Source organism: Neoarius graeffei, chromosome 7 (assembly GCF_027579695.1).
Source record: "Neoarius graeffei isolate fNeoGra1 chromosome 7, fNeoGra1.pri, whole genome shotgun sequence".
In the NCBI taxonomy this organism is placed as follows: domain Eukaryota; kingdom Metazoa; phylum Chordata; class Actinopteri; order Siluriformes; family Ariidae; genus Neoarius; species Neoarius graeffei.
The window spans coordinates 12,325,300-12,469,478 of NC_083575.1; the positions used below are offsets into that span (position 1 = coordinate 12,325,300).

General features: G+C 40.7%; 1 protein-coding gene across 1 annotated transcript; it reads left to right on the forward strand.

Moving 5' to 3' along the window:
- The first annotated feature begins 12,255 nt into the window (after window positions 1-12,255).
- runx3 (RUNX family transcription factor 3) lies at window positions 12,256-83,314 on the forward strand. Its single transcript, XM_060925293.1, has 8 exons — window positions 12,256-12,579; window positions 12,817-12,938; window positions 44,254-44,522; window positions 45,493-45,649; window positions 49,167-49,271; window positions 63,686-63,850; window positions 73,934-74,005; window positions 80,532-83,314. Exons 2-8 carry the CDS (start codon window positions 12,884-12,886, stop codon window positions 81,044-81,046), a joined length of 1,338 nt encoding a protein of 445 aa, XP_060781276.1. The 5' UTR covers window positions 12,256-12,579; window positions 12,817-12,883; the 3' UTR covers window positions 81,047-83,314.
- Window positions 83,315-144,179: the final 60,865 nt, after the last annotated feature.

Sequence of the window (144,179 nt, forward strand, 5' to 3'; positions counted from 1 at the left end):
CTCAGGCAGTGACCTCCCCGTGGTTGTTGCTAAAACTGGTGATGTCCTGTCCCGGGTTTTAGTAATTGCCTGAGCAGAGCAGTAATGGCGGAGTACTCAGTATGGAGAAAATGGAAAATGAGTGGAGCAGCCATCTGATTTCTCTGCTGGATATTGCTGCCATCTCGCCCTTTCATGGAAGAAGTAAATGAACGGAGAACTGAACGAACAACTGAAAGTCAGATTGTTTCAAAACAATCGGCCACAAGATCGGCCTTCAAGAAGTGAGAACACAGATGGGTAATCTCTAACTCTCATTTGGATAAAAAAACAGCACGTCGTTTACCTGCATTTAGATTAATACATGTAACTTGTATTGTGTGTTTAAGTTACCAGTATAAGATTATTTAATTTGCTTCAGAATGTGATTGCCTCAGTTCATCTGATTATTTAATTAGCCTTTTCCGTTTTATCAGTGAAAATGCATGCATGTAAATGTATGTTGCATAAGTTATAACACCTATCCTGTTTTATGAGAGTCAACCCACAATCAATGAAGTCAAATCAGTCTTAGTTGAGCAAGTCGGTAATGGCATTTCTTATTTTCACCATAAATTTTTATTTATATGACTTTGGTCTATAGCTGTCAAAGGTTTCGGCCTTAAAACTGGTTACCACTGTGACGTCACACACTCAGGCATGGCTGGCTCAGCGGGGCAGCTCGAATGCCAACTTTGCGGTCGATTTTAACTCTCAAAAAAATATATTTTTTAATTCCCATTTATGCAGCATACAAGAGTCAAGGATGGAGATACTATCCACTCAGAAATTTATTTAAAAATAAAGGTTCTGCATATCTGCTTTAAGGACTTTGCCAATCTATAGGTTCTGTACACTTAGATTTACCAGTTACACTCAAAAGGCAATGTCATCAGTTGTTCCTCTGGGAAAACATTTCTATTCATAACCCTACAACTTCTCATGAGAGTCTCTTCATCAGAAAGTGTTCCAATTACAAATTATAAACTCTTTAACTACCCATGAATCCCTGAACAATATAAATGGTTCTTTTGTCTTAAAAACTGAGAATAACAGTGCTCAAAATTAGAATGTCATGCTCATTGAGGAAATTTGAATCAGGGATGGGATTTTAATAAAATGTCCCTGTAATAACTATAGTAGCAACGTCCAACATTAATAATGATGTAGCCTCTAAATGATGTCGACTGACTAAATGATGTCGAGAGACGATCACACAAGACTAATGCTATAGGCTAATATTTGGTGGATTCTTAGTTACTTAGGCAGTTGAGAATTGACAACTTACAGTCACCCAGTGTCCAGTCTATCAGCTCATTTTGAGCGGTTCTAGATGAACCTTTGTTCAACTGTAAACTTTCATACAGCAGGTGTGTTTCCCATGTGCAAGATGAACACAGCAGAACTAATATCAGTAACCAGGGTTGCTAGATTTCATCAACATTTCTAATCTTACTACATCTCAAAAAACACATGAAAAACCTGAAACAAGCCTCTGAACTTTGAACATTGGAAGAGGGAGACACGACATATTTTTTTCTTTTTCCTTCTTTTACAGCCTTTGTGTGGGAATCAAGGTCACTGTGGTGCATGCACATTTCTGATGTATCAGCTCCATGATTGCCCTGCAAATTAATTGCACTGCAAATTAATAATCTGCCAATGATGAGGTATTCTGTCAATTAAAATTCCCTACCATTGATAAGATATAAGATACATTCCAGATCAAAAATAGGTCAGATCAATGAAGAACAACATTCATTCATTTCTGTGCTACGAGTGAGCTGGAGCCAATCCCAGCTGACACTGGGCAAGAGACAGTGTACACCCTGGACAGGTGGCCAGTCTATTACAGGGTTAACACAGAGAGACAGACAGCCATTCACACTCCCAGTCACACTTGTGGGCAATTTAGAGTAGCCAGTTGACCTAAACTGTATATCTTTGGAATGTGGGAGGAAACCTGAGCACATAGAGAAAACCCACACAGGCACGAGGAGAACCTGTAAACTCCACACAGAAAGGACCTGGTTGACCGGCAGGTTTGAGGCCACAGTGCTAACCACTGCACCATTATGCCGCCCTGAAAAATAATAACGCATTTAAATTTAAATCCCATGGCTTTCTTTTGTTAGTTATGATTACTTTTTTCTGCACTACTTTCACAGCCCACCAGGGGGCTGTGGACCACACTGCTGTACATCATACTGTATACACATTTTCTGCACTTTATTAGAGTTAATTCCAATTATTTTGTGATAAAACAATTTTAACCTAGCCCAATTTAGAAAATCTGCCATTAGCTGTTCCATTCACTGGTCCTCCCCTGAACATGGAGCAGAGTGAATCCTGCCCCAGTTCTCTATTAGCATTTGTTGCAGTTCCCACTACAGAGGTAAATGGGGGATTGAGCTCACTACCTCATTACTGTGCAAGTGGAAATATAGAAAGGTGAGCAAATCAGTGGAACATCAGCTGATACGGTTACTCATTAGTCATTAAAGAGTTAATTAGTAATTAAATGGAATGGAGCTGAGGACTTTATGAAGATTAACATTGGTTGAATGGCTGATATGAGTGGTGGGGCTCTCCCTCACCTACTACTCTGGATCAGCTGCCACTGGTTCCAACCCATTAAGAGTCACACCTAATTCCACATGTTTAATTGGTTAATCTTGGCCTTCAATCAGCTATCAAGTGTGGTTCCTGCTTGGAATGAAACCTCCTGCTCATGTTTAGCTCTGGTCATTTCACATTCTGGCATTGGAAACCCCAAGCATCATTATGAGAAAGCAGTCAGGATTTCAATTTCAATGGCCTTTAAAAAGTAGGCCAACAGAATCATTTTTGAATTGCTGAAATTCAATCATTCATTCATATTTTTTAGACCATTTAATAGGCATGGGTGAGCTGGAGCCAGTTGCAGCTGACTTCAGGCAAGAGGCAGGGTACATCCTGGTACATCCTGGTACATCCTCACCAATCTAACAGCAGGGCTAACACAGCATTCACACTCACATTCACACCTGTGAGTGATTTAGACTAGCCAGTTGACCTAATCCACATGTCTTTGGACTGTGGGGGGAAACCAGCGCACCCAAAGGAAACTCACATGGGCATGGGGAGAACATGCACACTCCGCACAGAAAGGCCCCAGTCAGCTGCGAGGTTCAAACCCATTATCCACCACACCACCGTGCCGCCTCGTATTATATCATGGAATATAAATATTTCCTCATCATGATTCACACAAATCTAACCAGTGAGCAATGAGCATCATCTCTGAATTTCACTCAGTAGAGCTACTGCAGCTTCCTCAGCCTCTTGCTCTGTCCTTAACCACTAAAAACTTTTCTACAAGTTGGCTCATGTGGATTGTTATGAATCTCTGATGTCTCAGTCAATGAGATCAGCAAAGAAACTGTGGCATGAAGAGACGCAAATTAACACTTCAGTCTATGGAAACACGAGTACATCTTCAGTGTGAAGACAGTAAATACATCAGACAGACACACATGCGCTGTTATAGGGATTATCTCTTATCCAAATGCTTACACATATTCTGTCTGCTTATTAGGCCTAATGCCGCTTTTCCACTACCAACGCGGCTGAGTTGGGCTGAGTCGGGCTGAGCGGGGCTGTTGGAGTTGCATTTCGACTACAACCGCGCTGAACCATGCTGGCTGGAAGTGGGTGGACACATTGGGTGGAGTTAGCGAAAGTGGGTGAACGTCACGTGATGTCGTTAGGCGGCGCAAACAGTGACATCAGTGACCTTTTAAGCGGTAGTCTCACGACCCGGATAGTAAACAATGAACAAGGAGGACATGGAGTCGTTAGTGTTGCTGGTCTTGGTGCTGTGGCTTGTTGTCACCGACAATGCCAACAGATACTGGCAAGAGCGTATAGACGAGGCGAGGCGCATAAGGCTTCAGAAATTCTCGTAATTCGTAATTCTTCTTCTTCCGGGTTTACGGTGTTTACAGATCCCAGCGTGCTCGCGGGGCGTGTGTGGGCATGTGAGGACACTCCTCCTCACCAATCAGTGCACAGGGGAGTGTCTCCTCACGCCCCTAGCCCCACTCGGCTCGGTTTGGCTTGCTTCAGCCCTACTCCAAAACCGTGCGAGTTTTGGGTGCTGAGCAGGGCTGAAGCGAGCTGAGTCGTGCTGCTCTGAGGTAGTCGAAATGCGAGCCGTGTCGGGCTGAAGTGAGCTGAAGCGAGCTGAAGTGAGCTGAAAAAGGGTAGTGGAAAAGGGCCATAAACAGACCTGTGTGTGTGTGTGTGTGTGTGTGTGTGTGTGTGTGTGCGCGTGCATGGAGGATACATCAACACACACCTCTGTATATGTCTCTCTTGCTTCTTTCTCATTCCATTTTTTCTTGCTTTTTCTTCTCCTCTCTGTTATGCTTCCTTTTACGTTTTTTCTAGAGAGATGACTTCAGCATGTAACGTGAATCAGAAGCGATCTGATAAAGATGCTTGAGGTTTTCACATCAGAATGTTGATCCCCCCGCGCGCACACAAAAAAACCATCAATAAAATCAAGGAAAGTGAGTAAAGCCCACATGAAACCTCAGTATACCTCCTCCCCGACTCTCTTTCTTCCTTCAGCCAGCTGGTTACTCTTGACATGCTGCTTTAGCTCAGCATTCAGTCCTGTGTGCCACTTTCTCACAGTGTCCTCTGCTATCAGTGTGTGATGATCTGATCAGAACACACTGCACCTTCACTTCTGGAAACAATGGCATCAGATAAACCAGAGCTCTGAATGGTAGTTTGCGTGCATGCACATTTGTATAATATTGTTCTGCATGCTGCAAAAAAAAAAAAAAAAAACTGTGTTGTTATGGCACCGTTTAAGAGAAACAGAAAACAGAGGTGAAACTATTTCTAGATATATGTGATATTATGCATGCATCATCAAAAATCTCATCGTGATAGTCACACTCCATGTTACCCCATACACACACTGAGCTTTGCGTGCACACACTATCAAAACACACAGGTGCATATAAATACATGCGTGCAATCATGCTGCATTTAAGCTGATACAGTGCACAAGAGAGAGCACATTTCAACATCCTGTCCTATGCTAGCGTTTACCCATATGTCTGGCACATACAAAACCTCTGTCTGAACCACAGGAAATCAACAGGGAACAGGGCAAACACACACACACACACACACACACAAATTCTCATGCTCTACATCCCAGACATATTCACAGAAGCGCATATATATATATATATATATATATATATATATATATATATATATATATATATATATATATATACTGCACTGTGAAGTAAAAACACAAACATAGCAGCTTTTTGGTATAAACACACCTCTCAGTCAAACTCTCAAAAGCAACATTTGTGACAGCGCAAACCTCCTCCAGATTCTCTCAGAGAGTGCCAGCCTGCTTTTGTTCATTTCACACACATACGAAACTGAGAAAACCTAATCACATGAACACTTGGCTATACAGACGTGAGAAAAGAGGAAAAGAAAGCTAAATGAGCAGAATATCAAGAAATCAGGTAGAGTTCCTTGGTGCAGCAACAACAACGACAAATAAAAAGAAAAGAAAAAAACGTTCCCGCTGCGTGTTTTGCACGTTTGAAGTGTGTTTGCTGGCAGTGTGGAGGTTGGAGGTTGGCGGTGGAGGATGGCTTTTTGGGTTTCTGGCTCAGATCTGGTCTGATCTGGTCTGGTTTTGGGGAAACGTGTGCTGGTGAAGGCTGAGGTTGGCCCTGCAGAGAGCTGAAACCAACATGAGAGGAATTTGCATGAGCCAACTCGTATGAAAAGTTTGAAATGGTTAAGGTTAAAGTGAGGGGTGTGGTTAATGTGGTATCTTTTTTGTATGTGTAAAATCACATTAAATCATTCTGGATTATTATACTTTAGAGAATTTTGGTGTTAAAATTCCTTGTAGTCTCTTGTTTTGGACTGTGACCTTGAGTGTGATGAGTGGGTTGCTAGCTTTTGAAAAGTGTATGTTTTTGTTTATGGTGCGTATGAATCTAGTCTTAATGTAGTTCAAAACTTTCTAGATAGATGTCCTAAGCGCCGCTTCATATCGTATCCTATCTGTACTAAAGCTTTTTTAGCAAAACAAGATTGTAAAATATACAAGAAAGCACTGTCGACTGATAATCATCCACTTAAGCCCTATCTCCCCGTCAAAAAAAAAGCAAATATACTGTAATCTCCATGGAACAAGATATGTAATGCCTAATGTAAATACTGATCGTTTTAAAAATACCTTTGTAAATAGGCTACTTTTTAAACATTTAGCTTAACTTAGTATATGTATAAGTTTTTTTTTCTTTTTTCTTATATGCTTATAATGTACCTTAGGATATGTATTTTTATCCTTTGACAATAAAGACAAAAAAATACGTAGAAAGGAATCAAAGATTTCAACTTAGCCCTTGTCAAGTTGAATGTAAGTTATTTTTTTTATTTGCAGACTGCTCCAAGACTCTTAAAAAATCCTGTTACACATAAGCATTTGTTATCTTGAAGTTACTGTATTAAGTCAAGCACATGACTTGTTAGTGATTGTGATTAATTTATGTATTTCACTGAGAGAACATTTTCTCAGACTGATCTAGACACACTGACTCATCAGAGAGGTTTGAAAACTAATCATCAGTGAGGGGTGGCGCCAGAGAATTTCCTTTGCTGGTGCTAAGAGGCTGTTTGACTTTTCAGTGAGGGTGCTCTGAAATTTAGACTTACCCATTAATGAGTTGCCACAGTTCAATTACCTCCACCGAGGTTACACGTTCGGTTTGTTTGTTTGCCTGTAAGCAGGATTACACAAAAAACTACAGGTTTGGTGGAAAGGAAGAACCCGTTAAATTTCAGAGTGGATCCAACTCACAGGGCGGCTCGACAAATTTAGTTTCACTTTCGCTAACATTGCAACATTTGGCCTTGGCCGAGCTCTGAGCTCTCCGAGTGCCCTTACTGAAATACCCCGACACACATACGCAAAAGGGGAAATACTCAGGTCCATAATGGACTCAGGTCCAGATGTCAGGTTCATAAGCTAGCCTACGTAAGCACACCTCTGAATCGGCTGTTAAAATTTCACACAATTAAGCCATAGACAGGGTTTGCACACAAACAGCAAGCAACAGACAGAGGTTTGTACACATTTTAACCTGAGATTCTGAGATCACAAGCTCATGCTGCCAGTTACCAACACCTCTACTAATGAATCAACAGTGGATCTATTCCGTTCCTCATGTTATATGAATGAGCATCACATAGAGATAACGATAAGGAGTCAGAATTTGTGCCTCAGCTGCCAAATGCATGAAATTTATAATTGGCAATAGAAAAAAAATCACTTAGGCCTACCATTTAATATCTTCAAAAGAAAATATGTCTGTTGTTTGAGTCTCCCCACATAGATGCATGTTAAGTTTTTAAAAAGAGTGATCCATTATGATATCTCATCTCATTATCTCTAGCCGCTTTATCCTGTTCTACAGGGTCGCAGGTAAGCTGGAGCCTATCCCAGCTGACTACAGGTGAAAGGCAGGGTACACCCTGGACAAGTCGCCAGGTCATCACAGGGCTGACACATAGACAACCATTCACATCTATGGTCAATTTAGAGTCACCAGTTAACCTAACCTGCATGTCTTTGGACTGTGGGGGAAACCAGAGCACCCAGAGGAAACCCACGCAGACAACATGCAAACTCCGCAAAGAAAGGCCCTCGCCAGCCACGGGGCTCGAACCCAGACCTTCTTGCTGTGAGGCGACAGCGCTAACCACTACACTGCCATGCCGCCTCCATTATGATATCACTAATGCTAATTCACAAAAAGAAATTGCACTCTGGCTAACAGGAGAAAAGTGCAATGTGTGCTGTGCCAGTTGACTGAATCAGGCCACCTCTGTTGACCTTCTGTTTTTTAGTCTAAAAATAATCAGTTTGTTTTATTAATGCATTTATTTATTTTTTCAAACTATACCTGCTTGTATAGTATTCACACATTAAAAATTCTAAATAAACCACAGAAATTTCTTGGAAGTGCTAAGGGGGTGTTCTGGCTATCCTAGGGGTAGCTACAGTACTCCAAGTCCCTCCCTGGCACCACCCATGCCATAAATGGCTATAAAATACTTCACTTGCCAAAGAGCTTTTGGTGTTCATTTCGAGCAGGCCTTGAGAATGGTGTGCCTGCAGTCTTACAGCTTCATCTAAGGACATTTTATAAAAATCTTTCTTCTAACCAGTGGCTCAAAACTCCTACTGAAGAACTGCATAAAAATATATAAATTACCTGCATTTGTAATTTAGAATCTATGAAGCAAGGTACTGAACCTGCTTTATGTTGTACTTTGTTTTTTAAAAAATGACTCAACGGGTTTAGTGATTTAAGCAGAATTTCAAAGTGGGACTCTCACATGTAGGATGCCGTGCGAAGGACATGCAGAGAGTGTGAGAAAGAGGAAGGACGATGGTTTGGGTGCAACTCTGTGGAAAGGGGAGGGGGAAGGTGGTAAACATGTCTCTCTCTCTCTTTCCTCTTGTTCTGTCTGTGAGATGTTCAACAATGACAAGACTCTCTTTGTCTAAGACGAAAAATGCAAACTTGTGCAAAAAGTGCAGCTGACATTAAAAAAGGTTGCCTTAATCATTACTCATGGTTATTATTTTACTATGTCAATGATACTTTTTTAATACCTGTGAAAGAAAGAGGATGCACCACTTTTCAGATGATTGACAAGCCAAAAGTTCACATTTGCAACCACTGAGGCTTAAATAGACCAGGGACCATCCTGGTCATGGCCTAATTCTGCCGATGTGGTCGAAATGTGTGTACATTCTGCATCATGACTAAAAAACACTGTGTCAAAAAAAAAGTGAATTACTTTCTAAAAAAACAGTATAATGTTAAGGAAAATAGAATACTTTACACAAAAGACTAAAATGAGACATTCTGACACATAAAAACATATTTAAGGATGTTATAGCAGAATTTGGGTTAGAAATGAAATGTTTCAGCAAAAAAATACCTCTGCCAAACCATTAGCATAGGGTACATTTACCGGTAGGACTTCACAATAACTGAAAAAATAAGTTTGCATTGGACACATAACCGAGGAATACGAGGTTATAAAACTGCACAGTCCACGCATCTGTTCTCTCTCAGGCACTCTGACTCATTTGATTTCTCCCATTAGTGTCAATAATGCTGATTTAGTCATTAGCATCATCACCTTTTAGTGGAATATTTTTCACCCCAGGCTAAAACGTGTCAAGCGAGGACGGCCACTGAACCTCAGCATCCCTCGTCCACCCCTTTGCTGCATTCCCTTCTTTATGAGTTGCACATGGGGAAGCCTGCAATTTTTATGCCACAAAATAAGCCCCTGTGCAGCTGTGCTAGCAACCGCACGCGCTAGCCACCGCCCGGCGCAGCTCCACCCGTGGGGCGGAGGGTCACTGGAGTTATATTAAGCTTAAATACAGGGGCTCGATAAACAAGGGCACGAAAAATTCTTTTCCCTAACCCCAATGTTGCTTTTGACCATTCTCGATGGTGGTTAGTGAGTGATGCTGCTAAGAAACAAACTTGCAAAATAGAGAGCAGATGGTGTTTGTCCCAGTCCCCATCTTCACACGGGATTCATAAGCTCATAAATGGCTAAAGCTATGCCCAACCTGGTCTCATAAAGTGTTTAGATTAACAGATATGCAAAAGAGAGAAGTGGAAAAATTGTGAACCAGGTCTATTTTCAAAACTTTATGAAAACTTGATCAGGTGATCTGACCTTAAGTACAGGTAACTATACATATGACAACTCATTCACAAAGATTTCAATCATGAGATCTTGTTGATGCTTTGACATGGACTGCACCATGATCTGATTCCCCCCCCCCCCCATTTTTTCCCCAACGACCACCTACTTGCTAGCTCTCCTGTATCACACGGGAGGGTGAGGGCTAACACATACTTGCTCTGACATATGTAAACCCAATGTCCCCTTCTGTTTGAACTGCTGCTCATGCTGCATCACAGGGCAATGCAACACACTCCAAGGAACGTCCTATCCACCCTCTTTCTCATACATCCCTTTCTCCCAGACAGCATGGTCAATTTTGCCCCCTTGGACTCCCAGTCATGGGTAGTTGTGGCATGGTCAAGATTCAAACTAATGATCTCCTGAAAATAAGGCAAATGCTTTTCTTTTGCACCAATCAGGAGCCAGGGTTTGATTTTTAAAAAACATTTTTCATTTTGTTTGGTTGATTTCACATCATCATGATAATCAAGCACACTATCATATTTGTACACTTGTGTGCTCCTTGATTGGATAGGATCATTTCCATGGGGTGTCTTGCCTGATACAGTTTGTTGATTCTCACAGATGTTGTTTTACCTCTACAGGTCATGCAAAAACATTTTTATTATTGAGAATATTTAGGGGGCTGCACGGTGGCGTAGTGATTAGCGCTGTCGCCTCACAGCAAGAAGGTCCGGGTTCGAGCCCCATGGCTGATGAGGGCCTTTCTGTGCAGAGTTTGCATATTCTCCCCGTGTCCACGTGGGTTTCCTCCGGGTGCTCCGGTTTCCCCCACAGTCCAAAGACATGCAAGTTAGGTTAACTGTTGACTCTAAATTGACCGTAGGTGTGAATGTGAGTGTGAATGGTTGTCTGTGTCTATGTGTCAGCCCTGTGATGACCTGGCGACTTGTCCAGGGTGTACCCCGCCTTTCGCCCATAGTCAGCCGGGATAGGCTCCAGCTTGCCTGCGACCCTGTAGGACAGGATAAAGCGACTAGAGATAATGAGATGAGATGAGATGAGATGAGATGAGATGAGATGAGATGAGAATATTTAGGGTATTGCACTCTGCAACTCTCTATTGGCTAACCCAGTTTGGCCTATTAGCCAAAAAGACAAGACTTGAAAATGAACTTTTAAACATGTTCCCACAAGGACATGCATAGTTCAGTAGTTTGGTGTGCATCCAAGGACAGATAATCTATCAAAATGATCCACACAATAAACAATGTTGGTCACATTTTAATTTAGGCCAAACATTTTCACCTATCCAAGCAAGGTAGGTATGGAATATCATCACAATTTTGTTGTGTACAGGAGTGTAGTGATTCAGAGTATCTGTATTATGTCATGGTTGGCCTAGTCGGTCACACCTCATCGAAGCAAGGAGATTTCAGATGTGTGTGTGTGTGTGTGCATGAGGTTAGGTCTGGACACTGCTGATAAGCATTCAAGCCACTCTGTGGCCTCGGCCATCAGCCACATTGGCTGGGAGCATGTCATTTCCATACTCTCTCTTTCTCTCTCTCTCTCTCATACACATACACATGCACACACACTTACTTTTGGGACCATGTCATTTGGCCTGTGCTGCCACCCAACTGACACACAAGTGCTCATTAGCAGGGCAGTGAGGGTGAGAAGTGGTATGTCCAACATTATACAAACACACACACACACACACACACACACACACACACACACACATAGAGTTTTAACACAAGGGTAGTTCTAGTGTTTGTTTGTTTGTTTGTTTGTTTGTTTGTTTGTTTGTTTGTTTTATGTGGGGGCAAGGGGGGTAAAAAGGCATTTACAAGACAAATGCACTTGCAAAATGCATATTCATAGATGACCACACATTGTGTCAACTGACTACCCAGACATGTGGTCAGGGTTGCTGTCCAGTGGCTAGACGTGATGGGAGTGTCTAAGCATGAAAAGAAAACTAGCAGAGAGACATACAAATAAATATAGCAGAAAGAAAGAAAAAAATAAAGAAGTTGAAAAAAACCCATTGCAACACTGTTTCATCAAACACTAACACATATATCATTTCCACTTTTCAAAAAAATCAGGTCAGTGCAAATATTCTGGAAAAATTGAGTCATCACAATCAGGTCAAACAGAGAGAGAGAGTGAGAATGTGAGAGCTTCTAATGAGGCTAGGATTATGATACTATCAAGTGGTAAGTGAGGGTGGAGGGTTGGTTTAGCAGGCCCCAAACCACCAGTGTGCACAAACATACACACACGGCTCACACACGCTCTGTCTCCTCTCTGAGAGCTTTGCTCTCTTTTGCTTTCTGTCTCAGAGCACTTCATTTCCCATCCTAGTCACCTCCTGGTAGGTTTCTGTCTTCTGCACTGTGGTCTATTTTTTAGCTAGTTCCAATCACCAAACACTGTGGGCCAGCATTAAGCAGGCCTCAGGTGAGGAAGGGGAAATTGTTTAACAGCATCTGATGACCAATCAGACAGAAGGAGGAAAGAGAACTACAGATGGACGAACGGGTGCAATTGAAAGAGAAGGAGGGAACAGACCTGTGACTTCATGTGACATGTGACCTAGACTCCACCAATGGAATGGTGGGTTGGGCGAGAAGCAGAATCGCCGCGGGAGCTGTGACCAGATGTAAGACTGACAGTCCATCACCACGCTGATTACCACGACAAGAGAGAGACACACACCTGAACCTCCAAAACCAGAAGCCAACAGTATCTGCCATACTGTCACAGGTATGTTCACCTCATAACTTTCATCCACGTCCTGTTTTTTTTCCCCTTTAGCCCTCATTTAAGCCACTGCTCTGTGTGTATCTCTACACTCATGCATATGCTGTTCTGTTAGCAAGCTTGTGGCTACAGATTCCTGTGGCATTCACCAACCCCAAATTCTTGGTTGCAAGCAGCCTATGTGGTCCGAAAAACTCTTTCAACCACCCTTTTTCTCGCATCTGTTGTTGCTTCCAATAGGCTGGAACTACTGGAGTGGTTCAGAGGGTAACGCTGGTACAGGATCTGGCCCTTGTGGACATCACACATGGCTTCAAACAGCATCTTTGACTCTTTCACTAACTACTCCACTTTACTCAGAGGTAGGTCCCTCGTTCATTTCTATACATGGCTAAATGTAATCTAAATGTTCATTTCAGTACCAGGTGACAAATGGAAATGGAAACAGTATCACAGTTCGAAAACATGCAAGCATCACTCGAACTTAATATACATCTGGGAATGTTAGAGTAGATCGATTTTGTGTTAAAGCTGCCTCTGCAGGTGCAGCCTTGTTTCAGTCAACATCTCAGAACTGCTTGATGTTCACCTTCCTTAAAAAAAAAAAAACTATACGCGTGTGTGTGTGTGTGTGTGTGTGTGTGTGTGTATATATATATATATATATATATATTATATATATATATATATATATATATATATATATATATATATATATATATATATATATATATATTAAAGAGCTAGTGAAATCATTATGGAGCATGCAATATGCTCTATATCCATCGTGTGTTTTTCAATGTTGCCATGTTGTAATGGCTTCTCTGCTGCCTGGTGCATTATCAGTGCATTTTGTATCAGCGCACTTTACTGGAACTCTGAAACCATAAAACAAAACCAGTGTACTTCTCATCCATTTACTCCCCTGAGTGAGGATACACTCTTTGCCTTTTTGTGGTCAGTGGGCCTTCAGGGTGTGTGTGTGTGTGTGTGTGTGTGTGTGTGTGTGTGTGTGTGTGTGTGTGTGTGTGTGTGTGTATTGCCATCTACTCCATTCCTTAAGAAGGAATGGCTTTTCACTGAAAAACATAATGGATCCTGGGTTACGTGTAGCATATTACTAGCTGACAGAGTTTTTGCACAATGACCTTTGTACCATATGATACACAACTTATTTTTTTTTTATATTGTAAAATACAAACATGCTGCGGGACTATGATCAAAGTAGTTTCAGTTTTGGACTATAGAGTGCTCTGATGATCCGACTCGATAAATGAAGGCCGACAAATTAAATTCATGAATTGGCAGCACTGAAATTCAATCAGCAGTGAGTTATTGGGAAAATAATTTAGAGCAGAGCTTCAATTGTGGTTTCTGCATAAATACCTTTCAGGTTACTACTTGAATCAGAGATTTTTTTTATTTTATTTTTTATTTGGCTATTCGGCCTCCAGGGTGTCTGAGTGAGTGAGTGAGTGATTTGGCTATTCGTACCTCATTTTCTTAACCCATTTTGTTTTACTGGGTTGTTAAAGTTCATAGTGTCATTAAACAGAAGCGTGATGTCATTGTAGCATGTGGCAGCAGCTGATAAATAAATAAAATAAAGTAAATAGATAAGTGTTTACAGCTGTAACCTGCTGATAAACTTACATTAATCTCATTCCGCATAAGTGTGTTGCTTCAAGCTTCATTTTTGAGCATGCAATGACATCCACACTAGGGAAAATTAAAAAAAAAATTAAAATAGAAGGGAGGCCAAAAAAATAAGAAGAATGACAGAAAACAAGAGAGAGAAAAGTTGAAAAATCCCCCACTTGACTGCGGCTTGCGCGAGTTAATAAGAGACAGACATGGGACCAACCCTAAATTGTTTGCAGAGTGTTTTTTCGCGGAGCTTCCAAGTACTTACCCGCTCACACACACTGTCTCTAACGCACACATACGCACTTACACACTTACACTAGCAGTGGTTTACATAAAAACATATCTGATTGGATGACTGACAGTAATATGCGTTTGCTGGAGCTGATTCAAAAAATTTCATCTCATTCTCTCTCCCTTCCCTTCATTGTTATCCTCTTCTCCATCTGCTTTATTATTATCAGCAGCTCCGGAGTAATTCCAGGAGAAATGTCACTCAGGGATTTTTTTTTTCTCGAAGACTGACATTTTGGTGCGTAATCTTCCATGGACGATGGAGAACTGGCAGGCGGAATATCTGCGGCGTTTAAATGAGGGACTTAAAATGCCTGGCATAATCACTATTGGAAATCATTAGCAAGAGTACAATATCCTTTTTCAATTCCTCGGTCGTGAAAATTAAACCAGGGAAAGCATTTGATGGAGAAGCCAAGTGGCCAATAAAAAGCTTTTCTCATATAAATTAGTTCAAGGAAGGAAAAATCCCTCAGGGGTTTGACAGTTTCATTCACTAAAGTAAAAGAGGAATCTTTGAAACAGATTTAAATTCTGTTGATATTTGAATACAAGAGCTTGTCACAAAATTTTTTAAATGACAGTTAAATCACCAAGTGTGCAATTATTTAACGATAATAAAAATGGCTTTGGCCTGTCATGTTGTAAATTATTTTATTCCATATACTTTTATACACTGTTAATGAGTATTTCAGCTTTAAAATAGCTTCTTAACTATTACAGTAAATGCATTTTAAGGCACATTATTCATTAACTATTGTAAATTACTCAGTAATTACAGTGAAACTAAGTTCAAATGTGTGAGAAAATGAGCTGTACATAACTCTCTGATCAAGCCATATTGTTCATACGGCACTGAACACAGTGAGAAAAATACATACGTTCTCACAGTCTTAACAAAAATCATCGCATGCACCACTGTATGGAGCGTAACAACTATTTTAAGAATGTTCTTTTCAGTGCAGAAAATAAAAAATTCTACAATCTTGTGGGATTGTTTCCCTTGTCTCTAACTCTACACTATCTGCAATCTCCTATTCTTCATATCTTAAAATTTGCAAACAACCAGCTTGGTCATGCATGGTATACGCTGATATACCTTTTCACTGATAATAAAGGCAGAAGAGAATCGTACAGAACCGAGACATGTGCGTGATTCAGATTTCTATAATGTATTCGTATTTATACAAAAAAAAAGTGGATTTTTAGACCTGGGCTGATTTATGAAATAGAAACATCTGGAAGACTAGACTTCAATTTAAAAAAAAAAAATCTTGATATTTGATAGCCGTTTTTTCTCAGAAATTATTGATAAGAAGGTTTTAAATTGTGTACATTTTAATTGAATGGGACTGTTAAAATGTAAAATATTTTTATTCAGAAAATATATAAACTATTTTCCTTTTTATTCACTTGGTAATTAGTGTATGTATATACATTTTGCCGTTTTAAAGGATTCTGTCTTTGACCAATTAAAAACATCATCCAACATTTTTGAGCAATATATTAGGGCAGAAGTGGACATATTGATTTTTATTTTGTTTTTTTTTTGACATCCATGATATCCATGTTCACCAGCCCATATAATAACCCATAAACTGAACATCACCCAATAGTTAATAGTGAGACAGAATCCAATCCAAGCTTAAAGTTGCTCTGAAGCAGCAATAGTTTCGACCACTACAAACAGAAATAAGTGCAAGACAGTTGACAGCAAGACCCACAGTTAAAGACAAAGGTTAGAATACACGGACGTGCTGCACGTGTGAGTCACAACTCAGACGAGGTTTGTCATAATAAGAGTAATGTACATAACTGTGAGAAATATCGGTCACCAATAACTTTAGCAATATTTATGCAGAAAAAAAACAGAAATAATTCTCACGTTACAAGACGGCAATGATGCATTAGTGTTCATGGTGTTTTGTGTGTGTGTGTGTGTGTGTGTGTGTGTGTGTGTGTGTGTGTGTGTGTGTGTGTGTGTTTTCATAAGGCATCTGAGTGTGAGTTGAACATCCTGGATGATATTCAGGTTTTTACTCTGAGAAAATGTCATATTCCAGATGAAGATTTGTGATGAACATAAATAACATGTTTTATTATACAACAGATTGAATAAATAATTTATCTGATTATCTGGTTATTTATTATCTGCATCATTAGAAAATACTGTATAAAGATGAGCACAGAGTGGGTGACTAGTAGAGCAGCAGGTAGGAATATAAATACACATTGATATATTCACATGTGTGTGTTTTAACGTGCTAATCTGATGCAGACTCTGTTTGCTTCTGTTGCTCACCAGTAACCACAATGAGGTCACACCTGCTGCTCTGGAACTGCAGTTTATTAATGCTACACACACACACACACACACACACACACACAGATAAACTGGGATACTGCTTCGTAAAACTAAACTACAGGATGGCTGACAGGTCTCTAACAGCCGCAGTGTGTAACCCAGTGTGGGAGCCTCTAGCGGTTATGTGCTACAGCAGCCATCAATACACTGTTTTATATCATTGCATTCCTCTTTCAAACATCTATCAATGTGTTTCAAGGTCGAAATAAATTCAACATACTGAGGTTCTTCAACAAGGGAACAGTGGGGGTTTGTCAGCCTCAGTTTTTTTCTTTGTTTTCTCCTTAATTTCTTGAAGGCTTCACTGTTTTAGCCTGTGCTCACATTTTATCTATCAACAGTATAAGAAATAACATGCATTGTGTTTGGAAATTGTTGTGTTTTTTTTTTCATTGTAAATAGTTCCAAAACATTCATTACATTTTTGATCTAGTCCTTTCACAAATTGTTTCTGTAATGTCTAAAGTCAAAACAAGACCACCAGCTGAAAGGTTACTAATGCAAGATGTTGAGAAGAGGGCGGGGCTTCCAGGAGGATCAGTTAGTATCAGGGAGATAGAAAACAATAACACAATACATTCATGCCAGATTCATATGCCAATTGGCTCATTTGCCATCATAATTGGGGAAAAAGATGACTCCTCTTTTCGTGTTTTTGAACAGTAACTTGCACCAGCACACTCCAGTGTTAAAATGTAGTGCTCCTTTGCAAAATGTGTGAAGGTTGGCGGGTTACATTTATTGTTGTGAATGTCCATAAGACAACTTAGTTCCTGTTCTCATTTATTTTATAGCAACTACAGACAGTCATTACCTCACTGGTCTCTCATTTTTCTCTCTTGTGATGTTAATGAGAAAAAAAAAAAGCAGCTTAAAATGTTAAAAAGAAACCCCAAAGCCCCTCCATCCATGTGGGAAGACTTAGTTACCTTGACAGTCACAAAACTGTGACAATAGAGACTCCTTCACTAAATGCAAAATAAATGTCTCATCACAGAAAACATCACCATATCAACAATTATACACAGTTTAGACAGAACGTATGCCATACAACTTACTACTATAAAAACAATAATGTATTCAAATGAGCACATTCATATAAACCTTGCATATAAACCATGCAGTGTTGTGGTATAAATCGATGCATCTTGTGAGTTTCAGGTGAAATCAGTCATTTGAGTCGAGGGTGATGTGATATTGTTATTCAGTGGTTGTTGAAACTGTAAGCCTTGAAGTGCTTTCTTCATGCTCATTTCCCTGCTTTTATGTACATATATATGCTGTGTGTGTGTGTGTGTGTGTGTGTGTGTGTGTGTGTGTGTGTGTGTGTGTGTGTGTGTGTGTGTGTGTGTGTGTTATTCTTGTCTCTCTCTTCAAGACAAGAAGATTAACTTCATCCCTGTGTCCAAAATCGCTCATTCGTTCACTACTCCCTACTCCCTATATAGAGAATTACTAAACAGAGGACTATATAATGCATTCATTGGTAAAATGGAAAAAAAAAAAGCGCTTTCAGACACTAGTCTGTTGCACTGGTATTTACATCATTACTGTCGCACAATTAAAATGTGCCAGATCAGTCGGCTGGTGGGTTTTCAAAATAATAAATACTTGCATGTATTTTTGTGATAAATCCATATTAGACTGAGCGTATTTCCCACATTAATCAATACAAAGAACCTGCATCTTTCAGTTCTTTTAAATCAAGGCTGAATACTTTTTTCTTTGACGCTGCCTTTTATTAAATCAAATTTGAGACATTTAATTTGATTTCTTTCAGCACAGCCGCAATGCATGATGGGATATATTGCTTGGTTAGTTACCATCGGTTGTACACTACTTTTCGTGATGCATTGTGGGATACTTTGAGTGCACTATATAGGGTGTAAATAATCCTTACTAAGGTTTCAGACAGCACTACAAAATGGCGTCCCCACTATATAGTGCCCTATATAGTGAGTAGGGAGTGATTTCAGACACAGGGTATATCTTCGTCCCACCATGTCATGTTCTTTATATTATATGGACACATCCCCCAAAAAAATACACAAAAATTTTAATTTTGAACCAGTTCACCATTCTGACAACGCGTGTCAAGTCAGTGGGAAAACCCTGGGAGTGACATCATTGAAGTGAAGATATCGGGAATTATTCTATCCACATTCACTGGATATGAGCAATCGCAAGCTCTGATTGGCTACTCTACTACTAGGCTATCAACTCATATACCGTGAGTAGAGAAAAACAAAATGGTGGAGCGTGTTGCTGAACCAACTGAGGACGAAATAAAAATTCTACTTGAAAACAAAAACCAAAAAAAAAATACAAAAAAGCAACAAAATATGGATTAAAAGTATTTGATGGTAAGAACATATCTTTTGTATTTTTCAAGAATTATTATTATAGCTTTTTTCACAAATTGCTAGGCATTTTGCCGGTTTATTCACATTCTAAGCAGAAATTATTTTCTCTGACGTTTTGTATAAAGTTATTATTTATCAAATTTGCAAAAAAAAAGAGCTCTGTTTCTCAAAATCCAGTGAATGTGGATAGAATAAAACAGTTATTCCACTCAATCTTGTCGTACATGGCTTATACTGTAGCTCTACACGCCTCGTTGGCTATCAGCTCATGGATATATATATATATATATATATATGAGAGTGAGAGAAAGAGGATATTACCAACCCTCTCTTCACAAGAAGATAAACTTCATATCTTCATGCCACTGTGCCATGGGCTTTATATTATATGGACACATCCACAAAAAAAATACACAAGTTAATGAAAAGAATTTTAATTTTGAACCAGTTTGCTATTTTGACAATGCGCGTCAAGTCAGTGGGAAAACATTGGGAGTGACATTAATGGAGTGAAGATGTCGGGAAATATGTCACTCAGGTCCAGGATGTATTTCCTACAAAAAATACAAGTTTTTCATCACAAGAAGATAAACTTCAAGCCAACATATGATTTTCTTTTTATTATACAGACACATTCACAAACAAAAAGTACTCAAATTTATCAAAGCAATTCTTCGATTTCCCCATGAATGAGGATATTGAAAAATACATTACTCAATGTCCCAGATGTAGTTCGTATGAAAAATACGAGTGCTGTGGTTCCTTTTCACTCTCTATCTATCTATCTATCTATCTATCTATCTATCTATCTATCTATCTATCTATCTATCTATCTATCTATCTATCTATCTATCTATCAGTATAAATTGGTCAAGCCACATATGTCTTGAGTTTTAGCTGTATCTCAATAGAGCTGGTTAATTGGGGTCAGCACGAGTGAATGACTTTATTAGAGGTTGGAAAGGTTTTATGAGGCTGTTCATGCTCTTTGAGTGAAAGAATGGATGGTTTTCTTAGTGAGAATGACCATAGCATGGGGTCAACGAGCTACAGTATACACAATTCAAATGAGTCAAACCGGGCAAATCAGTCCATGCTTGCATGTATGAAGACAACACCCTTTCAACCACTCCAGCAACTACAACACATGAATAAACTGTCTCTCTACTGCCAATATTTATGAATATGCACAAGCCGACTCGTACATATAAGGTCCAAGGTTAGGGTGAGGTTAGAGACTGCAGCAGTCCTGTGAATTTTGTGTGGGATCAGTTTGTCAGAACAGTACTGATAGCCAAGTTTTTTAGGTTAAGAACCATTTTCACAATGCATACTGAAAGCAAAGACATCAGAACACTGGCATACCCATTTGCCTGTACTGGAAGCAGTTTACCCACTGTAAAACTACACTGCCTTCAGTTTATTAATCTCATAAACACATGGTTCATGCTCCTCTAAATTGACACATTGGTTTGCTGGATCTGATTCAAAGACTTTCCACTGCTCCTTTTCTTGCCTCTTGCCCCAGAAACATCAAGAGCCGAGATGTGTAACTGTATATTAAGAGTTTTCGATATTGCACCAAAAGGGAACTAATAAAAAGCGCATGAGAGTGACAGCGGAGGGTCCCGCTCCTGCATCTCATTTGGCTCAATATCGTTGTGATTTAAAAAGCACTGTGCTGGCCCATGGTGACAGACGATCTGGAGATGATTAGCAACTGTAAACGATTGGGGAGCGGGGGCGTATTTACTGGGATCAGACTGTTTGCTCGTTTTCAAGTTCTGCTTGAGTTTCAAACCATAGAAATGTTTATCATTTAGGAGCTACTTATTAAGATAAAGAGGCTGATGGGTGGCGTCAAGACGAGTTTTGAGCATCTCAGGAAAAAGACTCAGGAAAAAGAGAAGAAAAAAATTGTGTCCAAAACACATGCATAGTTCAACTGCTTTAATACAATTTGTATATATGTATTGATATTGCTATATGGTATTCTTATGAAAAATGGCAAAATGATAAAAATTCTCACTCATTAAAGGAATAGAAAATGTAAAGTAAATACATGCATGGGTTGGTAGCTTGTAATACTGAGAGCCTGTAAGAAAAGTTTCAGGCATGTTTGACCATTTATAAGAAAGTTGTGAGCATTTTGTATCGCTGCTCTAATGCCACCAGGAGGCTGCCATGTTGCCTGTTGGAAGGGCGATGCGTGACGTCATTTGGGCGCAAGGCTGACTGTCACTCTTCAGTACTGAAGGGGCAAAGCGAAAGGTCTACTAAGGTGACAATATCGATTTTTTTCCACTAAACATCTGAAATAGTGTATTAATGAGCTGCAACCCTGACTTACGGACAAACCCGAACTCTTTACCTGTAAAACGAGGCTGAAACTATGTATTATACTACTCATTAGCATGCTCTCGACTCATTCATGAAAAACTTCCTCATCAAGACGTCACCAGGCTAGCCTACCATAATTACTGTAGTAGACAGTCCAACCCCCACGGCAGCGCAGAAAGAGGGTAAACAAACACTGCTTTACTATACAGGATTCATGTGAACATTTACAGCAGGATGCACTTGTACAAAAAAAGGCGGAAATATTGCCAGAAACACCCGAGCTGCTGGTATGGTATGGATTTATTTTATGATATAAAATTCATACATGTAAAAGATACAGTATAAATAGCACCGAGGATAACACAAAGTATAAAATACAATTATTTCCAATGTGGTCCTCTTGATGACAGCAGGAAACAATAAAATATAAGAGACAATAATAAATTGACAGAATTGTATAAACAATGATGAAAAAGTGGACGGCACGGTGGTGTAGTGGTTAGCGCTGTCGCCTCACAGCAAGAAGGTCCGGGTTCGAGCCCCGTGGCCGGCGAGGGCCTTTCTGTGCGGAGTTTGCATGTTCTCCCCATGTCCGCGTGGGTTTCCTCTGGGTGCTCCGGTTTCCCCCACAGTCCAAAGACATACAGGTTAGGTTAACTGGTGACTCTAAATTGACTGTAGGTGTGAATGGTTGTCTGTGTCTATGTGTCAGCCCTGTGATGACCTGGCGACTTGTCCAGGGTGTACCCCGCCTCTCGCCCGTAGTCAGCTGGGATAGGCTCCAGCTTGCCTGCGACCCTGTAGAAGGATAAAGCGGCTAGAGATAATGAGATGAGATGATGAAAAAGTCATAAACAAAAAATATGCTAACTGTAATTATCACAGAGTACAAACAGATTACAGAAATAGCACCAAAATGATTAAAAATTAGTTATATACACATCATAAAACTGGGTTTGGAATTTAATCCATAAAAACTGTTTCACCTGTTTCTTAAAATGATCACGTGTTTGACTAGATTGCAGTGATCGAGGTCGGCTATTCCACAAACAAATTCCTGTATACCTAAAAGAACTCTGAATGGTTTCTGTAAAGTGTGACGTCACTTACAATACACAGCCATATTCGATAAAATGGACCACAGCGCCAGCGACATTTCTTCACTGATTTCCTCAAGTATTTCAGACAATGACACAAATAACGATAATGATCATGATAAACAAGCATTACCATATCAATTAGTTACACACAAGTGAACAATATTTCTAGAGTTGTTTTAGTTAGTCATTACCGAGGCTTTTTTGACAACACTAAATCAAAGCAAGACACCCAACAAACATCAAGCCGCTTAGCTGCATCAGCAGTTATTACGTTTATGCCCAAAGGAACTCAAAATAACATATCACGCTTAATAAAACCTTAGGGAAGCCCTAAAAAGTGTTTTCTTACCCTTTGAACTTCTCTTTTGCGGACTACTGACCGTGTTGTCTCGTTTGTCTTGTCCGCTTTTTGGCCGAAGATTGTGGGAACTGCATCTGGATTCAGCGCTGGCTTGTACGGTATTCCTAATGCCGGTTCATCAGAGTTGTTTGAGTGAAACAATTTTCTTCAAAATGTTCCGAGCACACGAGCTGCATAAAGCAGTGCTTGTTTACCTTCTTTCTGCATTGCCGCGGGGGTTGGACTGTCTACTACAGTAATTACGATAGGCTAGCCTGGTGACATCTTGACGAGGAAGTTTTTCATGAATGAGTCGAGAGCATGCTAATGAGTGCTTATGCTGCCAGGAACATGTAAAAACTTGTACACTTGCCTCTTTAACATATTTAGGTAAGTCAGATTGTATGCAGATTGGTTTGTAGGTTGTCTAGCAAGGTTACAGTCCGCAGAATGAGGCTGTCACGGCAGCACTACTTGTACCGGGAATATAAATATGAAAAGTTACCTTCCCCATTCAGTTACATAGGAGATCAGCTGTTCACTATTCCCTCGCTGTTTATCAGCGACATCAGTAATTATCTTTCCCCGTCCACTTTTTTGTTAGAGAAATGGAATTTCAATTTTTTTTTCATAAAACATTTTAATGAAATAATCTCCAGCCAGGGGCAGCTTCAAGTCTTACTCGCTATGCGGAGTTTCCGTGTCTTGCACCCAAATGACGTCAGAGCATTGCCGGAAACGACTGGGGGGATTTTTCTGATTGGTTAAAATATTTGCAGTGGCGGCCTCCATGAAATCTTCCATTCTGCATAGAAACTGACTTTCGGAGATGGAGAGCTTAGTTGTGTGAGCTCCTTATTTTCAGTTATTCACATGAATTGTTAGTTTATATAATAATTTATCTTCATACCTGTATTTTAAAAATGGGTTTTCTTTTCTTTTAAAATGTCCCATGTTGTAGAAAACAGGATTTTTCCAATTATACTGATTATAATGGAGGTGCATGTGCAATGGGAATACTGTGCAATTATCACAACTGACAATTCCCATATGTCTTCATTTTTATTACATGAAAGCACATCAAGACTATATATACTGCTTCTATAACATCTAGCAGACTAACTAAAGTTAATTATCATGAATTTAGCTGCATAAGTTGAGAGGCTGTATTATGTTAGCTAGTTAGGTCTTTCATAGCAAAGCAAGAAAGAGAGTATATTGTCAGGGGAAAATCAATTAGAAATCCTTTCTAAGTTTACTATCATGTTATCTATCTATCTATCTATCTATCTATCTATCTATCTATCTATCTATCTATCTATCTATCTATCTATCTATCTATCTATCTATCTATCTATCTATCTATCTATCTATCTATCTATCTATCTATCTATCTATCTATCTATCTATCTATCTACTCATACTCAATATTATCACCCAGCTAAATATCAACACTAATGATGAGGCAGAATAATCTACTGATGGTAACGTACTGTACATGCCAAACTATCTTGGGAAAAATACAATACTGGGAAAGTCTCCAAGATCAAAGCTTTAATGTGTTTCTGAGAGTGATTTGTGGGTGATGTGCAGAGTAAAATGAAATAAAAAAAAGGTCAACAAAAATGCCACAAAGTTCATCTAAAGGTATCCTGCTTGTTAGACACATCAGCAGGTGATTTTTTGTTTTAAATATATATATATAACAACAGGAAAGGAACTTTGAAGGTGTATACAAAGCACATTATGACAATCGTGACTGGCAAACACTTTCAGCATAAAGCACAGAAAAAGACTCTTGTGTAATTATTATGAGTGTAATTACTGCTATGCTGAAAGACAAAAATGTCTGAATTTGTCGTGGCACAACAACACAAATGTCAAGTAGATTTATTATGTCTAGACGAGCCATTTCAGGAAGACCCTCTTCTATGGCTGGAAAGTATGCTGAGAAACTAATCCAGGGACATTATAACAATCTAATTTTGTCACAAATTTTAAACTAACGCATATAAATTCCCTATTGGTTAAGTTTACACGTCATGATGAGTCTTTATCTGCTGACTGAAGCAGCTGAAGTTTCCATGGCCAATCTCGTAGTAGCCAGTGATTCCTGACATTAATTAAAACCATACGCTGCTGTTAGCGAGGCCTCCTTGACCTCAGTGGCTTTGTTTCATATTCAGATAAACACATTTATGATCAAACAGTGTGTGCCATTTCTTTGGTTTTAGCAAAAGAGCAGATTACACCAAGTGAATGCAACATAGTAGCCACAACAAAAACTGTAAAACACACGCACACACACACACACACACACACACACACACACACACACACACACACACACACTGTAAATGCATGTTTTCCTGCAAAATTAGTAAACCATTGCTCATAAACATCTTACTTTGAGCAAAGTGACATAAAAGCAAAGCACAAATGGCGACTCAATTTTCCGTTACATGAGCAAAATTGTCTTTACTTTTGTGATTTAGGATGAGATTAGAGAACACTGACAGTTACTTATCTGCTAGATCAACTGAAACATGGTTTCACAATGGCAAATTTGAGAAAACGTGTATTTTTTAAAGTTAATAATTATTAAGTTTATGGTTTAGGCCGAAGTTAGCAATCACTTTTTGTTGGAGTTTATTCATGTTAAATTATTTATTAAAGAATTGCTATGATTCTGGTGTGAGATCATATTGGATATTTAAAAGGTTTATAGAAAACATTGTTGACTGCAACATTATCTTTCATACAAATATATTAAATTCAAAATGCAACATTTAATGGTAGACAAACACTTCTTCACAATTTTTTCCCCATATAAAACAGCATCTACTAAACTTTCATAAAGTTTACTGCCCTTCTTAAAGCTTATTTACTTAATGTTTTGCCAATAGCTTTAGTTGCATCATGTCGCTTCTATGTAAAGAAATCATTAATGGTAGTGATATTAGGCAATGACTATCCCATGTTGTTGGAAAATACTAGATTATGTGATACAAAACCAATACCATGAATCTCATGATCCATCCAAATCAGAATAAACAAAAGCAATGTGATTGGATTTTGGATCGAAATTTAAGGTTTCCTCTACTTTATAAGCACTATATCCCTAACAATTATGGTGAAGGTGCCACCTAAAAATCCCTTTATTAATAAAATCTAAGCAAAAGCACTCTATTTGCTAAGGGCTTCATTACTTCATTATTCACACTCATCTACTCTTTGTCATGGTAAAAGCCAGTTAATACGTGAATAAATTTTGGATGAAGATTATTTTTCAAACAGCTTTGTTTTGAAGATGTGTTTTTACAGAAAGAGGGTGTGCATGTGAGAAACTGAGAAAAGCAGATCCGTTAGTCTTATTCTAACCACACCTTCGGCACCTGCAAGAACAATAAGTGCTTATCGCAGAAAAATAATGGGTTGTTTTTCATTAGCTGAACATAATTTAGAATTCTTAACCTGAAAGAAATGGAGTGAGAGAAAAGCTACATTTCCATCTAAATGATTGCAGTTTCACAAAATATGAAGCAATGCAAGTTGATGGGAACCTGACAGACAGTGTATATCTGATGAAGTTAGGTTTATTAGCAGGAACATCGAAACAATAGCATGGTGATAAACCTGCAGCCACACATGAACAAACACATCCTGATATCACTATCTCTGAGTTTCTGTTTGCAGGAAATCACTTACAGACGTCAATATCTTTTGATTTTTAATGAGATCAGGTTGGACTATCCTGATTCTCTTCGTCCAACTGACAAGTAATTATATTCACATAAAATGACTACCATTATGCCTCAAGCACCATATATTGCCTCACAAATTGTTCTATTTTATCTAGTAAGTTTTGTGCTTAACATACTAAAATGTGAGCCTGAGCAATTAGAAATGACTCAGAGCTGCAGTTTTGATCACTTACAATAGTCAGTTATACAGGCCCCAGTTTAATTTAATATTTGATTTATGGATATTTCCAGTCACCACTACAGTGTTTTTATATTTCATTTGGAAAAACTGTATGTTTTTCACCAAAGCAAAATAAGACCTGTTTCAGTGTATTTGGTAGATCAGTTGACATTATGTAACCCTGTGTGTCAGCCTGGGATGTGAAAGAAGTTATAGTTGACCAGTTCTCTTATTTGAAGGATTCCCCCTTACACACACACACATACACACACACACACACACACACTCTTAAACTGGTTCTCCTCTTTCTTCTTATTCTTCAGACTTCCGCAGTCTCGACTGAGGTTGGCCTGTCTAATCCGTTCTCACGCCACTCTAACACGCACACATACACATTAAGTCAAAGCGCGTGCAGACACACACATGATGACCAATCACTGCTGACTTCTTGAGTGTCTTGATTCAGCACTTTCAATCTCTATGGACATTCCCAAGCAACAACAACTGACCACAGCATCACATCCTTCTTGGTATTCCACTGTAGAAATTACAACTATGTTCTCACACACAATTAAGAATGAAATTATGTCAGAATCTGTCATATTTTATATGCTTGGTGGTCACTTTTATTAAGAAAAGACAAAGAAATGCAGAATACAATACAAGGGTTGTGTTCAGGGGCCAACAGTGGATCACTGGATGTCCTGGGATTTGAACTTACAACCTTGTTACGACAACAGAACCCTTAACCTAAAATATTCATTTCAATCTCATGCAAAATTCATAAAACCTAACCTTAACCATCTGGAATTTTTCATGAGCTGGACATTAGGCTTTGTTCACACAGCACGGAAAGTGTGATTTTTTTTTTTTTTTTACTTAAGTTTATAAATATGGCTAAATTAATGTTAGCACCAGTGCAGGTATGTGTACCCTTGGTGCATGTGTGTGGCAGGCCAAAGTTATCTAGTCAGCTTTACTGACAACATGGAGATTTTGCCAGAGATACAGTGCCTTGCAAAAGTATTCATCCCCCATGGTGTTTGTCCTGTTTTGTCGCATTACAAGCTGGAATTAAAATGGATTTTTGGAGGGTTACCACCATTTGATTTACACAACATGCCTACCACTTTAAAGGTGAAAATTATTCTTTTATTGTGACACAAACAATAATTAAGATGAAAAAACAGAAATCTGGAGTGTGCATAGGTATTCACCCCATTTCGTATGAAACCCCTAAATAAGAGCAGGTCCAACCAATTCACTTCATAAGTCACATAGTTATTTGCTTAAGAGCCACTTGTGTGCAATCAAAGTGTCACATGATCTGTCACATGATGTCTGTATAAATCAACCTGTTCTGGAAGGACCCTGACTCTGCAACACTACTAAACAAGCAACATGAGAACCAAGGAGCACTCCAAACACATCAGAGACAAAATTGTGAAGAAGTATGAATCAGGGTTGGGTTATAAAACAATATCCCAAACTTTGAATATCTCACGGAGCACCATTAAATCCATTATCGCAAAATGGAAAGAATATGGCACCACTACAAACCTGACAAGAGAAAGCCGCCCACCAAAACTCACAGACCAGGCAAGGATGGCATTAATCAGAGATGCAACAAAGACACCAAAGATAACACTGAAGGAGCTGCAAAGATCCACAGCGGAGATGGGAGTATCTGTCCATAGGACCACTTTAAGCTGTACACTCCACAGAGCGGGGCTTTAGAGGAGTGGCCAGGAAAAGGTAATTGCTTAAGAAAACACATTTGGAGTTTGCCCAACAGCACGTGGCAGACTCCCCAAACACATGGAAGAAGATTCTCTGGTCAAATAAGACTAAAATTGATCTTTTTGGCCATCGTGGGAAATGCCATGTGTGGCGTAAACCCAACACCCCGAGAACACCATTCCTACAGTGAAGCATGGTGGTGGCAGCATCATGCTGTGGGGCTATTTTTCATCTGCAGGGACAGGAAAGCTGGTCAGGACTGAAGGAAAGATGGATGGCACTAAATACCGGGTGGAGGAAAACCTGTTTCTGGAGGAAAACCTGTTTGAGTAAGCCAGAGATTTGAGATTGGGATGAAGATTTACATTCCAGCAAGACAATGACCCTAAACATACTGCTAAAGCTACACTGGAGTGGTTTAAAGGGAAACATTTAAATGTCTTGGAATGGCCTAATCAAAGCCCAGACCCCAATCCAACTGAGAATCTGTAGCATAACTTGAATATTGCTGTACACCAACGCAACCCATCTAACTTGAAAGAGATGGAGCAGTTTTGCCTTGAGGAATGGGCAAAAATCCCAGTGGCTAGATGTTCTAAGCTAATAAAGACATATCCCAAGAGACTTGCAGCTGTAATTGCAGCAAAAGCTGGCTCTACAAAGTATTGATGGGGGTTGGGGGGAGGGTGAATACCTATGCACACTCCAAATTTCTGATTTTTTTTCATCTTAATTATTGTTTGTGTCACAATAAAACAACAATTTTCACATTTAAAGTGGTAGGTATGTTGTGTAAATCAAATGGTGCTAACCCTCCAAAAATCCATTTTAATTCCAGCTTGTAATGCAATGAAACAGGACAAACACAAAGGGGGATGAATACTTTTGCAAGACACTGTACTTTCCAAAAGGCAAAATACAGTCATGTTTCTGAACATATTTAGCATAAAAACAACAGCAACAGAAACTAAAGATGGTAGCATATGCCATGTATATTGCTCCTTTAACAGCAGGTTATGCAGTTATCAGTTATGTGAGGTTCTCCACTGACCCACTGGATTTTTTTCCCATGTTGTTCATATTTTTGTCAAGATTCTCACATCCAATGATGAAAAAACAAAATCTGAATAGTCAACCTGAGTCATGCACAGAAATCAGATTTGAAACCACACACAAATAAAAAAAAATGTCAGGTTTCCTGTGTCAAACTTTAGAAAATACCACCTCACTGCCTGACTGTCCAAAAGTGTTCCTCAAAGTTTCTTTTGATGGTTAACCCAGTGTTGATGGGTTCTAAGCAGAACCTTTAACCTTTGGGATGTCCAGACTCATTTTCATCACTAAATGTGTTTCCTCCTTGTTTTACTGATTAATTCTTTCAGGTTAAGGGTTCTCCCAAACCGAAGGACAAACTGGAGAAGGAAAAAAGGAAAAACTGAGTGTAACCTTCAGAGATTTCCAACTACGTGGCGGTGTTGAAAATGTTTTCATTCAGCACTGGGGAATCATTCTGAAACAAGATTTTTTTTTTTTTTTTAATCTTATGAGCCATTCATGATTCACTGAAAGGAAGTCAAATGTGGCAGATGACTGTTGCTGATGTCATGTATTTTATTGTAAATGAGCTCTTTTTCATTTTCTTCAATTTTAATCAGCTGCATGACGCAGACTGTGTTGATTAGCTGATTAGATCTGATCGCTAGAATTGTGAAACTATAGTGTTTTCCAGCACTGGTGAAATGAGTTTACACTTACCGTCAAGAAGTGCCAAACAGTGCAATCAGAAGAACAGAGATCATGAGAGAGTGAGCGAGAGAGAGAGAGAGAGAGAGAGAGAGAATGATATTCGGAGATGTAAGGTTAGTGAGAGGAAAAGATAACACTAGGATTGACAGCATAAATAATATTTTAATGCTAATATGAATTTCAGACTCGATGATGTGGCTTCATGTTCTTTATCGAGTTTGAGCAGAAAATTTTAAGTTTGTATTATTATTATTAATTATATTATGTTATTATATTAACTAATTAACATTATTATTAGAAACATAAAAAAAGAATTATTAGTCAATTACTTAATGGTAATTATTATTATTATTATTATTATTATTATTATTATTATTATTATTATTGGTGGTGGTGGTTTTTGTACATAAATATATTTGGAAGTCTGTAGTATTTGATGCAACACTTTTTCAGTGGTTTGAAATGTCTTTCATAACCTAGTGTATGTGCAACACACAAGTTGTGTGTGTGTGTGTGTGTGTGTGTGTGTGTGTGTGTGTGTGTGTGTGTGTGTGTGTGTGTGTGTGAGAAAGAGAGAGAAAGAGAGAGAGAGAGAGAGAGAGAGATGGGTTATCTCTCATCACAAACTGTGTTAGTAATCATATGTGTGCAACTATATCACACGCAAATGTTTTCACATGCCTAGTCTCACACACACACACACACACACACACACACACACACACACACACACACACACACACTCAATATTGCATGTTGTTCTGGCGATATTTGTCCTTCCTCTGACATTAACATTAAAGCTTTCACCCTTAAAAGTTTCCGTTTAGCACCCAAAAGGGTCTTTTAGTTTGCCCTCAGAGGAAAGTTTCACTGGTTCTATGTAGAAAGCAACATCAGAGAGTTTCCCTTTCAGAAAAGGGTCCAAGTGGAACCCTTTTAGGAACCTAAGAACCATTAACTCTCCCAAGAACCCTTGAACAAACAAACCCATTTGTTTTGTTATTGATACTGCAGAAGGCTGCAGGATGCAAATGAGCTCCCACTAACAAACCACACATGTTATGTTCTGTGATCTCTCAGAGTTTCCAGCCATGTTTTCTGTGGGTGGGTTTTTTTGTTGTTGTTTTTTTACAAGTTTTGACGTTGATGCGATCCACATAAACTGATCAAATTAATGCAGATCTTTAAAAGACATGCAATCAAGTTGTTTAAAAACACAGTCACATTATGGAGTACTATACTGACAATTTGCTGACTTTGTTCTTAAGCTACATACAGTATGTACATCTTTTGTTGGAATTCTCATTAGCGATCATGGTTTTAGTACCAATATCCACTGAATATACATATATACATGCAATACCAGTCAAAAGTTTGGACATGCCTTCTAATTCAGTGGTTTTCTTTATTTTTATTAATTAAAAGATTGTCTTAAAGTCTCTCTTTACTTAGCTGAGCGGTTCTTGACATAATATGGATTACTACCGGTGTGGAATAGGGTTATTTACTGTATTTTTATTATTTACTATTTACTGTTTGATCTCAAACACATTAAGAAGGCAAGAAATTCCATTATTTAACTTTTGACGAGGCACACCTGTTAATTGAAAAGCATTCTAGGTGACTACCTCATGAAGCTGGTTAAGATAATGCCAATAGTGTGCAAAGCATCATCAGTGTAAACACTGGATATTTTGAAGAGAATACACACACACAAACCCAAGAAACAGCAAGTTGCCTTTCATGCCTGTGATCGTTCTTTTTCCCTTATCTCTGTGCTCATGTTCTTATCTATCAGTTATTTTTATTATCTAACATTGCTATCAGATATCCACCCATCATGCATGTCACGCAAAATGGTGTCATGCTTTGTATAAAAAAATCAAGGTCTTGGTTTACACTGAGGGCGTGGTTAGGGCTTGCACCTTCCCTTATGACTACATTCAAATGATACTGAATGAAATTCAACTTTGCTTGTCCAAATTTTTCATACAAGGAGCTGTAACAAGCAAAAGTGATTTTCTTGCATTTAAAAAAAATTAAAGTTGTAAGAAAACCTATGACCACTAACAATACCCCTGAGCATGAACTTAATGTCTGTATTTTCATGAGCGAGCATGTTGCAAACATACATAATAGCTTGTTAAGCCTCAGAGAGAATCTAACCAGATGAAGTTGTTTTTGAGATGAACACAGAACTGTGCTCCGTGCGTGTCTGCCAGTTTCTCTCCGTCTGCCTGTCTCTCCCTCTCTCTCTGAGTTCCGGCTATGATGGGAGACCACCACACACGAGCACAAAGGGGCATTGTATTCTGGGGGGAAAATGTGGTTAGCAGACGGCGCTAGACGGCCCCAGTGGTCGCTGGCAGGCAAGCACACTTCCTAGTGTTGACTCCGCATGAACACTCATTTTGGGAAAGCCCTGAGTTATGGCAGCTGTGGTGGCATGCTTTTACGTGGACTATTTCGGGAGCTGCCTGGGTGGGGTGGGTGTGCATCTCTCTCTCTCTCTCTCTCTCTCTCTCTCTGGAAAGGGGCTTTACTTCTCAGATTTTGAAATCTGTTTAAGTAGCTTCTATATAGAGGAGGATAAAGTGGAATCTACTGTGCACATGTGTGTATTAAAGTTTGTGTATGAGGATGTTTATTCCTCATTCACTTAGTCTGAACAGTCTGAATGGTTCCACATGGGCCAATATGTATTTAATATCCAATGGAACATTGTCAAACATGTTTAAAATATTAGTATGATGAGTGCTGAGTTAGCCTGAAGAGTCTTAATTAAAAAAAAAAAGGTAGAAGTATGATTCTGATTAAACGGCAGCTAAATTTGCTAATCAGACCAGTCTGAATGGGTGTGGCAAAATATTCGAAGCACAAGCATACTAACTGACATTATTCTAGCCTGCTATGATATGACCTGGGAGTGACTGTTTACCAATATTTATACACACTACAAATTTAAAAAATAGCACAGCTCAGCTTGCTTGGTTTGCTATCACTCACTTAGCCTGGGAAATCCCATGCTGCTTTGCACAATCGTTCCAATCTGAAAAGACAGCATGGAAAGTATGGTCTAAAGGCTCGCCTGAGTTAGGGAGCCAGTCAAAGAGTGGGGAGGGGTGGAAAGACGGTGACGCGTACTACTCGACAAATGGAAGCTTGTAGTTTATTTGGGACTGTTTACGGATCACATTTAACATGGCGGCGAGCGATACGAACCAAACTTTCGATCAAGCTTTAGACACTGTTCTGAATTTTTTAAATTATTTTTGTTTTGCCTTCTCTTTCTCTTTCCTTCTCTTCTTCGCCTCTTCGTCTTCTTCGTCGCTCTAACTACGTCACCGGGTACAACTGCCATGATTGGCCATGGGCTACGTATACGCCAAATGACAGATATTCGCAACGTCCAATAAACGGCCGTTGACAATCGTAAACCACACCTCCCCTATGAGAAATTCAATAGGCGGATTCCAGACCATATTTCACTTGTGATATGGTCTGGTGTTAACCAGATTATCACTCACTAGGTTTCTCACATGATTCAAGCATACACTGTAAAACATTTCAAATTCGTTTAACTTGGAAATGCAAGTTCACCTACTGCCTTGAAAATGCAAGTTAACTCAATTTGATGACTATCTTTGTTTCAACTCAGAAAAAGTCTCAATTAGTCAAAACAACTAAGTAATTCAAGTCTAACCTTTGAAAACTTGCACAGATTAGTTCAAATTAAAACACTTTTCAGAGCTAAAGAGAAAAACTAAGTGGACATAACTAAACAAGGCTGAAATGTTTTACAGTGTAAAAGCAGTGTGGGTAGGACAAGCAATTTAGAAGGAAGCTTACTCAAACTGTACCCAAGGTGAACCCTCCCACTTTACAAATGAATGCACTGAAAATGGACAAACACCAGCGACGTGCATATAAATGTTGGAATGTCACCAATTATTCATCACATGGCTGATTGTGCCCGCAAGACCAACATTAACCTAACTGGGGAATTTAGATCACACACATGAATGAGTCATAGAAGTGGTACTGATATCATCAACATATATGATCAGAGAAAGCACAGAGTCCTCGTAGGGTGGTGTGGTCACGTGCTGGCATCATAAACATGCGCCACAGTCAGGAGTTATGACCTCAAAAGTGGGCCTTTGGCAAACCATCAATCCAGATGGAGAGAGAAGTCACTCATTCACAACACCTTGCTGGTTTTGGGCTTCTAGTATTCTAGGAATACTACCTAGTTGCAAGAAACTCTAAGGACCACTTGTACCTTTTTATATGACTTGGCTTGGAAATCTGCTATTGTGAGTCTATGTTGGGTTGAGTCATCGTTATTATTTATGTTTTTGCTAGCTTCAGCGCCGAAATGGCATCGGTCCATGTAACGAGATACATATATTAGTCAAAACACACAAGACTTGGGACTTTTCTGAGAGGAAAACTTCAGAGAGACAGGACAGTGGGAAAGAGAAACAAAGAAGAAAGGGAGAAAAAAGAAAGAGACAAGGCCTGAATGTTGTGGTCGAAAGAGTAGGAGGAGGGGATGTTACTGTCATTTTGGCAACACCGACACACATATTGCAGCCATTACCACATTGGAAAAAAATGTTTTTCTGCAACATGCAATTACCACAGATTACAGATCAGCCTTCGTAGCATCAGAGGTGCTCAGCAGAATGAAACAGAAATGTTGTGTACTGTACTGTGTGCTCACATGCATGTGTGTCACATCTCATGCAGCCTTTAACTTCTGAATCATAAAATATTATCTGTGGTGTTAAAACGCCCAAAATAATACTTGTAGCGTTATTATGTGTTAATGACATGTTTATAGGGGCTTAATAGATATCTGGTACATGAATGATGGTACATTTTTAGAAAAGGCAATAATAATAATAATAATAATAATAATAATAAAAGAAAATCTGTGTGTGTGTGTGTGTGTGTGTGTATGTGTGTGTGTAAGAGAAAGTAAGTGAAATGACAGAGTTCTTTAGGCTCACAGCTGTCTCAGCTCCCTCTAGAGGCCAGGTGATTTTTACTTCATTTGCCCTCTGATTAAAATGCAAAAAGGCATTTAAGTCCTGATACAACATTCAACTGTGAATTATAATATAGCAGTCATCCAAGTTTAACTACTTATGCTCCTAAACATTTTTAAGTTTTAAGTATTAAAAAACTTTGTGAAACACAATATCCAATATACAAAAATAATAAACTAATGCATTCATATACAACTGATCATGAAGGAAATTACATGCCCACAAAACTAACTTATGAAGAATTTCCGATAGATTCAATATGAATTGGTGTACAATTCCCATTAATGGAATTAAACCATCACTGATAAGTACCTAACGTGATAAGGGCCATTCACAAATGCCATTTTTTGTCTGCCCACATATGACCTGTCAGTCTGTGGAAAGATTGAGTGGCATTTTTTTCTGATCAAAGTGGAGCTTCCAAGGTTGAAAAGTTTAACTTTTCAAAAAAGCAAAGCACTGAGTGATGGTTAAACCTCATGAACAATTACGTCGTTGGGGGGGGGGGGGGGGGGGTAAGTGAGAAAAACAAACATAGAGCACAAATTAGTCTTCTTAGTGAGTGAATATAAGGAGTTTTACAATGTGTTGAATTGAAAATATGAATATTAATATGAATATTCACTAATCACAGATCAAACTCTTGATTTTAACATGCATCGGTAAGTATTACAGCTTTTTCACTACGCCACAAAAATAATCCCACTAAGGAAAGTGTTTCTAGCATTAGCTCATGTCAGTCAAAGTGAAACTGATCTGATATTGATTCATAACATTAAAGGACATGTCTAATAGGTGTGACTGTCCCTGAAAGAAATGTGGCTGTAAATCAGTAGAAGCATGCGGAATTTACTTCATATAAAGAGCACATACTTGGAAAAATCTGCATCCACCACTATGCCATAGCAGATTTGCAATAGCAGAAACATCCTTGAACACGCATGTGTGTGATAATGATGATAACAGCATATTAAAAATAAGCAGTGTGAGGAATACATGGGCGGCACGGTGGTGTTGTAGTGGTTAGCGCTGTCGCCTCACAACAAGAAGGTCCGGGTTCGAGCCCCGTGGCCGGCGAGGGCCTTTCTGTGCGGAGTTTGCATGTTCTCCCCGTGTCCGCGTGGGTTTTCTCCGGGTGCTCCGGTTTCCCCCACAATCCAAAGACATGCAGGTTAGGTTAACTGGTGACTCTAAATTGACCATAGGTGTGAATGTGAGTGTGAATGGTTGTCTGTGTCTATGTGTCAGCCCTGTGATGACCTGGCGACTTGTCCAGGGTGTACTTGTCCAGTGACTTGTCCAGGGTGTTGCCTGCGACCCTGTAGAAGGATAAAGCGGCTAGAGATAATGAGATGAGAATGAGGAATACATGTGACTACAGTGTTGAAAACAGAAGCTATAAGCAAACACTTAAATTCATCATTCCATTCAGTCTACTTAAAGGCCCAGATGTGATTTAAATGCATCTGATGAGAATGCAGAAGGCATTGTGGGTTGGCTGCATCTGTTATCTCTCTCTCTCTTTCTCTGTCTCTCTGTTTGTTTGCATGCTGGCTCGGGGCAGAAGCCCACTAGCCTGAAACTTGAGCAGACACTTTTTACGGAAGGAATGCACTCTGTGGCTTCGAGGCTCCCTCTCTCTCTGTAATTTGCAAATGCAAAGAACCGTGCAGCCGCCCACGGCTGGCAAAGATGAAAAATCAACCGACTTGTGGTGGCATTATTGCCCCTGTGTTCTGCTTGGGTCAGTGTTTTCTAATTGTGTTCCTTTAGTCATTCTTCAGTGTGTTTTCCCTGCAGACGTGCTTTACTAGAGGCACGGTATGACTTATCATACAGAGGAATAGCACTTGTGTGCCTTTCCTTTACTGAAAATGCATGAAATAAGCAGTAGGGTGGTCCCAAAAATTTTTTTTTAGGATTTTGTTATGACCACCTTACCTTTTTTTTACATTGCCTAAAAGAAGTTATTGTGCGAAATTTGGTTAAGATTGAACAATGTTTAGAGGTGCCACAAAGCCATTAAAGTTTTCACTCAAGACACAATATAAAATAATGTGGCTTATTAACTGTTTCATTTTAATACAAGCAATACAGTAATATAACTTCCTGTGCTCAAAGTAACAATAGCTATTACTTGTCTGTGATTTTCTAAACCCTTCGGTATTATGGTATCTTGTGGAGATAAAAGAACACACTAAGGACTTCCCTAGCAGAAGGAAGCTTTCTCCCAGACCTGTTCCTTGGAAGTGGGACCAATTAACCAAACATAATTGTCCTTTCTGGTTTTGTGCTTTGCACCACCGGTACTACTTGTATTACTGTTGCTAGCCATCTGAAAAACATAGAAAGAAAAACATTCACAACTTCATCAGCATATTACGATCAGTGCTCGTTGTTTAAGAACCTCTTAGTGCATGAAAGTTAACCTTCTATCAGTCTATAAACTCTTCCTGCCTCTTCTTTTTCATAGAAGTGGCATATTCCCTCTAAAACTGTGACTTTTTGGGGGTTTGAGATCTTCTCTGCAACAGTCTACGCACCAGCTAATGTTAATGGCTTAACCCGATTTGCAACCTCGTGTGGCACCTCTAAATATTAACCAATTTTTCTGAAATTTTGCTTGTTGCCTTCTTTTAGCCTATGTAAAAAAAATGGTAGGGTGGTCGGAATATTTTGGTAAAAAAAAAAAATTTCCCATACATTTCGGGACCACCCTGATGACATAAAGCCAACAGTGCATCCAGGTATGTCAAAAGTGTTACTGCTATACTATAAACAACAGCCCTGACTCATTTAGTATATAAAGCAAATGTTTACAACTGTCAGTTAATTTACCAAAGAAGCAATAGCAAAATATTTCAATGCCAAAGAGTGGCAGTGTCAGGAAAAGGGTACAAGCACTTAGCCTATATATATGAACAAGGGTAAGGTTTAACCCATTAAAGTCTCAGGACCAGGAGTCATGCCCAGACTTATAATTTTAGTGTAGTCACTGATATAGAATAATTAGTAGATACGGAATTATATTTGCATGAAGTTAAGTGCATTCACGTTCCCAAATGAAAACCACACAGACAGTACGTTACAAGTCCCTGCTGCGCACATTTTTTTTTTAATGTGTATAGGTTTATTTGCACATAGACTGCAACACATGCATCATCTCAGTGACATCCGCTTTATTGAAAATGCACGAACCGAGCAGCCTGATGAAGAAATGCATTTTAAAACCTCCCTATAAAGCCCTCTGACATCTCGCATGGACCGAAAGCTCTAAATAATCAGATCATGATGAGGCTGCATCTGTCTTGCCATCGCCGCTGATTAAAGCCGAATGAGCTGCAGTCTGATAGCGGGCTCTTTGAGCTTTCCGCGGAACAAACGCTTCTCTTTGAACTCGTGAAAGCCGGTGGTCCATTTGTACCGAGTCACGTCGTTTTTCATCATGTTATTACGCGGCCACCGCGCACTGTCCGAGGTTAAGACATGCGTGCTTTAAGGAGGAGGATTACGAAAAGAACACGCGGTATTAGATGTCCGCTGCACTGGAGCATTAGAAACCATAGAAAGTGCGCGGTGAAGAGGCGGCGGAGGCTCGGGTGACAGCAGCGCGGTTAAACATATTAATAATGAACAGATGCGATGTGGGAGGGACGCGCCAGCGCTGCTGGACTGCCAGTGAATGACTCGGGCCACCTAACACACCCTGAGGCGTATTTATATAATAATAATAATAATAATAATAATAATAATAATAATAATAATAATAATAATAGAATACCTTTATTGTCACTATACACATGTACAATGAGATTAAAGCATCTCCAATAACAGTGCAAACAGCGTGTGGAGAGAGAGAGAGAGAGAGAGAGAGGAGGGGGGAAAAAGAAAAAAATAAAATAAAAGGGGGTGTAGGGTGCACAATCTGAGGTGTATGTGTTGTGTTACATATTATGGAGTGAGGTATTGCACATATAAAGTATTGCACAGAGACAGTCACATTATAAATTATTGCACAAGAGAGTCACCTAAGATAAAATATTACACATTATGAAGTATTGCAAGGTGCACAGACTTGAGGTGTATGTGCTGTGTGTAAGGTGCACAGTCCCGAGGTGTATGTGTTGCGTTTCACATTATGCACATTATAAAAGTATTGCACAGAGAGAGTCATCTTATAAAGTACTGCACATTATAAATTAGTAAATAGTAAAATAGTAAAGTAATAATAATAATAATAATAATAATAATAATAATAATAATAATAATAATACGCAAATATTGACCTGTACACTTTAAAAGCAACAATGTGGACAATTTTCTCTTTCAGTGTTGGATTTTCTCTTAAAATTCTAGATTGTAAGTTCACAGCTGACCAGTGAGTCGCCCCATTACTGAACTGCATTAAATTGCCCCTTACAGGACTCTTTTTCTGACCCAGTGCTTTACAATTTGTGACCCATATTACACCCGATCCGACAAACGGAGAGGGTCCAGGTATTGTACGAATACGTATATTAGGCCTGTTTATTATTATTATTATTATTATTATTATTATTATTATTATTATTATTAACAATAATAATAAATGGCCAATTTTTTTCGAATTTATTCTCCTGTTGCGATCTCAACATTTCCGCCTATTTTGTAAAATTACCTCTATTTTGCAGTTATGTAAAAGAATATGTAACTTTTATCCATTTTTATCTGTTTATTGGTCAAGGCATAAAGTTCATTTCAGGATTGTTAAAGCACTCAGGTCCCCAAGGTGCAGATTTATGTCCCAGGCGTAAGGCCACATATTTTCTGTGTTCTTCAAAAACACGCATTATATCCAGCTGGATAAAAGTACAAAAATAAATGCGGCTTTTTTTGTAGTATTTTCGATACCGGTCTGCTATTATTTTTATGTGAAACATTTTTTTTCATGATTATTCTGATATTTTCCGGTCTGTATTGCCCAGTGTTCTTCTAATCCTCATGCAATCTCTGTTGTCGGGTTTGATAAAATGAGCTAATGATTTTGAGTCGGGATATCAGAGGAGAAACACAGCATTAACAATGCAGAGCTGAGAAACGTTAACTTAAGATCATCTGCCAAATACGTTTGCTTTAAAAAAAAATATGAGATTGAGTATTGTTAATTATTGTTATCTTGCTGGTTAAAAAAAAAATTGGTGTCCAAACGGAAATGTGGTCAGACTGCTTATACTGGAATTTGCTTCATTATTCATTTTGACGCTTTTAACCTTGTTTATTCTCACAAAAATCCGCCAGAAACTTAAAATAGAAAGAAACAGACAGAATAAAATTGAAAGTTGCATGTGATTTGACACTTGCTATTTTTCCACACTACTGGATACAGCTGTAGCTTTAAATAAATAAATCCTTGCACATATTAGCTACAAACTGAAACTGCGATATGTCTTGAGATCTTCTTAAACCCCACTGGTGAATCCTTGATACGGTGAGAGATTATTTCTGGCAAAATGATTTCCGTTTCATTAGACTGCTTGAATGATGGGATTCAACAAAACCCCACAGAGATCTCCCTCACTGGTCAGAATGCACACACGAATAATATTTAGAGAACTCGTTTGCATATTGACACCTTCTGCCATGTCAGTATAAAGAACAGGACTCCGTCAACAAATTACACATTCATTATGAAATCAGAATTCAATATAGCAATAAGACAACTCGGATTTAATGCATGTTTATATATATATATATATATATATATATATATATATATATATATATATATATATATATATATATATACTACCGTTCAAAAGTTTGGGGTCACCCAGACAATTCTATGTTTTCCATGAAAAGTCACACTTTTATTTACCACCATAAGTTGTAAAATGAATAGAAAATATAGTCAAGACATTTTTCTGGCCATTTTGAGCATTTAATCGACCCCACAAATGTGATGCTCCAGAAACTCAATCTGCTCAAAGGAAGGTCAGTTTTATAGCTTCTCTAAAGAGCTCAACTGTTTTCAGCTGTGCTAACATGATTGTACAAGGGTTTTCTAATCATCCATTAGCCTTCTGAGGCAATGAGCAAACACATTGTACCATTAGAACACTGGAGTGATAGTTGCTGGAAATGGGCCTCTATACACCTATGGAGATATTGCACCAAAAACCAGACATTTAGTAGAATTTAGCTAGAATAGTCATTTACCACATTAGCAATGTATAGAGCGTATTTCTGATTAGTTTAAAGTGATCTTCATTGAACAGTGCTTTTCTTTCAAAAATAAGGAAATTTCAAAGTGACCCCAAACTTTTGAACGGTAGTGTATGCATTATGATAAAATTACAAATTACATACATGTGTCAAAAGGCTATTCTTCTGGTAGTGGCATTGGAAACTACAATGGGATTCTGAAAAAAATTACAGCATCAAATGGAGGAAGAAGAAGAAAAAAAAGAAGACATTTCAATTCATCCATATTATTATTATTATTATTATTATTATTATTATTATTATTATTATTACTACTACTACTACTACTACTACTACTACTACTACTACCATATTGTTTGCTTTCAGAAATTTTAATCATATGCTTAAATGAAAGAGTTTAATTCAGGGCCATTTACTGTGCACAAGCTAGTAATAGCAGTCCATTTAAATCAGTTACAGAATTTTAAATGTACGAATTTAAAAAGTGCCCTAGCTGCACTACCCTACTAACTATTATACCAAAATAACTAAGGTCGGAGCACGATTTTGACACAGACTACTATTTAGTACACTCGTATGCGGTTTTGGACGCAGTCTGTGAATCTCAATCTCTCTCTCGCTCTAAACCTCAGGCTCATTTTAAACGGCAAACGCGCCTACTAGCGGTGACGCTCTTATGGGAGGGAAGGGTGTGGCGCGTCACGTGAACCGCATCTAGCTCCTTACAAGAGCGTTCCGGAACAGACGTAGCTTATAACACGCATAATCACTGCTTATCATCACCCTGTTAGCACTGTGTAATCCATGGCATTCCCCCATACATTAAATTCTGATATGAATTATTGAAATACTTAATTGAAAAACTTGCTTTTTAAAGAGTATGCATACAATATTGACTCATGTCAAATTTATAAAATGTTGCATGTGCAAGGTATGATTTATTATTATTATTATTATTATTATTATTATTATTGTTGTTGTTGTTGTTGGTAGTAGTAGTAGTAGTGTTTTGTTGTTGTTGTTGTTGTTTCTGTGTTTATGTGGTTAGCTTGCTCTCGGTGTTGCCCTCCATAATTCTTTGAGCCACAACTAAGGTTTATTTTTTTAATACTTTATTTGCAGTTCCATTAGTTAATCATACCGTTATTAATTCCTATATATGTTACGCACTATGCCGACTGACATTCAGAACCATTTAAGAGCTGTGATAATGCCCCTCACCAGTGCCAGCGTGTTTCTGCTTTCTTTTTAGTAAAGGATACTTTACTAAAAAAAAAAAATTATTAATTAATTTAAAAAAAAAACACCTAATGCTCTATATTCCTTCACTTGAGCCACGGACGTACTCCTGTTGCACCAGCACACGTGCTTTTTAACAGGTAAAACTTTATATCCTTAATAAAAGAGCTCGGCTAATAAAACTCGTACTGATTTATAATGAATGTGAGAGATGATTAAGAGGTCCTAATTTCAGTGCGCTCAGAAGGCACTGCGCTCTGACTGGGCTCCTGCACACAGATAGCGCTTTCGCTTTTGCTCGGCGAGATTCTGATTGGTCGAAAGAAAACCACGCCCAGACTTCTCGGCGGTGGAGCAATCGGAGCTCGGAAACTTCTAAAATGAGTTGAGTAAACACTGGCGTGTGTAGAGCACATTCAGCCTGGAGAGCAGCGGGCGCGCATCGGAGACTCAAAAAGAAAAAAAAAAAAACTTGACGGCGAAAAGGATCACACAGACTCAGGGTGGATCTGATCAGCATTAAACAACAACAACACACATACAAAAACTGGCAAGGGACTTCATGCTTTCCTGATTTTTTGCTTCTGGAATAAACAAGAGGCTTTTTATTTGAGTCTTGTCGGGATCTGCAGTGAACCGAAAGTCGATGAAATCCAGCGTGCGCTTCTGATGGACGGAGACGCAAACTCTACGAGAGAGCAAGTAGTGTTGTGAATACACCGGGAGCAAAAAAGAAGTGCATGAATTTAGACAAGTCATAGAATCAGAGAAACCTGCAGTTTACGACTCACCAATAGTTTTATTATTGTTATTATTATTATTATTGATGTGTGTTCATTAAAAAAGAAAAGAAAAAAGAAACAGGAGTTAGTCCGTGACGGCTGACTTCTGAGTGTGATCTGCATCTGGCACTAAACCGCTGTGCAGAACAGCAGAGGCTTCATTTGCGGTTTCGTGCTTCTTTATTTCTTTTTGCTGAAGTCAGTGGGAAAAGCGCAGAGCTGCAGTTAACGCTTCGCACACTGCATCCAGCGCTGCTCCGCACGCCAGACAACCCGGTTATCTCGAATCTCCTCAAGCAATTAATCTAACAATAGGAAAAACTTAAACCGATATATATTTCTATTTCTTTTTTTTTTTTTTTTTTGCTTTAATTCGTGTCTGGACCGCAGCTTTTCCATCATCATACGCGCGCAGATAAACAAGCATTAGGTTTTGGGGTGTTTTTTTAGGCTATTTTTTTTCCCGTTATTGTTTTTTTTTTTTTTTTTGCCTGACTCTGAAGTGGCACTTACACTCCACGGTTTCGTGATGCATATACCTGTAGACCCGACCACCACCAGACGGTTCACACCGCCCTCCACGTCATTCCCGTGCGGGAAGCTCGGCGGCAGTGACGGCAGCGCGGGCGGCGGCGCGAGCAGCATGAGCGCTGCGGGTCCTCTGAGGTCGCGGCATGCGGCGGACACGCGCTCCGTGGTGGACGTGCTGGCAGACCACGCCGGAGAGCTCGTGCGCACCGACAGCCCCAACTTTCTGTGCTCCGTTCTGCCTTCACACTGGCGCTGCAACAAAACTCTTCCCGTGGCCTTCAAGGTAATCTCTCTCTCTCTCTCTCTCTCTCTCTCTCTCTCTCTCAGCTCTGGTCAAGTCCATCAAACCTATTTATTTATTTATTTATTTATTATAAATTGATATTTGAAAATATTGGGGTTTTTTTTACCTTTTACACAAACGTACAAATTTTTTGCAGCACGTTTCATCCTTAAATCTGTAAGAAAACCGCAAGTCGGGGGAGTTAGGCTATTTCTCGCTGCATGGCCAAAACAAGAAAGAGTTGCTGACTTATGCATCTTTTTTTTGGTGCATATTTTTATATCCATTTACTCATCTCTGTCTTGAGGCTTATTTATTTCTCTATTTTGCAGAGCCATTTTGAATTTTTCGTTTGTCAGTTTGATGGCCAACGTCATCTATACTGTTAATATAAATAGTATGCGCATATTAATAGCCACATTCACACTGTCTGTACCAGACACGCATGTTTGAGTAGTTTCTAGCCTAACAATAACTCTTCTTTTCACGTTTAACATCAAGTAATTTCATACTCATCATTTGGATTGTTACTGAATAATTCCAGTCTCGGGCTTTACATGACGATTTGGCAGTGGATGGTGCATGCCAAGCCAGTCACACCCAACCCAACACATATGATCTCTTAACTGAAGCTTAATAATAATTTCCACTCTTGTTAAAGCTTAAAAGCTTTTGCTAATAGTTTTTATGGACTGAACCCTCGTAAAAATTTATTGGGAAATGTAGCATGATTTAGATGTGATAACTGATTAAATAAATAAACAGTTATCTTGTTTATGTATATAGACTATATGTTTGTATAAGTGTATAATAGCAATGCAGTAAGTATGTTATTGGTGTATTGTTGTAAGGATATTTATTATACAGAAGAGTGAGTGCCAGCTGATGTGGTTTTGACCAAAGCTTTCTGCGCGCCTCTCTCTCTCCGTGTGTGTGTGTGTGTTTCATACCTGGGTTACCTGTGGTGCAGGTGGTGGCTCTCGGTGATGTCCCCGATGGTACCCTGGTCACCGTCATGGCAGGAAACGACGAGAATTATTCGGCCGAGCTGAGGAACGCGTCCGCCGTCATGAAGAACCAGGTGGCCCGTTTCAACGACCTGAGATTTGTTGGAAGAAGCGGCAGAGGTGCTTAAATAGCATACATAATTTAAAAATAAACTACACTCTTCTATAAGAGCTTACTAGAAATAATAAACTAAATATGAATTCATATCATATTTAAATAAAAAATAAATCAAGGCCAGAAAAAAAAAAGTGAGTGACATGGCCTGAAACCCAAATGCATCCCTGTTGGATTTATAGTGCACTACATAGGGTGCCTAATCTTATTATTTCCTGCTTAAGGAATATGGATGCATTTGGGATTTATCCCAGATCGTTTGTTTTGCAGAGATATTTTGCAGAGATCATGAATATTTTATGTGATACATTAGAAATACTCCAGGCTACACGAAGAAACATAATTAGTTTGGCTCGGAAGTATTTTTAAAGCCTAAATGTTTGTGTGTGGGTTTTTCCCCACAGGTTAGCTTGTTTTTGCACACCTTAAAAAAAAGAAAGAAAGAAAGAAAGAAAGAAAGAAAGAAACCTCCATCCTACACAGCAGAGATTCTTTCACAGCCCCTTTTCCCCTCGTTTCCTCTCTCTCTCTCTCTCTCTCTCTCCTCACTTTTTTCCGGTAAACGCCAGACTTTTAAACAGTTACAGACGGATGAAGGGAAAGAGGAATTAAAAAAAAAAAAAGTAGCCTACCTTTCATTTCTGCAGTCAATTAGCTGCCGACTCCTGCTGCAGTCAGTCTCCTCTCAGTCACAGCCGCCAGCTCTGGCTGTTTAGCTGTTAGCGTCAACATCAAAATAAGCTCGTTTATCAAAAACAAGTCGAACACCTTCCTCTACCACCTCTACCTCCATGGTAGCCTGTCCTACTATTCTGGCACATTATTGTCCACATATCATTAATCAATAATCATTCCAATTAACTTGGAAAAGCAAGTTGGCACAAAAAACATTAAGTTATCCTAAATTATTCTTTTTGGGGGGCTTTTTCCACCTTTATTGGATAGGACAGTGGAGAGACAGGGAAGGCTTGGGAAATGACCTCAGGTCAGGATCAAACCTGGGTCCCCGGATTTATGGTATGGCGCCTTATCCACCTGAGCCACAACATGTTCTTTTAAGCTCACATAGAAGAGTATTTTATGTTGAGTTGACTTCCTTTAGAAGTTCAGTCCAACAAATTGTTTAGTTGAAATAAATTGAAATAATTATGCCAATGAGCAAGTTGGCACATCATGGTTCTAAATTGAGTTTACTCAAAATCCTTTGGCAGCAGGTTGTGTTACATTTTTAAGTTAGCTTGACTATTTTTTTTTTACAGTGATTTAGTGTGCATTACATTTTTTAGTTAACACAAACCTCTCAACACTTAAGTTCTACTTCACTTTGCCTATTATTACACAAACAGAAACAAATACCGACATACAAGGAGGGAATTCCCTGGCCTCTGTTGAGGAAAGCTTAGTCTAGACTCCTATACAACGTCTCGTGTCAGTTTCCACGGACCTCTCACTCCACCTGACCATTGAAACTTTCGAACTTGTGAAGTGCGCATGCGCAGTGGCATCGGTTAAGGGGCGTCAATCAGCACTTGAATATAAGTTCACTTAACTTAATTTTCCAATTCCTATGAACTTGTGATGAAGGAAAGGTGTCTCAACTTTTTTTTTTAGTTACTTGAACAATTAGAAGGGAAATTTGTTCATTCCACTTAGAATCCTTTTTTCACTCAACAATTTTGCAAGTTACATTTTTTACAGCCTCTCGTGCGCAATAATGAACCAAAACCACACTCGTGGAAATAATCCAGAACATTCTGTATGATTAGCCTACAGTATACTCCACAAAACATGATTTCCCCCTTCATTTAATTTGAAAATATGGCGTACAATAGAGTACATAAAGCCCACTCAAAATAAAATGTACTGAAAGATTAATAAACTATCCATGTGCTAGTGAAATAGGCCTGCTGGCTTTAGGCTAAGCTGAATCAATCTTTTGTGGCCTAAGTATGTCTTCTGAGGTGACTCTAAAAATAATGTAGTAGGCCTACTTGGTTATTATTTCCTACTTTATTCCCATAAGCCCTTCTAAAAATATAGTATACTAGGCCCATTATATTCATATATCTTTCTATAGCCTACTAAAATAACAATTTAATGAAAGATTACTCCTATCATGTGCTAGTGAAATACTTCAGCTTTAGGTTGAAATTACTTTATTTCCATAAGCCCTAATGAAAATGTAGTCCATACGATACAGTACATTAATTTCATATCTTACTATAAATACACTTTATTGAAAGATTACTCTTTTATACACTCTACAAAAAGTGCATTTTACAAGTACATATCTTGAGTTTACTCTAAAATATGGTCACGCTCTCACTATACTTAGTAATTACTTTACTTTCATAAGCCCGTATCATCAAGAAAACTGGATATTAAGTTCATATATCTTGCTATAGCCTACTAAAAATAAACATACTGAAAGATTACTGCTTTATACACGATCCATGTTGGAGTGAAATACTTACTTTAGGCTTAAGTGGGACAAAAAAAATGCATTTAAATGCTCCATCTATTTACCTTCCTTATCAAAATATAATATGGACCTACATCACAATACAGTAAGTTCATATACACTGAAAGTAAACTAAACAAATTCTTGATACATTATCCATGTAGATGTACTTTAGATTAAAGTGGGACCAAAAGTATATTTAGTAAGTAAACATAATAGCAGTTTAGTCTGAAGATACTGTTGCACAGTTGCGATACTTTCTAATTATTCTGGGAAAACAGTCAGGAAAATATATTATGCAATACAGTAGCCTACTTTAAATTTAGAGATATATATTCATAGGCTGACACATTAAATATTAGGTTTAGGCTAAACTTGGGCAAAAAAAGCACATGTTGAAAGTAAATGTCTTAATTATTTCAAAATAGTGTAATACTGTAGCTACAGTGTTGGTTTCAACATATTTCTGAAGAATGCTTGGAGAGTTATGCATGCAGATTTTGAAAAAAACAAGTACAAAATCAAGTTGGTGGGGAAAAAGATTCAAATTGCACTACTGTCTTTGCATTAGTGCCAAAAATAGAGTACTGAAGGATTCCTAAAGCGGCTAGAGATAATGAGATGAGATGTAACCTAACAAAATAAATAAGTAAACATGAATGTAATATAAATAGACCTCAATATTAACATGCATTTCAGAATTGCATTATTAAATGAACTGCTATATTCCTACTTGTGGTGTTTTGTTTTATTCAGCACTAGAGATTTTCTTGTGACTACAATAAGAATAATGCAGGTTCATTTTGAACATTCAATTTGCTTACGGGCACTGGGTGGAATCTGAGTCTTTTCCACACATCATTTATACAATTGATTTCTGACCATCTTAAAAAGTATTTGGTTGACCAAAAGTGTCCCACCACAGTGTGGAAAATGACAGCAAATTAAACCCAAGCCACATGACCACCGAGATAGATGGGTGGTAAATAAAGGACCCTTACCCACTTCCTCTTGTTGCCCACAGGAGATGCGTTGTAAATCATTTCCTTTCTGTATTTCAGGAAAGAGTTTTACTCTGACAATCACTGTATTCACTGGACCCCCACAAGTGGCCACATACCACCGCGCCATCAAAGTCACAGTGGATGGGCCACGAGAGCCGAGACGTGAGTACCCAAAACACCTCTTTTTATGAGTTTTATTATTATCGTTATTATTTTGCTTTTCATTTGTCGCTTTAATACCCATGCTTGAACAAACTGGAACCATGCTTCATGATTTTTTGAACCACAAACAGCTCTCTCAAGTCATCTGTTATCTTGGGGCTATTTTTGACAAATAGACCAAGTGATATAATCTAAATTAGATTTGAATTGCTGTGTGATCCTGGTGGTGTGTGCAAATGTAAAGCTACGGTGTCGTCTGTTCAATAGTACTGTGATATGTGCTAAATACAAACCAGTAGTCACTGAGTCTGTGGCTTGATCTAAAATAGATTTAGTCCTTATAACACCCAGTCCTGGAGTTATATTAGTCTATGTGAGTCATGCAGCAGTTCTAAAGTTTGTGTCATGTTTACAGATGATGTAGCATCACCCGGATTTGCTGCACCAGTGGGTTGGCATTAGTTATAACCTTTGTTTTCATTAGGACGATTTCAAAGTATCAAAGGTACTTTTTATCAGATGCCAAAGTGTAAATTCAATTATATTTCTGCTCTAGGCATTGGCAAGGAACAAATAAAGTGGCAAACAGGAGGTAGGGCTTTCTTGGTGTTACAACTTAGTAAGAAACATGGCAATATAATGATGGGGGGTAATTATCAAAGGGGCAAGAGACTGAGATGTTGCTCTAGAACTTACTTCTTGACACAAATCATGTTGGAGTAAAGTAATTGGCCAGTGTATGATATTTTCAAGAGGCCTATACTCACCCCTGGTGGAATGCCAAATTCAAGTTAAGAAGGTTAATTTCTTGAGAGTGTTTTAAAGAATTTTGTTTGAGAGATCAAATAAGCTCTGCAATATACACAATCTAAGAAACCAGTGATTTCGGTATTCATTAGACAAGTTATATTGAGTTAATGATCAAAGGCTGAGGCATCAAGGAAAAAGCATAGGTGTTATTCTCGAAATGCCCATGGCTAAAACAGATGCATGAGTCAAATCTCCTTTTGTCCTGTTTGAAGACAACAAAAGTGGCAGCAGAAAATTCAGGTGAAAAATGTATGAGTGTTGCCAACGTGTGCACACTCAATGTGTTAATAGACGACACAGACAGCCCTTTGTGGTTTAGAAGGTTGCCAACCTCAGTTGTGGACTCTTATTAAGCCTAGGCCTTTCCCTCATTAGTCAGACCACTAAGAGAAACAAGACGGCCTCGAGCCGCAAAATTGTCAAGGTCTCTTTCTCCCTCTTCCACTGGGGTTGAACCCTTGACCGCACGAGAGCCTGCTGACTTAACACTCTTCAGTGGTTCAGTGGGATGGAGTCAGGTCTAATAGGGCTAATGCAGGGCTTGACCACAGAGTCATTACCACTGGGAGGAAAGAGCGAGAGACAAACATGCAGAGTGAGACAGCAAGACGCAGAGACGTAGAGCCGAGGGTTGTTTGTGTTCGTGTGTTCGTGCTTCCACAAATGTAAAGAAGAGCAGCGTGCATGCAAGAAAGCAAACTGGCGGCATCGAGCATGCATGCAACACATACACAAGGTGCTAAATTTGGCTGTGCAGATGAGAATGTTATCATGTAGTTTCGTGTGCCTGGGAAAAAAAATCACATCATGAAAGTAAGACATTTTCAGTATTTATGTTTAGTGCAAGTAAACAGTTGTGATCTTTTGAAAGTGTTATGGATAAAAATGGAGATAGAATTAAAACAAAAATACTTACGCAAGCCAATCAGCTACTTATTACTGTGAGTGATAATGGAGACAAGGAGACTTACCGATTGGATGTTATTGGATTAATAACACATTCTGTCAGATTTTTTTTAATCTCATTTGTGACCACATATAATGATAGTAATGTAATTTTCTAAACCTAAAGAACTAAGAGCTAAAAAGGCTCCTTTTGGTACTGAAGTTGAGGTTAGTTTTAGGTTTAGGCTTAGCTTTTAGAAATAAAACCATGTGTGTGGAGATGTAGTTATGTGTATCCTGCCTCTATAGTTCATGAAATACACTATATGTGAGACACGGTGGTGTAGTGGTTAGCGCTGTCGCCTCACAGCAAGAAGGTCCTGGGTTCAAGCCCAGCAGCCGACGGGGGCCTTTCTGTATGGAGTTTGCATGTTCTCCCCGTGTCTGCGTGGGTTTCCTCCAGGTGCTCTGGTTTCCTCCACAGTCCAAAGACATGCAGGTTAGGCTAATTGGTGGCTCTAAATTGACCGTATGTGTGAATGGTTGTTTGTCTCTATGTGTCAGCCCTGTGATGACCTGGCGACTTGTCCAGGGTGTACCCCACCTCTTGCCCATAGTCAGCTGGGATAGGCTCCAGCTTGCTTGCGACCCTGTAGAAGGATAAAGCAGCTAGAGATAATGAGATGAGATGAGATGAGATATATATAGAGAGAGTACTGTGCAAAAGTCCTCGGCACATGTAAAAAAATGCTGTAGACCACAAATGTCTTAAAAAATAATGAAATTAAATGTTTCACCATTAAAAAAAATACTATAAACAGCAGTAAGCCATAATAAATGAAACAAAGTCAATATTTGGTGTGAGACAAGACAAGCCTTTGCTTTTTTTAAAAAAAAATAGTAGTTTCAGGTACAGTGAGTGCAGTTTTATAAGGAAATGAGCTGTAGGTTTTACTGAGCATCTTACAGAACCAGCCACAGTTCTTCTGGACACTTTGACTGTCACACTCACGTCTTCATTTTGCAGCAAAACCCAGCAGCCTTCATTATGTTTTCTTTTTTAATCTGAAAAATCTCTTATGTCAGGAGTTCAGACAGCGGTCAGTATGGTGGTTGCATAATTGATGAATGCACCAATTTTTTTTCAGATTTCATGCATTTTTAGATGGGATTTTTTATACTTTTTACTGATGCTGCTTATGCTCCATACATAAATTAATTCACGTAGCTTAATCTCCAGCTTAAATATGGATATATTGAACCTACGCACGCTCCAGACCATGGCACTGTGTCTGGAGCATGGTTTTGTTTTGATAGCTCAAAGGCTTCCCCCCAAACATTGGTTCCTCATTGGCTAGGAAAAAGAAATTTCGGCATGTGACTGGGGATACTCTAGTGCATTGCGGGATGTGTGCGTATGCAGCTTTCTGCGGGATGTGTGCGTATGCAGCTTTCAAACCAAATATACTAGAGCTCGTTCAATGCTCAAACCATACAGTTGAACTGTTAGCGAGTCTTGCAAATTTGTCACAAATTTTCCAGGTAAGTTGACCGATCTGGAAAAAAAAAGCATATGTAGCGTGAGAAATTGATCTGTTATGCCCAATATGGTGCTTTCATTTTGATTATTTAATCTGAGGAACAAGTTTCAGAATCATCAGTTATATGCAAATGAGGTTAAAATATGCTAATATGCACATTTACTTCATGGTGTTTCCAACCACATTTTAAATGATTGCCAGAAGCATGGTTAAGCTACTGAAAGCATTTTCAGCCAAACGTACTGACAGAATATAAGATTTGTCTACATTATTTAGGCCTAATTAATGCATATATGCAAATTATATTAGTATATTAGTTGAGACACTTTAAATATGTTCATGGCCCACAGAAACTTCCAGGTATTATTCAAGCAATGAAATGAAAAGAAAACCTGACGTTACCATTTATCCTCATAAATGAGATAATTTTATGCTAATTAGCCTCATTAATTATGCATGAAGGTTAAAAAATTGAAACGCCTGGATTATGTGGGGAAAAACAATGTATCACAGAAAATTGAATCAAATGTGGCAATTTAGCAACAAAAATACACAGTTTTATTCCCAGGATTAGCAATATTTTTTCTTTAAAAAAAAAAAGCCGTTGTTCCTTGCTAACTGCCTTTTGTTTTATACAGGCCCATTTTTCTAAAAAGAGCAATATCCGAGACCTAAAAATGTCCATAAAACGTTTGAAACTCTAAAGTGTTTTTGTACTGACTTGATAATGTAGAAGTCATAAAGTAGAAATCTATAACAAAGTTTGTATGGAAAAAAAGGGTGCCAAAGACTTGCACACAGTAATATATATATATATATATATATATATATATATATATATATATATATATATATATATATATATATATATATATAATTTTTTTATTTTTTTACTTTTTCATGTAATATTAAAAAAGCGTAGTAGCTTGCAAGCATGAAAACATCTAGCTGCTATGCTAACAGTTACACTCTGAAAATGAGTCTGTGGCTAGTGTGTGTGTGCATGTGGTGTATGTGTGATGATGATGATGATGATGATCATGATGACGACAATGAAGATAATTATAAAGATGATGATAATCATGAAGATGATGATAATGGTTTTCCACTTCCTATTTTAATTTTCACACATTTTTGCATGTATGTGTGTTTCTTTAGAGTTTAGTATGATGACGGCTCATGTTATTTTTTTTTTTATTTTTCAAAGAAAGCCACACCTAGTTATCTTCTTAAGCAAAGGTTGTATCAGGCCATGCATGTGTATGTGTGCATGTGTGTGTATACAGTTCTTTGATCGAGCTGCCAGGAGAATAGTGCTGTAAGGTTGAGTAGAGAAACCTGACAGGCAGGACCAGGGTTTCCCTGCAGCTAAATGCAAGACCACACACACACACACACACACACACACACACACACACACACACACACACACACACACTCCCGCAAGCCAAACCACAATAAGAACGCAGTCACATGCACACATCCAATCCACACCCAGAGCGCAGGAGCCAGAAAGTTTGGAACAGAGTAGAGTGAACTCGTACTGAGGGTGCACACAGACACAGCCTGAGACTGGCGTCTTTGCAAAATGTGGTGTTAAACCCAGAAGGTGAAGCATCTACAAGAAGAGCATGAAAATGAAAGTGTGGACACCCTCCCTATTAAAAGTCCACAACTTGAACCGCACCTATTACCACACACACACACACAAACCTATGCTCATCATAATTATATCACTCAGTGAGTATCTTTGTGTAGAAATAATCCACATGGACGCTGGCCTCTCGATTAGCCTGTGCAATGGAGCGTAGAGTTAAAAGAAAAAACAAGAATCTTGATGGATTTGTCTGATTTGCATTTTGCCACTGAGACCTGTGTTAGATTTGCAAATGCACCAACAAAGCCTGTGATATGGCGATGTCTTCTTTGCATGTACGTCTGTGTGTGTGAGAGAGTGTGTGCGCATGTGTCTAATGCACCTGCCAGGTGTGTACATAAACGAGGCCACGCCTTTCTCCCGTAAATCTCTCCAGTGGCTTTCTGCTGAAGGAGACAATAGCTTCGTGTGGACTTTGGGCGCATGAATGCCGAAGAGAGAAAAGGAAAAGCTGCTCACTGTGTGTGTGTGTGTGTGTGTGTGTGTGTGTGTGTGTGTGTGTGTGTGTGTGTGTGTGTGTTAGTGTATTTGTGCATGTTATAGACTCAACAGTCTTTGATGATGTCCTTAAAGTTACCAGAGACTTTCAGGGAATATAGTTAGGTATTATTATTATTATAAAAACATTTTCATATTTAAGCAAATTATGGTTTATAACATTAATTTCAGGTTTCCTACTACAGGTTTGCAAGTTTAAATTTGTTATTTTTAATCATTTAATTTTAAAAATTATTTTAGATATAAAGAAATGATTAATGAGCACACACACACACACACACACACACACACACACACACACACACACACACACACACACACACGTTCTGTCTGTTTATTCGCTTGGTTTCAGGTTGCAAAAGATTCCCCCATCTGTTTTTGACCTAAACACACCTATTAGATTGGTCAACCTCAATCCCTGTATTATATACGCACACGGTCATGCACGCGTACACACATATAAACACACACACATACACACACATGCATGCACAAACACATCAAGAGGCGCTGTGTTTATAAAAGGGGATCCCCACTGGTGTATAATACCTTGTAATCCCAGAGTGAAAGCTGGGCATATTAGCCTAAATACCGGTACATCTCCTTGAGAAGAAAGAAACAGAAACACACCACATCACTATTTATATTCTGCCTGTCATCCTTTCATTAACTTCATTTGCCTTTCATTTTGGAATGTTTTTTATTAAATGAAGTGAAGGAGCAACTGAAACACTGACTCACACTCTCTCGCTCTCTCTCTCTCTCTCTCACACACACACACACACACACACACACACACACACACACACACACACACACACACACGATACACTTTCTGGAAAAGCCTGCTCTTCCCTCGTAAACCTGCTTGCTTTGTTGCTGTGTGATGTCACTGTGATTAAAGCCATGTAATAATGACAAAATTACCCTCTTTGATACAAAAGCTTTCCAAAACACAAAAAGAAACATCACAGGAGTAGGTGAAAAACCACCAGCAGCACACCTCCGTCTTTCTCTCTTTTCTCTCTTCCCTCACTACCTAAGCCACCGTTTCCTGTTTCTATTCTTTGGGAAAGAGAAGACAGGCCAAGTTTGTGTATAAGTACCCAATGTTTAAGCCCTAAAAAGGTGCCATTAGGATCTATTCATGCTGATTCTCAGTCCACAAAAGTAATGAACCATAATCCCACTGATTTTTACCATCATACTATCAAAACAAACCACCTTGGAGGAGTTTCTCAAGCTAGAAATAGAGAGAGAGAGAGAGAGAGAGAGAGAGAGAGAGAGAGTTACGGGAATGGCTCCGAAATAATTCCGCTGTTTATTTTCCAGCCATTTTTAAAAGGAAAATTTCTGCAAATAATTGATACGCCAAAACCTGTGCCCAGACTTCCAGTAAAAGAGCTGTGACAGTGCTCCAAAAAGGCAAATCCACAGCTCTCTCTCTCGCTCTCTTTCTCTCTCTCTCACACACACACACACACACACACACACACACACACACACACACACACACACACACACACACACACACACACATAGTTGCCATATTCATATCTTAAATCCTGATATAGCAATCTTGTGGCACGTGGAGTCCAACTCTTTGTCAGTTCCCCACCCACAGCTGTCATCCGTACCTGCAATTAATTCAGTAACACTTTAAATTACAGCCCACTAATTACAGGCTAAGTACCTCTTAAGTAAGATACAAGAAAAAAAACAAAGAAAGAGCAAGTAAAGGGTATGACTGTAGAAGTAAGTGGTTACTACTCGGCAATTTACAAACATCTTACAAATAAGTAACTTATAACTACAATTTCAAATTCATTGTACTTCTAAACATAATTATAATTTACTTTATATGATATTACTGAAAGGTATGACGGTAGAAGTAATTTAAAGGTAGACTGCCTTTCAGATTTTTCAAGTGTAGGTCATAAAAAGAATTTCCCCCGACACCCAATTATTTTTGTTTAGTGGACCGAAAGCTACTGAATTCGAATCACAGACTTCCAATTCTATAAGGTTTCTTTTTTTTAAATAGAACAATTAATGGGCGGCACGGTGGTGCAGTGGTTAGCGCTGTCGCCTCACAGCAAGAAGGTCCGGGTTCGAGCCCCGTGGCCGGCGAGGGCCTTTCTGTGCGGAGTTTGCATGTTCTCCCCGTGTCCGCGTGGGTTTCCTCCGGGTGCTCCGGTTTCCCCCACAGTCCAAAGACATGCAGGTTAGGTTAACTGGTGACTCTAAATTGACCGTAGGTGTGAATGTGAGTGTGAATGGTTGTCTGTGTCTATGTGTCAGCCCTGTGATGACCTGGCGACTTGTCCAGGGTGTACCCCGCCTTTCGCCCGTAGTCAGCTGGGATAGGCTCCAGCTTGCCTGCGACCCTGTAGAACAGGATAAAGCGGCTACAGATAATGAGATGAGATGAGAACAATTAATGAATTTAGGGCCACGTGGCCCTAAATTCTCTGCTATTTTTTTCTGCTTCACCATGACGCAATTCAAGATACTATCTCATGCATGATGTGGTGGGCTTTCCCTGTACACACAAGGCATTGTGGGATACAAATTTGAAACAGGACAGAAAAACGGAGGACGTGAGCGTGCGAATGAAACGTGGAAGACCGACTACAGTAATGGAAAGCGAAAAGACATTATGTTATATATGAAGGAAAGGAAACGTAGGACCAAACTAATAAATATCGCCAGTCAGCGAGCACCTTGGTGTGATCAGCTGTTCGTTTAGTGGCAGAATGACGGAACTGTCAGTGCACGCTCAAAGGTAAACTTGCGCATGCACGCGCACACACACAGACTTACTTCGTCTGCTTGACTGCACGAAGCGAGCAATTTCATTCACATTATTTGCTCAGGAATCTCTTCAAATTAAATAACTTCCCAGCCACAGAATGGCCTGATATTTTGTGAGATATTACAGAAATAAAGATATATCACAATGACCAAAGTTCAGAGTGAATTAAATTTCACCGATTTTATGAAATCGAAAGGCCGTCTCTCTTTAAATTGCGACCAATTCTTATTTATTGTTTCATGTTGGTGGAAAAAAACAGAGGAAAACTTATACCCCTTGGTGATCCTGTCATTTACTGACCTATCGTTAAATGTGGAGAGACATTATGAAGAAAAATAGTTTTGATAAGACATAGCAGGGATTCTGGGGGCCTCTGATGAGTAACCTGTAGCTAGTCCAGGTTGCTAGCTTTGCTTATCTAATCGAAGAATGGGGCTAATACAAAGTTTAGCACACAACAACCTGTTTTAATTTGTGCTTCCATTGCGAGTTAGTTATCCTGCTATATATTTTGGCTGCTACTGCTGTTCACTGGAACTACAATAAAAATACACTGGACAGTGCACACCCACGAACGAAAACTATCATGGTTGTTAGACACCTACAGTGTGTACTCAGCACCTCTGCTCTGTTCCACTGGCCTAGTTTGACCTACAGCTGGGACAAAGTTCAGGCAAGCAGCCAAAAGCAAAGACACACACACACACACACCACACCACTACCACTACATACACCTTTATATACTCCAGCTCCTATTTATCACCGCTCCAGATTCACGCATTCACTCACTTGTTTACAGCCATGCTGCGTCTCTCTGTATTGTTTCGCACAGAAAACATGCTTGGACTTGTTGTGATGAGCACAAACAGAGTGAAAGCTTGAAAAGAGAGATTAATCCTTTTTTTTTTTTAGTTTTACACATGAGAATTGTGTAAAAATAGTGTACAGACTCTGCTGAAAGCGATGACAGCATAATAAAGGGATAATCCCTCTCTTCATCTTTCCACAACCGTGGATGTTGGGTATATTTTAGCTGCCTGCACACACAATTATGCACACCCACACAAGCCACATGCTAAGTGGAGGATTTCTGAGTTTGCATTAGAAGTTGATTTCATTTTCGAAGATTAAAGGAACAATGAAATTTAGAGTTTTATTTGTACCTCAGATGTTTTCAATTAGCCATGGCAGCTTCTGTGTCTGAACTTTGCTTCATTAGGTTCACACTGAAGCTACAAGGCTAAAGTTGCTAAGCTGTAATAGTTTATAGCTATGAGTTGTAATGTCTAATTGGAAATACAGTGACCTTTTCTACGTTCTGTAAGGTTACACTCTGGAACTGAAACGGATCTTATTTGGGATTATATGTCATGACTTGACACAAAATAGTGAAGTTTGCAAAATGACTTACAAACACAGTAATGAAGCATGGTGGTGGGAGCATCACATTGAGAATTACCAGTAGCTTCATGGTTGCGTCTCTGACCCTGACTGATCCCCTCTTTACCTCTCAATCACTGACTTTTGGTGGATAAAATCCTTTCAGCAGAGTCATGGCTGCACCATATTCTTTCCATTTATAACAATTAAAATAATAATGGATTTAAAAAAAAAAAAACAACCTCTGACTGATACTTTTCCAGAACTTTGGCCCAGCTTGTTTTGATAGTGCATTGGTGTCACGATGCTATTTGTTTCAATATGTTCTCTAACAGACGTTAGTGTCTTTCAAGAACAGGTGTATTTATTGTGTGACACATTAACTACACACAAATTAACCCCGTTGAACTGATGATGCATCTTCTGACAGAAACCAGTTGCTCCAGAACTAATTCAGGAGTTTTACAGCAGTGACTAAAAACAGATCCAACCACAGATTTTCTGGTTTTTATTCATCAATAATAATGCAAACTATATTGATTTTTCTCCCTTTTCAATTTTCTAGCTCTTTTATGGATTTGTTATATAATCCCAACTTCGTATAGTACAAAATGTGGAAAAGATCAAGAGGAGTGAATACTTAAGCAATGCATTGTGTATTATTATCCAAATCAGCTCCACCTTCAAACTCTAATACTTTAAACTGATGCTGGCAACAGTATAAATCCTGATACTCCAAAATATCTATTATTACAGATAGCCATGTCATGCAATACCGTGTCAGAAAGCACACTTGACGTGAGTGTGTGATGATTTAATCATGCAGTTTGCACAATGCTAAGCTCAAGTGTTAGCAAGATTCGACATGTAGATCGAGTGCAAAACTCAAACACCAAATGTTTTGGGGTCGTTCTTGTTTTTTTTTGAGAAATGTGTGTGAAATCCCATTTTAGCTGACTATTTATTTCAACACTGATTCCCTCTGCCTGTATTATCACATTGCAAAACCTTTAAACAGCCCAATGAGACAAGATCATATAGACTAGATCAGATATGGAGGTAATCTGTAGAACATGAAGCTTCTAGACAGAAAAAAACAGGCAAGAATAAACAGAGATATTTCTTAAATATTCAGCAAAAAGAAAGAGCCTGTTTTAGTCCAGTCTGAATATAGTTCGTCATTTCATTTGCATAAGACGGGATTTTTTTTCACTCTTATTTCTGACAGGAAAGGGCATGCAGGTGCAGCGAACCGGAAGTATCTTCACCCTTCATTTCTTTTCATATACTTTCCTTCCTCAAGATGTTACATAGGAACATCACGCACAAGACCTCACAAAAGAAATGAAGGTGACATTTGGAAAGGTCCAACAGCACTGTGTCATTTCTGAGGGTTTCAATTGACTTTTCTTTCATCCAAAAATACAAACCATGTGAGCTTAACAAGCAAACACAGACAGCAGCTTTAAAAAAAAAAAAACCACACACAAAACACCTCTTAGTCAAATTGCTGCCAAACAATCCCTTATTTCTCATTTATTCAAAACGGGCAGTGAACCAGCTCAGCTCCAGATCGATTCTAGTCTGTTATCATGCACCTATTGGCCCCATTTATTGACATCGATGCAAATATTTATCATGTGCCCAGGCTGGATCTGAGCCCAAGCCTCAGAGAGCGAGGGATTGAATGTCCTCTCTGCCTTCTCACTTATTATATAGTACACAAACATATCCAAAAAAGGTCTTCCTCTAGCATGTCTCTAGTGAGAACCATATGTTTCTTTTACCAGTAGCAAGAAACAGAAAGTGCGTGTGAGAACGTGTGTATGAGAGACAGGGAAGGAAGGAAATGCAGCATATCGGTTGGTTAATCAGGTTTTTTTTTTTTTTTCAGTTCACACGCAGCTGAGTGTGAGCTTTTTTTCTGAGGTATAACACACTCCGCAGGCAACGTGGGCTATTTATGTTGAGTTTTTACATGATAGCCATTTGGCAAGGGCTCATAACTATCTGACAGGTGAGAGCCTTAAAAAGTGCATCGCCTAATTATATATAAAGTGTCTGTGTGTGTGTGTGTGTGTGTGTGTGTGTGTGTGTGTGTGTGTGTGTGTGTGGAGTGTATTGAGTGCTCATCGTGAATTGAACCTGTTCCCTTGTGAACCCTGTCCATTTGCCCTGTCTGTTCTGTGGTTATGATATCATGATGAGAAAAAAAAAAAACCAAAAAAACGCAGCATTCCTGTCTAAGTGCCCCCGTACACATGAAATATTCATACAGCCCAAACGGGGGTGTGGGGTGTGGGGGAGTTGGGGGGTGGATGGGTGGACGTGTGGATAGGTGGTGGTGTGAGCAAGGGGTGTCTAACCCTCACACCTTCATACACTGGGCTTCCCAGGATCTTATTTAAACAGGATGGTTTAACACCAGGATACACACCTACTCACACAGAAGCTAACATTTTATCAGCATTTATCCACATACCAAAGTTCAACTGGTTATACAGTTCCACTTAACCTGCAGATGTAAAACATTTATGTCTCAGACAGCAAGCTGGCTAATTTTATAGAATTTTTTAAAAATCATTACTGAGTTATGGAGAAAATGCATTAACAATTACACCTGAGAGCAAATATTGTGGACTACTGTAGAACAAGTACAAGTACAAGAAATTGAGGTTGCTAATGATATCCATGACCATCAAACCAGTAAAAAGATTGTATTATAGTTTATACTACAGTCTCGTTTTCGATAACAGGAGCTCTGGTAACTTGTTTCGCAAAACATTACTACCTGTAACTATAAACTGATAAAAATGACAACATTCTTTAATTAATATACATCTATGTCTTTGGATAATACAGAAAAAAATACTTCAGGATGGCAGAGTGATTCCTTTTCCACCTTGTCGTTGATTATATTCCGAGAACAACACGTCCCCAAGTGTTTTTATTCCTTACTTCATGTGGTTCTCATCAAGCTACAGATGAGGAACCACACATCCCAATTTGGCCTGCCACCCTCACCATAGTCACCAATTTCTTCACAAATCTAGTGGCGCCATTTTGTTGTTGTTGTTGTTGTTCTGTCAACCGAGAAAGTTTTTTTTATTCCCTCTGACTCGCTCTCTATCTCTGGGTTGTATAACAAGCCTGTAACCACAACACATAAAAACACAGACGAACCACTAAGCGAGAGTGGCACCAAATGGAGAGAGAGCGGTAAAAGAATAGATACACCGCCCTGGGGTGAGGAAAGGAGGGATGATATATTGCCCGTCAGTTAAGCAGAGAAAGAGGAATCCATATCTGAGGATCCGTTTGTGCCCCATAGTGTCAATATAAAATATTCAAATGTGCCCCATTACTCCACATTAAAAACCACAGAATGTTCACATGTACCTCACACGTCACACTGATAGTCGCATTAAAGACCTTCCATTAGGGTCTCTGCTGTCCTGCATGTACAATGGAGTGTGTGCTTGTTCCGAGACATTTGACAATAACCTCTACACACACACACCTGCTTTATTCGAATAGTGAATGTGAAACATGTGAATGGTTTGTTAGCTTAGGTTTGGATTGTTTAAGACCTACCAAGAAAAATCTACAAGATTAAACATGTTGAGATTATTTGATTACTATCTTACTTCATTTTTATTTTCAGTTGTTATTTTTTTGAAATGAAAAAAAAAATCAAATAAGTGAGAATAAAATTTTAAATTTTTTTCATGATCTGGTTTCCATCAAATGGTGCGCTCTGATTGGCTCGTGAGAGGTCTGGAATCCTATGATCCGGACCCCAGTTACGGACCTTTGGCAACTCGCTCGTTCACAACAACATCAAACATAGTAGCAATTTTTTATCAACATTTATTTTCACATTTCTCAGTATAATAGCATTGATTTTACAGCATGGATAGCGATAACGACAGTGTTCACAACAAAAGTGAGTTTTACTACCCTGATCACGACGAAATAAAAGAAAACATTTCAGGAGAAAGCCGAAAACGAGCTTGTAGCAGGTTTGTTTTAAATATGGTTTCCCTTTCAGGTGCCCTCATTTCCTGTTAGAATTTGGTAAAGAAAAAAATAAATATATTATTCACCAGCTTAAGGTCGGTCCGTATCGTGAAATACCATGACTGAGGTCTTGAAAATAGAGGCTGAGGTCAGTATTTTCAAGGCCGAGGTCACGGTATTTCATGATATGGACCTCCCAGCTGGTAAATAACATATATGCATTTGTAGAAAATAACTCTGATGCTGAAATATGAGAGATCTTGTCTCAAATCTCTTAAATTGATGGTTTAATTCCTTTCTTACACTTAATATAATCGATGAGACAAGACATTTTTGGTGTCCAGTGTTTGCAATGGAAGTCTATTTCATCTAACATTTTCATAATAAAAATATCCATCTCAAATCACATCTGATTTTTACTGCTTTTTAATAAGTAAACATGAACAAAAAAAACAAACAAATAAGATTATAAAAACAGTCATCTTGGACAACCAGGCTTCCTTTTTTTCTTCACTTCATTTTCATTCAGGATAATCTGAAAAATTTGTATCACAGCCCCCCGTACGTATTAGAGACAATACTGTGTGCAGCTGAATGTTTTTCAATCTTAATGTGTTAACGAACATAATACCACTGCACTGTTGGATTCTCGATTCTGATTGGTCGGAAGGCGCTGATGAATTTTCGAGAGGGTATTTCCAGCTGCCAAGCAAATCACAGGTTGATAATAATGCTGTCGTTCTAAGAGTGTGCTCGTGACACATAAACTAAACAGATAATCTAAGTTAAGAACTAATTCTGTGTTCAGGTCACAGAGTGAAGCTTGAGGACACTCAGAAGATGCAGTTCACCGATCGGCTGAGTGAGATGGAGAGGTATCCGCGCAGCAGCCTAAGGATGGGCACCGGCAACGGCATCCACCGCCCCCAGCACCAGGGCCATTACGGCTCGTCTACTGCCACCCAGATACCAGGTACGTGTGTGTGTGTGTGTGTGTGTGTGTGTGTGAGAGAGAGAGAGAGATTTTCTGCTTTTCACGGTGTGCCATTTTGGTGTGTGCAAATGGATGATTTTAACCTTGGATGCCCCAGACAGTGTGTGTGTGTGTGTGTGTGTGTACACACGAGTGTGTCAAATTTACACACATAACCTCAGACCACGGAATCTCACAACCACTCACTACATGGACACCCACGTCAGTCTTGCGTGTGTGTGTGTGTGTGTGTGTGTGTGTGTGTGTGTGTGTGTGTGTGAGAGAGAGAGAGAGAGAGAGAGAGAGAGAGAGAGACACACAGACACAATGATGTGTGTACATTCTCAGACAAATGTAAAGCCCAGGGAACGCAATGGCGTGTCTGAAAAGACAACAGGAAAACAGACACGCTATCTCTTGCTCTGTTTTCTCTCACCTTTTTCCTTCTCGTACACATACACTAGCTTATTTCACACCCTACTCCTCCACCCACTCACTGGTTCTCATGCCGGTGTGTGTGCGTGTGTGTGTGTGTTTGGGGTGGCGAAAGTTCTGTAATTCTACCTTTCAGTTTTATTTAACTCTCTGCACACTCACACTTGACTCACTTACTCGTCTGAAAAACTCTGAGCTTCTGAACGCTGCATTCAGGAATCCATTCTCTACAGCTACCTTATTTGGCTGTGCTTCAACCGTAATTGAAACAGCCTGGCATGACTGTAAATGAAGTTTGCTGCATTATGTCCATCACTGGATCCTCACAGGAAGTATTACTGAGCCCTGCTTCCTGCACGGTGTGTTAAGGTGCGTTCATCACTAAAAGCGATACAGCTCTGCTACAGCTCGCTGCGTTTCTGTTGTGTGAAGTTTGCATGATTGGGGAGGACATTTGCGTAAAGGAAGGAAATGACCAGTCTGGCTGACATCTGCGTCTCGAAGCGATAAGTAACGTTCCCAAAAAGAAGAACTTAATAAAGCAACACTTTTTTCATGTATGATGAGTCATTAGAATGTTTAAATGCCAAATGGTGCCAAATGGAAATCCCCTACTTAGTATATATGTGTGTGTGTGTGGCAAGCAAAGTATATCTATCCATAGTTAGGGAAGATGAAGAGATAAATTATCCTTTAATTGAGCTGTTGTAGCTCGAAGGCAGCCCTCACACACACGAAACTAGACACAACATATCAACATGGCTTCAGCTCCTGTGAGGATGCATTGCAAGTTTTCTAGGCCTGGGTTGTGTGTGTGTGTGTGTGTGTGTGTGTGTGTGTGTGTGTGTGTGTGTGTGTGTGTGTGTGTGTGTGTGTGTGTAAGTAGGCGGTGAGAGATTTGGAGGAGTGGGTAAACCAAAACCACACTTTCATGTCTGGTATGAGTGTTGCAACTGCATACCTCAGGGCAAGCAGAAAAAAAAAATCATTACTCCTATGACTGTGTTGCTCTTTGTGATTATAAATACGCACAGTGTGTTGATTAATGTGTTAGCTGCATATTTCGTAAGTTTATTCAAAGCTTATGCAAATAAACAGCTTATATCAATCTTCATATCATTCCAACATGGGTTGATGTTTGATTGCATGTATAGCACAGGAGACAAAAATCATCAGAGGGGTCTTGTGGAAATGAGTTCGCGAGCGAGTTACTGTGTTTAGCTAACATTCAGGGGACACACACACACACACAAATTTAATATCAAGCAAACAATAGTTAACTAGATTTCGCTAATAATGATCACAAATATTCTGGAAAGGGCTTTTGCTGTTGTTAGCATTGACTTTAGCTTTAGCGAGCCTCCATTTTGTGACACAGAACAAACCAAGTAGGGAAAAAATTAGCAATCTCATCCATCGAGATAGGCTCAGGTTTTTGTGTTTAAGATTAGTTTTTTTTCTCTTTCTGCTAGAAATTTCCTTCTAGTATATTCCTATTGTTTTGTTTTCCTTTTTGAGAGACATCCAAAGAAAATAATTAGCTTCTCATCCACTGACATGCTTGAAGTTTTTTTTGTATGTTTTTTGTGGTAAAAGGATTTTCTTGCTTGAATTTTATAGGCATATGTAGGCACACAAACACACCTGATCTGAAATTACACACACACACACACACACACACACACACACACACACACACACACACACACACACCTACGTCTGACACAATCTCATTGTCTCTTTTCACATGGCATGACTTATCCACTCTTGTCATGTAGATCTAATGACCTTTTGTCATGTCTGCTGTGTGCGTGTGTGTGTGTGCACGCGTGAGACCTAAAACATTGAAACACCCATTGTGTCACAAACATCACTTCTTCATTTCACCATCTGAGCAGTTGCTGATGTCTGGGTTGTGTGTGTGTGTGTGTGTGTGTGTGTGTGTGTGTGTGTGTGTGTGTGTGTGTGTGTGTGTGTGTGTGCGTGCGTGCACGTGTGGGTGGGTGGGTATTAATTCATAAGTAAAGCAAAGTCCTGCACTTACACAGACTAGTCTGCGCATGACACACTGTCTCATCCTACGCAGACGTACAACACATGCATATCAACACATTACCACCCGCACACACACACACACACACACACACACACACACACACACACACACACACTCAGACAGTTAATTAAGTGCTCATTAACAGACATGCGGCAGCATGACTCTGGGTCTGCTCTGAGAACAACAACACGGAACATGGAACAAGGCAAATGAGGAGAAGTGAGGTGAAGATGGACAGATTAAGGAATAAAAGCCAGAGGAAGAGAAAAATGCAAAGGAAGAGAGACAATAAGAGAGAGGAAAGCAGACATAGGAAAAAAAGATAGATCCCTTTGTGTGTGTGTGTGTGTGTGTGTGTGTGTGTGTGTGTGTGTGTGTGTGTGTGTGTGTTACTGATGCATTTAAGCACATCCAAAATGTTGGTAAATGAGAAACAAGACTGTTATTCTGTCTATCAATGCCTGTGTGTGTGTGTGTGTGTGTGTGTGTGTGTGTGTGTGTGTGTGTGTGTGTGTGCACGCATTCAGATAAACAAACTAAATTTCACAGCAGTGTATTTAATACTATTCTTTTGTCTTGAAAACACACACACACACACACACACACACACACACACACACACACACACACACAGATTTTAAACATTCAAACACATCGCCTCTTGTTAAAGGGTGGCCTCGTTGAAACTGATGTGTGTGTGTGATAATGTATGCATTAGATCCGTTAAGCAAAGCATATGGATCTCATTAAACTATTACACACACACACACACACACACACACACACACACACACACACACACACACACACACACACAGAGCTCATAAGGAGACAGCACTGATAAGAGCCCAACCAGAAAGAAAGAACAAACTTAGATCCAACTTCATGTTACATTTCCAGCTGATTTTATCGTTAACACCTCAAGCCCTTCATTTTTTTCATAATGTCATATTTATGAGCAAAACAGAATATTTGAATGGGAAATAACTAAAAAAAAAAAGAATACAGTTGTTCACAAATTAACACTCCTGGCTGGCTCTCTATACTTAAATTATAATCGATAATTGGATCTTAAAACAGGTTATATTAATAATCAGACAATAAATCAGAATTTGATGTGCTTGTTTGCAAATTAGGCGGCACAGTGGTGTAGTGGTTAGCACTGTCGCTTCACAGCAAGAAGGTCTTGGGTTCGAGCCCAGCGGCCAGCAAGGGCCTTTCTGTGTGGAGTTTGCATGTTCTCCCCGTATCTGCGTGGGTTTCCTCCGGGTGCTCCGGTTTCCCCCACAGTCCAAAGACATGCAGGCTAGGATAATTGGTGGCTCTAAATTGACCATAGGTGTGAATGGTTGTTTGTCTCTATGTGTCAGCCCTGTGATGACCTGGCGACTTGTTCAGGGTGTACCCCACCTCTCACCCATAGTCAGCTGGGATAGGCTCCAGCTCGCCCGCGACCCTGCACAGGATAAGTGGTAACAGATAATGGATGGATGTTTGCAAAATTAGCACAACATCGCTGTGTTGATTAATATTTATACTCCATTTTAATTTGCCACTCTTGGCTGGCTCACCAATCCTTTTAATTATAACTGGAAACAGGATATTAAAACAGGTAATATCTGGAAGTAATATATTTTTGTTACAAAATGAGCACAGCGTAGCTATTATTTATACTCCATTTTCATTTACCACTCCTGGCTGGCTCACCAATCCTTAAATTATGATATATATGATGAAACAAATACACGAATGAGCCATGTCAGAAAACTGAGGTTCAACACAACATGCCATCTGGGAGGGAGGGATGGCACACCCTCTCTCTCCCCTTTCACTCAGACTGACTCTAACCAAACACGGGCATCTGTGAGCTCATATATGCAGAAGACATGCTTTTATCTAAGTGTGCCCTTAAGCTGCTCTGTGACACAGCACAAGTAGCAGTTTGAAAAGATGCGATTGTCCCAGAGGAAGCACGTGCTAGACTTCACCTTTCCATTTTTGGTATCTGTCGTGTGATGGGAAAACAAACAAACAAAACAATTGCACTTATTGACTGTTATAAAGCACTGACACCGGAGAGTCCTTCCAGAAGTAAACATCCACGTACAAAGCTTAAATAGAAACATGTTTTAATTCAGTTATAATTATTAGATTATGAAGAGTATCTGCCATAAAAACCCATGTGTAAGCTGTTGCTATAGAAACAGTAGCATATTACAACGAGCCATAACTATTATCAGAGTGGCTGTTATAGGCAATGAACCAAAACCTTCTGTTCAATCAGAATGTGGTATAAACTCAGTAAATGCACTTTGTGATATCTGACACACACACACACACACACACACACACACACACACACACACACACACAGATATGCTCACATGCGTGCAATTCCACACTGCAGCAGCCTTTAATAACAGCCCTAATCTGCACGGCCCGTATATTGACGTTGTCCATCGGCCAATCAAAATATTTGAGAGAAATGTTTATTTTTGTACAGCAATGGCAGCAGCTGTGGTTCTGAATAAGGCCTTTATACACAAGAATTTGCCATTGTAGAGAGAAAACCAGAGCGAGGAGAGGAAAAAAGAGAGAGGAGAGAGAGGGGGACGAGAAGAAGAAAGATGACTGATTTGGACTCGAGTCTGGGATTTGTGGTTCCTTGTTGCTATTGTTTACACACATTCATGTTGCTGTTTCTGGGTATTATGGCCGTTTCTCCTCATTGTGATCTTCATATATGTGTGTGTGTGTGTGTTTTTTCGGTTTGCCACAATGTCCACGGTACGTGATGGTTGGCTTGTAACAACTAACCCATTGCAGACCGAGAGCAAACAAGCTTTTATTTGCATGTCAAATTTGTAGTTCGGTATGCCATGGCCAGCGGGTGTGAACTTCACACACACACACACACACACACACACACACACACACACACACACACACACACACACACACACACACAGATAGATGCACTCAAACATCCTGCTTACTCTTTCACCACACAGCAACACTGAGATCCAGGCATGCACACATACAACACATACAACACACACACACACACACACACACACACACACACACACACACACACACACACACACACACATTACTCTCAGAACTTTGGCTCAGACCTGTGACTGTCCTCTCCCACAACAACGAGACCGAAGTATGTGAGATACAAAGATACAGTACTTGGGGAAAGCTCTTGAGCTACACTTGATCAAATAAACACACACACACACACACAAGAACTGTCAGAATTATCCTTCAAATATCATTGGAATTTGCATAATATTTATACATACAAAGGAAAAATTACACCTTTGAAAAATTGGAAAGTCTGTCAAAACATGCATTCTCCAAACTCGTGCTACTTGTCAGGGAACAATTTGTTTCATCCAACAGAGTTGAAGAAATCTGAATTCTGATTGGTCAGAAAGTGTTTACAAACAGTAGCACTTTTTCCAATACCTTACGATTTCTGTAAGAATAACTCACACAAGGACTTGCTCCATATAAACAGATAAAAGCTGTTAGCTGTTATTAAGGGAGGAGTCTCCAGTGTCAGTGCCTCGTAACACACATGCAGGGAAACTCCTCATGACAGAAGACTTTGGTGCATTTTCTTTATCTTATTAACTTACACAGAGACAAAGTGAGAGGCTGGTGAGGGATAATGCTGTTTCGAGCTGTAAGTGACATCAGGAACGTGTTTCATTGTATGTTCTACAACATTAAATGTAGCTACAAATGGATAAAAAGTATTACATAATCATTTTTAAATGATAGAAAAGTTTGATATAATGTACAGTACACTATATGTCTTTAAAGTCATTTTACATGAAAGTAATGAATGGATTTCAACAGTTAACATGGCGTTTGTTCTTATAACTCTCCCCTGGGTAGTGAGCACATGTAGCAAATATAGCTGGGATTCAACAAAACCGTGCTGGCAAATAATAAGGAAATATTCACGAGTAAGAAGACGAGTTGTAGATAAAATGATGAATTTTGCCTCCTTGTGAAGAAACTGACCCAGTTTTCAGATTTTAATTTCAATGCAATTGAACAAAATTTGTCAAGCCTTCCGCTTGAAAATAATCTCCACTGAGCAAAACTGAGTAATGATCTATATACCAATCACACACACTGTTCAAACACAAACACTCAACACCCCCCCCCCCACACACACACACACACACACACACACAAACACACATACACACACACACACACACACACACACACACACACACACTGTAGTGTGTTGCTCATTCTCAACACATACACACACCTATTGGCATGTCCATGCTCAAAACACAACTATTTTCAACCCAAACATACACACACATACACACATTGGCAAACATACACACATGCGCAAACATCATAATAAATACTCAGTTTTATTCCACAACAGAAAGGCACTGCTTAGTCATCAAGGCAGAAGGATTTTAGAGATACCTTACATATCCACCTTACCCCCCCACACACACACACACAGTCACGTATGCAATCCCTGTAATAGACAACATGGAGTTAAACCACTTACAGTGGGGAAAATAAGTATTTGATACACTGACAATTTTGCAAGTTTTCACACTTACAAAGAATGGAGAGGTCTGTAATTTTTATCGTAGGTACACTTCAACTGTGAGAGACAGAATCTAAAAAAAATCAGAAAATCACATTGTATGATTTTTAAATAATTAATTTGCATGTTATTGCATGAAATAAGTATTTGATACAATAGAAAAACAGAACTTAATATTTGGTACAGAAACAATTACAGAGGTCAGACATTTCCTGTAGTTCTTGACCAGGTTTGCACACACTGCAGCAGGGATTTTGGCCCACTCCTCCATACAGATTTTCTCCAGATCTTTTAGGTTTCGGGGCTGTCACTGGGCAACATGGAGTTTCAGCTCCCTCCAAAGATTTTCTATTGGGTTCAGGTCTGGAGACTGGCTAGGCCACTCCAGGACCTTGAAATGCTTCTTACGGAGCCACTCCTTAGTTGCCCTGGCTGTGTGTTTCGGGTCACTGTCATGCTGGAAGACCCAGCCACGACCCATCTTCAATGCTCTTACTCAGGGAAGGAGGTTGTTGCCCAAAATCTTGCAATGCATGGCCCCATCCAGCCTCCCCTCAATACAGTGCAGTCGTCCTGTCCCCTTTGCAGAAAAGCACCCCCAAAGTATGATATTTCCACCCCCATGCTTCACGGTTGGAATGGTGTTTTGGGGGTTGTACTCATCCTTCTTCTTCCTCCAAACACGGCGAGTGGAGTTTATACCAAAAACCTCTATTTTGGTCTCATATGACCACATGACCTTCTCTCTGGATTATCCAGATGGTCATTGGCAAACTTCAGATGGGCCTGGACATATGTTGGCTTGAGCAGGGAGACCTTGCGCGCGCTGCAGGATTTTAATCCATGACGGCGTAGTGTGTTACTAATGGTAATCTTTGAGACTGTGGTCCCAGCTCTCTTCAGGTCATTGACCAGGTCCTCCTGTGTAATTCTGGGCTGATCCCTCACCTTTCTCATGATCATTGATACCCCATGAGGCGAGATCTTGCATGGAGCCCCAGACCGAGGGAGATTGACAGTCATCTTGAGTTTCTTCCATTTTCTAATAATTGCACCAACCTCTTGCCTTCTCACCAAGCTGCTTGCCTATTGTCCTGTAGGCCATCCCACCCTTGTGCAGCTCTACAGTTTTGTCCCTGGTGTCCTTAGACAGCTCTTTGGTCTTGCCCATGGTAGAGAGGTTGGAGTCTGATTGATTGAGTGTGTGGACAGATGTCTTTATACAGGTAACGAGTTCAAACCGGTGCAATTAATACAGGTAATGAGTGGAGAATAGGAGGTCTTCTTTAAGAAAACTAACAGGTCTGTGAGAGCCAGAATTCTTCCAGATTGGTAGGTGATCAAATACTTATTTCATGCAATAAAATGCAAATTAATTATTTAAAAATCATACAATGTGATTTTCTGGATATTTTTTTTTATTCTGTCTGTCACAGTTGAAGTGTGCCTACGATAAAAATTACAGACCTCTCCATTCTTTGTAAGTGGGAAAACTTGCAAAATCGGCAGTGTATCAAATACTTATTTTCCCCACTGTAGATGTACTACAGACATGTTCAACAGTGTGTGTGTGTGTTATGTGATACCACTATGAAGCAGACTCAGGAATGTTTGCTTTTCTCCACCTAGACATGATTAGAACAGTAACACAGTCTCATGATGAGCTCGGCCTGCCAATAAAGCAAGTGCAAACAAAGTCGATCTGTTGCAATCACACTTTTTAGACACACACATGGCCAGATACACACACACACACACACACACACACACATACACACGCCCGCGCACACACACACACACACACACACACACACACACACACACGCCCGCGCACACACACACACACACACACACACACACACACACACACACACACATACACACACAGTTCTTCACATACCTCTGCCTTCTGAGTGAACTCATGAATGTACCACACCCAATTAATTCTAGGAGAAAATAACTTACATAGGAGTTTGGTACAAATGGATGGATGGATGGATGGATGGATGGATGGATGGATGGATGGATGGATGGATGGATGGATGGATGGATGGAATGAGTGACAGATGGATGAATGTATAAATCAACAGAAATGTATGGATGACACTGACAGATGTATGGATGGATGGATGGATGGATGGATGGATGGATGGATGGATGGATGGACAGGCATTGATAGATGAATAAATGGACAGATCAATGGATGATTTCTGGGTGGATCGAGATGGATGGTCAGACAAATGAATGTTTCTGGGATAACTAAATGGATGGATGGATGGATGGATGGATGGATGGATGGATGGATGGATGGATGGATGGTTTATAGACAGATGAATGGATATATGATAGATGGATGTATGATGTACAAAATGCTGGTTCAGTGGATGGATGGAGGGTTTATTCATAGATGGATGGATAGACAAATGGATGCATGATAGATGACTGAATGGATGGAAGGATAATAGACATACAGATTACTGGATGAATAGATGTATGATAGAACATGGATAGATAGCTAGATGAGCAGATAGATGGATGGATGACATGATGGATGGATGTTAGATGGATGGTTAATGGATGGATGGATGGATGGATGGATGGATGGATGGATGGATGGATGGATGACTGAAAAATAGAAGGGTAAGACAATGGATGATTTATGGATAATGGATTGAGAGACAGACAAATAGATGCATGATTGATGGATAGATGGCTGAATTAATATATAGATGGATAACTGGATGGATGGATGGATGGATGGATGGATGGATGGATGGATGGATGGATGGATGGACGAACAGATGAAAAGTTGATTTATCCAGATGAAGTGATGAGATGAATAGATGGTTGAATAAACAGCTGGATGATGAATGGATAATTGACGGATGGATGGAATGTTGATTGAAAGATGGATGGATAGACAGACAAGTGATGGATGAATAAATGAAAGGGTGGACCTTTTACACTGTTATATTTTGATATTGTCTTTCAGGACTATGGCCTGAGCAGATCGACCCGCCTCAAATCAAACCCTGCAAAGTGGAGGATGACATCCGCTGGCCAAGTAAGACTCTCTTGCTCGCTCGCTCACTCTATCTCTCTCACATACACACACACATACAATTATTCCCACAAACCCTGAATTTACACACCTCCACTCAAACACACTCTTAGTTGGAAGGATTTTTTTTCCAACCCTACAGCAATTCAGCCAGTTTGCCCTTCCTGTTACCGCAAATCCCATAATGATGCCAGAACTGTAGCTGAGTCATGTGCGTGCGCGCGCACACACACACACACACACACACACACACACACACACACACACACACACACACACACACACACAAATAAAAAAATCATGCCAGTCTGGAATAAGAAACTTTTTTAATCCTTGGATGAGTTTGACTTGTTGCTGTAAAGAGCTGTTGTTTTCAGGCCCATCACCTCACATACATCAAAATCAGAGAAACTGCTCTCCTCTGCCAGCTTATCTGCTCATCTCTTTTCTTGTTAGTTTTTTAATGTTTGTTGTCTTTTCACCCAGTGAGAGTGATCACAGCTCACCATCTGACATGAAATCATTTGCATTTGACACATTGTGTTTATCCCATATGCTGTCATGCCAGTATAAACACAGCTAAGGTGTGGCATCGGTTATTTGCCTCCCTCTTCTTCTAGCGTGCGTAAGTGATGGTTTTACCCACGATTACCCTTCACATGTCCCCACGTGATAGATGTTCGAGCTAGCTCACGTCTGTGGCTTACGTGAAATGTCTGACAGTAGTGCATCAAGGAGAGACTGGACTTGTAGGTAATTTCGAAGACCTGTTCTGACCTCACACACAGTGACGTAAAACATCTTTAAAATTACTTTTAAAATTACTATTATGATCCACTTTGGCTCACTGATTATCAAGTACCAGCATGGTAAAAAGACTCGACTCAAAACCACAGACAGACAGACAGACAGACAGGCAGACAGACAGACAGATGTAATTACCAGCTAGATTTGTACAATAATTACAAAAAATAAAATAATTTAGAAGTTTTAGCAATTAGTGTCTGTTCTCTTTCTTTCTCTGTCTTTCTCTTTCACTTTCTCTCTCTCTCTTGTTCTGTCTCTCTTTTCCTGACTCTTTGTTTTCCTCTCTCTCGCTCCATCTGTCTCTTTCTCACTGTCTTTATCTGTCTCGTTCTGTCTCTCTTTTCCTGTCTCTCTGTCTTTGTTTTCATCTCTCTGTCTCCCCATCTCTCTCTATCTCTTTCTCACTGTCTTTATCTGTCTCTTTCTGTCTCTCTTTTCCTGTCTCTCTGTCTTTGTTTTCCTCTCTCTCTCTCTCTCTCTCTCTCTCTCTCTCTCTCCATCTCTGTCTCTTTCTCACTGTCTTTATCTGTCTTGTTCTGTCTCTCTTTTCCTGTCTCTCTGTCTTTGTTTTCCTCTCTCTCTCCATCTCTTTCTCACTGTCTTTTTCTGTCTCTTTCTGTCTCTCTTTTCCTGTCTCTCTGTCTTTGTTCCCCCTCTCTCTCTCTCACTGTCTTTATCTGTCTCATTCTGTCTTTTCTTGTCTCTCTGTCTGTTTTCCTCTCTCTCTCTGTTTCTTTCTCTCACTGTCTTTATCTGTCTCTTTCTGTCTCTCTTTTCCTGTCTCTCTGTCTTTGTTTTCCCCCCCTCTCTCTCTCACTGTCTTTATCTGTCTCATTCGGTCTCTTTTCCTGTCTCTCTGTCTTTGTTTTCCCCCTCTCTCTCTCACTGTCTTTATCTGTCTCATTCTGTCTCTTTTCCTGTCTCTGTTTTCCTCTTTCTCTCTCTGTTTCTTTCTCTCACTGTCTTTATCTGTCTATCTGTCTCTTTCTGTCTCTCTTTTCCTGTATCTCTGTCTTTGTTTTCCCCTCTCTCTCTCTCTCTCTCTCTCTCTCTCTTACCTGGCCATATTGTTAGTGGGCCCACAGGTGCAATTCATCACGGTTTGCATTCCCATCTTGTAAGCAAACATTTCACAGAGGAGTGCTCTGGGGATTTGCATCCTGACCACACACACACACACACACACACACACACACACACACACACACACACACACACACACACACACAGATTACAGGCAAATGAGGCAAACCTCTGTGCCAAGGTGGGTTACATGCTTCACTGTGGGCTAGTGGAACTCTGGGAATAAAACAGCTCCCTGTGGTGTGGTGCACACACACACACACACACACACACACACACACACACACACACACACACACACACACACACACACAGAGCTCAATACAAGCCTGGAATTCGTGTGTGTGTGTGTGTGTGTGTGTGTGTGAGAGAGAGAGAGAGAGAGAGAGAGAGAGAGAGAGAGAGAAAGTCTGGGATTTATCTGCTGTTTTTTTTCTTTCTCAATCATTTCCTATTTGTCTTTTCTGGTTAATTCTTTCTCACCCTCCTTTTTCCTATTCACTCTGAGTCAACACATTTAAACAGAGAGTAATAGACATCATGTGTAGGGTGTACCCTGCTACCATTCTCTCTTTTACCCCCCCCCCCCCCCACACACACACACCCCTACGTACACTCCCAGAAGGAATGTACTTTCATTACTGTAGGAATCCAGTAATAATAATACTAATAATACTATTACTACTACTACTAATAATAATAATAATAATAATAATAATAATAATAATAATAATAATCCAGTGATGTTGAACTTCATTTTCACCACAGCACATCTGGATTTCACAGACATTTCGACATTTCACTGTAGCAGTAAAAGAACAGAGAACTTGTTTGCTTTAAACTCACTGAGACTGAAGGTGGTTACGGAAACATGGTATTTTCATTTAAAAAAAAAAAACTTTTCCATGAATTCCTCTGTCAGAGCTCTCCCACTTTTGATAAACTACCCATTCTTATTTGTTCATTCATTCTCTAATTCTCTCGTCTCTCATGGCCGCTATCAATTACGCAACACTACACACTACACAGCAAAATTCCCAGTGTTGAATTAACACCCAGAGTGTTTATATAGGTCCAGTTGGACCCAAATTAACTCTGAAAGTGTTCATTCAACACTGAGGAATTTGCTGTGTACAACGCTATTTTGAGGAGAGCACTAATTGCACTTTTTCTTTATAGACAGTACACTTGTGCTCTCTTTGTCTCTCGGCTTGCAGCTCTCTGCTTCTAAACCTGTATAATTTGTCCTTTCAGAGATGCGCTAACATTTCTCCGAGGGAAGAGTTTGTGGTTATGTATTACAAGCATAGTTGTGTGAGTCAGATGGTGTACAGATGCCACAAAATTGTAGGGAAATCACGAGTAACAGGAATGACAGCGTCAGAAAGTTGGCTAAGACTCCATTTAGTGTCCCTTTCTTCTAACACCTTTATTATTTGGGTGGATTTGCCTTGAAAACACATCCCCAGCCTGTAAGATCTCTGTCAGGCCTCTAGAGGAGGCTAGTGAGTCCATGTTAGGTGTTTGTTTGTGCCCTGTCTTCTGGACACTGCCTCTGTAACTCAGGTGTTAGTCATGTCCTGTTGTTTCTCTGGCAAATACAATCCAGTCACTGCTTCTCGGTTTTCTCTGTTCTATACTGAGCAACGAGAAAGGAGGTGTGAGGGATGTTTGAGCGAGAAAACACAAGAGAGCTGGACTTTTTTAAAGGGTTCTGTCCCAAATCGAGGGCAGAGAAATGAAAGAGCAGGCTTGAGAGTTTGCTCCTCCTCACGAACACCAAAACATGTTCTTTGAGGAAAAAAGAAAGAAGCAGTGGAAACTGTAAAGGAACCATATCGTTTTTTCGCCTCTGTCTCTGTTTCTCTTCTACACACTTCTCCAGACAGAGAAGCAGGAGGAGGAGGAGGGGTAAAGACGTTTCAATGAGGCGGTGGCACGCAAAGCCCAGGATCTGCCCCCACTTGAGCCGCTGGCATGCCAAAGCCTGCTCTCTAGCAAAAAGTGCTCCACTATCCCAGCATGCACTGGGATACACTTTGGCTTAGGCGACTGCTTATCAAGCTTTTAATTACTGAATATAATTTATTAGCACACTTTTGCAAAGCTAGTCAGAGTCGGATTCTCTCAGAAGGTGTTGATTAATTTTCTATAACACCAACTCTGACAGTAATACAGCTACATACAATGTTCTTATTTACTGTTTGTTCTGATATATTATTGTTTCCATAGTAACAGCGCGATAACATCTCTCCACAAGCGCATGTAATTGTTGATCTGGTGAAATTTTTTTTCATCTCTAAGCAGATATTTATTTAGCACTTTTTAAAAGGAGTCTCCAGTGTCAGCGCTTTGTAACAGATGTAAAGCTCAAACTTTAAGTTTTCCACTAAGGAAGATTCGATTGTACGATTTTTCAGCTTCTTACAAACATGGCAAGCTTCTTTTGTCTTCTTATCTGCAAGAGAGAGGAAAACAGGAACTACAGTTGGAACTTGTCTCATTCACATGAAATGTAACTATAAGGGGATAAAAATTACATAGCTTTTTTAAAATCCATCCATCCATTATCTGGAGCCACTTATCCTGTGCAGGGTTGCGGACGGGCGAGAGTGGGGTACACCCTGGACAAGTCGCCAGATCATCGCAGGACTGACACACAGAGACAAACAACCATTCACACTCACATTCACACCTACGGTCAATTTAGAGCCACCAATTAACCTAACCTGCATGTCTTTGGACTCCGGAGCACCTGGAGGAAATCCACGCAGACATGTGGAGAACATGCAAAATCCACACAGAAAGGCCCCCATTGGCCACTGGGTTCAAACCCAAAACCTTCTTGCTGTGAAGCAACAGTGCTAACCACTATACCAACGTGCTGCCCCTTTTTTAAAATATATATTTTTTAAAATGATTGTGTGGAATAAAAAGGAAAAACACTTTGGGACACACTGTTGTACGAATATGATCAACATTAACTCCGCTTCACCAAACTCCACCGTTGATTATTTTCCTATTCCAGCACACCGGCAAGTGTTTTATTCATTGACACGTTTATACATTGACAGATTTAACTTGATCCAAAGCAGAAATGACACCGCCTTTATCAATCACACTTGTCCACACTTTCTGTATTGGATTCCTGCATACAGTCATTGAATTTAATGGCTCAATTTACTCCGTTAATAATCTCAGTGATGCTGAATGAGGCAGTGCATCATGGGACAGCAGAACAGACATAAACTTGGCACGTAAGGCCACTTAGTGGTTAATATACATGCATAAATATAGAGTTACTCATCTTTAGTAAGCTTTCTGTTGACAGTTTCTGAATTTATTGATAATTTTAACCAATGGCCAAGCAAGATGGCAGCATCTACTATACTATACTATACTATACTATACTATACTATACTATACTATACTATACTATACTATACTATACTATATGCTGTCATTTGGGAAAACTACAGCCATCTTGCTATCGAATAGGAAAGGATATGGCTTCGTTTCTCACATCAGGAACAGTCAGTTTGAGTCTTAAAACTCACATTTTTCTTCTTTCACTCACTAACTCCAAATGTTCTGAGATCCGGGCATAGCGTTCAACAATCTAGTGTAGGGTCCAAAAAGTCTGAGTCCGCTGCCAAGATCTGCTTTTATTCCACCATCTATCAAAAACTAATACAAAACCATTTTATTTCATAATATTTCAAACAGTAATACAAATTCTTCCTCGGTTCATACAGTACAATTTGTTCAAGAATGGATTAAGTAAAAATGAGACGGATTTTTTTTTCGCTCCATATAAATCCAGGTATAATATTTAACTGAATATTTCAGTCATTCACACACCCAAAATGTGTGGTGTCACATTAATTGAAGCTACTCATAATCCTAAAAATGAGAATCAGTGACACACTTTTTTCAACATTTTCCAATCATGAAACAATCCATGATGACATAATTGCTCAAAATGTGGCACATGATAAGAACAAACAATAACTTTACAGTTAAACACTAAACACTGTATCAGGAATAACACATACCACTGAGCGCTCTTTAAGGAAACCCTGAATTTGATTATTTTCCATGAATGTCCTGAAATGGTTTATTTCTTTTATGCCGCAGTCATTTAACAACAATTAAAAGTTTTTATCCATTTATACAGTAGTTACTTTTAATGTTGTGGCGTCTCGACAGAGAACCGTTCCCTCACCAGACTGTTTTCTTTTCTGTCGTGAACTTGACAATAAGAAAAAATGCAGCTTGCCACATCACTGAGAAAGTGTAGTCTTTTCACCTGAAGTCTCTCCCGAAGTGAAAAAAAACCCATAAAGGCGCTTTACCTTAAAGCGCTGATACTGACCGAAGTCTTCTTTCACAAATTGTCAGTAAACAGAAAGGTTCAACATCAAAGCAATGTTGTCGATGGTGATGATAAATACGAGAGCCTTTTAGAATTATGGCTGCTGGAAATGTGGGCTATTTTAATCAATCAATAAATCAATCTTTTCTGACGTAATGATGTAACATGACATTTTGAAAATGGCGTGTTTTGCATGTTTGATGTATCTTTGTAGCTGTCTCCAGTCACTGATCATGATCCATGATTTCTGTTTCTCTCTCTCAGGTACGGATCTGTTCCAGCAGCGCACCACGTTCCCATCCCTGTCTCCTCTCACAGCGCCACGCTTCTCTGATCCTCATATGCACTACCCCGGCCCCTTCACCTACTCCACCAACCCATCCGGTGCGGGCATCGGGGGTCTCAGTGTGACAGGTGTTCCTGCCTCCACCCGCTACACAACTTACCTGCCCCCACCATACCCCGGAAACCAGAACCAGAGCTCACACTTCCAGCCCAACTCATCCCCCTACCACCTGTACTACGGCACTGGCTCGGGTTCTTACCAGTTCTCCATGGTTCCTGCAGGTGGCACGGCTGGAAGCACGGTCGGAGAGCGTTCACCCACCCGAATGCTGACTTCCTGCACGGGAGCAGGTGCAGCTTCGGGGTCAGGAGGTGGAGCCAGTGGTCTAATTGGCGGCAGTGATGGCGTGGAGGCTGACGGTAGCCACAGCAACTCGCCAAGTGCCATGAGCACACCAGGACGAATGGACGAGTCCGTCTGGAGGCCTTACTGAGAGAAGAGAGAACAACGACAGAAGAGTTGCATGTTTCAGTCAAGTTTCATGCCCTCCATTGAGCATTGAGTTACTTTCATTTCTCTCAGAGATGGTATCGTTCAGTTGTTTAAATATTGTACAGTGTATCTCACAAGGCTTTGTGTGCTTTAAGACTGAACTGGGCAGTGAAAAAAAAGTTCTTCTGGAAAAAAAAAAGCACAGACTCTAAAAGACTGATGTTTAGTTTTATTCTGTAACAAGAGCAGCTGGATGATGATAGCAGGAGTTCAATGGCCAAGCAAAAAAAAATTACACTTCAGGAAGTTCAGAGAATAACCTTTGACCTTTGGCCAGGTCTGGTGATTAAAGAAAGCCTGAGGACATGCTGTGTTGGGCCGAAGTGATTGATTGATTGATCAATATGGCTCCAATCAGCTTTTACCTTTCAACGGTACAGCATTGAAATTCATCGTACAAAATGAATGAAATTTTTTGATGCTTCTATTTGTCTAAAGCAATCATGAACAATTTGTTTATGAACAGTTTTTTTTTATTATTACAGTGATTATTTTTAAAATATTGTTTTTCTTTTCTTTTCTTTTTTTTGGTTTCAAGCCATTATTTGTCTAAACTAAGTAATATGGTTTGGGCTTCTTTAATTTATTTGAGCCAGTTCTGTGATCATTCTTAATGTTTCCGAGTTGGGGAAAAAAAATTATCTTTTTGGTTTGTTCGTTTGTTCTGGTTTTTTTGTCTTTTTCTTTGTTTTTCATTTCTATGATTTAATATAAAATTGCAAGTCATGCTACTGTAATATATTATTTCTAAATTATGAAATTTTAAGTGTAATGTATTTTTTCCAATGTAGCTCCAATGCACTAAAATGTTATATCTAAAAAAAAAAAGCACCCAAAAACAAAATGACGAGGAATCCTATCCATGAAAAACAAGTCCAAAGAGGTCAAATTTCATCGTAATAACTCATAATCGAATATACTTCAAGGCACGATGGCTCGCTTTCCTTTTGTTGCCCAAAGTGTTATATTTTATGATGTCACCTCAGCCTCATCAAGAATGAAGAACACACGTAGCTTTAAGCGCCTTCATTATCCGTCTTTCCTCACATCAATGAGGTGACTGAAATGGTAGATGAACTACATATGAAATGGATCGTCTCTCATTATTTCAATGACAAAACCATGCACAAGCTCGCACATTGGAGCTAAAGTGGCCAGCAATCTGTCCCTCCCTTCCTTTCAGGTGTGTGTGTGTGTGTGTGTGTGTGTGTGTGTGTGTGGTGCACAATAGATCAGCAGCCAGAGGCCTTTCCCAGCCGCTCATACTCTGCCACACCTGCTCTCTGTACCTAAAGGGAGAACGGGGACGAAAAAAGAGAGAGTGTGTGTCAAGGAGTGTGGGAGTGAGATCATCTTTCAGCGACCGCCAGCCATTATTCTTTAGGCCACTGGTTCTCCTAATGCCTCCTTCTTTGTTCACTCTGCTCCAAAGCCACTTTGAAGCCTTTGTGATAGCACTTCGTCTTTTTTTCTTTTGTCGTTCGTACATAATTAACGTCCTGAGCCAGAGGCCATGGCTGACATTGAGCGGGTGAGTGTATGAGAACAGAGGAAGGAGAATGCCGTTGTTCCACAAAATAAAAGAAAGCAAACTGCATCCAACTCTGCTATATGGATTAACTTTGTCTCTGGGATTATCGTGTTGAAGACGATTCCACGTTTCCAGATTTAGGATTGCGATCTTTGCGAACGACAATCCAGTCCATTTGACTCAGGAAACAACTATGACACACACACTATGCCTTATAACGCTTTATGACAGTGACATATTTAATGTAGAACAAAAGCACAATCAAACTTCTTTTCAGTTGCATCTGCAAAGTGGACATCCATCCATCCATCCATCCATCCATCCATCCAAACTTTTTGCTTCGTGAAATGACCAAAGCTACGTGTTTATTATTAACTCGAGGCATTTTGTAGTTTTCATGACTGGTCTGTTGACATGCATGCCCAAAGAGCTGAAGAAAATAGGACTAATAGTTTCAAATCGAGCCGTACAAACAATTGCGTTATATGTGTGTTGAGTGTAACACCAAGAGCTCAGCGGCTCCTTTCCTAAAGAACAAATAGTGTTTTTTCCATTCATTCACTGTATATTGTAATTTTTGTCTCTGTACCGTGCTCTGCTATAGTCTACCTTCATTGTGTGCAAACAATGTAGTTTTTGATGCATTTTAATTAAAAAAAAAGTCATGTCTTGTGTTTTGCTTGTAGGTGGGATTTTCGTCATTTTTGCGCACAACACGCAATTTCACACAGCAACACAATAAATCATAATACAGTAACATAGCACTATAAAACATGATGGGAAAACAAAACAGGTTACAATAATGATAAAACAGTAGGTTACTTTAGTAGCCTCAGTTTTTCAAAGGAAAAGAATTCATTAGATTTTCATTTTGATTCATCAGATTTGTTTAGTGGTATATCCACGAGACAAAATGTTATATGCGTCATAATTGTCCACGGGATCAAAGATGCAGCCAAAATGAGTCGATATCTTGCGTCTTTGAGGTCAGAAGGTTGAATAGAAAACTACTTGTATACTGTATGTAGACGAAGCTTTTATCCCAAATAAACTCAGCCACTGAAGGCTAAGAAGGGATGACGGCTCAAAAAGAACATACACAAATAAAGTTAATTTCCCCAAATCTGCTTCAGATCACTTTAAGAGGATTATTTAAGACCACAGTTTTATCATCACAATGGAGAATAACATACGCACATTTCTTTGTGTGTATATTTGTTTGAGTGGTTCTTCTTTGAACTTTTTTGTAAAATGCTAGCATTATACCGTAGATATTCAAAGCTCCTATTATATGAATGACATGGATGGGTAACTTCCAGCTGCAAGGCAAATCTCATCCTCTGTTTACACACATTAATGCATTCTTGTCGTTTCTATAGTAACAGCTAGTTCACCTGGATGCTAAGCATAATCTACGGCAAACAACACACTGATTTTAAAACACTCAGGTTTACTGGAAGGAGATGTTAATGTAACATTGATTGAAGGAGTCTCCAGTGTCAGGACTTTAGAGTAAAGCTCTAACTCAGTGGTTCTCAAAGTGGTTTCTGGGGTCCCCAGGGGCCCATGAAACATAGCCAGGGGGCCCATGGCTTCTTCTTTTTTTTATTTTATTTTTTTAAATTGTGACAGTGGTGGAAAACACAATTTCACATTATCAAAGTCACGTTATTATATTTAGGGGTCCAAGCACCGAACTCAAACCTAATGTATTGAATCAGTGGAAATTTCATGAACAGAAAGTTCTGTGACTCCCAAAAAATTATTTAAAACATTTTAATAACTTTCATGAAATAAATCTATCCTGATGGGGTCCACTGAATTTATTTTACACTTTAAGAGGTCTCTAGTTACAAAATGTTTACAAACCACAGGCTCTACCTTTAAGGTTTCCACTGAGGACATTGTATTATTTTGTGCAGTTTCTCAATAACAAGCTATCTTATTATCCTCCGCCCAAATGAAGTTTGGCGGGGGATATAGAAACGGGTTCCGGCCGGCCAGCCGGCTGTCCGGCTGGTCACGTTTTCATTTCTGGGCCATATCTTTAAAACTACTGAAGATATCATCATGAAACTTTGTATACATATCAAGCGACATGTAAACTGGTGCATTTTCCTATTTTGGATTTTTGAAAAAAAGTATTTTTCAAATATTTACATAAAAAATAGATTTGACTTAGTTTCTAAGGGCAATGTTTGTTTCCGGAGCATATATCCAAAACTATTCATGATACAGATTTGAAACTTGGTACACATGTTAACAAGGTGATGTAGATGTGCCTTTTCATACTAAGACATTTGAGAAATTTAAATTTTTCATGTTTCCATGGAAACAATTTCAGACTTAATCTCTCAAGTTAGACTTAGGGGTAGGTTTTGTTTCCGGAGCAGAACTTGAAAACTATGAGTGGTATGGTCTTGAAAGTTGGTATATGTGTTGATTAAGTAATGTATATGTGCCTTTTGATACTCAGAAATGCGAAAAAAATTAATTTTTAGCTCACCTGGACCAAAGGTCCGGTGGGCTTATGCCATGGGCTGCTGAGGTCAGTGTAAAGAGGTTGGTTTCCTGCAGCACAACTTGAAAAATGTGACAAATAATATCTTGAAACTTGGTATATAGTTGGTATATAGGGCGGGGGATATAGATGACTCTGTCTTCTTGTTAACTTTAAAAAAGTGACGGAACAGGATTGTACTTTCCACTGCATTGAATGTAACTCGAAACGGACAAAAAGTACAACTTATCATTCTTTCACAAATGATAAAATGTAACTTGGCCAATTGCTGTGGTGTAAGCAAGATAAGCCATTTCAGGACATGCCGGAATTGGAAAAATATCCACTTCAGCATGTTATTGCATGACACTACTTCATGGTTGATTATTTTCCTAGAGCAGCACACCCTGCCATGTTTTATTTCTTACATATTCAAGCAATCCTTGTGCAAGGGTTTGGTGCACTGTCCCAAACAACACAAATCTATTATACAAAAAGCAAAGGGAAAAAGTAGACAGTGAAATCTGTATCACAAGGCCAACACAACAATCCATGAAGAAATAAATACTGTAATAGTAATGATCTTTTCCACTCAAACATTCTCACACAAGAATGTACAGTAGTTTCTTGCTTACATCCTTTCATAGCCCTCTTTTTGTTTTTGTTTTTTTTGCCAGTTTCCCTTTTTCCATTCATCTGTTTTGTTACTTCTTTCGCTGTTGGATGTGCTGTAGGGCAAATATTTGGTCCTCTGCATTCACAAGACTCACGCAGAGGACAAAAGCCCTGTATTTAATCAGCAACAGCAAAAAGAAGACAGATGTAGGTGTGTTGGTGTGTCATTTCTTCTCAGAAACTCACACTCATTTGTGCAATGTGCGTGTGTGTGCGCACGCGCGTGGGGCGGGGGGGTCTGTGTGAAACAGAAGGGGTGAGACACAAAAAACATATTCACACTTACTAAGTGAAGAACTGTTCCCACCTGAAATGTTTCACACGTTGTCAGTGTTAGCAGATAAAGGCTACTTATTGTAGCACTGCAGCATGTTTAGTCACTCAGTACTTCATACCATTTCTGTCTCTCTTCTGTCAGTTGGCAACACAAATTCTGATACGTTGAAGAAATGAACCTTTTCTTCAGCTCCCAAAACTGTTTTCAATAATATTCACCATTCACACACACATTTTTCAGCTCTAACAGACCTCTTTTGCGTTGATTGTTACCATTATTTTCAATCCATCATATTTTGTCTTCCTGAAAAGACTTTCCATTTGATACGCAACAAGGAAAATCATCAACATCTGAGTTACTCTTACCAGTTTGAATGGATTATCTTTGATTATTTTCCAATAGCAATGGTATTTCATTCTTCTTATACTCCAGTAACTTTCCAACAACTCATTTTTATTTGTTAAGAACAAAACATAGTTTTCTTATCCCTTTTATCATCGTGACTTACACCAATCAGCCATAAAATTAAAACCACTCACAGGTAAAGTGAATAACACTTTACCTGTAATCTCATCACAATGACACCTGTCAAGAGGTGGGATATATTAGGCAGAAAGAAAACAGTCAGAGTCCTGCAATGACCCAGGGACTTGTCCAGGGTGTACCCCACCTCTAGCCCATAGTCAGCTGAGATCAGCTCCAGCTTGCCTGCGACCCTGTACAGGATAAGCAGTTACAGATGATGGATGGATGGATGGATGGATGGATGGATGGATGGATGGATGGATGGATGGAAAACAGTCGGTTCTTGAAGTTGATGTGTTGGAAGCAGGAAAAATGGGTAAGCGTAAGGATCTGATTGACTTTTGACAACCGGTGACAGGGTCATGGGTGTTGAAGGCTCATTGATTTGCATGGGGGACAAAGGCTGTAGCACAAACTTTTGAAGGCTTACAGGCTTACAGCTCTTCCCCCCTCCCCCCAATGGGCAGGTCAGACCACAACCTGATTCACCTCTCCCCCTGCTATGTGCCTCTGGTGAAGAGACTGCCCACCACATCAAAGATAGTGAGGAGATGGACAGACGAGGCCAACGAGACACTGCAGGGATGCTTCGAGGTGACAGACTGGCAGACACTGTGTAAGCCCCACAGAGACAACACTGATGGGCTCACAGAGTGCATCACGGGATACATCAGCTTCTGTGTGGACACCATTGTCCCAGCTAGGACTGTCAGCTGTTACCCCAACAACAAGCCATGGGTAACAAAGGACATCAAAGCCCTCTTAAATGAGAAGAGGGCTTTCAGAGCTGGCAATAAGGAGGAGGTGCGAGGAGTACAGCGTGAACTGAGAGCAACAATCAGGGAGGCCAAGGATAAGTACAGGAGGAAATTGGAGTGGAAACTCCAACAGAACAACGTGAGAGAGGTGTGGAGTGGAATGAAGACCATCACTGGTTACAAGCCAACCAACAGTGAAGGAGTGGATGGCAATGTGGAAAGGGCGAATGAGCTGAATATCTACTTTAACAGATTTGATGGCGTGACCTGAACCTACCACCACCATTCTTCTGCAGGATGGCTACAACCACACACTTTACATTCTCTCCCCTCCCCTGCCTCTTCTTGCCCTACCTCATCCCCATTTCATGACTTCGCTCGCACCTCCTCAACAGACCCCCTGGCTGAGCACACCCCCCCCAAGAAACACCTTCATCCCTCCCCCACACTGATCATTAGCGAGGAGCAAGTGAGAAGACAGCTGAAGAGACTCCATGCAGGAAAATCAGCAGGCCTGGATGGTGTTAGCCCCAGGGCCCTGAAGACCTGTGCCCTCCAGCTACTGTAAGTGGAGTACTTCAGCATGTCTTCAACATGAGCCTGGGTCTTCAGAGGGTCCCCGTGCTGTGGAAGATGTCATGCCTTGTCCCTGTACCGAAGAAGCCACATCCTAGCGACCTTAAAGACTACAGGCCCGTGGCATTGACATCACACATTATGAAGATCCTGGAGAGACTCATCCTGGAGCAGATCCAGCCTATGGTCCAACCACTTCTTGACCCCATTCAGTTCGCCTACCAGCCCCGTCTTAGAGTAGAGGACGCAATCATCGACCTGCTCAACAAAGTCTACGGACACCTGGACAAGCTAGCCAGCACTGTGAGGATCATGTTTTTTTATTTCTCCAGTGCTTTTGACACCATCCAGCCAGCTCTGCTGAGTGAGAAGTTGACAGCGATGCAGGTGGATGCCCCACTGGTGTCCTGGATTGTAGATTATTTGACTGGCAGACCACAGTACGTGCACTTGCAGGGCTGTGTGTTGGACAGATTGATCAGCAATACCGGGGCTCCGCAAGGGACTGTCCTTTCTCCTTTCCTCCATACTACTGCATGGAGACCTGCTACCTCCAGAAATTTTCTGATGACTCTGCAGTGGTTGGACATATTACCAGTGGTGATGAGAGCGAGTACAGGATGATGGTGGACAACTTTGTCACGTGGAGCAGGAAGAACCACCTACAGCTCAACATGATGCAGACGAAAGAACTGATGGTCAAGCTGAAGAGAATCAGGACTCCAGTGAATCCTGTTAACATCCAAGGGGTCAGTGTGGACATGGTGGAGGAATATAAGTACTTGGACAGTAAAATGGACTGGTCCAAAAACGTGGACACTGTATACAAAAAGGGCCAGAGCCGTCTCCATTTTCTGAGATGGCTAAGGTCATTCAACATCTGCCGAATGATGCTGCGGATGTTCTATGAGTCTGTGGTAGCCAGCACCATCCTGTACACTGTCGTCTGTTGGGGCAGCGGCTTGAAGGTGAAGGACACTAGCAGACTCGATAAGAACATCAGGAAGGCCGGCCATGTTGTAGGCCTGGAACTGGACTCTCTGACAGTGGTGTTGGAGGAGAGGACACCGTCCAAAATAAAAACAATCTTAGACTGTCCTTTCCACCCTCTACACGAGGAGCTGATCAGCCACAGAAGCACATTCAGTAAACGGCTGATTCTTCCATGCTGCACAACTGAGAGATACAGGAAATCATTCCTACCTGTTGCTGTCAAGCTGTACAATGCCACTATATAACTGTGGTACACTTCTTACCATGCATCCTTAACTCAGGTGCAATATATGTATATAGGAATCATTGTATATAAAATCACTTAATTTTGCTTTTACTTAAGTTATTGAACTTATTTAAATTTATTTTATTTTTATTTATTCTTTTTTAAGGACTATTTTATCTTCTATTTTTAGACATATTTACTTCTTTCTTGATTCAGGAGCTTGGTTGCAATTTTGAATTTCCCTCCAGGGATTAATAAGTAATTCTGATTCTGATTCTGAAAATGTTAATGCTGACACCTTTCTGTTTGAGCCAGCATTAACTTTTTCCAGCAGTTTGTGCTACAGTAGCTCTCCTGTGGGGTTGGACCATATGGGCTAGCCTTCGTGTCCCATGCGAATCAATGACCCTTCGACACCCATGATCCTGTCACTGGTTCACTGGTTGCCCTTCCTTGGACCACTTTTGGTAGGTACTAACCACTGCATACTGGGAACACCCCACAAGAAGTGACTTTTTTTTTTTTTTTAAAGATGCTCAGACCCAGTCATCTAACCATCACAATTTGGCCCTTGTCAAAGTCACTCAGATCCTTACACTTGCCCATTTTTCCTGCTTCCAACACATCAACTTCAAGAACTGACTGTTCTCTTGCTGCCTAATATATCCCACTCCTTGACAGGTGCCACTGCAAAAACATAATCAATGTAATTCACTTTACCTGTCAGTGGTTTTAATTTCAGGGTGGCATGGTGGTGTAGTGGTTAGCACTGTCGCCTCACAGCAAGAAGGTCCTGGGTTTGAGCCCAGCGGTCGATGAGGGCCTTTCTGTGTGGAGTTTGCATGTTCTCCCCATGTCTGTGTGGGTTTCCTCCAGGTGCTCCGGTTTCCCCCACAGTCCAAAGACATGCAGGTTAGGCTAATTGGTGAATCTAAATTGACCATAGGTATGAACGTGAGTGTGAATGTTTGTTTGTCTCTATGTGTTAGCTCTGCAATGACCTGGTGATTTGTCCAGGGTGTACCCCGCCTCTCACCCATAGTCAGCTGGGATAGGCTCCAGCTTGCCTGTGACCCTGTACAGGATAAGTGGCTACAGGTAATGGATGGATAGATGGGTGGATGTTTGCAAATTAGCACAACCTAGCTGTGATGATGAAATTTTATACTTCATTTTAATTTACTACTCCTGGCTGGCTCACCAATCCTTAAATTATAACCGGAAACAGGATATTAAAACAGGTAATATCTGGAAGCTTGCCTGCGACCCTATACAGGATAAGCGGCTACAGATAATGGATAAATGGATGGATGGTTTTAATTTCATGGCTGATCGGTGTATAATGGTGTGTTGTTCATGAAACATCAGTACCTCACCGGTGATACTTTTTTCTTTCTGATGAAGTGAAGATAAGCAAAAAACAAAGTTCCTGAGAAGCTATAAAGCACCAATTCCTCTATAACGTCAACAAAAATGTAAAACAACAGCTTATTCACTGACTCTGACATCGCACTGTCACTGGAGACTCCTTCTAAAAACATCTCACGGATCATGAACTCATCTCATCTCATTATCTCCAGCCGCTTTATCCTTCTACAGGGTCGCAGGCAAGCTGGAGCCCATCCCAGCTGACCACGGGCGAAAGGCGGGGCACACCCTGGACAAGTCGCCAGGTCATCACAGGGCTGACACATAGACACAGACAACCATTCACACTCACACCTACGGTCAATTTAGAGCCACCAGTTAACCTAACCTGCATGTCTTTGGACTGTGGGGGAAACCGGAGCACCCGGAGGAAACCCACGCGGACACGGGGAGAACATGCAAACTCCACACAGAAAGGCCCTCGCCGGCCCCGGGGCTCGAACCCAGGACCTTCTTGCTGTGAGGCAACAGCGCTAACCACTACACCACCATGCCGCCCGGATCATGAACTGTTCAAAGTTATGTTAATGTTAATGTTAACGTAGAGCACAATACCATGTACTGTAGACGTGTACTCTAAAATATAACCTTCACATTTTGTTCAAAGTTGTGACACACTTTGAGTAAAGGAATAAAAATAGAATCATAATTGATATTTAAGATATGCTTCCAACCACAGCCCCTCATCACCCCCACCCATTAAAAAAAGCTAAGATAAAACCCACAGTACTGAGTCAGAATCTCCGTCTACGCTCAACACCATGACTTTTTCCTTGTGTTTCAACACGATCTTTGTGTGCAACTCTCCCACAGAGTCAAAAAGGCAGAAAGAGCAAGTTTTTAATTAGAGAAATGCAGGAGAATTACTCATTTCATGTCACACAGACACACACACAGACTTTGGCTGCATCAGGACACTGATTTCATAGACATACTCATTCATCCTACACACACAGACTGTTTCATCTGGCTGTGTTTGTGTCATAAGCATCACTACGAGTCAACCACATTGTCAGCGCACACACACACACGCACACACACACACAACCTCATATGTTCCATTGTCTTCCTTTGATTACATCCAGAGCTATGGGAAACATACGCTCTCTTTTCTCTCTCCCATGGGAGCTGTAACACAAAGGCGAAACAAGATCATTCACAACATGACACACATTACACTCTTTCATCATTCTGAACACACCCTCAATTACAGGCTAATAATTATTCACACACCGAAACACATTGGAAGGTGTTATGTTAATTATTGCCAATGATCACTCAGCGAAAGGACATTTAAAAGGTGTGATATTTTCTAAGTAGATGATTCAGTTGTGCTGATTTATGTCATAGTTTATGTTTCATCTTTAAACATAGTTATGCACACCAATTCAGGCCAGCTGGACAAAAACAAGGAAGCAAAAGAAAAAAAGAGCAAATGACAGTTAAAAACATTCTCTGGTTTCTCATGGAACGCTAAAACCACTTCCTGGGTCACTGCTACCTGCGTCCATAAGGAAGCCATTAGGCCTCACTCTTCCCAGCACTCGTGAGAAGATGCAGCGAGTTAGAACCAGTCCGGGAATGTTTCCGAAGTGGACCAGAGAGGAGGATTCTGGGAAAGGAGGAGCTCAGCCAACATCACAGTTCCCACACAGTTCCCGTGAAGTTTTGACCACGGGGACCCTGAGAGTGATAAGCCAACCCTTCTCACATCTCTGGGAAGGAGGGACGGAGGGGAGGGCATCATAAATAAAGAGGGATTAGACAAAAGGGAAGTAAATAAAAGTTCACTGCACGTTCTTAGAGAGAGAGAGAGAGAGAGAGAGAGAGAGAGAGAGAGAGAGAAGCGGGTCTTGTTACACCAGACTTTTATAAGGTAGTTTTTCTCATAAGTTGTAACTCTGCTGAGACCAATGAGAGCTCTGCCCCCTCTCTCACTCACTTTCTCTTGCTTGTTCCCACAGAGACGTCTTCCTGAGTTAGTGCACTACCACTAAACCTGAAACCAACTACCAAGAACTGTTTTTCATTAATGACTAAACCTTGAACGTGTCACTCACAGACATGCATATTCATTTTCTCCAAATGTCAACTCAACTACAGACAGGTCCATAAGTATTTGGACGGCTGCGCAAATTGCATATTTTTGCCTCTGTACACCACTACAATGGATTTGAAAAGAAGCAATCAAGATGTGATTGAAGTGTCGACTTTCAGCTTTAATTCAAGGCACTGAACAAAAAACATTCATCGTTTAGGAATTACAGCCATTTTTTTTAGCATAGTCCCTCCATTTTCACAGGCTCAAAAGTAATTGCATAATTGACTGATAAACAGTTTCATGGCCTGTTATGGCTTGTTTCCTTGTAATATCATGACAAATGAAGAAGGTAAAAGTCTGGAGTTGATTCCAAGTCTTGACTTTGCATTTGGCAGCTGTTCTTGGGAACACTCAATATGCACTCCAAATAGGTTTCGATGCAAATGAAGGAGTCAAGTAAAGTCAAGTTTATTTGTATAGTGCTTTTAACAACGGACATTGTCGCAAAGCAGCTTTACAGAAAATTAAAGACTTTAAACATTAGCAAATTTTATCCCTAATCTATCCCCAATGAGCAAGTCTGTGGCGATGGTGGCAAAGAAAAACTCCCGCAGACAACATGAGGAAGAAATCTCAAGAGGAACCAGACTCAAAAGGGAACCCATCCTCATTTGGGTGATAACCAATAGCATGATTATAGATAACTCACTTTTATAACTGTGTCCTATAGTATAGCTGTGAAACCAGGAAAATCATTATAGTTTTAACATGAAGGAGGCCATCATTAGGCTGAAAAATAAAACCAAAACAAAACTTTCAAAGAAGTAGCATAAACTTTAGGAGTGGCAAAACCAGCAATTTGGTACATTCTTAAAAAGAAGGGATGCGCTGGTGAGTTCAGCAACACCAAAAGCCCTGGAAGACCACAGAAGACAACTAAAGTGAATGATCGCAAAATAACAAAACTTGTGTTGTTGTCCAAATACATAAGTATTTCATATATCTGATTGTATATCAGATACATAGTCTAGAAACATAGCTAGCTAATGCTGGCAGAGATAAATGGCTCGATAACTTTCTTCAAGTAACACTAGACAATACATAAATCTTCTATATGTAGGTTTCTTGTGCTTGATATATCTCATCTCATCTCATTATCTCTAGCTGCTTTATCCTTCTACTGGGTCACAGGCAAGGTGGAGCCTATCCCAGCTGACTACGGGTGAAAGGCGGGGTACACCCTGGACAAGTCGTCAGGTCATCACAGGGCTGACACATAGACACAGACAACCATTCACACCTACGGTCAATTGAGAGTCACCAGTTAACCTAACCTGGATGTCTTTGGACTGTGGGGGAAACTGGAGGAAACCCACGCGGACAACATGCAAACTCCGCACAGAAAGTCGCCTCACAGCTCCGGCCATGGGGCTCGAACCCGGACCCTCTTGCTGTGAGGCGACAGAGCTAACCACTACACCACCATGCCGCCCATATATATATATATATATATATATATATATATATATATATATATATATATATAGAGAGAGAGAGAGAGAGAGAGAGAGAGAGTACTGTGCTAAAGTCTTAGGCACATGTAAAGTCATGCTGGAGACCAAAAATGGCTTAAAAATAATGAAATGAACATTTTAAAAAATACTACAATATTAATCAACATTTAAAAAAATACTATAAACAGCAGTAAGCCATAATAAATGAAACAGTCAATATTTGTTGTGAGATGACCCTTTGCTTAAAAAAAATAGTAGTTTCAGGTACGAGTGCAGTTTTATAAGGAAATGAGCTGTAGGTTTTACTGAGCATCTTGCAGAACCAGCCCCAGTTCTTGTGGACACTGACTGTCACACTCACTTCTTCATTTTGCACCAAAACCCAGCAGCCTTCATTATGTTTTCTTTTTTAATCTGAAAAGTGCTCTATTATGTAATATGCTGCTCAGATACAAAGATTTTTTTCTGTAACATTTAATTTTGTGCTGGAAAATGAACATTTAGAACTCTAAAATGTTCTTGTACTGATTTGATAATGTAGAAGTCGTAAAATAGAAATCTATAACAACGTTTGTATGAAAAAAAATAGGGTGCCTAAGACTTTTGCACAGTACTGTAGGAAAATAAATATATATATATATATATATATATATATATATATATATATATATATATATATATATATATAGGCAGTACGGTGGTGTAGTGGTTAGCGCTGTCGCCTCACAGCAAGAAGGTCCGGGTTCGAGCCCCGTGGCTGGCCATGTTCTCCCCGTGGGTTTCCTCCGGGTGCTCTGGTTTCCCCCACAGTCCAAAGACATGCAGGTTAGGTTAACTGGTGACTTTAAATTGACCGTAGGTGTGAATGTGAGTGTGAATGGTTGTCTGTGTCTATGTGTCAGCCCTGTGATGACCTGGCGACTTGTCCAGGGTGTACCCTGTCTTTCGCCCGTAGTCAGCTGGGATAGGCTCCAGCTTGCCTGCGACCCTGTAGAACAGGATAAAGCGGCTAAAGATAATGAGATGAGATGATATATATATATATATATATATATATACACACAGAGTTTGGTCAGAAGTTTACATACAGTGACGTATGTCATCTTGAATATGAATGTCATGGCAATATTTGGGCTTTCAGTAATTTCTTTGAACTGTTCTTTTCTGTGGCAGAATGATTGTACAGCATACATCTTGAATAATAAAGAAAACACTAGAATTTGGTGCACAAATTTTAATTTTCTTTCAGTTTTCTGAAATCAACACATGGTCAAAATTATACATACAGGGTCAAAAATTTACATACGCTCATTATTAATTCAGAGGTGCTGAAACTTCCAAAATGTCTTATCTTGCCAAGGCTGAGGTCTCTTAACTTCCTGTTAGTGATCATGATTGACTACAGCTGGTAGCTTCTCTGTGCCTTCATAAAAAGGGTTTGTTTACAGCACTCATTGGATTGACCAACACACAGTAAAATGGGAAAGTCCAAGGAGCTCAGTGCAGATCTGAGAAAGAGGATCACAGATATACACAACTCCGGAATGTCTCTTGGAGCCATTTCTAAACAACTGCAAATTCCAAGATCAGTTCAAACAATTGTATCCAAGTTATTGTGGGGTGTAGTCACTTTGCCAAGCCACTTTGCTTCAAGAAAACCCAAACTGTCACCCTCAGCTGAAAGGAAATTGGTTTGGATGGTCAGGAACAACCTGGGAACCACCATGGCACAGGCCTGCCATGAACTGGAAGCTAATGGGTCACTGTCTACAGTTCAGATCACCATGGACTAAGAAACTGCTATCCAAGAAATAACCCCCTACTCCAAAATTGACACCTTCAAGCTTAACTAAAGTTTGAAGCTGACCACATGGGCAAAGAAAAAAGCCTTCTGGAGGAAGTCACAGATTGAGTTGTTTGGCCACAATGACCACCATGTACAGAGGGACACTGTACCAGCTGGTAGTGATGGTGGTAGGATCATCATGCTCTGGGACTGTTTTGCTGCCAGTGGAACTGGTTCATTACACAAAGTGGATGGAATAATGAAGAAGGAGGACTACCTCAGAATTTTTCAGCATAAATCATCAGAAACTTGAACAACACACTTCCAAAAAAGTTGGGACACTGTGTAAAACAGAAATAAAAACAGAATGTGAACATTTGCAAATCATGGATACCCTCTATTTAATAGAAAATAGTACAAAGACAACATATCAAAAGTTGAAACTGAGAATTTTTTTTTTTAAATATATGCTCATTTTGAATTTGATATCAGCAACACGTTTCAGAAAAGTTGGGACAGGGCAACAAAAGACTGAAAAAGTTGTGTAATGCTAAAAAATAATAATTTGGTTACTTGTCAACAGGTCAGTAACATAATTGGCAGAGGTGGAAAGTAACGAATTACATTACTCGCGTTACTGTACTTGAGTAGCTTTTTTGTGTACTTATACTTTTTCAAGTAATTTTTAAAGAGTGTACTTTTACTTAAGTATGTTTTCTTTTAAGTAGTGTACTTCGGTACATTTTACATCACAACCGTTACTGAGTAAAAAAAATAAATAAATAAAAAATTAAAAAAGGCTAAAACGGAGAAGGGGAAATGCGTTCTGGAAATGAATCACAGGAAGGACAGTTGTCGCGCACGCGAGTCTCACACAGACGATGGCGGACATGCACCGGCGCTTTGGGGGGGGGCTCAAGCCCCTGGGCCACAGCCAATCAGGGGCCTTGTAATATTAATAAAATAATAAACTGTCGGAATCGTGGGCCTACATTAATGTACGGATAGAAATAAGGTTAGAAATAAATGAGCGCACAGTAGCCTGCTGTAAGAGAAATGGTGGATGTGGTTCACGAAACGAACACCCACAACTGTACCAGAATAAAATGTAACAAAATGTAACGTCACGCACGAAAGCGCGCCAAAGACTGCAGACTACAGAGACACAAATTTAGAGGCTTTGAAAGATGAAGCGTTCACATGTTAGCGGGGCGCATAAAAGGAAAAAAAGAGAGAGATGCAGGTAATGATAGAATCGTTGCCTAAAGTCGCAGACTTTTTTAAGGTAAGGATCACCAATCTGTTCAGAATATCAGCTACTTATCAGTTATCAGCCTACCAGCAGCTAGGCTATGTGTAGCTAGGCTAGATATGCTATGATCTGTCCAACAGTAAAATAAATCAGTTGTGATTTGAATACGTGTCATGTGATTTGAGTTATAATCCTGTTAGTATAATAGCATATTTCCATGGGGATAATAAAATGTCTAAAATGGCATCTACTGAAGAAATTGATGAAAAGATTGTAGCCTATAATTGTCACAGTTCGGGCAGCAGACAGAGTAAGCATACTGAGGGGAATAGCAATACAAAGCTAGTGCAGATCCACATTTCTCGCTAGCTGTGTTGGGTGTGTTGTTAACCCGTGTGGATTTAAGTGAAATACTTGAGAAGTTCAGTGGTCAAGACAGCGTTTTAAGGTAAGGACACTTGATTATTAATGTTTGCCCGCCGTGGCTTGTTGTTGACGAAAGGCCCACATGATTTTGCCTTATGCAGCTACTGCTAGCGTCATGCTTTGAACTAGGTTAAGCTCATTTGCGCTAAAGGATGGCGCAAAGTTTATTGAAAGACTTTGATGTAGCTAGTTTCTTTTTAAAAATTGTATGCTCAAAACAGTATGCCCGTGTTCATCATGTTTAACTTTTTTCTTGATGGAGTGCGTGAAATATTGTTGCAAGTGGTATTTCGATGCAGTCATGTCAAAAAGGCAGTTGAATGCACGGTCTTATTCAAGGAGAAGGAAGACTTGCATGATGCTTGAACATAGATCGGTAAAATAGACCCTAGTAGGACTTGGTTTCGTGTATTTTGGTCTGTAGAGTTATGAGTTTGGCCGCTGTCCATGGTGTTTACGTTTCATGTGGCCGCTGAGCCAAGTACCTTCATCATCATGTTCCCCTGTCAAAAGTTAAACTCTCTAGGGGTGCTTCCGCTGTAGGAGTTGCAGCAGTTGCTCAAAGTTTGATTTGTCCATCATCATACGTCTTATCTGTTGGGTGTCTATGCCCAGCAGATTTTCCCATTTCGTCCATTTGTAACCATTTTTGTCAAACAGGAGCTGCTTTTGCACTTGGTTATTGCCCATCCGGCAAACGTGAGCAATATATTTTAGTTGTTGTACGTAGCAGGATAGTTTTATATCCTGGGTTCCTGTCAGTTTCCGGAGGTTAGCATTGGACATCTTGTAGCTCCAGTCTGTATCTTCATTTGTAGTGTTCTTTTGGTCAGGGGCATTCTTTCGTTTATATCCACCTTTAATCATTTTCCTTAGGAAGCTGTGCCACACTACCTCAATTTTGTGAATTTCACTGGATGATAGTTGCCATGCCTGTGTGCTGTACAGGAGACGAGATCGAACGCAGACCACTAGGAACTTTATACGGGTTTTTAGTAGTATTCGGTGGTCGGTTAGAACGTGTTTCAGTTCATTCCATTTCATGAATGCAGCACTTATCCTAGCATGCAGGAAGTGTGAGGATTCATCACAGTTGCTGACATTATAACCAAGATATTTAAAGGTGCAGATGTTTTTAATATTAGTGCCGCCAAGGGAAATGATACTTGGTTTACATTTGATATCCTCATTGACGTTAAAAGCCATTGTTTCTGTTTTGACATATGATATTTGTAAACCAAAGCGGGTGTAGGTCTTATCATACAACTGAAGAATATTCTGAAGCTCCTCGATGGATCCAGCGAGTATGGCCTGATCATCTGCGTATAGAATCTCTGTTATGCAACCCTCTCCTGATGCTCGTGCTTTCGTACGCATTTCTCTTGTGGATACCTCATTTGGAATGCAATATCTGAACTTGAAGCCTGTATCTGGGTACAGTTTTGATATCTCATGCTGTGCAATCCTGACAACAAAGTCCATATAGATATTAAAAACTGATGGCGATCCTAGGGCACCTTGTCTTGCAGTGAATGTTTGTTTTCATGCCGCCGAGCTATTTTTATGTATTTTATTTTTTAAAAGGACTTGTCTGTAGGTGTGTGTGTTTTATGTTTACAACACATAGGTCTACATTAGCGCAAGCGCGCTTGTGTGGTTATCTCTGGCCATGCCCCTGCGTGAAAGTTACGCAGTATCACTGTCCTGTCCGTGGTAATAATCAGAACCGGCTCTGTAATGATAATGCGCACGTTCTTCTCTCCCTCTGTGGTCGGATGTGTTGAGCGATGTGAGCGTGGGCCTTGCGCAGCTATGCTGAGCCAAACGTAACCTATCGTAGGCTTCTAGGCTAATTACGCGCTTACACTGTAAATGCTTGACACATATTGCAAATAAAATGAGTGTTTCCCTGGCCAACGGTAAGGGTAGGGTTGACAGGTAGCCTATGAGGGGCCTAGCCCCTGGGCCACGGGTGTTGATAAAGCGCCCCTGCGGACATGGAGGAGACCGAGGAACCTGTGGTGGACGACCCTGCAGAAAACGCAATTTCTTCCAGTAATGAAGTGCACCCCTGGCCCTACATACGTGATCACTTCAGCTTCGTAGAGAAAAGGGGTGACAGTTTCATTATGCAATGCAGATTATGTGTGCCCAAGAAGACAACCATTGCGACATACAAAAATTCGACGTCTAATCTGCGCAAGCATGTTGAGGTAAGTATTGTCATTGGCATCATAATCACGGGCGCAGATAGAGGGTGGGACGGGTGGGATTCGTCCCACCCAGATTTAAATTCACCTCGTTCGGTCCCCCCCACTTATAGGGAGGAAAAAACGTCTATGCTGTCTTTCTTTGCATAAGGCAAACCTCACGGAAAAATCAAAAGACTAATTACCATTCGGTTTATTGAGGTGCACAGCAGTGTATACATAGTTGCAACAACTCACATAAAACAAAACAAAGACTGATATTCGGTTGGTTGAGCTGCGCAGACTGCACAGGTTGCGAGCTCGAGCTTGGTTGCTATGGTTACCCACAACAAGTTTGACAGGCATATCGGGGTTGGTTTGCTGGCAGCTTTGTCCCCCCCAGTTCAAAAAACGTATCTGCGCCCCTGATCATAATGTTTCCTTTCCATAGTAAAACTGACAATAGGCTGGTTATATTCCAAAAATAGTGGATGTCATTGCTAATGTTGAAGTGGCAACCTGTTGGTACTGTAACATAACGGTAACTAGTCTGTTATTCGGTTGGCTAATCATGCAAGCAAGTTAGCTCGCCAACCTGACGTGATCAGTCCTCCTACCATTCTACATCCAACAGGCCAGAAAGGAATACTAAGCAAAACAAATAATGTTTGAATTGAATTGTTCAATAACACACAGTGCACACAGGCAAGCTACGAGATTTCGGTGCAACATTTCACTTTCATATTTCGTGTACAATGCTTTGTGTGTGGTCAGGGCGATGTAAATGACATGACTGTGTATATTGACCTTTTTTGTTTGTCTCAGTTTTAATGCAGCATTATCCTAAGCATTCAATTTGATACACTTCCTTTAAATAAAACATCTGGGTTGAGATGTACATATATCCTTGTTTCCTCTTCTTTTTCATTTTTGCACAACACAATGGAGGCAGAAAACACCCATTGTTAAAAGTAACGTTTTACTTTTACTCAAAGTACATTTTAAATGATCTACTTTTTACTTGAGTAGATTTTTTGTCTGGTAACTTTACTTGTACTTAAGTAAAATTTCATCAGAGTAACAGTACTTGTACTTGAGTATAATATTTTAGTACTCTTTCCACCTGTGTGTGTGTATATTATATATATATATATATATATATATAAAAACACACACACACACACAGAGATACAGTCAATACTGAAGCCATCAAAACTATGAAATAACATATGGAATGTTATAGAATGATGTGGTAAACAAACAAAAAAAAAAAGTGTTAAAAAAAATATATTTATTTTAGATTCTTCAAAGTAGCCATCGTCTTCCTTGATGATGCGTTGCACACTATTGGCATTCTCTTAACCAGCTTCATGAGGTAGTCACCTGGAATGTTTTTCAATTAACAGGTGTGCCTCATCAAAAGTTAATTAGTGGACGAGTTTCTTGCCTTCTTAATGTGTTTGAGATCAAACAGTAAATAGTAAATAATAATAAAAATACAGTTGTGGCAGTTCGTATGGGTGGAGCACAGAAAGACGGCAGGCCAGGATTAAGTTCCACAAAGAAAACTTTTTATTTTACTTAATTTAGCTTTTCAGCTTTTACTCACTCAATCTCACACTATACACACACACACACATACACACATGTTGTGGTTGGGAGGGAGCTTCCTTCCTCTGCTCTCTCGGTCCTTATATAGGGTGCGGTCACTGGGGAAGACACACAAACACAGATTAACCAACATCAGGTGCAATGATTCTGCCACTTACCTTCCCTGACTCCACCCTCCAGTCACAGACCGACGCTTGACCACGCCCCCGCTGCCACATACCCCCCCCCCCCGACAGGAGAGGAAGTCCGCCACGACCATCTGCGCCCCCGGCCTGTGGACCACCTTGAAATTAAAGGGCTGGAGTGTCAGATACCAACAGGTGACCTGCGCGTTGGCATCCTTCATGCGGTGGAGCCCCTGGAGGGGCGTGTGGTCTAAACAGAGGGTGAAAGAGCGCCCCAGGAGGTAGTAGCGGAGGGCGAGGACCGCCCACTTGATCGCCAGGCACTCCTTTTCGATGGTGCTGTAGCACCCCTCACGCACCGACAGCTTCCTGCTTATGTACAGGATGGGGCGGTCCTCCCCCTCCACCTCCTGGGACAGAACGGCCCCCAGCCCTCTGTCCAACGCATCCGTCTGCAATGCAAAGAGGAGAGAAAAGTCAGGGGAGTGTAACAGTGGCCCCCCACACAGCGCAGCCTTCACCTCAGAGAAAGCCCGCTGGCATTGCTCCGTCCACTGGACCAGATCTGGTGCCCCCTTTTTAGTCAGATCAGTCAGCAGGCTGGTGATGTCCGAATAATTAGGTATAAACCTACGATAGTAGCCAGCCAGCCCCAGAAACTGTCTCACCCCCTTTTTGGTCTTGGGCCTCGGGCAGGCCGCAATTGCTGCTGTCTTGTTAATTTGGGGACGCACCTGCCCGTTGCCCAAGTGGAAGCCCAGAGACCGTACTTCCACCTGCCCAATTGCACACTTCTTTGGGTTGGCTGTGAGACCCGCCCGCCTCAGCGACCTAAGGATGGCCCTCAGGTGTTGTAGGTGCCACGGCCAGTCATTACTATAAACAATGATATCATCTAGGTACACAGCCGCATAGGTGGCGTGGGGGCAGAGGACCCTATCCATCAGTCGCTGGAACATAGCGGGCGCCCCAAACAGCCCAAAAGGAAGTGTGACAAACTGGTGTAAGCCAAACAGTGTGGAAAAGGCCGTTTTTTCTCGGGATAACGGAGTCAAGGGGATCTGCCAATAACCCTTTGTCAAATCCAGTGTCGAGTAAAAGCGAGCCGTGCCTAGTCGATCAAGCAACTCATCAATACGAGGCATTGGGTACGCATCGAATTTAGACACCACGTTGATTTTTCTATAGTCTACACAGAACCAGACCGACCCGTCGGTCTTGGGTACCAAGACCACTGGGCTGCTCCAGTCACTGTGGGACTCCTCAACGATGCCCATTTCGAGCATGGCCTCGAGTTCTTCCCGAACCACTTTTTTCTTGTGTTCGGGTAGCCTGTAAGGGCGGCTGCGCACTACCACCCCCGGGGGCGTTTCAATGTGGTGCTCTATGAGGTCGGTGCGGCCAGGCAGGGGTGAGAACACGTCCGAAAACTCGGTCTGCAACTGGGCGACCTCCGTGAGTTAGGTCGAGGAGAGGTGGTCTCCACAGGGGACCGGAGAGGTCCGCGATGCCAATGTTCCCTTTTGAACCTCTGGCCCCAGCTCCGCCTTCTCTGGAACCACCGACACCAACGCCACGGGGACCTTCTCATTCCAGAGTTTGAGCAGATTGAGGTGGTAAACCTGTAGCACCCCACCCCTGTCCGTTCACCTCACCTCATAGTCGACATCCCCGATTCACCGTGTGACCTCAAAGGGTCCTTGCCACTTGGCGATTAATTTGGAGCTCGATGTGGGCAACAGTACGAGAACTTTATCTCCCGGTGCAAACTCCCTAAGGCACGTACCCCTGTCGTACAGGTGGGTTTGCCGTTCTTGGGCCTGTCGCAAATTCTCCTGGGTTAGGTGTGTGGAGTTTTGCATGCAGGTCCATAACGTATTGAATTTGATTTTTACTGGGTGAAGGTCCCTCCTCCCAATTTTATCGCAGCACATCTAGAATGCCGCGCGGCTTATGCCCATATAACAATTCGAACGGGGAGAACCCCGTGGAGGCTTGGGGGACCTCTCGCACTGCAAATAACAAGGGTTCGAGCCATTTATCCCAATTACGTGCGTCCTCACTTACAAATTTTTTAATTATATTTTTGAGGGTGCGATTAAACCGTTCAACTAAACCGTCCGTTTGTGGGTGATGAACACTGGTGCAAATTGGCTTAATACCTAATAACCCATACAGTTCGTTCAGTGTTCGTGACAAACGAGGTGCCTTGGTCAGTCAGAATCTCTTTCGGGATTCCAACTCGGGAGATGACGTGGAAGAGCGCTTCCGCAATACTGCGTGCTGAGATATTGCGAAGAGGCACTGCTTCCGGGTATCGCATTGCATAGTCCACCAGAACTAAAATAAAGCGATATCCTCGTGTTGACCGATCTAATGGCCCGATGAGATCCATCCCAATTCTTTCGAACGGGGTCTCGATTAATGGGAGAGGGCGCAAAGGCACTTTTAGAATGGCCGCCGGATTTACTAACTGGCATTTGCTGCACGCCGTACACCACCTATGGACATCGCCGCGAATCCCTGGCCAATAGAACTGGGCCATTAGTCGGGCTAGTGTCTTATCCTGCCCTAAGTGTCCAGCCATGGGATTAAAGTGAGCCGCCTGGAATACCAATTCCTGGCGGCTCTTTGGAATCAAAAGCTGCGTGACTTGCTCTTTAGTCTGAGTGTCCTGCGTCACTCGGTATAACCTATCCTTCATAATAGAAAAATAGGGGAAGGACGGTGTGGCGTTTGGCTGGAGCGTTTGACCATCGATTACTCTCACTTGGTCAAATGCATGCCGCAGAGACTCGTCTCGCGATTGCTCTAATGGGAAATCCCCAAGGGATTCCCTGAGAGAGGGAGGAGGAGCCTGCTTCTCCTCACTCTGACACGGAGATGACGTAGACGGCTCTGTGACAGCTGCTCCTGCCAAAGCGACACTGGGACCTCCCCCTGCTGAACTACGGCAGGACCCACTCTTCACTAGATGGCTCATTAACTCCCTGAATCCTGGCTAATCAGTCCCCAAAATTATCGAGTGGGTGAGGCGAGGATTAACCGCCACCTTTACTCACAATTTTTCCCCTCGGAAAAGAATGTGGACTGACACTAAAGGGTAGCTGTGAACATCCCCGTGCACACACAACACCTTCACCCCCTGTGCTCCCCCCAATGCCTTGTCTTGCACCAGGCATTGGTGAATTGAGGTCTGATGACAGCCAGAGTCCACCAAAGCCTGATATGTATCCCCTGGGATACTCACCAGTATGCGATACGCTCCGGCCCGATCAAGGGCGGCTCCTGGCGCGTCGGGGATCCGGACCACCATGCCCACTTCCATCGCCGAGCACTGCTGTTTGAGGTGGCCCGGCTCCCTGCTGTGCCAGCAAACCGGCCCGGGCTTCCTCTCTGCACCGGCGCTGTGGGGCTCACTCACCTGGGGGGGGGGGGGGAAGAGACAGACACAGAAGGGGAAAACGGGAGGGCACCGCGGGTGCGATGGGCCGGCTGGGGTGGGGCCGGCCCCCGCCTCCACGCTGGGGGAATGGGGCGAAGACGAGACACAGGAGGAGAGAGAGAAGTGGATGTCCGCTGTCCTGCCATCGGAACAGCCGCCAAATGGTCCTCCACCAACTCGATGGCCTGATCCAGCGACGCTGGGCGGTGGCACTGGACCCACTCCGCGGTTCCCTCTGGTAGGCGGGCAATGAACTGCTCCAGTACCACCTGATCTATGATCCCCTCGGCGTCACGGTTGTCGGCCCTCAACCACCACCAGCAGGCGTCCCGGAGCTGCTGGCCAAACGCGAACGGCCAGCCAACTTCCTCCAGACACAGAGCGCGGAAGCGCTGTCGCTGTTGTTCAGGGGTGCACCCTACCCGCTGGAGGACGGCCCGACAAAGGTCCGCGTAGACCAGCCGGCAATCGGTGGGGAGCTGTAGTGCGGCCAGCTGCACCTCGCCCATTAGCAGGGGGAGGAGGCGTGCCGTGCGCTGTTCCACCGGCCAGCCCGAGGCCTCTGCTGCCTGCTCAAAGAGCGTGAGGAAGGCCTCGAGGTCGTCATGCAGGCCCATCTTAGTGAGGGTGAGGGGAGAAGGGCCCGTGGCGGTGGAGGTGGTGGACCCCGCCAATGCGAGGAGGTGCCGGAACGCCTGTCGGTCTTCCTGCTGCGCCAGCACCAGGGTCTCAAACCGGTGCTCCTGCTCCTTTCGGAGGGTGACTAGCGCCTGGTGCTGGCTCTGCTGGGCCGTGGTGAGGGCGTGGACCGGGTCCGTGAAGGGGGAGGACTCCATGGGGCTGTTCTTCCTGTGCTTGAATTCCCGGGTTTCAGCACCACTGTGGCAGTTTGTATGGGTGAAGCACAGAAAGACAGCAGGCCAGGATTAAGTTCCACAAAGAAAACTTTTTATTTTACTTAATTTAGCTTTTCAGCTTTTACTCACTCAATCTCACACTATCACACACTCTACACACACATATGCGTTGTGGTTGGGAGGGAGCTTCCTTCCTCTGCTCTCTCTCTCTCCTTATGTAGGGCGCGGTCACTGGGGAAGACACACAAACACAGATTAACCAACATCAGGTGCAGTGATTCTGCCACTTACCTTCCCTGACTCCGCCCTCCGGTCACAGACCGACGCTTGACCACGCCCCCGCTGCCACAACAGTAAATAGCCCTCTTCCATAACTGTAGTAATCCATATTATGTCACTCAGCTAAGTAAACAGAAACGACATCCATCATTACTTTAAGACATGAAGTAACTTAATTAATAAAGATAAACCATTGAATTAGAAGGTGTCCAAACTTTCGACTGGTACTGTATATGTCTATAATTATATATGTATATAATGATACAGACATCCAAAACAAATACAGAAAACGTATAACTGTTAAACTTTCACTTTACGAATGGCTCAGTATACATATGCAGTACATCATATTATAAATTGATGTCCAACATGTTGTTTAGTGTCTAGTGCATCATCATCATCATCATGTGCGCTCGCCCGTAGGAAGGCCCACCCTTAAAAAGCACAAGAACTGCAGTTCCCATGCAGTTGCATGAGAATCAATACACAACATTATTTCTCACATGAAGAGAAAAAACAAAACAAAACCATAAAGTCCAACGAGAATAGTTTGTGTTTCCTGCAATTTTGTTGGGAAATTAGGACAAACACACAGACAGAGCTTGAGATAGTTACTATGGGGGTCATGGATCATAATATGATTGGGGGGGGGGGTTGTGTAAGCTCCTTTCCACACCCACTCAGTTCCCTGCAGGCCAGGTTTCTGACAGACATGGGAAGGGGACAAAACACTGCTCTGATTCATTCTATAGTGATGGTTATCCACTAAATCTGGTGTTTGTTTGGGTTTTTTTTAGATGATTTTAAGTGACTCTTCTAAAACTGGCACGTACTTTTTAGGTTATTGGTTATATTAAAGGGGTAAATTAAAAAAAAAAATACCTACAGCCTACATGAATTTGATCTTAATGGTCATACAGCAAAACCAGAGGTGGAAAAAGTACTGAAAAATTGTAATTAAGTAAAAGTATCTTTACTTTGCTTAAATTCTACTCAAGTAAAAGTACCCATCTAAAAATCTACTCGAGTAAAAGTAAAAAGTACTCAATTTAAAATGTACTTTGAGTAAAAGTTACTTTCAATTATTTGATGTAAAAAAAGAAAGAACAAGTCATAAATCAAATTGTTTTTAATGAACTATTAGTCCACATAATAACCTTTCAGGCAGTATAATGTATAAAGCTTTGTTTGGACTACCCCATAAAACATTTTCAAGTACAAGTGGCATAACTTGTAAATTCTATCATCCATTTTTTTCTTTACTGACAAACACCTGCTATTTTTATGCATACTTATATATATATATATATATATATATATATATATATATATATATATATATATATATATATATATACACATACACACACACGTGTGTGTGTGTATATATACGGTATAGAGTCTACCTGTAATGTGCAATTTTTCCGAGCCTCTCAATAAGGCAATTTTTCTATACTTTTTCACGGTAGATAATGCAAATAGCCCTTTGTATTTAATCCTTTGTTTATCTAATTTGTATTTCAGTTTTATTTGTTATCTGTGACATTTTCTTGCTACTGTAACACATGAATTTCCCCAATGTGGGATGAATAAAGTGAATCTAATCTAATCCAATCTAATCTATTAAAGCCACTAAAGCAGACTTACTAAATGACACACATGAAACGTAAACCAACCAAACTCAAAGTGTCCTGGGCTCTCACGATTTAAAGACAGCTAAGCGATTCCTTAGTAACACTGTGCTCTTCCTTATATAGAAAATATAATTGACAAATTAACTGCATAATGTTTACAACCTGTCGAGAGGTAATGTGCAAACTATTTTGAGACCACCCCATAAAACATTTTTAAACAAAGTGCCAAATTCTGAATTGTATGGTCCAACTCAAACACCACAATAAAAAAAGAAAATAAAACCAAACTCAAACAAAGTATCCAGAACAGTGAAAATGTTTTGATGGCCTATCAGTGACCTCCCAAAGCTCTAGTCTAGGCTACAGCTAACAACCCAGGAGCGAGTCCATACATGAATTAGGATTTTTTCATAAGAGACCAATTGCAACTAAAACCATGCAATTGTATTATTTCTGACTATCGTTCTGATAAAACAAATTTGTAAACATGAGGTGATTCATTTCATTTAGGCTACTTCACTTGAAACGTTAGTGATCAGTATGGATGCTAGGCGGCCAAAAGAATTGATAATGAAGGCACATTTTACTTAACAGTGGAAGGTTTTAACCAAACAATAAATATAACGTTTGGGATACACAAGTAAATGCACATATCTACTTACCACCACATGCTTCCGCAGATTTGATGTGGAAGTTTTGTAGACTGATAGCTCTGTACTGCGGGGCAAGCACAGTTTGCATTGCATTATTATGTTATTGCCTCATTTGCGTTTGAATGCAAAGTACTGGCTGAGATACGGCCAAGGATTTCCCTCACTGTCCGGCACATCTGTTCCACGGGAATTCTCTTCTTGGCAATCCTCAACCTCCTCCATCTCTTGCTCGGCTACCTCGGCACCAGCCATCATCCAACCATACATGTAGGCTAATATGGATATTCCACGCGCGTGCCTGCACCAGTTTCCTTTCAGTTCAGGCCAATTGTTTTTTTTCCCCGCATTTAATTTTTTTACTCAGTAACGGGCGGTTTTCGAATGTAGCGAAGTAAAATACTTGGTTCAAATGTACTTGAGTAAAAGTAAAATTACCCATTTCAAAAACTACTTCAAAAATTACACAAAAAAAATCTACTAAATTACAGTAATGTGAGTAAATGTAATTCATTACTTTCCACCTCTGAGCAAAACTCGTGCCTGAGTAACATTTTAAAACCTGGACATGAAAACATGGGTAAAATAATACAGGTTTCCAACTTGATGTATGAACTTTCCTTTGTAGTGATGGCAATGTGCTGCAATAATAATTATGCGAACTGTCTCAGATTCTGTTGACAGAAAATCTAATTACAGTACATGCTGTGCAAAATCAGAAATAGTTCAAATAATATAATGTAAAAGAAAAATATCAGAAGTTAACCTTCTGCTTGTAAGGTGGTGCTTGAAAGTTTGTGAACCCTTTAGAATTTTCTATATTTCTGCATAAATATGACCTAAAACATCATCAGATTTTCACACAAGTCCTAAAAGCAGATAAAGAGAACCCAATTAAACAAATGAGACAAAAATATTATACTTGGTCATTTATTTATTGAGGAAAATGATCCAATATTACATATCTGTGAGTGGCAAAAGTATGTGAACCTTTGCTTTCAGTATCTGGTGTGACCCCCTTGTGCAGCAATAATTGCAACTAAACACTTCCGGTAACTGTTGATCAGTCCTACACACTGGCTTGGAGGAATTTTAGCCCATTCCTCCATACAGAACAGCGTCAACTCTGGGATGTTGGTGGGTTGCCTCACATGAACTGCTCACTTCAGGTCCTTCCACAACATTTTGATTGGATTAAGGTCAGGACTTTGACTTGGCCATTCCAAAACATTAACTTTTTATTCTTCTCTAACCATTCTTTGGTAGAACGACTTGTGTGCTTAGGGTCGTTATCTTGCTGCATGACCCACCTTCTCTTGAGATTCAGTTCATGGACAGATGTCCTGACATTTTCCTTTAGAATTCACTGGTATAATTCAGAATTCATTGATCATCTGGCCCAGATGCAGCAAAACAGGCCCAAACCATGATACTACCGCCACCATGTTTCACAGATGGGATAAGGTTTTTATGCTGGAATGCAGTGTTTTCCTTTCTCCAAACATAACCAAAAAGCTCTATTTTGGTCTCATCCGGCCACAAAACATTTTTCCAATAGCCTGCTGGCTTGTCTATGTGACCTTTAGCAAACTGCAGACAAGCAGCAATATTCTTTTTGGAGAGCAGTGGCTTTCTCCTTGCAACCCTGCCATGCACACCATTGTTGTTTAGTGTTCTGATGGTGGCCTCATGAACATTATCATTAGCCAATGTGAGAGAGGCCTTCAGTTGCTTAGAAGTTACCCTGGGGTCCTCCCATTGATTGATTACACCTGATTGTCATCCCATTGATTGGAAACGCCTGACTAATTTCACCTTCAAATTAACTGCTAATCCTAGAGGGTCACATACTTTTGCCACTCACAGATCAGGGCTTTACATTAGCACCCACCCACCAAATGCGGGTAAAATTCGGCTTTGGCGGGTAATGACTTTAGTCCCACTAGCCACTTTGGCGGGTGGTTTATTCTGTGGTATGACAATATATTTTAATTGTAGTTTTCTCTGAAGGCATCTGATATAATAAACGCATTGCAATGTAATATTACGCGCCTACAACTTCCATGAGCACCTGCATAAACATTCTGACAACATGTTAGAATTGTTTAGAACGTTCGTTAACGTCTCAGATAAAATCAATGATATGGTAACCTGCGGTTAATGAACGAAGCAACAAAGTTGCTGATGACTGACAAGCGCACTATGTGGTGGCATAGAGCTGGAGTTTCAAACCCTGCTGCTCAGGAAAAAAGGGGCAGAGATGAACAGGGCCGCAGGCAGCATTTTAAAGTCACCGAGGTCCGTGATGAGCAAAGCGCGCACCGAAAAATGTTCGACATATTTAAATGAGAGGGGTGAATTACACGTCATACAAGAGATCGATTCCTGAAGTTACTTTTAATGGTGTTTGAACTGAATATCATATCATATCATCTCTAGCCACTTTATCCTGTTCTACAGGGTCGCAGGCAAGCTGGGGCCTATCCCAGCTGACTACAGGCGAAAGGCGGGGTACACCCTGGACAAGTCGACAGGTCACCACAGGGCTTGAATATCATCAGTTTTGAAAAAAAAAATCATGCATGTGGCAAGAGTAAGAATAATTTAAGCTTGTTTAATGGTTTGATCTGGCCCAAGCAATGAGGACAAAAGATACCCTAACCATGTAGCCTATAGAACTAAGATACTTTAACAATCTGGCATCCGTTACACCGACACAAGAAAAAATTCTGGGAAAAAAAAAAAAAAAATCAGTATACACCACCATGTTTTAGGCAAAGTTATCCAAGGCAAACATAAGTTGAAACTTTATTCTATTGTTTTGGCTTATCGAATGATTTATTTTTAAAATCACAAACAAGGCACCCTGTAGAACAGGATAAAGCGGCTAGAGATAATGAAATGAGATGAGATGAGATGAGACAAACAAGGCAGGCTACAACTGCGCTACTTCGAAAATGTAAATTTAACAGCTTCATGAAAGTGCGCTGATGGCTTCCATGAAAAAACCGTGTCTGCTGCACTGCGTTCCTCCCCTGAGTCACACGCTCATTTGCTTTTGTGTTCTTGGTCTCAGAGCCCCACGCACGAAACAGACACAGAAGACAGAATCAATGTTTAACATCATTAACAATGCACTTTTTACAGAGATGTTTTAATATGTTATTCTTTTTTTTATCCAGTTGAATATTTAGCATACAAATGTATTTTCAGTTCTTAAAAATGACCAAGGTCCGGACCTCGGTGGCCTCATAGCTGGCTATGGCCATGGAGATGAACAAGACGCTAATAGGAAGATAAGACAGTTCAATGACAAATGGAAGTTCGGGTGAGATTGGCTAGTTCATAGCAAAACTGAAAATGCCATGTACTGCAAAGACTGTAGGAAGTATGGCAAAGACAGGCACCAGCAATTTTAAACTCGAAACTATAAAGGACCATGAAAAGTCAAATGCACACATCAGTACTATAACATCAAAACAGGCAAAGACAGCTGGTTCACTACAGGACAGCATTGCTTTCAGTCCCTGGCTGTCATGAAGTCGGCTGAGCTGGAGAGGATGGAGCTGCTGTTTAGAAATGTTCACGCGATTGGAAAGAAGTTGATCCCGCCCCAGCTATCAACTTATGGCCTGCTGGAAGCCTCAGGTCACGAAGACCATTTTTCATGGACCATTCAGACTTATCTGATGATGAATGTAATGAGAACATTTAATATCTCTACACATGTTCTCACTCACACACACACTTAATAGATAATACATATCCATAATAATACTTGATAATACACATAATACTTGCATATCAAAACATCAAATGTTTTTCCAATGATAAATGTTTTGAATTGGACTTTTAATATTAGAATCAGTTCAGTTGTACTGAATGCTATTTTTCATATTATACGATATTTCATATTGTAAGGGGCTTGAATTTGAGTTCAATAAACAGAATACTCTGTTTATATTTTTGTCTGAATTGCTTGCATGTTTTCATATAGGGAGCTACCTTAACAGCACTGAATACTTGAGTGCTACATTATACGTTGCCATTCATAATTAAATCTAGATCTTCCGAACTTTAATGCATCATGTTGAAGAAAAAAACTGCGATTTCCTGGCAACAAAATTGTGGCTAGTGAAAAGGCTGAATGGCTAGTGACTCAGGAAAACCACTAGCCACAGTGGCCGGTGAGCAAAAAAGTTAATGTAAAGCCCTGTCACAGATATGTAATATTGGATCATTTTCCTCAATAAATAAATGACCAAGTATAATCTTTGTTTCATTTGTTTAACTGGGTTCTCTTTATCTACTTTTAGGACTTGTGTGAAAATCTGATGATGTTTTAGGTCATATTTATGCAGAAATATAGAAAATTCTAAAGGGTTCACAAACTTTCAAGCACCACTGTATAAGCCCTTCTTCAAGACCTGGCGAATATTCAGTGTGAATATTCGAGTCACATGTTTTTATCAATCATTTGTGTACACTTTTGTGAGAACTTTTCCTAAGAACAAATTTATAATGAAATTCAAGTATAAATCAGGTCTAGTTGATTAGAGTCTGCCTGATTTCTCCATCACTTCAGGTGTGCTAAATGAGTAAATGTAAATCATTTCAGGGTGATGTTGATCCCAAATCAGATCAATCCTCATGCTGCTAATTACCTGAAGTTTAAAGGCCGAGAGAAATGTACCCCTTTCCCCCTTGAATAATAATAGTACAAGTCCTGACAATGAAAACTTAGCATTGAAACCCATATCGTAAATGTCAGGAACATTCAGAATTTGTCAAGTTTAAATTTCCCGCCAAGGGAATCCCAGTACCAATGTCGCTGTTATTAGCTGGCTTTCGTGTGATGTCAGGAGTGTGAGTGGTTTTACCTGTGTTTTTTCCACTTACATCCATACAGTGTAGCTTTTATCCAACTCTGCTAGATTACATTCATTTTGACGGAAACTTGCGACAGAACATGACGTAGAAAGAGAGACAAATCGTTAAACTACAATCTACGACTGTTATGGAGAAAAAGGGGGAGAGAAAAAAAAAGGGAAAGTGCCCGGAAAGTGATATATCACAACAGAAATGCCATGGAGGGAGTCGCCCTATACCTTTATCTTTCAGGAAAAGGAAATCACTAATCAGTCAAGACTTTGCTACAATGAACTGTAAAGCATTTTGTTTCCAACATACTGTAATACTACTAACTTGAAGAATGCATCTTCAACTTCCAGTTATCCAAACACCCCCCCCCCCCCCCCCATCACGCATTTACTGGGCAGTCTACTGATGGCGATAAACTATGCACAGCCACGGAAAAGTTGAACTGAAGACTGTCAGCTGTAGCTGTACTAGGCTAGCATATCATCTTAGCCTTTTTTTAAAAGTCTATTCTAATTCTAAGAATGTTTTGGAAAGCTTACCATTCCATATTTTCAAGTCAGTCTTCATAATCGTCCTTGGGTTCATCATTGTCAGTGTCACTGACCCTGCTCTCATCGGACAATTCTGGCTCGAATCAGTACAGTTCGATACCTCTCTCTTCTCCCCTATCGCTGGCCACTTCTTCTGTCAGTACGTCGTCATCAACTTGAACTGATGAACAACTGCTAAAACTTGAAGTTTCTCCCTCACTAAATTCCTGCTCGCTTTGGTCGCTCATGTTGTTGTTCATGGCCGACACACACCCGTGATGTCACGTGGTTCCCTTCTGCTTGCTTGGCGGGCGGTTCTAAAAGGGCTAAATTTACTCAGCTTTTGTCTGCAAATATATCTGCTACCATGCAGTTTAGAGAATAGTTGCCTCTGTCCAGGGACTCAATAAACCTCGCTGAATTTAACTGCTATTCTGTTTTAGCGCAAAAAGACCAAAAACAAAACGCATTTCTCTCGGCCTTTAATCAAGTTTATCAAATGGAAAAATATAATCAGCCATGCTTTCCATGTCTCCACCCCTTTTTGCGCCAACTTCTGTGTGATCCTCCTTCAATTCCACATGTACGAGAGAAGAACATTTTGCATGTTGCTGCATGCACGGTGAGACTTGTATGCCAGTTTCATACATAACAGGCTTTTATGTGCAGAATATGACCTAATTTCATGTAAAACAGGTGTAAACAGTTTTGTACATCAGACCCAGACAGTCAACACCTCATAGTGTGTTAACCTTCCCTTATGACTTACATATATAAGTACAGTTAACTAGTCTGGACTCTGGTTCGGCGAGGCTGAAAACTGTTTGTTTTATGACTGCAGGCTTCACCCTCAAATAAGTGACATGAAGAGTCTGAAAAAAAAAGTAGCGAGAACCCTGAGAACTCGGGCTGAGGGCTTCTTCTTTGTTCTACACAGCCTGGACTAAGAACAGAGTTGAATAGATGACTTGCAACCACGTGATCAAAATGTGCTACATCATGAGCGTCCGCCATGATGGTGGATATACAAAGCAACTAGGATGGCAGCCGCTGAAAGCGTGTCTGTAAACAATGCTAAATTCTCAGTATTACCACAATTTGAACGGTCGAACGAAGATTCGATACAAAGAGAAGATAGATGTGTGGTTTTGACCAGTATTATTTTAAAAAGTTGGATTTTTCTGAGGATAAGACACTTCTACCAACTATCAAGTACCCAGATATTGCATTCTGTCTGGTTTGGCAGACTTCATGGGTCGACAAATCTCAAATGAAGGCATAAGTCCATGGAAGCCTATAACTTTTGTCTCTGGATGGATAAATACCTTATTAATTAAACCAGTCAACGATGACAAACCAATTGTACTTGCAAGCATAAGTTAGGGTTTCTTTTGCATTTAGTTTACTTTTATGTGTAAACAGGCAAAGTGTGAAATTGACAAATCTCTAGCTTTATAGCTCACAAATCACATTTCAATTTATTTCAGGTACAATTTTGTTGGCGCTCCTAGCAGCGAAATGGTAATACACATGTTAAAATTACAACAACCAAGTGAACTACAACAAGAGAATACTCATTTTATAGCAAAATTTTAGCAACACAAAATAAAATTCTTCCATGAAATTATTGAGAAAGCTTTTGAATCTCACCTGAGATAAAATGATCACTACAAACATGAGGTGTTTTGGTTTTAGCCTCTGTTAGATCAGCCCTGCCAATGTTGTTCAGCCGTGCCCGTCTCCTCTCCGTATTAAGCCTCAGAGTTTCTTCACCCTCTTTCCGAATCACGAACAGAGTTCTAAAAGATCAGAACATGCCACGGTCACGAATACTGTTGTGACTACAACCATATACAGCACAAAGATATTGCACAACTAAAAGAACTCTTAAAGCAGTGGAAAAACAAAGAGAGTTGTGCACGCGTGACTACATTTTGCATGGAATGTTGCTTGCCCTCACATTTGTATATCCACCAACATGGCCGACATCCGGGTTTCTATTTTGCAAATGTCATTTGCAAGTCAAGGATAGTAGGGAGTAGATGTTGAGATGGTAAGACTCAGAGATAGAGATGACAGTTTTAAGGAAATATACTTGGAAGAATGTGTAGCTTCAGGTGTGTTCTTTCTCTGAAATTTCAGTTCTTCCATGTAAATCCATTAAGTGTAATAGACGTTATATTTAGAGTGGTTATGACTCACATGACTCGTTAATTGAACACTGAAAATCTAGTAGGTGTAATTACCTTCATCATATGGAATAAATAGCATTTATATCATTAAATTCATCTCCTGTGACAGTTCATGCACTGTGATATACAAGTCAGTAAATTAGGAATAATACACTTCGGGGTGTGCTGTTATAGGAAAATAGTCAGCGACAGGTGGTGTGATGTGGCTCAACACAAAACAGTCACTGTTAAGGGTGGCGAGATGTGGTGAGTTAGGATCCAATAGCAGAATACAAACCAGAAAATCCAAAGAGACCAGAGGTTTAAGCTGTGATACATGAAAGGTAGGGTGAACACATCGCATGGTGAGTGATAATGCCAGTCTAACGGAACAAGGATTGATTACCTTCTTGATGAGGAAGGGTCCAAGGAACCTGGGTGCCAGCTTGTGAGAGATGGCCCTAAGTGGTAGGTGGCGTGTGGAGAGCATAACTCGTTGACCCACTCGGTAGGTGGGTGCCTTGGAGCAATGTTTGTCGGCCTGCTTCTTGGATGCGAGTGCGGAGCGAATGAGTCTTCTCTGGGCCAATACCTGTTCTCCTGCAGCAGTGTATAAAGGCCTGGGCTGATGGTATGGTGACCTCCTCCTCCTGGCTGGGGAACAGTGGTGGTTGGTACCCTAGTGAGCACTGGAATGGAGAGAGACCTGTGGCAGGGGAAGGGAGAGTGTAATGTGCGTATTCGATCCAAGGTAGGTACTTGCTCCAAGAACTGGCATCTCTGGACGCCATGCACCTGAGTGCAACCTCCAAAGCCTGGTTAGCCCATTCTGCCTGGCCATTGGTCTATGGGTGGAAGCCTGAGGAGAGACTACAGGTGGCCCTGATGAGTTTGCAGAAGGCTCTCCAGAACTGTGCAGTGAACTGAGGACCCCGGTCAGAAACCATGTCAGTAGGCAGACCATGTAGGCAGAAAACGTGGCAGATGAGTAGTTCTGCAGTCTCTTTGGCTGAGGGAAGCTTGGACAGAGGAATGAAATGAACGGTCTTAGAAAAACGGTCAATGACAGTGAGGATGCATGTATTGCCACCGGAGTTGGGGAGTCCTGTGATGAAGTCCAGGGCAATGTGAGACCAAGGTCGATGTGGAATAGGAAGCGGTCTTAGTAAGCCGGCAGGGGGTCGATTGGCTGTCTTGTTCCAGGAGCATGTGTCGCAGGCTGCCACAAACTCCTGGACATCCTCCTTGATGGATGGCCACCAAAAGCGCTGCTGGATGAGAGCCAGGCCTGAACAGGCAGCTCCCGGACGACAGGCCAGCTTGGAACCGTGACCCCACTGCAGCACCTGAGTTCGCACATGACAGGGAACAAACAGATGGCTATGAGGAATATTCTTGGAGTTACCTTCTCCGAGGTCCTGCTCCAGGGCCTTCTGCACGAGCGTCTCAACTTCTAGAACAGCAGCTCCTACCAGGCAGCGTGGAGGAAGGATAGTCTCAGGTGGCTTTGACTCCTCTTGGTGGGAAGAGGACATCCTGGACAAGGCATCAGGTTTGCCATTCTTGGAGCCTGGGCGGTAGGAGAGAGTGAAGTTGAATTGGGAGAAGAGACCAACAGGCTTGATGGGAGTTGAGACGTTTGGCAGACTTGAGGTACTCCAGGTTTTTATGGTCGGTCCAGACTAGGAACAGGAGGTCAGACCCCTCGAGCCCATGCCTCCACTCCTCCAAGGCTAGTTTCACAGCCAGTAGTTCTCGGTCGCCGATGTTGTAGTTTCGTTCGGCTGGGGATAGCCGGCGGGAGAAGGAGCATGGGTGGACCTTGCTGTCATTGGCCCTCTGGGATAGGATGGCTCCAACCCCTGACTTGGAGGCGTCAATCTCGACGATAAACTGCTTGGTAGAATCGGGTATGGTGAGAATGGGAGTTGTGGTAAACCTGTGCTTGAGACTGGAAAAGGCTTTCTCTGCTTCCTACCCCCACTTGAACTTGGTCTTGGTCGAGGTCAGGGCTGAGAGAGATCCAGTTGTGCTGAAGTTGTGGATGAAATGCCTGTAAAAGTTGGCGAACCCCAGGAAGCGCTGGAGCTCTTGTCTCAAAGATGGGGTGGGCCAGTCAGCGACTGCCTCCAGCTTAAGGGGGTCCATCTGGATCTTGGCTGGTGAAATTATGAACCCCAGGAATGAGACGGAGCTTTGGTAGAACTCGCTCTTCTCTGCCTTAACGAACAGATTATTCTCCAGCAGGCATTGAAGAACCTGCCAGACGTGACTCCAATGTTCCTCCAGGGAGCAAGAGAAAATCAAGATATTGTCCAGGTAAACAAAGACAAAAGGTATTAAGAAAGTCCCTCAAGACATCATTAACCAGTGCCTGGAATACCGCAGGCACATTAGTCAGGCTGAAAGGGACTACGACGTACTCAGTGGTCTGTGGTGGTGTTGAAGGCCATCTTCCACTCCCCTAATCCTGACTAGGTGATAGGCATTGTGTAAGTCCAGTTTAGTGAACACCTCAGCTCCCTGGAGTAGTTCAAAGGCTGTAGTCATGAGCGGTAGTGGGTAGCAGTTCTTGACTGATGGCATTGAGACCTCAATAGTCAATGCAGGGGTGGAGTGACTTGTCTTTCTTCTCCATGAAGAAGAATCCCACCCCTGCTGGGGAGGAGGAAGGGCAGATGATCCCAGCTGCCAGAGACTCAGTGATGTATTTCGCCATGGCTTGTCTCTCGGCAGGGGAAAGAGAGTAGAGACGTCCCTTGGGTGGAGCCGTCCCTGGCAGGAGGTCAATACCACAGTCATAGGGCCTATGAGGGGGAAGGGACACTGCTCGGGTCTTACTGAAGACAGGCTTGAGGTCCAGATATTCCAGAGGCACATGAGAAAGGTCTGGAAACTCGCTGGCTGAAGGCTGAGATGGTTTGGCGGGAGGCAGAGTGGAGTTCAGGCAGGAGGCCAGGCAGGAAGGACTCCAGCCTAAGATGGTGTGGTCAGTCCAGTTTAAGTGGGGGTTGTGCTGCATCAACCAGGGTAATCCAAGAATAACGGGAACATGAGGATTGTTCATGATGTGAAGTTATATAGTTTTGGAGTGATTGCCTGAAATCCTTTGGGTGAACGGAGTGGTGAGGTGAGTGATGGTGGTCAAGCCAGTGCCACTGAGTGTCAGGACGGTGAGAGGGACCTCAAAGGTGAGTAACAGGATTCCGAGATCCTTGGCGGTGGCGGACCAGATCAGGTTCCTGTCCACCCCCAAGTCGATGAGCACCTGAAGATGGTGATGCCAGTTATTGAGAGTGATAACGGGGAGCAACGGTCGGTCAGCAGGGGACTGGTTCCAAGCATTGCCCACCAGGGCCCCTTGATTCACTGGTGGGCTCGTCCTTTTAGCGGGCAGGCTTGGCAGATGTGTCCCTGCTGACCACAGTAGAAACAAGCCCCCATGCTCCGTCAGCACAGTCGTTCCTCCGCTGACACCTGTACCCAATCTACCTGCATGGGTTTGACGGATGAGGCGGGTGGTGGAGAGGGGTTGAAGTTGCGGCAGCTCCTCTCTCTCCTCCGTTGTTGAACCCGCGCGTCAATACGATTGGCCAGGTCCATCAGGCTGGAGAGGTCCGACAGCAGTTCCCGTGAGACGAGTTCATCCTTGATGGCGTCGGATAAGCCATGTAGGAACACGTCGACCAGGGCACTCTCATTCCAACTGCATGATGCTGCCAACATCCGGAACTTGATGGCATAATCCGAGGTAGATCAGGACCCCTGCCACAGCTCCATGAGCTCTTTTGCTGCCTCCCGGCCGGACAGAGAGCAGTCGAATGTTTGCCTCATTTCCTCAGAGAATTTCTTGAAGCTGGAACAACAGGGCACGTCGGCATCCCAGATGGTGGTCCCCCATTCCCTGACCTTGCTGGTGAGGACCGTGATGGTATAAGCTACCCAGGAGCGTTCTGTGGGGAAAGCCAGAGGTTGAAGCTCCAAGAGCAGCGAACACCGTGACAAAAAGGTACCTGGTTCTCCACTGTAGGGCTGAGGCGAAGGGAGTCTTGGTTCGTGGAGAGGGGCGGTGGCGGGAGGTGAAGAAAGAGACGGCTGGGCAGGGGTAGGCACGGCTTGGGAGTGTTGGAGTTGTGTGGCTAGGAGGTTGAGTGAGTCAGACAGGGTGGCCAGGTTCTGGGTGATCTGCCTGAGTTCCTGTTGGTGGGTCCCGAGGAGGGCTCCTTGCTGCTGCATAGCCATTCTTAGATGGTTAAGTTCCGCTGGGTCCATGTTGGCCAGAACGTACTGTTAAGGTTGGCGAGATGTGGTGAGTTAGGATCCAATAGCAGAACACAAACCAGAAAATCCAATGAATAAAAAATTATTTAATTAAAGTCCAAAAAAAGAGTCAACAAACAAAAATAGCAAAAATAATCCAGACAACAATGAGGTAGACAAAGTGCTAATATGAAAAAACATAAAAAATAGTTCAGACAACAACCATAGTGCAAAAAAAGGAAAAATATGACAAAACGCAAGTACAAAAAATCGTGGCTAAGACTAGTCAAAATGGAAAGCAAAAATCAGGAGACAAAAAATGGCACAGAGACAACATGAGAAACAGACAAGACATTCTGGCAAAGGCCCCTTCTGAGAACAGCCTATTTATACACAGCAGAGCAGACCAGGAAGTGAATGCCGGCAAGATGGAAGTCCCGTCCCGGATCCGGATTGCGCTGAACTGGGAGATAGTAAATCTCCGAAGTGGAAGTCCGGGTCGGATCATGACAGTTACACTTCGAAGTTGATGATTTTCCAATAATATCACACCCTGAAGTCATTTATTCCTCAAATACCACAGCAATTTGCAAACTACAGTATTACACTTTAATGTATTAATGAACAGCATGCACTTTTATCCATTTCTAGTTACTGACTGGATTATGTGGTGCGTTTGCCATACAGCTGCTTGTGTAAGAATGAGAACATATTAGAATGAGCTCAACAAGAAAATTAATCAACACCTTCTGACCAATCAGATTCAAGAATTCAGCACTGTGATAATATTTAAAATAATATACAAGATACATTAAGTCAATACCCCCCCAACAGTTTCCTGCTGTCTCTCTTTCATGACACGTCTCTCACTATTTTGTGCTCACTTTTTTCTTTCCCTTTCATTCCCTCTCTCCACCCCCACTACACTCATCGTTTTACCAGATCTTGTTATTTTTCATCAGATGTTTCTCATTCTCTCCTTCCTTTAGTTCCCATCTCTCTTTTAATGCACCATTCAGTCTCTCTCTCTCTCTCTCTCTCTGACCTCATCTCACCTGTCATTTTTTTTCTCCCTCCCTTTCTCTCCTTAGCTTGCCCTCTATTTCTTTCCTTTTCATGCCCTATCTCAATCTCATGCGCACTATCTTTCTCGGTTTCATACCATCTCTACTTCGAACTCTCTATTTCTGTTCTCTCTTCATTCTTCTCCCTTTCATGTTCTCTTTATCAGTCTGTCTTTCACGGTGTCTCTATCTCTCACTATCTCTCTATGTCTTTCCGTCTCTTTTTTAACTTCTCATGTTCTTTCATTTTCCTGCTATATCTTTCTCTCTGTTTCCCCGAAATGTCATCCTTTTCTTTCCTTTCTCTCTCTTTGTGTAATGTCCTCTCAATCTCTCTCTCTCTCCCCCTGTCTGTCCCCTCTCACTGTCTCACTCTCTGTCTCTCTATTCCTGTTTCTCTCTCTTTTTACCTCATTTCCCCCTTCTTTTTCTGTCTATCTCTGTCTCCCTCTCTTTCACGCTCTCATTCCTGGTCTGTCTATCTCTCCCTGTCTCTCTGTCTGTCTCAATCAAACTGCATCTCTCACTATCTTACTTACTTTTTTGCCTTCTCTTCACCTTTTTCTTTCTTTCATTTTCATTTCATAACCCCAAGTCTCCCTGCTCATTGTCATCATTTTCTTTTTCCATCATGCCTTCTCTTTCTTCTCTCTCTCTCTCTCTCTCTCTCTCTCTCTCTCAGGCCTTTGAGCAGGTTTACAGTTATGCTTACGTCTGTGTGGGTGAATCCAAATTTCAAAAGAATTCAAGGGGACTTTGTGCACATAGGCATATGGGAGGGTTGATGTGTGAGGGTGTGATTACTTTTTTTCACCTTTGCACCATGGCGCAGAGATATAACAAATAATGCCTTCCTTTTTGCTGAATGTAAACAAAAATGCAGGTGTGAAGATTTCCTCTAGCAAGCAACAAGTTCGTTTGAAAAGAGCATCTGTGGCTTTGTTACAACTGCATTCAATGTGTGTGTGTGTGTGTGTGTGTGTGTGTGTGTGTGTGTGTGTGTGTGTGTGTGTGTGTTGGGAGGATGTTCATGTGTAATTTTCTCAGAAATGAGAGCCATTGGTTTTGGGTTTTTTTGTTTTGTTTTTTGGCATATGGTAAAATAACTTGACAAAGAGAAGAACTCACTCTGCCTGAAACAATGCCTGTCGTGTTTAGGGTCATGTTTAACCATAATTGCCCTTAAGAGCAGACATAACACACCAGGAATGGGACCAGGAACAAAGCTTTTCTCGATTTTTTTTTGGGGGGAGGGGGAATAAAGAGATGGAAAACAAAAATATTCACATAATAGGCATACTCTGTGTGTGTGTGTGTGTGTGTGTGTGTGTGTGTGTGTGTGTGTGTGTGTGTGTGTGTTGGGGGGGTTAAGAATGGGTTAAGAATCAAAACGTGTCAGCATTTTTGAAAGAAATGTCAGTTACCCCACTGAGGTAAAGGCTAACTCATAAAAAAGACATCTCGAACCCCCTGCTGTACTAATGACCCGTACCTCTTGTGGCTATCAGACCTCATTATCTAAACCGCTTCTGAGTGGCGCTCACTATAATTTTGGATGTAAATGAAAACCATAGCAAAGGGCACCATAACTGGAAAAAAAAAAAACCTTTACTCTAAGTGGCCCTGAATAGAACAAGGCCTGTAACGTTTATCTCCAATTTACCAATTCCTAGCCACATGCGATACGATCATGCGATTCCTACTCCGAACACTCGTTAACCTCAGCATTGACCTTCCCATGGTGTGCAACCTTTTCCTCCTCCTCCTGATGGTGCCATGACATTTTCAATTCATGTTATTCTCCTCTAGATGTTTTCTAAATGCTGAAAGTTGGTGATACAGTATGAGGAAGATCACACAGCCAGTCAGCTCCTGTGTAGAGACGAGTTGAAAGGGTAACACAACATTTCATTACGTAGTTATATCCAAGACAACAGATGAGAGTAGATGCTCGAAACAAGAATCAAAACAACATATCACAAGACTGTCACATGGTCATGACATGAAACAGCTTTAGGGTACTTTTACACATCTTTTTTTTTTCTCAGAAAAAGCACTTTTGTGCAGATATGGGAAAAAAATCTGCTCACGCAACACACACACCAACATTCTTACCAGTCTGAGCTAGTATCAGCTAATTAACTAGCCTCGCTAGTACATAAATGGTGATAAATTAATTATTATCAATAACAAAGATAAAAGATGAAAGATGTTCATGATCAGTGAACTCTGGCAATGAGGAGGTTGTTTGGTTTATGCTGGAGCTTTGGAGGCAGAAAATCTCATTATACAGTGCCTTGCAAAAGTATTCATCCCCCTTGGTGTTTGTCCGGTTTTGTCGCATTACAAGCTGGAATTAAAATGGATTTTTGGAGGGTTAGCACCATTTGATTTACACAACATGCCTACCACTTTAAAGGTGCACATTGTTTTTTTTATTGTGACATGAACAATAATTAAGACGAAAAAACAGAAATCTGGAGTGTGCATAGGTATTCACCCCCTTTCATATGAAACCCCTAAATAATTGCTGGTCCAACCAGTTCACTTCATAAGTCACATAATTAGTTGACTAAGATCCATGTGTGTGCAATCAAAGTGTCACATGATCTGTCACATGATGTCTGTATAAATCAACCTGTTCTGGAAGGACCCTGACTCTGCAACACTCCTAAGCAAGCAACATGAGAACCAAGGAGCCTCCAAACAGGTCAGAGACAAAGTTGTGGAGAAGTATAGATCAAGGTTGGGTTATAAAAAATATCCCAAACTTTGAATATCCCACGGAGGACCATTAAATCCATTATAGCAAAATGGAATGAATATGGCACCACTACAAACCTGACAAGAGAAGGCCGCCCACCAAAACTCACAGACCGGGCAAGGAGGGCATTAATCAGAGATGCAACAAAGACACCAATGATAATGCTGAGGGAGCTGTAAAGATCCACAGTGGAGATGGGAGTATCTGTCCATAGGACCACTTTAAGCCGCACACTCCACAGAGCAAGGCTTTATGGAAGAGTGGCCAGAAAAAAAGTCATTGCTTAAAAAAATCATGTTTGGAGTTTGCCCAACAGCATGTGGCAGACTCCCCAAACACATGGAAGAAGATTCTCTGGTCAAATGAGACAAAAATTTAACTTTTCGGCCATCGTGGGAAATGCCATGTGTGGCGCAAACCCAACACCCTGAGAACACCATTCCTACAGTGAAGCATGGTGGTGGCAGCATCATGCTGTGGGAATGTTTTTCATCTGCAGGGACAGAAAAGCTGGTCAGGATTGAAAGAAAGACGGATGGCACTAAATACAGGGCAATTCTGGAGGAAACCCTGTTTGAGTCAGCTAGAGGTTTGAGACTGGGACAAAGGTTCACATTCCAGCAGGACAATGACCTAAAACATACTGTTAAAGCTACACTGGAGTGGTTTAAAGGGAAACATTTAAATGTCTTGGAATGGCCTAATCAAAGCCCAGACTTCAATCCAATTGAGAATCTGTGGCATAACTTGAAGATTGCTGTCCACCAACGCAACCCATCTAACTTGAACGAGTTGGAGCAGTTTTGCCTTGAGGAATGGGCAAAAATACCAGTGGCAAGATGTGCTAAGCTAATAGAGACATACCCCAAGAGACTTGCAGCTGTAATTGTAGCAAAAGGTGCTCTATAAAGTATTGACGGGGGGTTGAATACTTATCCACACACCAGATTTCTGTTTTTTCATCTTAATTATTGTTTGTGTCACAATAAAAAAAAAACAATGTGCACCTTTAAAGTGGTAGGCATGTTGTGTAATGGTGCTAACCCTCCAAAAATCCATTTTAATTTCAGCTTGTAATGCAACAAAACCGGACAAACACCAAGGGGGATGAATACTTTTGCAAGGCACTGTATTCACTCACTGATAAGACTCATTTTTTCTTATTTAACCCACAGTGTATGAGCTGGTGCCAGAGGCCAAGGCCAGGACTTTCCCCTGACTCAGGAACTCTGTCAATTAATAAACCTGGCGTTTGGGCTTCACAATTCTCCACTAACTAGCAGGGCACTGATGGGTTCTGGCTGAAATGTTTCATCTTTTGCCCAAACGGTCCAGAACCTGTTTCAGAGATACAGAAGCTTGCCTGTGTCTCCACCCAAAGAAACACCAACTGTTCCTCAAGGTCCATTTCCTGAGGAATGTCATTCGGCCAAATATTGTAGCCAGGTACATTGGAAGTCTCAGCTTTCGATACACAATGCATATGTTTTGTACACTTTTCTGGCGACAATCTTCAGGATCTTTTAGGTTGCATTCTAATTGATTCTTTACATGAAAATCTTTCTGAAAATTAACTTTTTTGAGCAGGCCGTAGAGAAGAAATGTCTCTGAAACATATTATTTCTGCTCATATTAACAGTTATACCACAAGCACTGTTGAATTCTCAAATCCAGTTGGACAGAACTTGTTGATTCATTTTTCTTTTTCATAATTTTCTCGATGTGCGATTCAAATCACAGGTTTATATGAATGTGCTCGTCCTGAAAGGGTTCCAGTTTCTATAGTAACAGCTGTTATGCTGGATGATAATCTAAGACCAATAGCAAGTGGATTAAATAAACACTGCTATTGTGGATATGGTGAGGTTTCGTGCAAGGGGAAGTTTATTTCATATTTATGGACTGAGGCTTGAGTTTCAGAGCTTTGTAAGTCAGTAAGTTTTCTGCCACTTTTGTTTTTTTTCTATAACATGACAAGCTATGTTTTTGGTCTTATTAAGTAGAAGAGAGAGAAAATAGAGGCTGGTGAATAAATGACCATTTACTGTATATGAGTATTAACAGGTAATAACTTGTTTGTCAGACATTATACAGACAGATTGTAAAAAGTATGACATCATTGGTGAATTAATTTTTTTTAAATGTAATAATTGACAAATTGATGGGGTATAAGTGGAATCAACGACTTCACAGCATGCTGTGGGAAAAGAATCAAATTTAGAGTAGTAAGAGCAGTTCTGCTTTGTGTCCGGATGCATCACACTACCCTGTCATTGATTATTTTCTTTCACCAGCACTCTATAATGTGTTTTATTTCTGACATAGTCAATGGATTGGAAAAAAGTTTATGGGATCCTTTAAAAGTTATTTGAGTGTTTTGTTTGCAAGAATGTTTGCCAACGAAATATAGGAATAGGTCTGTGGTTCGTCGTTTTCAACCGAAACGACTGACCCTTTTTGTACATTAAAGCAGTGGCATGGAAGAGTCGAGTTGCTTTCCTGGCAGCCCTTGAGGCAGAAAATGTTTTTTTTTTTTTTAAATCCCACACTCATTGTGGGCATTGGCTAAAATAGCGGGTTTGGGGTTGAGTTCGTCTTTATTCAGACTGGTGTCAGAGTCAAAGCTCTATCACTATACAATGGATACAAGGAGCTGAAGCTACACAGTATAATATCTATTATTAATGAACAATGGGTGTATGATGAGTGAAAGACGGCTAAATCTCGTCATGTTTTGTCTTCAATTAAGTTGTTTCTCACAGCTTGTTGTTTTTGGCCCAAGAAGAAGTTGACTGAAAGAAAATGCTTTACTGGTGAAAGTCTCCTGCGCAGAAGATTTCTGTTTTTAATACGCTCGAGCAAATTATCTCTGCATGAACATTAGATTAGTGACACTTAATTGGATTAGCTATTTCTAGAAGCTAACAGTGGTGGACTGGCGTCTGTCAAATGCTTTTCCTTCCCCAGTGCTCACCAGTACAGCAAAGGCATTAATGCTACCGAAAGCCCTAACAAAGACCTAAAGTGACTCCTTAACACACACACACATACATACACACACACAGCTGGTGGCGCGTAACTGAATCCATGTGCCTGGCCTGGGAACAGACAACCGGCCGATGTTTAACGGTAACCCATGGCGAACTTCTCTCCTCTCATTTACTGTCTGTGGAAAAAATGGAGAGAAGGATAGACTTTTCCGCATACACACTCACTCTCTAGTTCTCTCTCTCTCTCTCTGTCTCTCACACACACACACGCACGCACACGCGCACACACATTAAATAGCATATGACTCATTTTTGAAAAGTCATACATGTTGAAAACACACTAAGGTCACACAATTTTTTTCAGAGACACAAAGCAGAAGACAGAAAAGGCACACACCCTCTCTCTCTCACCTCCATCGGCCAGACCACACACACTCACACATAAACCGCAGAGAAAGGCCGAAAGGAAATGGAAAACTCGGCAGTTTCTTCTTCAGGCGAAATCGTTTAGAGATGGAACAAGCAAAGGAAGTAGCACAAATTAAAGCACTAAAACAACTCTGTCAGATCGTGACAGTTTGTTGCATGACTAGTCCTGTTTCGTGCATGTCTGTGTGTGCTCACACACTTCTGCCAGAATAAAACTCACATTGGACATAATATATTTGGATTTGTTTGTGGAGCTGTGGTGAAGGATTTCACAAATCTGCCGCATTTGTGAAACACACCATCCGTATCATTCCCATAACGCGTTGCATTTTGCTCTTACTGATGTTATTGCGGGTAACAAATAAATGCAATTTTTCCAGGATGAAGAAATAGACCAGGAATAATATATAATAATATGAGTCTAGCCTGGTATATCTGCCTTTCTCAGCTTTTTAACCATTGCCAGAGATGTGGTGTGACTCTGAACCTCTGGCCCTGAATCTAGTCCTGAGGTCTAGACAAATGTGTTCAGCAGTGCTGAGGATTTCTCCATCCAGAATGTGGTCATTTAACTACTTTTAATGCAGCTAGCCTACTTTTTCCACAAAGTAGAAACAGGCTGAGTGTGTGTGCTGGTCCACGTCAAAAGACTTGTCTTTTTAACTTCGATTTCTTCAGTCGCTAGATTTGTTGAAAGAGGTGAGAACATCCTAAAGAGATAGGATGAAGATACATTTGAGAAAGGTTTTGGCCCATGGATGGATGGATGGATGGATGGATGGATGGTACACCAGCAACAAACATTGACTGTGATCATGACTATGCTTTAGTCCTTCTGAAGGCTATCCCCTCCACACTGAGAACTTTCTTCGCTAAGTGTGGAAATAATAGCCATTTTGGCACTTTAATGTATGTTTTTGTTCTACTTGAGGGTTTGCTGCTATTGGAAAATCATCAGCGATTGGTGGAAAACATCTCCTTGGATATGGAAGTGGAAAGTTCACTGTATTAACAATCAGACAGTCTTCTTTAGTTCATTAACATCACATTTTTAGATCCATTTTCTCACTTTATTACGTCTGCAATACAAATCCCATGGATTGATTGTTCCTATATAGACACCGATGCATTAGAAGAAGTATATTATCATAAACCTTGCTACTAGAACTACTGCCAGAGCGTTGAGAGAAACTAGATCAACCAATCAGATTTGAGAATGCAACACTGGTATTTCACATCATAACCGCAAACATACCAAAGAGTAAAAACTTCCTCATGCCATGTCTTGAATACTTACAATTCACTTTGGTAGGATAAGCTAAGCAAATACAAATGTGATGACTATATGTTACCTGAGGCAGAAATATTTAAAAAAAAACCACAAACTTTACTTACAAAAGAGCTTACATTCCTTACAAGACTACACTGAGCTGCTACTTTCTGCCTTTCTGTACATAAGTACTGCATATACAGTCTATATCAGTATACCACATGTGTTTTTACAGGGTGGGGACATATTTAATGCAGGTAAAACAGAAGGGACAAAGCCTTCACCAAAGTCAACCTCCTTGCATGTAAGTGACCAAAAAAAGAAAATTGGATTTAGACCAATTCAGTGTTTACTATTTTACAATTTCTGATCATGCAATGCAGGTTTCCTCTGGGTTCTCCAGTTTCCTCCCATATCCCAAGAACATGCTATTAGGTGAATTGGTGACTCTAAATTGCCCATGAAACTAAGGCCCTGTCCACACGGCAACGGATTCAGGTGACTCCGATACAATTGCTTATCGTTTAGGCCTGGCGTCCACACGGCGCCGGCGTTTTGGGTGCCCAAAACGCAATCTTTTTGAGAACGGGTTCCAGAGTGGAAAGATCTGGCAACGTTGCCGTTGTGAAGTCGTCTGGATGAGTAAAACGGATTTGTTTACGATGACGTCACAACCACATGACTGAATGCTTCACGCCGGGTAGAAGTGTAACGAATATCACCAGGATAAAGCCTTACAGAGCACTAGTGAGAGTGAAACACGAGCTTGGATATTATTATTATTATTATTATTATTATGTTCAGTGTTAGTTCACAGCAGTAATGCAAGAAGCAGAATAGTGACAGTAATAGTGAAGCAAAAACATGCAATTGTACAAACACTGCAGCTCTACAGCAAAATATTCATTTATAAAATGGTCTGATTCTTAACACCAGTAGTGCCAATGATCTCATTGCGATGCGATGCGAGTTGTCAAGAAATCCTATAACTTGGTTCATGAAACGCGCTTACAAAATATTTTCACTGTGAATATTTATTGTGTAATGCCTGGTGCAAAGTGAGAGAGAGAGAGAGAATAGCCCTTAGGGCAGAGTCAATCCCGCCAGCAAAAATAAGGGGAAAAAAGGAGCGATCTCACCTCTTCAGATGATGGTTTAAGTCCTACAGTACATTCCTCAAAAAAGGGCGTAGAAAAGCAAATTAATCCATCAACGTGTATCATTCAATTTATTCCGGACAATTAAAGACGCCGCCTTCCGCGTACGTCATCCTCGTCGCCATTTTGGAAAGGTCAAAGCGGAGAATAAAGATTAGCTGCGTTTAACTGTACCAACAGGTTTACCGTCCAAAGGAGATCACATGGGATTACCTTTCACAGGTGAGAAACAGCAAATTAATCCATCAACGTGTAGTATTCAATTTATTCCGGACCATTAAAGACGCCGCCTTCCGCGTACGTCATCCTCGCCGCCATATTGGAAAGGTCAAAGCGGAGCATAAAGATTAGCTGCGTTTAACTGTACCAACAGGTTTACCGTCCAAACGAGATCACATGGGATTACCTTTCACAGGTGAGACTGGAAAAATACTTTTCATTGTATTTGGTCATTATAATGTAATTTTACGAACAGATTTTCCTGACTTTGTGGCTAATATGAAGTCTCGCGCATAATAGTTTATGCGCATGCGTCCTTACTTCTATTCCCATACGAAAAAGAACAGTAAAGAACTTATAAGAGTTTACCACTGTCTTAGTAGTAAATCCTTATAAATATAAGGATAAATCCTTATAAGGATTTATAAATAAATATATATGCCATGTATGATTTACTCCTGAAAGTGGCCCATTTTGCATTTTCCTCATACAAATTTTTTATGAAAATCTAGTATGTATGAAGTGAACATTGTGCATGGTTTTTACAGATAATGTGTATGATGAATTACACCGTCTTTGTATGCTTCATGTAATGTTTGTAGTTTTAAATTATATTTTACAGTTTAAAATGTATATGCCTTTTATATGTAAATCCGTGTTGGATTTACATATAAAAGGCATGTACATTTTAAACTGTAAAATATAATTTAAAACTACAAACATTACATGAAGCATACAAAGACAGTGTAATTCATCATACACATTATCTGTAAAAACCATGCACAATGTTCACTTCATACATACTAGATTTTCATAAAAAATTTGTATGAGGAAAATGCAAAATGGGCCACTTTCAGGAGTAAATCATACATGGCATATATATTTATTTATATTTATAAGGATTTACTACTAAGACAGTGGTAAACTCTTAAGTTCTTTACTGTTCTTTTTCGTATGGGTTGTTCTGGTGTGTCCGAAGGGACCGTCTTACAGCGCCCCTAGAGGTGTGGCATGTGTATTGCATCGTTTTCAGCAAGCGTTGCGTTGCCATATGGACCTGATTTCTACTGATCGTTGCCCATTTGGAGGCGATATTTTTTTTAAATAACATCACGTTGCCGTTGTCGTGTGGATGTGGCCTAAATGAACATGTGTGTGTGTGTGTGTGTGTGATGCCCTGCAATGGAATGGTTTCCCATCCATCGAGTATTCCCGACTCATGTCCAGCATTCCTGGGACAGGCTCCGGATCCACCACAGCCCCAACCAGGATAAAGTGGTTACTAAAGATGAACAAATACATTTATAGTAATGCATGCTTTTCTTGTTATGAGCAGTAATTTAATTTTAAGTCGTATATTTTCAGGACCAACACGGTCCCACAGCAGGAATAGTTGGTGCTGCAGGATCTAGGGTTTGGGATTTGATGTGTATGGGTTTCCTTTGGGTTCTCCAGTTTCCTCCCACCTCTGAAAAACATGCTGGTGTTTGGATTGGCATGAACTTGCAGATAGCTGAATTGGGTAAATTCTTTCCCCTTGGTGAGAATGAATGTCTACATGTGTATATGTGGTTTTCTGTGATGAACTAGCTTCCTGTCGAGAAGGCTTGTAGTAATTGAGTCCAGGACTCCTTCTTGAGTCTGACTTGTGCCCTAATTTTAAGAACTCATGACTTGACTTGAACTTGAGCACTGATGACTCGGACTCGTGCATTAATTGCATTCAGACTCGTAAATTAGAGACGAGGACTCTGATTTTTTTCTTAATTTTTTCTAACATGCCATAATAATTTGGCATAAGATATCTACATTAATTTTGTGCAAGAGAATGCACATTCACCTGTTCATATGTCATGCTCAGGAACAAAATAACATTAATGGTGCTAAAATGCCTGGAGAGAACGCCCCAGGATTGTCTGCTTTGCTTATACAGACTTCTTGTGCAGTGGGAAAAAATGCACTGCTATGTGTTCCATATGAAGAACTATCACAGAGACGAAGGGGACAACCTCGAACTTCAATCGTCATTTGGCAAGACTCCACCCAGAGAAGGAAGTGACACACTATGTTCATTGCTCTGTTGATAGTGGAGCTTGCTTGCTGAGCAATGAACTAGCTAGTGTTAACCCTTTCTCGTGCCATTTGCCCTGTTGGTAGTGGGCGGGGCTTGCTGAGCAATGAACAAGCTTTTTTATCTGTAGCCTGTTAACTAAAATGGGGCAGTCAAGTAGTAATGTTCGTCCAGCACAGTAGCAGAGACAGTTTCACATAAAGGCAGCAACAGCCACCGCCAAATGGTGCGGTTGGAGTCTTGTTCTCAGACTCGATTTGGACTTGACTCAAAATTTTCCTTAATGACTTGTGCCTAGTGTTCTGAGGACTAAATGAACTTTTTGCTCCCATTTTGGTCTTCACCAATTCCGACCAAGCATCCAGCTCTCCCTTATCACACTACAACTACTAACTGGGTATGATGAAGGCTAATACAGGATTCCTCCAGCATGTGAAGCCAGACACCGCATCTTTTTGAAGTGCTGCTCATGCTGCATCACAAGACATCTTAACAGAGCGCTATCTGCCCTCTTCCACATACATGAGCTCAATAACTGGTGAGTTTTGCTTTGATTAACAGGGGAATTTGAACTTCTGATCTCTTGATGATATGGTGGACTCTTTATTGTTGTGCCACCAAGGAGCCCATTAACAAATTTCAGTAGCTATAACTTATGGAATATATGTAGCTCCATATTTTTAAAACATGTCTCATTTATTTTACAAGAAATGAAAAGGTCAAGGCTGGGTTGTACAGATTTTTTGGTTTACAGATAACCGCTTTTGAAACAGCTGATAATGATGTTGAGGTCACAGACATCTATTCTTTCTACTCTCTCTCTTAGTCTCAGTGGGTATTTAGGAAAGGAGGAAGATTTGGATGCTGTGGGTTGGCTCATGAGCAGATTTTGAAATGCTGGGATGAAGGAAATTATGAGCACACCATGCAGTAAAGTCATGTGTGGGTTTTTTTGTAGGCAGAGAGTCTCCATCACTGATGAGCAAGACGATGGTTGGGTCATTAGAGTATTTAATTAAAGATACATTTACAAAAATAATTGTTAAATGGAACAGAAATAAAAATAAATGCTTTAAGCTGTCTCGGAAAAACTTTCTTCTGTATAATGTGCGTTTCAAGAGGCATGGCTATGGATTAACTTTGTGGTTATTTATACAAAGTTAATCAAACCGCTTTAAAAATTACATTAATGGGACGAAGTAAAAAATAAAGAAAGCAGTAAAGTTAGATGTGGAGAAAGAGACTAATTTCAGTGAAGATCCTCTCACGCTTTCAGATGCGTGAGAAAAAAAATTGCATAAAGGGTCTGAAGGTTCAGGTTAGCTTTAGTATAGTGTATGGCATCAAACACAAGGTGTGCAGTACGTCTGACATTTTAATCCCTTGACTTGTTTAAAGATCAGATTGGTTTCCATCAATATGTGTTGAAGTTTGAAAATTTTCTAAAAGATATGTTCAATTATTCTTATAACCTAACCAAATGTTGGAATTAAAAAATGGACACAGAAATAATAAAAGATTTGATTAAATACTACATGAGGCGCAGAGCATGAGAGAGAGAGAGAGAGAGAGAGAGAAAACGAGAGATGGAAAACCATCAGCTATTCTGTATTATTAAAGCCTGTGTGTGTTATTAATGGTTAAAGCAGTCTGAATATCTGAGCATATAAGCTTTTACCATGCTGCTTAATGCCAGAATCTTGAACTAACGATAGGTCGAGAGTTATTAAAGAGCGCTATCTATCTGCAGCGCCTGTAGGCTGAAGAGCCAGGGATCAATAACAGCAGAGCTTTCCTTTTCTGACCTGGTGTGATGTGAGTTAATTTCCAGTGTCGTGGCCTCCATTAGTCAACGCAGTGAGTAAAGCAGGCTGTGCAGTGCAGAGACAAACAGAAATAATGCCACTCTGTTCAGTTTATATTGTATGTCCTAGTTACTCAGGCCTAAACAGTGTCGTCAAGGAACCACTTCACTTTGCATAGATGGACCAACATCATCACACCTCAGATGTCAGCAGTAAACAGGAAGTGCAACAGTATGGGACATGGCTGCATCAAGTATGTTCACCTCTGTTGAAATGAATGAAGTTGCTCAGTTACACAATGTTTTGCTGCATTATCAGTATCTTTGGATCCAAGGTTGCTGGTTCCTGTATATGTACTGCTTAAAGAACTTTGCTTTAAAAAGAAAAAGCAAACAACTGTTAGCATTAGCTAGGAGGTTTGCAACCTGACTCCTTTCTGATGTGCTTATTCAGGGTTCTAACGAGGCCTTTTCAGTGTATCGGGCCGATACGCAACGTTTCCTTACTTCTACGCCCACAATATTGCCGACACACCTGTAAATGTTGTTGCTACACTCATAAAAAGACTTGTCAATCTTGAAAATGTGGTCCTTTGTTTAATTTTCTCTTGTTATTCCAACGCAGCGGTGACAGTGTGCCGCCATGTGAATGTTCTACATTCGGACCCTTATTAAAAATAAGTATACTTAAGTAAAGTATATTTCCTTAAGTTTACTTTTGTGTATCAAGTATACTGATATCAATGTACTTGTAAGTAAACTAATCTAATACTTCTTGGGACTAAATTGGCCCACTTTTAGTTTATAAAATGTATACTTTAAGTCTAAGAGACGTAAACTCTGCGTATACAACTAGTATTTTTTTATTTTGTACTGCAAGTATACCACAAGTAAACTTATATACTAATAGTTTACTAGTTCTATACTTCCAGTTTACAAAAGCATACTTCATAGTATACTGGAAATATACTATGAGTTTACTTGTTTTATACTTCTAGTCCACTTTTTAGTTTACTAAAGTATACTTTGTAGTATATTGGAAATACTGTATACTATTGGTTTACTCGTTACACACTTCTAGCCCACTTTTTAGTTTTGAAGTATACTGCAATTACCCTTCTAGGTATACTATTAGTTTTCTAGCCCTAACCCTTACCTCATGCACTCTACACAGTAAAAATCATAGTGTCAATTTTACTCTTTAAGAGTTGAATTTAACTGTCTGTCAGATAACATTTTGTCCCACTCAAAATCAGTGTAAAATTTACTCTATAGCCAGTGTAAGATTTTTAGAGTTAATTTTACTCTATTTTGTGTCAAAATTAACAATGAGGTGTGTAAAAATATTTAACACTATAGATAGTGTAAGATTTTCAGAGTTAATCTGACTCTATATTGTATTTTCGCGGGGAATCATCACCCTGCAGAGTAGATTTTGTCGTTGTGTGCAAGTGGGAATTAACTCTCACTTTTGACACTACCATTTAGACGATTTTACTCTGCATAGTGTTATAACTACTCTATCCAGAGGAAAATAGGTTTACACTGCAATATTGACACTCCATTTTTTACTGTGTACCAGTAGACAACTTAACTGTTTTGTACCTTAAGATTCCACCCCAGAGCTGACCACGAACTTATGGTACATGTAGGTTTAAAAGACGAGATTTAAAACATGCTGCCGTATATCACAAAGAAGCCAATATGTGTGAAAAAGAAGTATTTTATAGGCTACTATCAAAAGGATAAGCGCAACTACAGGGCAAGTACACTTAAACATAAGGCACAAATATTTAAATACTTTATTGCACTTTTGTTAAGTATATCTTGATCAAAAGTTTAAGTATAAGCTTAATATACTTAGTCTTTTCTATATACTTTTCAGTATAAGCCAAGTATACTTATGGTAGTGAAACCGGAGTCAAATTCCTCGTGTGTGTTCACATGCCTGGCAAATAAAGTTTTATTATTATTATTATTATTATTATTATTATTATTATAACTTTATTAAGTATATCTCCATCTATCCATCCATCCATCCATCCATCTATCCATCCATCCATTATCTGTAGCCGCTTATCCTCATCTACAGGGTTGCAGGCAAGCTGGAGCCTATCCCAGCTGACTATGGGTGAGAGATGGGGTACACCCTGGACAAGTCGCCAGGTCATTGCAGAGCTGACACAGAGACAAACAACGATTCACACTCACATTCGAGCCACCAATTTGCCTAACCTGCATGTCTTTGGACTGTGGGGGAAACCGGAGCACCCGGAGGAAACCCACGCAGACAACATGCAAACTCCACACAGAAAGGCCCTAGAAAGGCTCGAACCCAGGACCTTCTTGCTGTGAGGCAACAATGCTAACCACTACACCACCATGCCAAGTATATCACTGATAAGTAAATAAAAAGTAAACTGAAAGCATACTCTCTTATTTTGAGTTTAAAAGAAGTATACTAGAAGCACACTTGAATAAACTTCATTTCTGTAAGGGGACATACTCCACTCCCTGTCCACATAAGCACCCAGTGTAGTTCCATGTGGAGATTGTCACTGATTATGCTAGTCTGGTTTACCTCCTTCCTTATGCTGTGTTCGCTGCCCGAGTAGTTCTGTGTGGAGATTGTCACTGATCATGCTAGTCCGGTTTACCTCCTTCCTTATGCTGTGTTCACAGTAAAGTGCCATCCGTTTTAAGAGGAGCTTATGCACCATGCACATAATATGTGCTGGTCCCTGGCATTTTTTTAATGACGCAACACGGTGCATTGAAACTGTCAGAGTAATGGTCAGTAGAGGAAGGTATGATATGAATTGGATCTGGATAGTCATTGAATGGCTGATGCTGAAAATAAAGCTGACACTTCGTGAACATCAACTGGTTGTTTTATTCTTATTCTATAAATATGTCACTAATATAGTTGAATATTAATTATAATAATATAGTTGCCTCACAGCAAGAAGGTCCTGGGTTCGAGCCCAGTGGCCGACAGGGGCCTTTCTGTGTGGATTTTGCATGTTCTCCTCGTGTCTGCGTGGGTTTCCTCCGGGTGCTCTGGTTTCCCCTACAGTCCAAAGACATGCAGATTAGGCTAATTGGTGGCTCTAAATTGACCGTAGGTGTGAATGTGAGTGTGAATTGTTGTTTGTCTCTATGTGTAAGCCCTGCGATGACCTGTCGATACCCCACCTCTCACCCATAGTCAGCTGGGATAGGCTCCAGCTTGCCTGCGACCCTGTAGAACAGGATAAGCGGCTACAGATGGCTGGATGGATGGAAGTCTTCAATCAAAAACAATCACAGCAACTTTTGGCAAAAAAAAACCTCATTAATATTACCAAAAAAAGAGTGACTTTCAGGGAGGCCTGCAAGTGCCAGGAAATACTCTAGAATGCATCTCCAAGCCGAGCATGTAGAACCTGTGAGATTTCGGGGACCTAAGGTGGCCCCTGAACCCCTGGCCATTATAACTGGTGCCACTAAGCTGATATTTTGGTCTAGTTAGAACCCTGCTTATCTTAAGGTTGTCGAGCAAGCATAGGATCCATGAGCTGGTGATCTCAACATGTGTTACTCATTAAATTAATCATAACCTACCAATTTCATTCATTTCAACATCATAAAAGTTTGGACACACCTTCTAATTCAATGTTTTTTCTTTATTTTTATTAATTAAAAGTCACCTCATGTCTTAAAGTAATGCTGGATGTCGTTTCTCTTTACTTAGTTGAGCGGTTCTTGATATAATATGGATTACTACAGTTATACATTTAACTATAGGGCTATTTACTGTATTTTTATTATTATTTACTATTTACTGTTTGATCTCAAACTCATTAAGATGTAAAACTCATGCACTAATTAACTTTTGATGAAGCAAACCTGTTCATTGGAAAGCATTCCAGGTGACTAAGTCATGAAGCTGGTTAAGAAAATGCCAATAGTGTGCAAAGCGTCATTAAGGTAAACGCTAGATACTTTGAAGAGTCTAAAATATGAAACATATTTTGTTTTTTTAACACTTTTTTGTTTACTACATAATTTCATATATGTTCTATATGTTATTTCATTAGTTTTGTCTTCAGTGTTGTTCTACAATGTAGAAAACAGTCACAATACCTTTGAAAAAAAGTAGGGGTGTACAAACTTTTGACTGCTCCTGTCAGTAAACTTACCTGATGCAGTCATGCGCCATTCTGCTGCACCTTCTCACTGTTTACTGCTGGCATCTGTAGCATGATGGTGTTGATCCAACCGTGCAAAGTGAAGCAATGTGGTTTCGTTTTTCATAAATTTGTGACTTTAATCTCTGAGGATTTCTGAGTTTCTCATCTCATTATCTCTAGCCACTTTATCCTGTTCTACAGGGTCGCAGGCAAGCTGGAGCCTATCCCAGCTGACTACGGGCGAGAGGCGGGATTCACCCTGGACAAGTCACCAGGTCATCACAGGGCTGACACATAGACACAGACAACCATTCACATCTACGGTCAATTTAGAGTCACCAGTTAACCTAACCTGCATGTCTTTGGACTGTGGGGGAAACCGGAGTACCCAAAGGAAACCCACGTGGACAACATGCAAACTCCGCACAGAAAGGCCCTCGCCGGCCACGGTGCTCGAATCCAGACCTTCTTGCTATGAGACGACAGCACTAACCACTGCACCACCGTGCCGCCGATTTCTGAGTTTATTTCCTGCAAATTTATGACTTTGTAATCTCTGAGAATATTTGAATTTTTTTTCATGAATTTACCATTTTAATCTCATAAATTCTAAGTTTTTTTTCTCAGAATATTAACCCCTCCCTCAGCTTCATATATATATATATATATATATATATATATATATATATATATATATATATATATATATATACTAGTGCATCTCAAAAAATTTGAATATTGTGAAAAAGTTCAATATTTTCCATCAGTTATTTAAGAAAGTGAAAATGTTATATATTATAGACTCATTACACATAAACTAAAATATTTCAAGCATTTTTCTATTTTAATTTTAATTTTAATCAGTATGGCATACGGTACAAAAACATTAAAAAAAACCCATCTCAAAATATTAGAATATTTCATTTCGAGTTTGTGTAAAATAGTATGAACACAGTGTATCTCTCAGTCTAGTTCAGTACACACAACCACAATCATGGGGAAGACTGCTGACTTGACTGTTGTCCAGATGATGATCACTGATGCCCTCCACAAGGAGGGTAAGCCACAAAAGGTCATTACTGAAAAGAGTGGCTGGAAAAGGTGCACAAGCAACAGGGATGGCCGCAGTCTTGAGAGGATTGTCAAGAAAAGTTGATTCAAGAACTTGGGAGAGCTTCACAAGGAGTGGACTGAGGCTGGTGTCAGTGTATCAAGACCCATCACGAACAGACATCTTCAAGAAAGGGGATACAACTTTCGCATTCTTAATATCAAGCTACTCCTGAGCCAGAGACAATGTCAGAAGTGTCTTATCTGGGCTAAGGAGAGAAAGAAATGGACTGTTGCTCAGTGGTCCAAAGTCCTCTTTTCAGATGAAAGTACATTTTGCATTTAATTTGGAAATCACGGTTCTAGAGTCTGGAGGAAGAGTGGAGAGGCACAGAATCCAAGGTGTTTGAAGCCCAGTGTGAAGTTTCCACAGTCTGTGATGATTTGGGGTGCCATGTCATCTGCTGGTGTTGGTCCACTGTATTTTATCAAGTCCAAAGTCAACACAGCCATCTACCAGGAGATTTTAGAGCACTTCATGCTTCCATCTGCTGATGAGCTTTTTGGAGATGCTGATTTCCTTTTCCAGCAGGACTTAGCACCTACCCACAGTGCCAAAACTACTACCAAATGGTTTGCTGACCATGATATTACTGTGTTTGATTGGCCAACCAACTTGCCTGACCTGAACCCCATAGAGAATCTATGGGGTATTGTCAAGAGGAAGATGAGAAACACCCGACCCAAAAATACAGATACGCTGAAGGCCACTATCAAAGCAACCTGGGCTTCAATAACACCTCAGCAGTGCCACAGTCTGATCACCTCCATGCCACACCGCATTGATACAGTAATTCGTGGTAAAGGAGCCCCAACCAAGTATTGAGTGTATAAATGAATATACTTTTCAGAAGTTGGACATTTCTGTATTGTAAATCCTTTTTTTGATTGATCTTAGGAAATATTCTAATAATCTGAGATACTGGATTTCTGATTTTCATGAACTATAAGCCATAATCATCAAAATTAAAACAAAAAAGGCTTTAAATATTTCACTTTACATGTAATGAATATAGAATATATGAAAGTTTACGTTTTTGAATTAAATTATGAAAAAAATGAACTTTTTCATGGTATTCTAATTTTTTGAGCTGCACTAGTGTATATATATATATATATATATATATATATATATATATATATATATATATATATATATATTTTATTTTATTTTATTTTATTTTATTTTTTAAACCTGCAATGGCCCTAATACACAGTCATACTTAACTTATCTTAGTGATTTGCAGTATAAACAGTATTTATAAAAGCACGCATACAATAGCATTGCTGTCTCACAGCTCCAGCCTCTCTGGTTCGATCCGGAGTTCGGTTTCCTGTCTGTATGGACTTTCACGTGTTCTTCACATGTCCGTGTACATTTCCTCCAGGTTTTCGGACTTCTTCCCACCTCCCAGAACATGTCTCGAAGTGAATTCATGATATTTAGTTCATTAGCTTAACTAAATTTCACCTCGATGTGCATGAGTGTATGAAAGTGTTGTGTGTGCTGCTCTGCAATGGTCTGACATCCAAGTGTATCGAGGGTGTGTTCCTGCATCATGCCCAGTGTTTTGGGGATAGGCTCATGATAAAGTGAAGATGAATGAGTGGAATTTTCACAAACAAGGTGAATGAGGTGATTTAATTGGAGTCTCATCATAAAGATGTATGAATGCTAACCTTTGTATCTTTTCTGATGAGCTGTGCACATTGATCAAAGTTGAACCTGTAGGAAAATACTGTAATGAACTGAGCACAGTATAAGAAGTAACATACGAGTCTTAGTTAAAAAGGTAGGAAAAAATAGTCTGACTACTTTTACTTTGTGTGTGTGTGTGTGTGTGTGTGTGTGTGTGTGTGTGTGTGTGTGTGCGCGCTTGTACACTTTTGGCTTCAGATCCAATCAGTCACGACAGAGTTCACTTGATGACAGACTGAGGTGATGCCATCATGCATCTGTGTGTAGATTTGTGTGGTTGTGGTAAAATGAAGTGGGTGTGTGTGATTTTTAATGAGCTCAACCTCAGCGGCGGTTGGCGAAGAATGAAAGAAAGACGAAGGGATGGACGCCACTTCAAAGGCCTCTTTGGATCTGACTGTAATGTTGGGTTTGGTCTGTTATTTCACTTCCAAACACACACACACACACACACACACACACATCCTATTCATATCAAGATATCAGTTCAATCAGTTTATAGCAATTAGTTTATGTGAAGAGTGATATTTTGTGATAACACTGTTAATTCTTCTTTTTATTATTATTTTTTTCCCGAATGGATTAGTATTAAAACTGATATGATCACTAAGTACTGAGTTCCTGAAGCGTTCTAGATCACAGTCCTGGAATGTGGCTCCCTCTAGTGACATGGAGCTTATTGATGCAGCACAAAATGCAACACATGGCAATATGGTGTATCAGACATCCTCAAATCAGGATTCAGTATAATCCATCATTAGATTGTGTTCTTTGGATGCTAAAGCTAAAGGAATTCTACTTGGTAATCCTTCTGAAAATCAAGCTTTCTGGGACAGGGTTCTACAGAACCCTTTCGGGTCGAGGTGTACATCAGGATTGGGATCTCAAGGAACCCAGTAGAAACCTGCATATTTGTTTCTTGCACATAAAGGTTAAATGAGTCTGTAGAAATAGTTAAGGTGGGTGGATCACAGAAGCACGGCAGGCCAGAACTGAGTTCTCACAAAACTCTTTTATTTTAGCTTTTCAGCTTCTTATTTCACTCGCCCAAACACACGCACACAAGTGTCCAGGTTGGGGAAGAGCTCCATTCCTCTGCTCTCCCTCTCCTCTTATAGGGCACAGTCACTGGGGAAGACACACAAACACAGATTAATTCCTGTCAGATGTAGTGATTCTGCCACTTACCTTCCCTGACTCCGCTCTCCATTCACAGACCGACGCTTGACCACGCCCCCGCTGCCACATACCCCCACCGCCCGACTCAGGCCGGGGAGCCGTCCGGCCTGCAGCTGACTCCCCCCCCTTGACGGGAGAGGAAATCCGCCATGACCATCTGCACCCCCGGCCTGTGGATCACCTCGAACTTAAATGGCTGGAGTGCCAGATACCAACGGGTGATCCGCGTGTTGGCATCCTTCATGCGGTGGAGCCATTGCAGGGGCGCATGGTCCGAACAGAGGATGAAAGGGCACCCCAGCAGGTAGTAGCGGAGGGCGAGGACCGCCCACTTGATAGCGAGGCATTCCTTTTTGATTGTGCTGTACCTGCCCTCATGCACTGACAGCTTCCAGCTGATGTACAGCACTGAGCGTTCCTCTCCCCCCACCTCCTGGGACAGAACAGCCCCCAGCCCTCTGTCCGACGCGTCTGTCTGCAAAATAAAGGGAAGAAAAAAGTCAGGGGAGTGTAACAGTGGCCCCCCACACAGTGCAGCCTTTATCTCCAAGAAAGCCCACTGGCATTGCTCCGTCCACAGGACCGGATCTGGTGCTCCCTTTTTAGTGAGATCAGTCAGCAGGCTGGTGACGTCCAAATAATTAGGTATAAACCTACGATAGTAGCCAGCCAGTCCCAGGAACTGTCTCACCCCCTTTTTGGTCTTGGGCCTCAGGCAGGCCGCAATCGCTGCCATCTTATTAATTTGGGGATGCACCTGCCCATTGCCCAAGTGGAAACCCAGATACCGTACTTCCACCCGCCCAATCGCACACTTCTTCGGGTTGGCTGTGAGATCCGCTTGCCTCAGCGACCTAAGGATGGCTCTCAGGTATTCTAAGTGCTGCGGCCAGTCATTACTGTAAATAATAATGTCATCCAAGTAGGCGGCTGCGTAGGTGGTGTTGGGGCGGAGGACCCTATCCATAAGCCGCTGGAATGTAGCGGGCGCCCCAAACAGCCCAAAAGGAAGTGTGACGAACTGGTGTAAGCCAAACGGTGTGGAAAAGGCTGTTTTCTCTTGGGATAGTGGAGTCAAGGGGATCTACCAATATCCCTTTGTCAAATCCAGTGTTGAATAAAAATGAGCCGTGCCTAGTCGATCGAGCAACTCGTCAATATGAGGCATTGGGTACGCGTCAAATTTAGACACCATGTTGAGTTTTCTATAATCCACACAGAACCGGACCGACCCATCAGCCTTGGGAACCAAGACCACCAGGCTGTTCCAGTCACTGTGGGAATCCTTGACGATGCCCATTTCGAGCATGGCCTCGAGTTCTTCCCGAACCACCTATTTTTTGTGTTTGGGCAGTCTGTAAGGGCGGCTGCGCACTACTACCCCCGGGGGCATCTCAGTGTGGTGTTCTATGAGGTGGGTGCGGCTGGGCAGGGGCGAGAACACGTCAGAAAATTCTGTCTGCAACTGGGCGACCTCCGTGAGTTGGGTCGGGGAGAGGTGGTCTCCACAGGGGACCGGAGCGGTGGGCAATGTCAATTTTCCTTTTTGAAGGGGAATCCAACATGGCAGCAAGCAAGTAGGTCACGTTAGAAGCGGCTCTCGCGACAAAACGCCTTAAATCCTGTTTTTAACTGTTTCTCAGCTCCAAAACAAAATTGATCGACCATATTGCGTTTAAGACGAGGAATTACCATACATGGCGACGAAAGGGGAAAACTAAAAAGAATCCTGACAAAAAGGGCCGTGCCTAGTCGATCGAGCAACTCGTCAATATGAGGCATTGGGTACTAAAACTAAAAAGAATCCTGACAAAAATGAGCCGTGCCTAGTCGATCGAGCAACTCGTCAATATGAGGCATTGGGTATGCATCAAATTTAGACACCATGTTGAGTTTTCTATAGTCCACACAGAACCGGACCGACCCGTCAGCCTTGGGAACCAAGACCACCGGGCTGCTCCAGTCACTGTGGGACTCCTTGATGATGCCCATTTCAAGCATGGCCT

Bases quoted from the DNA above. Each gene is read 5' to 3' on its own strand.
- runx3 (XM_060925293.1), top strand. From the start codon at position 12,884: ATGGCTTCAAACAGCATCTTTGACTCTTTCACTAACTACTCCACTTTA. The intron at 45,650-49,166 runs GTGCTTAAATAG...TCTGTATTTCAG, and splicing joins TGTTGGAAGAAGCGGCAGAG to GAAAGAGTTTTACTCTGACA. The intron at 63,851-73,933 runs GTACGTGTGTGT...ATTGTCTTTCAG, and splicing joins TACTGCCACCCAGATACCAG to GACTATGGCCTGAGCAGATC.